The sequence below is a fragment of the Lithobates pipiens genome, unplaced genomic scaffold (genome assembly GCF_037356315.1).
Source record: "Lithobates pipiens isolate NorthernLeopardFrog02 unplaced genomic scaffold, aLitPip1_a1.2 Scaffold_23, whole genome shotgun sequence".
Lineage (NCBI taxonomy): Eukaryota > Metazoa > Chordata > Amphibia > Anura > Ranidae > Lithobates > Lithobates pipiens.
The window spans coordinates 311517460-311640868 of NW_027507785.1; the positions used below are offsets into that span (position 1 = coordinate 311517460).

Consider the following 123409-nt stretch of genomic DNA (forward strand, 5'->3'; position numbering starts at 1 on the left):
TGCTGGCCTTCTAAAAATCCCAGATGCCTGGCTAGACCCAAATCTTTATACTTGTTTTAAATCAGTAACTCGAAACATTACGTATTAGGTGAGGTTGAAAAAAAAGACGCAAGTCCAACCTATGTGTGTGATTATATGTCAGTCTTACATTGTATATCCCTGTATGTTGTGGTCGTTCAGGTGCTTATCTAATAGTTTCTTGAAATTATCAATGTCCCCCCGCTGAGACCACCGCCTGTGGAAGGGAATTCCACATCCTTGCCGCTCTTACAGTACAACCCTCTACGTAGTTTAAGGTTAAACCTCTTTTCTTCTAATCTTAATGAGTGGCCACGAGTCTTGTTCAACTCCCTTCCGTGAAAAAGTTTTATCCCTATTGTGGGGTCACCAGTACGGAATATTTGTACATTGAAATCATATCCCCTCTCAAGCGTCTCTTCTGCAGAGAGAATAAGTTCAGAGCTCACAACCTTTCCTCATAACTAATATCCTCCAGACCCTTTATTAGCTTTGTTGCCCTTCTTTGTACTCGCTCCATTTCCAGAACATCCTTCCTGAGGACTGGTGTCCAGAACTGTAGGGCGACAAAGTGGTGTAGTGGGTAGCACTCTCACCTAGCAGCAATAGGGTCGCTGCCTGGAGTTTGCATGTTCTCCCTGTGCCTGCGTGTGTTTCCTCTGGGTACTCCGGTTTCCTCCCACACTCCAAAGACATGCTAGTAGGTTACCTTGGATTGTGGGCTCCTTGAGGGTAGGGACCGATGTGAGTGTGCAATGTACAGGGATAGGGACAATTGTAGACACTCACTCAGGTTGAACTGAATGGACTGGTGTCTTTATTCAACCTTACTAACTATGTAACTGGACAGCATACTCCAGGTGCGGCCGGACCAGAGTCTTGTAGAGCGGGAGAATTATCATTTTATCTCTGGAGTTGATCCTCTTTTTAATGCCAATATTCTATTTGCTTTGTTAGCAGAAGCTTGGCATTGTATGCCATTGCTGAGCTCATCATCTACTAGAACCCCCAGGTCCTTTTCCATCCTAGATTCCCCCCAGAGGTTCTCCCCCCAGTGTATAGTTTTCATTCATATTTTTGCCACCCAAACGCATTATTTTACATTTTTCCACATTAAACCTCATTTGCCATGTATTTGCCCATCCTAATAATTTGTTGAGATCTTCTTGCAAGTTTTCCACTTTCTGCGTAGAAGTTATTTCCCTGCTTAGCTTAGTATTGTCCGCAAATACAGAGATTGAACTGTTTATCCCATCCCCATCCTCCAGGTCGTTTATGAACAAATGAAACAGGATTGGTCCCAGCACAGAACCCTGGGGGACCCCACTACCCACCCCTGACCATTCTGAGTACTCCCCATTTATCATCACCCTCTGAACTTGCCTTTGGAGCCAGTTTCCAATCCATGTACTCACCCTATGGTCCATGCCAATGGACCTTACTTTGACAATTCCTCAAACGTTTACTGTACAAATGCTTTTGCAAAATCCAGATAGATACACCACGTCTAAGGGCCTTCCTTTATCTAGCTGGAAGCTCATCTTCTCATAAAAAGGTATTCTATTTGTCGCTACACAAAAGTAACAAATGATGCCCGGATACTAGCATTTTCAGGACAGTGACAATGAAAACCTCCATTTCTCTATTGCGGGACATGACATTTCATGTTTGAACTATGGCTTTTGGACACTAGCAAAAAAAACCTGAAGGCCCAGTTTTATTTGCCTAGTTGTTGACCTTCAGGCTCGGTTCACATTGGAACAGGCTGCAGATCACACAGGAACACTGTGCGTCCCCATTCTCTGGTTCAGGGCCAAATCTTTGCCTGAAACTGAGCTAAAGACGCACAGCGTTTCTGTGCAGTGCGCTCCGCAGCCACCCCAGAAATATGTGAGCCGGCTCCATAGAGAGCCGGTCACATTCTCCTGCTATGTGAATTGGAGGTGGAAAATCCACCTCCAATTCGTATAGGTGTGAGCCCAGCCTCGGGAGGTTTTTTTTTCCTTGGTCAACAGTTGATGATAGATTTGGGTCCGATGCTAAATCATGGAAGCCTCGCCAGTCAGCTACCAGTGGTTATTGCTAGAAGCCTGAAGTGTTGGTAATCTAACTTCCACAGCCCCCCTATGTCCCTGCAGCAATGCACCTTGATGTGTCTTTTTGTGGGCAGAAGATGGTCGTGCAAAAGGTTTCCTGTCTGGGGATTCCTGCAGAGCTTTTTGCAGATCCAGAGCTGTGGCCTCCACTGTCCCTGTCTGAAGACTCTGTGACCACACTGCGTGCAAACTGCTGCTCTTGGCATTGTTTCTTTTTAAGGCTTGAAAGCACCCTAACCAGGTCCTGGACACCCAATGACTGCCTACTTGATATGTTCCCAATTGGGAAGGACTTTGCTAAACAGTGGTCTAGCTAGTGGCCCACCTTAACAGGTAGAGCACTAGACCTGTAGAGGGTCTTCTTACTGTCCAACAGCTAGGCTCCCTCTTTAAAACCAATTCTCATTGGTGGGCCCTGCCCTTTGCCCTATTCTGTCTTTCTGCCCCTAATTTGCAGACTTCAAGAAGGGGCTAAACCACTTTAAAGGCATGTGAACACTGTCCAGAAAGCACCTGACTTGTTTGGTCTCCAAGGGATAATGCCTCTTTACACTTGGGGTTATCACAGAGCACAGAGAGTCCACCTACTATGGTGTTAGAAGTCTAAGCTAAAGCTAGCTATACATGGATCGAAAATCACCCAGAATTGAATTTTGATCCATGTATGGATAGGGTGGTAGTTGAGAAGTCAATCTACCAATTGACTTTTGCACAACCGCTCTGTCAGATTTATTTATTGTGCACAACACATTTTGTTCATTGTGGCTATCACATCTGACAGATATGTCATAAAAAGCCATTACTCGTTCTTTATAAGAACAAAGTAGTTGTATGCCTAAGAACTACTTTCTTCCTTATGGTGCCAGCCTTCCACCTCAATAAAGACATAAGTCGGGTGCACACAAGCCAAAACTGGTTGGTTTGGCAAGGACCGGAAGACTTTTGGCCCATGTGCACAGCTCCCTGTCTGACAGAAGCTGGTCTCACGACCGACTTCTGTTGAATGGGCATGCTGGAAAACCAGAATTTGATCGACAGCTGATCAGTGGGTCATGGTGAGGGTGATCCCCCTGTCAGAACACAATAGCACAGGAGAGGAGATCGCTGTACTAAGATCTTTTGTGTTAGTACAGCAATCTCCGTTTTTTTTTCCATTCAGCCCACTGGATTGAAAAAAAAAAAAAAAAAAACTTAGTGTGTACCAGGCTATAGACTTTACTTTGTTGTGCCCTCCTTCAAAGCTTCCAAGGAGATGGTTGTGACCACGCCCCGACAGTCACGAGCAATCAGAGTCTCCCTTAAAACTGCAGCTTCTATGAGGAAGACAAACTCCCTTTTTCTTTTACCATCAGGACCTCACAGGGCGCATTAAGATTCATAATTGCTAGATGCATAAGGCAACTAATCTCAAGAGCTCACACCCTAAAGGACAAAGCACCTTCTGCACTAATATGTGCTCACGCTACCAGATCAGTAGGACTACCTGAGCATTCTGACATCAAGCCCCGTTTGCCCAGCTTTGTAAGGCCACCACCTGTATGTACCTTTTTAAATGTTCCACCAGGTGGACGTCCAATCTTCTGAGGATGCAGCTATCAGCTGCAAGGTTCTTTCAGCAGCACTCTGAGATGAGTCCGTTGACCATTGTTATTGTTGGACCAGTTGGCACAGTTCTGTCTGCCCACCATAATTCATTGCTTGGGGATGTCCCAAGGTCTGTGAATATCTAGCCTGTGTCCTGTACTATATGATTAACCACTTCCCGACCGCCGCACGCCGATGTACATCGGCAGAATGGCAGGGACAGGCAAATGGGCGTACCTGTACATCCCTTTAAATTTGCCTCCGTGCCATCGTGTGCGCTGGCCGGGACCTCCATGGGTCGGATTGTGGGTCCCATGGACTTGATCGCCGCAGGGATACCCGCGATCGCCCCACGGGGAGGAAGAACGGGAAGATGCTAATGTAAACAAGCATCTCCCCATTCTGCCTAGTGACAGTGTCACTGATCTCTGCTCCCTGTCATTGGGAGCAGAGATCAGTGACTTGTCACACACAGCCACGCCCCTCACAGTTAGAAACACGCCCCAGGACACACTAAACCCTTACCCTGCCCCCTAGTGGTTAACCCCTTCACTGCCAGTGTGATTTACACAGGAATCAGTGCATTTGTATAGCACTGATTGCTGTATATATGACAATGGTCCCAAAAATGTCCGATGTGTCCGCCATAATGTTGCAGTCATGATAAAAATCGCTGATCGCCGCCATTACTAATTAAAAAAAAAGATTAATAAAAATGCCATAAAACTATTCCCCATTTTGTAAACGCTATAACTTTTGCGTAAACCAATCAATAAGCGCTTATTGCGTTTTTTTGTTTTTTTTTAAATACGTAGAAGAATACGTATCGGCCTAAACTGAGGAAAACAACATTTTTTTTATACATTTTTGGGGGTAATTTATTATAGAAAAATTTTACAAATAATGTGTTTTTTTCAAAATTGACGCTCTTTTTTGTTTATAGCGCAAAAAATAAAAACTGCAGAGGTGATCGAATACCACCAAAAGAAAGCTCTATTTGCGGGAAAAAAAGGACATAAATTTTGTTTGGGAGCCACGTCGCACAACCGCGCAATTGTCAGTTAAAGCGACGCAGTGCCGAATTGCAAAAAGTGGTCTGGTCTTTGGCCAGCCAAATGGTCCGGGGCTTAAGTGGTTAAGATAAAAATAATTTTTACTTGCCTGTTAATTAGAGGAAAAGAGATTTCATCTCCAAATACGGAAAGGTTTCTTCACAGTAAGAGCTGTGAAAATGTGGAATAGTCTCCCTGCAGAGGTGGTTCTGGCCAGCTCAGTGGATTGCTTTAACCACTTCAATACAGGGCACTTTCGCCCCCTTCCTTCCCAGCCCAATTTTCAGCTTTCATCGCTCTAGCGCTTTCAGTGACAATTGCGCGGTCATGCTACGCTGTACCCAAATTAAATTTTTATAATTTTGTTCGCACAAATAGAGCTTTATTTTGGTGTTATTTATTTACGACTCCGTTTTTTATTTTTTGCGATATAAGCGCGAAAAAAGCGGAAATTTGGAAAAAAAACAATATTTTCTTTTTTCTATTTTAAAAGAAATCCAATAAAATCAAATTTTGTCATAAATTTAAGCCAAAATGTATTCTGCTACATGTTTTTGGTAAAAAAAATTCCGTTAAGTGTATAATAATTGGTTTGTGTGATCAGGGACATATGTACGCAAATGATCATGTACATATGTGTGCAGGTGATCATTGGGACATGTGATTTTAGTGGGACATATGTGGGGGACATGTTTTTATTATTAGGGACATGTTTTTTTATTATTTGGGGACATGTATGTTTTGGGGACATGTGTGTTTTGGGGACATATGTGGGGACATTGTGTTTATACTGTGTGGTGTGTTGTGTGTTGACACTACACTGATGATCAGTGAGTAAAAAGCTGTAAAAAACAGCTCATACTCACTGATCATCAGCCGGTTGCAGCGATCTGCTCTCCTCTCCTCAGCGATGACTTCTGTGTGAGGAGAGGAGAGCCGATTGCCTAGCAACCGGCTGTTTGTTTACATCACATGACGGCCATGATTGGACACGGCCGTCATGTGATCAGGAGGGCCAATCACAGAGCCCTCCTGCCGATCTGAGATGCGGCGTGTCCGGGTGACACGAGCACATCGGGATCGCGCCGCTGCGCGATCCCGCTCCTTCTGAAGGACGTTCCTGAACGTCCTATCAGAAGTAGACGGCTCCCACCCAGCCGTACATGTGCATTGGCCAGGTGGGAAGTGGTTAAGAAAGGCCTGGATTATTTCCTAAGTGTACATAATATAACTGGGTACTGACATTTATAGGTAAAGTTGATCCAGGAAAAATCCAATTGCCTCTCGGGAGATCAGGAAGGAATTTTTTCCCCTGCTTTAGCAAATTGGATGATGCTCTTCTGGTTTTTTTTGCCTTCCTCTGGATCAACTGTGGGTATAGAATTGGGTATATGCGCTGGTATGATATTATATATATATATATATATATATATATATATATATATACACAGTGCTTTGCGAAAGTATTCGGCCCCCTTGAACTTTTCAACCTTTTGCCACATTTCAGGTTTCAAACATAAAGATATACATTTTTATTTTTTGTGAAGAATCACCAACAAGTGGGACACAATTGTGAAGTGGAACGAAATCTATTGGATTTTTGAAACTTTTTTAACTAATAAAAAAATGAAAAGTGGGGCGTGCAAAATTATTCGGCCCCCTTGCGTTAATACTTTGTAGAGCCACCTTTTGCTGCGATTACAGCTGCAAGTCGCTTGGGGTGTCTCTATCAGTTTTGCACATCGAGAGACTGAAATTCTTGCCCATTCTTCCTTGCAAAACAGCTGGAGCTCAGTGAGGTTGGATGGAGAGCGTTTGTGAACAGCAGTTTTCAGCTCTTTCCACAGATTCTCGATTGGATTCAGGTCTGGACTTTGACTTGGCCATTCTAACACCTGGATACGTTTATTTGTGAACCATTCCTTTGTAGATTTTGCTGTATGTTTGGGATCATTGTCTTGTTGGAAGATAAATCTCCGTCCCAGTTTCAGGTCTTTTGCAGACTCCAACAGGTTTTCATCCAGAATGGTCCTGTATTTGGCTGCATCCATCTTCCCCTCAATTTTAACCATCTTCCCTGTCCCTGCTGAAGAAAAGCAGGCCCAAACCATGATGCTGCCACCACCATGTTTGACAGTGGGGATGGTGTGTTGAGGGTGATGAGCTGTGTTGCTTTTATGCCAAACATATCGTTTTGCTTTGTGGGCAAAATGTTTGATTTTGGTTTCATCTGACCAGAGCACCTTCTTCCACATGTTTGGTGTGTCTTCCAGGTGGCTTGTGGCAAACTTTAGACCAGACTTTTTATGGATATCTTTGAGAAATGGCTTTCTTCTTACCACTCTTCCATAAGGGCCAGATTTGTGCAGTGTACGACTGATTGTTGTCCTATGGACAGACTCTCCCACCTCAGCTGTAGTTCTCTGCAGTTCATCCAGAGTAATCATGGGCCTCTTGGCTGCATCTCTGATCAGTCTTCTCCTTGTCTGAGCTGAAAGTTTAGAGGGACGGCCAGGTCTTGGTAGATTTGCAGTGGTCTGATACTCCTTCCATTTCAAAATGATCGCTTGCACAGTGCTCCTTGGGATGTTTAAAGCTTGGGAAATCTTTTTGTATCCAAATCCGGCTTTAAACTTCTCCACAACAGTATTACGGACCTGCCTGGTGTGTTCCTTGGTCTTCATGATGCTCTCTGCGCTCTCAACAGAACCCTGAGACTATCACAGAGCAGGTGCATTTATACAGAGACTTGATTACACACAGGTGGATTCTATTTATCACCATCAGTCATTTAGGACAACATTGGATCATTCAGAGATCCTTGCTGAACTTCTGGAGTGAGTTTGCTGCACTGAAAGTAAAGGGGCCGAATAATTTTGCACGCACCACTTTTAAGTTTTTTATTTGCTAAAAAAGTTTAAAATATCCAATAGATTTCGTTCCACTTCACAATTGTGTCCCACTTGTTGGTGATTCTTCACAAAAAATTTAAAATTTTATATCTTTATGTTTGAAGCCTGAAATGTGGCAAAAGGTTGAAAAGTTCAAGGGGGCCGAATACTTTCGCAAGGCACTGTATATATATATATATATATATATATATATATATATTTTTTTTTTTGTGGTTGAACTGGATGGACTTGTGTCTTTTTTCAACCTGACTAACTATGTAACTATGTAATTCCATATATTGGAGTACCTGATAGGACACCCTCTCCTCTATTACTTTGTTACTCTGCATTGCTTGCTAAAAAACTGAGGTGGGGTTTTAGAGGGATGCCCAGGGGGGTTTGCCAGTGTTCAATCACCTGAAGAAACCAGACTATAGTCCGGGGCCTATGAATATCAAGTCCATGTCCTGTACTCCAAGAGATGTAATTTATAGGTAAAGTGAAAAAAGCCAAAAACAAACTCTACTGGCATCCACATTATAAAACTAATCTATCTAACCCTGTGAAGCAAAAATCGCTATACATACCTTTTCTGCAGCCGATCCGGTCCGATGTTCAGCAGCAGATGCTGTGTAGAAGAGACAGCCAACAAACAGCTGAGAAATGCCTGGGAAGTGACGTCACCCATAGACTTAGACCCCTTTCACACCAAGGGCATTTTTCCAGGCGCTATAGCGTTAGAAATAGCACCTGCAACCCGCCCTACAAAAGCTGCACCATTGTGTGTAGTGTGAAAGCCCCGAGGGCTTTCACACTACAGCGGTGCGCTGGCAGGACGTCAGGGAAAAGTCCTGCTAGCAGTTTCTTTGGAGCGGTGAAGGAGCGGTGTGTTTACCGCTCCTCCACCACTGCTCCCCATTGAAATCAATGGGGCAGCGCTGTAATACCGCCGAAAAAACGCCGCTATTGCGGCGTATTGCCGGCGGTTTTAACCCTTTCTCGGCTGCTAGCAGGGGGTAAAAGCGCCCATAGGAGCTTGCTGGATTTCCATCAGGATTAACAGTTTTTTTTTTTTGCACATATAAATTAGATATAAGAAAACATTTTCAATGGTATATTTAAAGCGGTTGTAAAGGTAAAAGTTTTTACACCTTACGGAAACAAAATTGCAACTCACCCCAGCCTGTTGTTTGCTACATATCTCCAATTTCCCCCTTGGTAGATATAAATGATCTTTGTCAAAGCACCTCCTCATTGCCGATAAATCCCTGATCCCTAAATACTGGAAATCGACATCAATCCCAACAGTTGGAGAATGGCTGAGAGAAGTCAACCGCATTTTTGCAATGGGAGAAACCCTGGCTATAGCCAATGAATCAACCGAAAAATTTCACAAAACCTGATCCCCATGGGTACAGTTTAAGTACTCAGATGCTTATGATAGCCTGTCCACTGGCTGAGGGCCTCCTGACCCTAGCGCAGTGTTTCTCAATTCCAGTCCTCATGGCCCACTAACAGGTCATGTTTTCAGGATTTCCCTCAGATGAAACAGCTGGGGTAATTACTAAGGCAGTGAAACTGATCAAATCACCTGTGCAAAATAACGGAAAGCCTGAAAACATGACCTGTTAGTGGGCCATGAGGACTGGAATTGAGAAACACTGCCCTAGCGGAACGTCCAATACTGACTCTGTTTGGTCCTGCCTGGTCTTCATTAGGAAGCGAGCGAAAGACTTCCTCAATGAGGAACCGCTTGTAATACAGTCTTACTCTTCTATTATTTCTATTCTATTCTTTTCTACCCTCTCTTTGTGATCCCTTATATCCCCCCCCCCACTTACCAATCACTTAACCCCTACAGGTGTGCTGTGATGTTAGTTAGGGATATTGTACTGTGCATAAATCCGGTATCACAAACTTCTTTCTTTTTTTTTTGCAAATGATGTCTTAGCTGGTCCCAGTCCCTGAGTCATTGTATATGTGAATGCAACAGCAATAGACATCTGTATTTGTTACACAAAACCTGTTTGTTGAGATTACGATATATTGAGATTTCTTTTTTCTGTTATGCTATCTCACTTTAATAAAAAATTTGATTGGAAAAAAAAGTTTTTTCACCTTAATGCATTCTATGCATTAAGGTGAAAAAACATCTGACAGTGCCCCCCCCCCCCAGCCCCCCTGTTTTACTTACCTGACCCCTCGAAAGTCCGGCGCTCGCCTCCGACGTCCTCTTCGCTGCTCAGCCTGCCCGTTGATTGGCTGGAGTGGATGGACTGAAAGCAGAGGGATTTGGCTCTGAGGAAAGGGGTTCTCCCCTGAAACGCGTCAGCCGTTTGTGTTAAGGTATTAATCGATTCATCTGACATCAGATCTGGACATGTGGATGTTCGGTGTGATGGACCCAATTGTATTGATTATGCCTTTTATCAATACTCGTTTGTGAGTAGCCATTTTGCTATATGTTCTGTTTTTAATAAAGCTCTGTCTATGGTAATGCACTAGGTCAGTGCGCCTTCCTTTCTTGTTTTGTTTTCTCCAGTATTTGAAGACCCAATATTCTGAGGAGGGCTGCAAGACCTTTTAGACACTACCTTCTAAAACTGTCGGTATCACACTTCGAAGACCTAGACACACGAGCGCAGGAGAAGTTGTCTTTTTCTTGAAAGCAGCGCAGCCATTGGCTCGCACTGCTGTCAATCGCATTCAATGACGCGCCGTGCCGGGGGGCGGGACTGAGTGATGCAGTGAGCGGCTATAGCCGCCGGCTGTATCACGGGAGCGCGCCCGCAAGTGCTTCTCGCCATGCAAGGGAGCTCGCATTAACGTGAGAAGTACTTGCGGGGGGAAGCAGAGACAGCCGCCGAGGGACCCCAGAAGAGCAGGTTCGGGGGCCACTCTGTGCAAAACGAGCTGCACAGTGGAGGTATGTATAACAACCACTTTAATGGACCAAAAGAGCAAATACAAAAAGTTCACCGTTAGAGTTTACATGTAGTTTGAGGAATTTTTATCAAGTAATCCCTAAATAGCAATTGGAGTCTTTTTATAGTAAATTCGGAAATCATCGTCAGGAAAAGTCAAGCCTTACAGTGTCCAGTTTGATTGTTCCTGAGGCCATAACCCAGGATGGAAGGTGGAACTGTGAGTGGAACAGGTCCTCTTCACTCTTATCCTTGTACACAGTCAGAATGTTTTTGGGCAAATAGTCCACGGTAATAACGTGATTGACCAAGTAGTCTGACGTTTGCACCTTCATCTCTCCTGCTGGTTGAAAGTCTATTGACTTGTACAGATTCTGCTCTGCTTGATGCAAGCTGGGCTGTAGAATCTCTGCGTCTTCCTGAAGGTGGACATCTTTCTCCTGCTGATTTACAGTCTGTAGAGGGTTAATGGTGTATGTTGGGCAGTAGTGAAACTCTTCTTCACTGCTCAGCACCTCGATTTCCAATGTCTCCGCTTCATCGCAGTCGGAGGTGCTGGAGGCATAGCTGGGAAAGCTCATGAGTTTATTCTAGAAAAGGAAAAAAATATCAATTCCATTATTTTGGCTTTCAATTGACCTCAAAGGTTGTGGTGTTAGATTGAAGTCCAGCCTCACTTTAACCACTTGCTGACCGCACTATAGCCGAATGACGGCTACAGCGAGGTCATCCAGTTCTGGGAATCCGTCATATGATGTCCCCCTGTGATTGTGCCCACCTCGCTCTGTGATCGGCGGACACGGTTGATCACAGATTGAGGTGAAGAGCCAATCAGCTGGTCTCTTTATGACGTGATCAGCTGTGTCCAATCACAATGTAAACAGAAGCCAGTTATTGCCATTTCTTTCCTCACGCTGACAGCATGAGGAGAGCCGATAATCGGCTTGTGTAAAAGGGACATGGACACTAATAATCAGGGTCCTGATTATCCCTACAGTCCCACCAGTGCCTCCTCATCAGTGCCACCTACCAGTGCCCACCAGAGAGAAAAATGACCTGTGTGCAAAATTTTATAACAAACTGAAAACATTTTTCTCTTCAACATTTCAGCCTTTTTTTTGTTCATTTAGCAAAAAATAAAACATCCCAGTGGTGATTACCACCAGAAGTTCTATTTCTGTGGGGAAAAAAAAACTTGATATGGGTGCAGGGTTGCATGGCCGCGCAATTTTCATTCAGGGTGCGACAGCGCTGAAAATTGGCCTGAGCAGTAAGGGTGTAAAAGTGCCAGTAGGCAAGTGGTTAATTAGAACTATAGAAAAATTGTATAGAGTAGAGTAAAGGAGGGTTATAAAGCCCCTGTAAGTCTTATTTTTGCCATATTTTATCCCATTGGGGAGATTTACCTTCACTTCCTGTCCCATAGCTAAACAGAAAGTGAGAGGAGATCTCTCCATATTAAGGTGGGGGGAGGGAGAGAGAAAGAAAGAGGCATAGAGAAGGAGGGAGGGGGATGAGAAGAGGGGGAGAAAGGGAGAGAGAGTGGGAGAGGAGTGAGAGAGAGCGAAGGGGGGAGAGAGAGAGAGGGGGAGGAGAGAAAGAAGGAGGGAGAGAGAAAGAGAGGAGGAGAGAAGTGAGGGGGGGGGGGAGTGAGAGAGGGAAAGAGAGAGGGAGAGGGAAAGAGAGAGGGAGAGGGAGAGGAGAGAGAGAGAGGAGAGAGAGAGAGAGGAGAGAGAGAGAGGAGGGGTAGAGGAGTGAGACAAAGAGAGGGGGGAGAGGGAAAGAGAGAGGGGCGAGAGGGATGGGGGAGAGAGAGAAGAGGGAGAGAGAGAGAGAAGAGGAGAGAGAGAGGGGAGGGAGGGGGAAAGACAGAGAGAAGGGAGGGGGAGAGGAGGGCGAGAGAAGAGGGGGGAAAGGAGTGAGAGGGGGAGGAGAGAGAGAGAGAGAGAGAGAGAGAGAGAGAGAGAGAAAGGGGGGAAAGAGGGAGAGGAGTGGGAGAGAGAGAGAGAGGAGGGGAGAGGAGTGATAGAGAGGGGGAAGAGAGGAGTGATTTCTACAGGGCACAGTAGTAATATAGGGGCTGGAGAATCGAACCTCAGCACTAAGGCCCCATTCACACTTCAGCATTTTGCAGCTTGAAGCTCGAAGCTCCAAAACGCTGGAGGAGGAAAAAAGAATCAAATATTCTCCATGGAGACGGTTCATATCTCCAAGATTCCTTAACCACAGTCTTAAAGCAATGTTAAAGCCTTTTTTTAAATAACAAACATCTCATACTTACCTGCTCTGTGCTGTGGTTTTGCACAGAGCAGCCCCAATACTTCTCTTTTCTCAGGTCCCACGCTGGCGCTCCTGGCTCCTCCCTCCTGCCGGGGGCCCCCACCCAAGCAGACATGCTCCCGAGTCACGGCTCTGTGTGTCCATTCACACACACAGAGCCGTGGCTCGGCCTGCCCCCTCCGTATCCTTATTGGCTCACTGGCTGCCAAAACCAATCAGGAGTGCGAGTCCCTGGAGAGGCAAGGCTCTCGTAGACATCACTGGATCAAAAGGGGGCTCGGGTAAGTTTTAGGGGGGCTTCTGCACACAGAAGGTTTTTTTTGTTTTTTTTTTACCATGAAGCATAGAATGGTAAAAAAAAAAACCTTGTGCCTTTACAACTACTTTACAACTACTTTAAAGAGTGATAAGAGTGACAGCATAGGTTGCAGGATAGGAAAGTGTTATTTTCTTTAGTTTCCAGTTTTTACTCTAGTGTCAATCACTTTAAAACCTCGTAATGTTCTAATGTGTGGAAAATCTCATGCAGTTTAACAGACATGTTCTCTGTACGCACCTTGTTGGAGATGCACTCTTTTGCCCACTCGCAGTTGGCTGGATCGGGGACCGCTTTGGTGCATACATTTGGTAGAATTTTTGAGAGCAACATAAGTAACCTAGCATAAAAAGAAAAAAAAATACAATTAATTCCACAACCAACATTTATAAGATCTAAAAAGGTCACGGTAAAATGTCAGGTACTATCACAATTTTTTAGTTTTTTTTTTTAATTTCCCATAGTATGTCGTAGCCTCAGCTGTCATATACAAGTTTTAGGGGGGAGGTTAGAAAGTAGCAGTGCCACCCACTTGTAACAATCCAAAATAAAATATCCCCGAAGAAGAAGGACTCTTGCAATCCCCGATACGAGTTGGATTGCCCTGTTGATTACAAATATATTTCATGCTGCACTTTACTGAGTGGAGCTTCTATTTTCCTCCTAATCTTTCCTCCATATTGCAATTCCTACGAATTTTAGAGCTGACTGCTAACCTCCACATAACCTCCACAATAAAATACAGCACACTGAACTGTCTATTGCTCCTCACCATTACAAATATACTGTAGTGTATATACAAGTAGTAGCATTTAAGCTAAGGGTAGGGTCACATCTGTGTGGGTGGTTTCCGCTGCGGGTCCGGGGCTCTTCCCGCAGCCACAACCACCCACACAGAAAAACACTGGAATTGTCCTATTGGCACGCCTCCGGCACTGGAAATCGTTCCCGCACTGGGAATCACGCCCTCTTCACTCCTCTCCTGTGCATACTGCTCATCATCATACACTCCTCTCCTGTACATATAGCTCACCATTATACCCTCCTCACCCCTCTCCTGAACATACTGCTCACCATCATACTCTCCTCACTCCTCTCCTGTACATACTGCTCACCATCATGCCCTCCTTACTCCTCTCCTATACATATTGCTCACCGTCATACTCTCCTCACTCCTCTCCTGTACATACTGCTCACCATCATGCCCTCCTTACTCCTCTCCTATACATATTGCTCACCGTCATACTCTCCTCACTCCTCTCCTGTACATACTGCTCACCATCATGCCCTCCTTACTCCTCTCCTATACATATTGCTCACCGTCATACTCTCCTCACTCCTCTCCTGTACATACTGCTCACCATCATGCCCTCCTTACTCCTCTCCTATACATATTGCTCACCATCATACTCTCCTCACTCCTCTCCTGTACATACTGCTCACCATCATGCCCTCCTTACTCCTCTCCTATACATATTGCTCACCGTCATACTCTCCTCACTCCTCTTCCATACATACTGCTCACCGTCATACCCTCCCCACTCCTCTCCTGTACATACTTCTCACCATCATACCCTCCACACTCCTCTCCTGCACATACTGCTCACCATCATACCCTCCACACTCCTCTCATATACATATTGCTCACCATCGCACTCTCCTCACTCCTCTTCCATACATACTGCTTACCATCATACCCTGCTCACTCCTCTCCTGTAATTACTGCTCACCATCATACCTTCCACACTCCTCTCCTGTACATACTGCTCACCATCATACCCCCAACACTCCTCTCCTGTACATACTGCTCACCATCATACCAACAACACTCCTCTCCTGTACATACTGCTCACCATCATACCCCCAACACTCCTCTCCTGTACATACTGCTGACCATCATACACCCAACACTCCTCTCCTGTACGTAATGCTCACCATCATACCCCCAACACTCCTCTCCTGTACATAATGCTCACCATCATAGCCTCCTCACTCCTTTCCTGCCTGCCAGAACACTTCTTTACCATTGTTTGTAATAGCTCCAACTTTGCCAGCCCTGGAACAAGCATACTTTAAGTTTGTAATTAAAAATTTAGTTTAGATAAATATTTGTCAAGTATTTCTCAAGATACAAACTCAAGAGGACTATATTTTCATCTCATAGGCCTTCTGCTGTAAGAAAATATTGTCTATGGTTTTATGGTGGGGGAAGCCTTTTCAAGTCTATAATTGTCCATGTGAAAAGTTGGATACCTGGTTCTGTGCAGTAAAAGGGCTAAATGGTCACAATTCATTTCCCAGTATCTAAGCATCTCACTCATGGGCCACTGTGAAAAAAAATGAATAGAAGGTGCCTATGCCATTTATCCATTTCAAATTCTTTACTCTTATCTGTTGTCTGCTCCTCTATCAGACTTGGTATAAAATGTCCTTTGTGTAGATGACATGAAAGGTGTGCCGAGTAAAAAAAATAAAATAAATTTTTCATCATTTTTTATGGAAATACAATTAATTATTTTAATAGCAATTTTTTTGCAGAGACATTGTAAAACCACATGTGTTCTGGTAATCTGTCCATGTTCTGACATGTTAGGTGGTTACTCAGACCCACAATGACTCAGTGAACCCAGTACAACCTCCAGGTGATTTATTATGAAACTTATTTTACAGGAAACCTATACTGTGTTTTTAGTGAGCACACACTGTATGTTGAGCTGTCATAATGTTTACCCTAAAGAGGAACTTTATTTCCCCTACATTTTATTTATTTTACCTCTTACCTTGTCTGTCGTATTATCCTAAAAAAAAACAACCTACACAGCACTTTAGTAGTCCTTGCTGATCCATTGCTGCACACCAGGTTCCACACCGCCTTCTTCCTTACTGACTTCATCAGGAGCCGGCTGTCTCTTCCTGGTTCAGGCAGCAGGCCCCCTGATGAAGAGTCAGCAGGTCCACATTCCTTATGCCACTGTGTTGAAGATGATGCCTCCTGGGATTTACACCTCACATATTCCAGGAGGCATCAGCTTCAACACAGTGGTAAGAGGATGGCGGACCTTGTGGTGCGTCATCAGGGGGCCTTCAGCCTTAACCAGGAAGAGACAGCCAGCTCCCGATGAAGTCAGAAAGGCTTGAAGAACTAGGTAGAAATAGAGGCAAGGAGCAAGGTGTAGCATTCATTTTTTATTATTTTTTGTTAAAAGCCATATTGGAAAACAAAAGTCTTTTCAGATTATGTTGCTTTGTAGGGGAAAAAAAGTTTTTAGTTTATGAGGAAAGCTCAGTTTTAAAGTGCATGTAAAGCAAAAACCTCTGTTTTTTTTTTAGTTTTAGATATGGTAGAGAAGGGAGATTTCTCTTCACTTCCTGTCCCTGAAGAACAGCAGGAAATGAGAGGAAATATCTACCTAGTGAACACAATTCCCATCCTAAAGAGTTGTCACAGGGACAGGTGTCTTCACTGGATGTTTTTTCTTTACCGCTGTCTTGTCCCGATGACAACTCGTGTTTGGATTTTTCCATCACTTTCTTGCTAGATAGAGAGAATCTCCCCAGCGAGGACACAAAAAAAAACCCATCCTGACAAACACGGTTCAAGCCTTCCGTACAAAACTAAAAGTAAATTTCTTTTAGTAACATTTGACAAAGAGTAGAAAATACAATATATTGGGGGGTATTTGCTAAAACTGGTGCACTCAGAATCTGGTGCAGTTGTACATACAGTGTTTCCCTGAAAATAAGACCTACCTGGAAATTAAGACCTATCGTGATTTTCTAGGATGGCTGCAATATAAGCCCTACCCTGAAAATAAGCCCTAGTTAAAGTCCTTGTAAAATCATGTAATCCATCCTGTAAAAGGATTATATAATGGTCCAGTGTGTCTTTATGTTAACATTATTGTAGAAAGTACCTTATTTACAGCTCCGCTGGGCACTCATGTAACTCACCGAAGCTCTCCTCCTCTCCTCCCACCTGACGTAGGCGACCCCTCCCTCTACAGTGCTCGGAGCGGGGCTGAAGTCAGCAGGGTTCTCGACCCCTCCCTCTGCAGTGTTCGGAACGGGACCCCTCCCTCAGCAGTGCTCAAAACGGGGCTGACATCAGCAGGGATCTCGGCTCCTCCCTCAGCAGTGCTCGGAGTAGGGCTGACGTCAGCGGGGATCTTGGCCCCTCCATCTGCAATGCTCAGAGCGGGGCTGAGGTCAGCGGGGATCTCGCCCCCTACCTCTGCAGTGCTGTCAGCTTTGATCTCGGCCCCTCCCTCAGTAGTGCTTGGAGGAGCGGGGCTGACGTCAGCGGGGATCTCGGCCCCTCCCTCTGCAGTGCTCGGAACAAGGCTGACGTCAGTGGGGATCTCTGCCCCTTCCTCAGTAGTGCTCGGAGGAGTGGGGCTGACGTCAGCAGGGATATAAGCCCCTCCCTCTGCAGTGCTCGGGGCAGGGCTGATGTCAGCAGGGATCTCGGCCCTTCCATCAATAGTGCTTGAAGGAACGGGGCTGATGTGAGTGGGGATCTCGGCCCCTCCCTCAGTAGTGCTCGAAGGAGCGGGGCTGACCTCAGCTGGGATCTTGGCCCCTCCCTCAGTAGTGCTCAGAGGAGCAGGGCTGATGTCAGCGGGTATCTCAGCCCCTCCCCCAGCAGTGCTCGGAGTGGGGCTGATGTCAGCAGGGATCTCGACCCCTCCCTCAGCAGTGCTCAGAGCGGGGCTGATGTCAGCGGGGGTCTCGCCCCCCTACCTCTGCAGTGCTCGGAGTAGGGCTGATCACAGCGGGGGTCTCGCCCCCTATCTCTGCAGTGCTCGGAGTAGGGCTGACGTCAGTGGGGATCTTGGCCCCTCCCTTAGTAGTGCTCGGTGGAGTGGGGCTGATGTCAGCAGGATTCTTGGCCCCCCCCTCTGCAGTGCTCGGAGCAGGGCTGACTTCAGTGGGGATCTCGGCCCCTTCCTCAGTAGTGCTTGGAGTAGCGCTGACATCAGCGGGGATCTCAGCCCCTCTCTCAGTAGTGCTCAGAGGAGTGGGGCTGACGTCAACAGGGATAACAGCCCCTCCCTCTGCAGTGCTCGGAGCAGGGCTGACGTCAGCGGGGATCTCGGCCCCTCCCTCAGTAGTGCTCGAAGGAGCAGGGCTGACGTCAGTGGGGATCTCGGCCCCTCCCTCAGTAGTGTTCAGAGGAGCAGGGCTGACCTCAGCGGGGATCTCAGCCCCTCCCCCAGAAGTGCTCGGAGGAGTGGGGCTGACGTCAGCAGGGATATCAGCCCCTCCCTCTGCAGTGCTTGGAGCAGGGCTGACGTCAGCAGGGATCTCAGCCCCTCCCCCAGTAGTGCTCGGAGGAGCGGGGCTGGCATTAGCGGGGATCTCGGCCCCTCCCTTAGCAGTGCTCGAAATGGGGCTGATGTCAGCAGGAATCTCGGCCCCTCTCTCAGCAGTGCTTGAAATGGGGCTGACATCAGCGGGGATCTCGGCCCCTCCCTCAGCAGTGCTCAAAGCGAGGAACTAGAGCTCCAGCGGGTCACGTGAGCGCCCAGCGGCACTGTAAGTAAGCTATTTTCTACAACAATGTTACATAAAGACAGACACTGGACATTATATAATCCTTTTACAGAGCGGATCACATGATTATTTTTCAAGGACTTTAATTAGGGTTTATTTTTGGGATTACAGAGATGCTGACTTCTGAGCTGACAGGGAGGGAGGGGGGGGGGGGGGAGAGAAGACAGGGGACACAGGAACATTTTTAAAAACATTTTATTGTTTTATTCCTGTATAGAATTTTTTTTTCCCCCGATTATTGTACATAAATAAAACATCCCCTGCAAATAAGCCCTAATGCATTTTTTGTAGCCAAAATTAATATAAGACCCAGTCTTATTTTTGGGGAAACACAGTAGTAACCAATCAGCTTCTAACTTCAATTAAGCTTTGCCAATAAAACCTGGAAGCTGATTTGTCACTATGCACAGCTGCACCAGCTTTTATGTGCACCAGTTTTAATAAATCCCCTCCCCCCCCCCACAGGGACAATGGGGAGCCTGTAGGATAATACCCTCCTGATCACTGCAACAGCCAAATCAGTGACCACAATTTTGGGAAGCCCATGCAACGTCTTGTGTTTCAATTTTTGTTTAAAAGGCCAACGAGCGCGGGTTCAGGAAAAACTGAAAGATAAATATAAAAAAAAAAATGCATATCCATGCCTACCTTTGCTTTACTCTTAGGAGAAGGAACAGAAAAGATGCTAATATAAGTGCAGCAAGGAACGCGTAAACAATCACATATTCATCTTGCGGAACTGAAAAACAAACAGAGACAGCAGAATGTAATCCCCGATACCACCACAGACATGAGATATCACAGCAACAGATTCCCATTAACTGGCTGAATACTTTGTTTCAGGTCTGTGGTAAAAAAAAAAAGGAAGTAAAGTCAATGGATGAGCATGACAGCCAGGGAACATAGTTAGGCCGCGTACACACGGGCGGATTGTCTATCCAACTTAGTCCGCTGAACCGTGTTTCAGCGGACAATCCGCTCGTGTGTGGGCTTCAGCGGACTTTTTCAGCGGACTGTCTGACGAACAAAGTCTTACGGAATTTCCGTAATTTTGTCCGTCCAAACTTGGTTTCAGCGGACAGTCCGCTCGTGTGTAGGCAAGTTGGACGGACTAAGTATGGCGCATGCTCAGAAAGGATTTACACGGCCGAAGGTTGCATTGCAGTGTATAGGACGTCGTTTTTCTAGTCCCGTCGTACGTGCTGTATTAGTAACGGACTGTCTGCTCATCGTGTGTGGTCAAGTCCGTTCATTCAAAATTTGGACGGACTGTCTGTCGGATTGTCTGACGAACTTAGTTGGCCAGACAATCCGCCCGTGTGTACGCGGCCTAAGAAAAAATAGAAATGTCTGTATTTGTATTCAGTTAGGGAAACTCTCCGGATCGAGGATGTCCTTGGAAACGCAGAATATTTGGCAATTACTATATCTTATCTTGGTGTTTAAGCACTTAATGACCGATCCTCTTTTTGAGATGTGTTGTTTACAAGTTAAAAAAGTTTTTTGCTAGAAAATTACTTAGAACCCTCAAACATTATACATTTTTTTTCTAACACCCTAGAGAATAAAATGGCGGTTGTTGCAATACTTTCTGCCACACCGTATTTGAGCAGCGGTCTTACAAGTACACTTTGTTTGGAAAAAATATTTTTTTTTTAATTAAAAAATAAGACAACAGTAAAGTTAGCTCAATTTTTTTTTATATATTCTGAAAGATAATGTTATGCCGAGTAAATTGATACCCAATATGTCACGCTTAAAAAATGCGCCCGCTCGTGGAATGGCGACAAACTTTTACCCTTAAAAATCTCCATAGGCGACGTTTAAAAAAATTCTACAGGTTGCATGTTTTGAGTTACAGAAGAGTTCTAGGGCGAGAATTATTGCTCTTGCTCTACCGATTGTGGCGATACCTCACATGTGTGGTTTGAGCACCGTTTTCATATGCGGGAGCTACTCACGTATGCGTTCGCTTCTGCATGCTAGCTCGGCAGGATGAGGCGCGTTTAAAATTTTTGTGTTTTTTTTCTTATTTATTTTACCTTTTATTTTTTATTTTTACACTGTTCTTTAAAAAAAAAAAAAAAAAAAAACAAGTGTCACGCAGGTTTCCGTTACATCAGAGGGGGGCAGGGTCCCCCACATGTCATTGGGGAAGCCAGGCTTTCCCACTTGCGTCAGAGTGGGGTGAAGTCAGGTGACTGGTGGCCCCGCCCTCCTCATATAAGAAATGTCAGGCTGCCGGGATCCCCGCAGTGTCTCCGCCAGTGGAGACAGAGGATGGATGGACTGTACTGCGCTGGAGGGAGAGATCACCCGTCGCTGAATCAGATCAGCCATCGCTGGACCCCGGAGAGATGATCATCCGTCGCTGGATAGCAAGAGTGGATTACCACCGCTGGAATCTTTTTTTAAATTTATTTTTTATTTTTAATAAAGGACTTTTTCAACGGTGTGTGTGTCTTTTTTAACATTCTTTTACACTTTCTTTGTGAAATGATAGGAAAAGTACCCCCCCTTACCATTTCAAACGGGGGGGGGGAGGGGCGGGATCTGGGGGTCCCCTTGTTAAAGGGGGCTTCCAGATTCTGATAAGCCCCCCCACCCACAGACCCCCACAACCACCAGCCAGGGTTGTGGGAATGAGGCCCTTGTCCTCATCAACATGGGGACAAAGTGCTTTGAGGGGTCACAGACCCCCAAAGCATCCTCCCAATGTCGAGGGCATGTGACCTGGTACGGTTCAGGAGGGGGGGCGCTCTCTCGTCCCCCCCACTCTTTTCCTGCGGCCTGCCAGGTTGCGTGCTCGGATAAAGGGGCTGGTATGGATTTTTAGGGGGAACTCCACACCATTTTCTTTTTTTATTTGGCGTGGAGTTCCCCTTAAAATCCATATCAGACCTGAAGGATATTTAGGGGGAGCCCCACGCTTTTTTTTTATAAATTTTTTTATCAATGACTTTCAATGAGTGTTCTCTGTATTACGGGAGCCGACAATTCATTATAGCCGCGAGTGATTTTAAATTACTTTTTTTCCTGCAGAAATGACGCTTTGTGCAGGGACAGTTCTAAGCACGGTAAACATGCGCCCCTTCACAGGCATACTATACACACCCCCCAGGTACGAAATTTAAAGGAATATTACACTTTTATTGTTTCACTTTAATCATTATTAAAATCACTGCTCCCGAAAAAAGGCAGTTTTTAAAACTTTTTTTTGCATGGATACATGTCCCCTGGGGCAGGACCCGGGTCCCCAAACACTTTTTAGGACAATAACTTGCATATTAGCCTTTAAAATTAGCACTTTAGATTTCTCCCATAGACTTGTACAGGGTGTTCCGCGTCTTTTCGAATTTGCCGCGAACAGCCCAAATTGTTCACTGTTCGCTGAACAGGCAATGTTCTAGTTGAACATGAGTTCGACTCGAACTCGAAGCTCATCCCTAATGCCAAGTAGTGTATAAAGCCAGGTACACACTACTAGCGGGTTGATCGGAAAAAAAAACTCACAGCTCCGGTCGGCACCGCTGTACTATCTGATGATCCCCTGCTGAGCTTATTGTGTTCTGACAGGGAAGACACCCCCCCTTCGCCAGAACACTCCGCTCAATGAAACAGGACCCGCATATGTAATAAGCAAGTATCCCCCATCTTCATATATAATAACATTATACACAAAACATAACTTTTAAAACCAATGACAATTATTGATAACATTTTTTACATGGAGCTGATCATATTAAAATACTGTATATATACAGAGAGAGTATACACTTACCGGCCACTTTATTAGGTACACCTTGCTAGTACCGGGTTGGACCCCCTTTTGCCCTCATTCTTGGTGGCGTAGATCCAACAAGGTGTTGGGAACGTTCCTCAGAGATTTTGCTCCATAGTGACATGATAGGACCACGCAGTTGCTGCAGATTTGTCGACTGCACATCCATGATGCGAATCCCCCATTCCGCCACATCCCAAAGGTTCTCTATTAGGGCAGCACAGTGGTGTAGTGGTTAGCACTTTCACCTAGCAGAAATAGCGGTTGCTGGTTCAAATCCCGACCACAACACTATCTGCTTGGAGTTTGCATGTTCTCCCTGTGCCTGCGTGGGTTTCCTCCGGGTACTCCAGTTTCCTCCCACACTCCAAAGACATGCTGGTAGGTTAATTAGACCCTGTCCAAAAAAAAATTGGCCATGTGTATGTCAATGTTGTAAGTGTGTCAGGACCCTACAGGTTAAAGGACCACGTAAAAAAGCTGCAGAAAGCTCCCTGAGGCAATTCAGTTTGCATAGGTAGCCCTATACAAGTCATTTATTCATTCAGATGTGGTGAGTGTGGAGCCATTGGAGGACAGGGACCTCATTGTCCAGTGGTGAGATGATTGGAGCTTTGTGACATGGTGCATTATCCTGCTGGAAGGAGTCATAAAGGGATGGACATGGTCAGCAACAATACTCAGGAAGGCCGTGGGTATTAATGCTTATTTGGTACTAAGGGGCCCAAAATGTGCCAAGAAAATCTCCCCCACACCATTACACCACCAGCCTGAACCGGTGATACAAGGCAGGATGGATTCATGCTTTCTTGTTGTTTACACCAAATTCTGACCCGACCATCTGAATGTCACAGCTGATAATCGGGACTCAAGACAGGATAACGTTTTTTCCAGTCTTCTATTGTCCAATTTTGGTGATCCTGTGCCAATTGTAGCCTCAGTTTCCTGTTCTTAGCTGACAGTAGTGGCATCCGGTGTGGTCTTCTGCTGCTGTAGCCCATCTGCTTCAAGGTTCGATGTATTGAGCATTCAGAGATGGTATTCTGCATACCTTGGATGTAATGAGTGGTTATTTGAGTAAGGCCCCTTTCACATTGAGGCGCTTCTAAACTGCCAGTAAAACATTTGAGCGCTTTTGAAGAGCTTTCCATTCATTTCAATGGAGAGGGGTGTTTCTTCACCACCCTGCCAGCCCACTGTCCCAGTGGGAAATCATTCATTGATTTTTATGGAAATAGGTTTTTGTGAGCTTTTCAGGCACTTTTTTTAAACGTGAAAGCGTCTGAAAAGCACCTCAGCGTGAAAGGGGTATTACTGTTGCCTTTCTACCATCTTGAACCAGTCTGTCTGCCCATTCTGCTCTGACCTCTGGCATTAACAAGGCATTTTCCTCCACACAACTGCCGCTCACTGGATATTTTCTCTTTTCCGGACCATTCTCTGTAAACCTGAGGGATGGTTGTGAGTTAAAATCCCAGTAGATCAGTAGACCAGCTCATCTGGCACCAACAACCACGCCAAGTCACTTAAATCCCATTTCTTCCCCATTCTGATGCTCGGTTTGAAATTCAGCAAGTCGTCTTCACCACGCCTAGGTGCCTAATTGACTAGAAATTTGTGTTACCAAGCAATTGAACAGGTGTACCTAATAAAGTGGCCGGTGAGTGTAGATTCCATCGAATTTTTTTGTTGTTTTTTTTTTTTTTTTTTTTAACCGTGTTCTTACCATCTACTGTAAAATATATTTCCTGCCTGGTGGTCGTCTCTCCGGCTCCATTGGAGTAGGTCATCCACAGCACATACTTTCCATTCATACTTCCCTTCTCAATCTCATACTGGTTATTCTGCGATTGGTTGTACAATACTGAAAAAATAAAAAATAAATAAATTAATTAATAAAAAGAAAAGAATTGTAGACCTTCTTAACATTGCAAATTTTTATTTATTTTTTTAATTCCTTGAATCGAGTCCCTTTTTCCTCCTTTTTATGCAGTCTTCCTGTTTGTGCAGCTGGGATCTGCTGTCTTCTTTCTATAAAGAAATGGCTCTAGCAGGTTGTGACATGCGGCGCCACTATATGCCTTCTCCCCGGCGCCCAGGAACCAGAGCATTTTTCCATAGGAGCTGATGATATCCCTGGGATTACAATCATTATTTTCCCAATTCAGACCAAAGTGACAGATTCTTTTGGTACTTACCCACCCAGTGCTCCCCTGCCACTCAGTTACCTTGCATGAGCAATCATTTTACTCCACAGTGGCTACAGCTACAGAGGTGAGTGATGGCTTGTTTTAAAGCCGAGTGATGAAGATAGAAGATACACCCCCGTTAGGGTTGAAGATCGCACTGGACTGACTCGATCTGTCACTGGTCGTGATTGAATAATAAGGTGGGCGGGTGGGAAGGCTTCACTTCCAATGATTTGGGCCCATCTCAAAAAGGAGATGATGGTTAGCCCTTTTTGGGCCTCTGGGTACGGCAGCTAGCTCAGCCGACACTCAGACAACCACCCGTCCAATCTCTGTTAACAGACATACCTGTTTTTGAGTCTTCCCCATTTATATGCATGCAGCAACAGCTTTGAAGAAGGGGTGAGTCTTTGTTTCCCTGAAACGTGTTGGCTTGTTAAACTTTCAAACTCATACCTACTAGACTCCAGGCACTCCTTTCTCTACCTACTCGTAGACATGTGTGCTGGCGAAAAAAAAATTTGTGTTTTTTGTTTCATTCCTTTTTGTTGTTTTATTTTTTAAATTTTTGGGTCATTTCGTTATGATCGCAATTCGTAAATTTGAAAATTCGTAAATTCAAAAATCATGACATGTGCGCTGGCGAAAAAAAAAATGTGTTTGTTTTTTGTTTCATTCCTTTTTGTTGTTTTAGTTTTTTCAATTTTTGGGACATTCGTTATGATCGCAATTCGTAAATTTGAAAATTCGTAAATTCAAAAATCCAAAAATAAGAATGAAAATTTGAAAAATTAACAAACTAACTAATAATAACTAACTATTAAATTATAGGTATTGGAATTTCCTTTTAAATTTGGCTGTTAGTGAACGTAACTAATATGAATTTATCCAAAGTTACGAATTTTCCGAAATAACGAATGCAGCATCTAAACAAATGTAACAGAACAAATGAATAATAATGATAATTAAAAGTTTTTATTATTATTCTTGTTATTTATTATTATTAATTAATAATAATGATAATTAAAAGTTTTTATTATTATTCTTATTTATTTATAATAATTTGTTACTTTTCCTTTGTTTAGATCCGGAATTTGTTATTTTGGATAATTTGCAAGTTTGGATAAATCCATATTTGTTACGTTCACTAACAGCTAAATTTGAAAGGAAATTCCAATACCTATAATTTAATCGTTAGTAATAGTGAAATTATTATTAGTTAGCTATTATTTCAGATTTAAAAATTTTCGGGTTTTCAAATATATTTGAATTTACGAATGCTCTGGAAAATGTATTTGTTTTCATTTCATTCGTTTTTTTTTTTGGGGGGGGGGGGGGGTTCTGGTCATTTGTTATGATCGCAATTCATAAATTCGAAAATTTGAAAATCCAAAAATCGGAAAATAAGAAAGAAAATCAGAAAATAATAACTAAGTATTAAGTTATAGGTACTGGAATTTCCTTTCGAATTTGGCTGTTCGTGAACGTACAGAATATGCATTTATCTGAAGTTACGAATTATCTGAAAATACATTTCTTCTGTTTAGATACGGCATTTGTTATTTTGGATAATTTGCAAGTTCGAATAAATCCATATTCGTTACATTAACAGCTAAATTTGAAAGGAAATTCCAATACCTATCATTTAATAGTTAGTAATAGTGAAGTTATTATTAGTTAATTTGTTTTCGTTGAATTTGTTTTTTAATTTGGGGGGGGGGAGGTTCGGACAATTTGTTATGATCGAAATTCATAAATTAGAAAATTCGATAATCCAAAAATCTGAAAATGGGAAAGAAAATCAGAAAATCTGAAAAAGTAACAAACTAACTAATAATAATGAACTATTAAATTATAGGTATTGAAATTTCCTTTCAAATTTGGCTGTTAGTGAACGTAGAGAATACGCATTTATCTGAAGTAACAAATTATCTGAAAATAACGAATACCACATCTAAACAAATGGAACGAAATTAATGAATAAATAAAAATAAAAAGTTTTTATTATTATTGTTATTTATTATTATTAATTAGTTACGTTCCATTCGTTTAGATACGGCATTCGTCATTTTGGATAATTCTTAACGTCGGATAAATTTGTTGCGTTCACTAACAGACAAATTTGAAAGGAAATTCCAATACCTATAATTTAATAGTTAGTAATACTTAAAGGGGTGTTCCACCCGCAAATTAACTTTTTTCAAAAGTCAGCAGCAACAAACACTGTAGCTGCTGACTTTTAATAAGGGCACTTGCCTGTCCAGGGAGCCTGCGATGTCGCCCCCCCCCCCCCCCACTGCAATTCTAATTAAGGGAAACAGGCAGTGGAGCCTTGCGGCTTCACTGCCCGTTTCCTACTGCGCATGCACGAGTTGTGTGGCTCTTTGTGAATGGCCGGCTGTCTCCTAGGACACACACAGGTTCCAGAAGACTTCGGGGGGGGGAGGACGACTCACCAAAGAAGAGGATATGACGTCCTGCGCCGCAGACCAGATGGATTGGAATTAAAGGCCGTACTTCATAAAATTGTAAGTTAGAAGAAAAAAATATATATTTTCGCTAGCCTAAAAAGAGTGGTGGAGAGGTGGTCTTTCATTTAGACCCCTTTCACACTGTCAGCGTTTTTCAGGCGCTACAGCGTTAAAAATAGCGCCTGTATAGTGCCGGAAAAAAGCAGCTCCATTCACTCCAGTGTGAAAGCCCAACGGCTTTCATACCGGAGCGGTGCGCTAGCAGCGCATCAGAAAAGGTCCTGCCAGCCACCCTGCTAGCAGCCGAATAGCGCCGCTAAAACAACGGTAAAGCAGTGCTAAAAATAGCGCCGCTTTACCACCGACGGCCGGGGCAGCTCAGTGTGAAAGGGCTCTTAAGACTACCTCTTAAAAGTGGGTGGAACTCAGCTTTAAGTTATTATTAGGTACTTATTATTTCAGATTTTAGAATTTTCAGGATTTTCAAATGTTTGAATATTCAAATTTACGAATATCCGGAAAAAATTGTTAAACGGGTCTTCGTTAATTTGGATATTTCCAAATTTGAATAAAAACGAGTTCAGAATTAATTGCACATGTCTACTTACTAGAAGATACACCCTGGAAACTTTGTTGAAGTAGTTTAAGATGTACCTCCACGCTCAAGGTCCTCAATTGGTTAAAGTGTGTCTAAATCCAAAACATTTTTTTTTTACTGTAGTAGTGAGGTAACCCCTTACTACTACTACTATTAAAAAAAAAATGTACGAACCCTTGTTGGGATCTTACTGCTTGGGAAGGGTGGATGTAAGGCGCGTGATCAAACGCTTGCATCAAAGTCATACAGTTTATTCATGTACAATAAAATACATACATAAAATATATATCTATATACACACATATATATATATATATATATATATATATATATATATATATCTCTATCCATCTCTCTCTCTCTCTCTCTCTCTCTATCCATCTCTCTTTCTCTCTCTCTATCCATCTCTCTCTCTCTCTCTCTATCCATCTCTCTCTCTCTCTATCCATCTCTCTCTCTCTCTCTATCCATCTCTCTCTCTCTCTCTATCCATCTCTCTCTCTCCATCTCTCTCTCTCTCCATCTCTCTCTCTCTCCATCTCTCTCTCTCTCCATCTCTCTCTCTATCCATCTCTCTCTCTATCCATCTCTCTCTCTATCCATCTCTCTCTCTCTCTCTCTCTCTCTCTCTCTATCCATCTCTCTCTCTATCCATCTCTCTCTCTATCCATCTCTCTCTCTATCCATCTCTCTCTAACCATCTCTCTCTCTCTATCCATCTCTCTCTCTCTATCTATCTATCTATCTACGTTTCATAAAGGTTAGGTTACAGAAAAAGGTAAAAAATTGGACATGCCCATACAAGGGCAAATGCTTAAAAATAGGCCGACGCGTTTCGAGGTTAACCTCTTCATCAGAGCCTTGAAAACAGGAACAGAGTCTGTACAAACAGGTAGACCAACATGATCAACAAGGAGAGGAATGGCTAGTTGTTGATCATGTTGGTCTAACTGTTTGTACAGACTCTCCCCAACTATTCAGGTGACATTGATCAATGAGACAAAAAAGTGATAGGGCAGTGATGGTGAACCTTGGCACCCCAGATGTTTTGGAACTACATTTCCCATGATGCTCAGCTACACTGCAGAGTGCATGAGCATTATGGGGAATGTAGTTCCAAAACATCTGGGGTGCCAAGGTTCGCCATCACTGTGATAGGAAAATCCAAAATGCTGAGTTGTCACCAGAACGGGAACCGAGGGGAAATCTTCCTCCTGGGAATAAACGCGTTTCTTTGCATATATTTGGAAGTGAGCAAGACAAAAAGAACAAGGACAGCTTCTACCCTTTCCAGAGGTTTTGTTTCTGTAGGTCATGGCTATTGGCCAATGGGTCATTATGCCCAAACCCCGGCCTGTACTTACTTTTAACCTCTTTAGTCAAACTCGAGGTTCGATCCTTCAGGTAGATGCTGTAATGACGGATACATCCCATTTGTTTTTCTGGTGGAATCTCACTCCAGGTGACCAGTATGTGGCCCTCTTTCTTTACATTGACGTCTATTTCTAAAGCAGCCTCAGGAGCTGGGGACAGACAGGAGGTGACAGGAGATAAGAGATCACAAAATATATGGACACCAATGGCAATCAGAATAAAAGTTTAATTAAGCGCATCAGAGTGAGCCTGTAACACTGAAATATTAGGTCCATCTGCCCAAAGTGGATACCGTGGGAACTTCGGGGGGTTAAAGAGTTAAAGATGGACTCCAGGCAAATATATAAGACTCACACTTAATGCAGCCCTGTAATCATTAACCACTTCACATCCGAGCCAATTTCTGACACTTCGCTTCTACATGTAAAAAAAAATCTCTTTCTTAGAACCCCCAAACATCATATATATATATATATATATATATATATATATATATATTTTATTAGCAGAGGCCCTATAGAATAAAATGATGGGTGTTGCAATTTATTATGTCACACAGTATTTTAGCAGCGTTTTTTTTTTTAAAACGCAATTTTTGGGGAAAAAACACACCGTGTGACGTTGCACCCAAACAAAAATTGATGTACTTTTTTTCCCACAAATAGAGATTTCTTTTGGTGGTATTTGATAACCTCTGCGGATTTAATTTTTTGCGCTATAATGTATGTATATGTATTTACTGGAATCATGAAATGTATAAAACTAGCATAATATTCAAATCCACCATCAGGAAAAGGATAATCAGCATTCTGAGCTATTCACGCTGAAGAGAACTGCAGTCTAAAGTTGGCCATACATTAGTAGATTTTCGAACAATCGTAACACCATTCATATGAACATTCTCAGAACATTCGATGACTTTCCCACTCCATCCCAAAAAATAAAATTAAAAATTGTATGGCCTTTTTTATAGAAAATTGGCTGGAGCTCCAGGATCACAAGACTTGAAGAACAGAGTTAGAAATCCTACAGCAGGTAGCCAACGAAACGGCAATATACTCAATTCATTTTTCAAAATAACAAACATCATACTTATCTCTACTCTCCAGCTCGTTTTGCACAGAGTGGCCCCGAACCTCGTCTTCTGGAGTCCCCCGGCGGCCCTTGCGGCTTTTCCCCGCATTAGATAACCCCCTAGGAGAAGCGCTTTCCCGAGGGGGTTACCTTGCGGGCACGCTCCCAAGTCATTCATTTGTGGTCCTTTAAAGCCAAATGTATGACTCTGCCCCGCCCCCCAGTGCCCAGGTCATTGGATTTGATTGACAGCAGCAGGAGCCAATGGCTGCACTTCTATCAATCTATCCAATTAAAGCCGGAACTCTGTGGAGTTAAGGACGGTGCATCCCCGCTGAAGAAGATAAAGGGGCTCAGGTAAGTAAAACGGGGGGGGGGGTGTTGCTGGGGGGCCAGTCACTGCCACGTATTTTTTCACCATAATGTATAGGATGCATTAAGGTGAAAAAACACAAAGGTTTACAACCCCTTTAAGTAAAGAAAATCCAAAAATTCTTAAAGTTGAACTCCAGGCTGGTGTAAAATATACCCTTGCAGTGTGGCCCCCCTGCACTGCATTAGGTAAATGCTCATTTTGATGATAAATAAGGTGAATGGTTGACATTATTCCTTGTTCCTGGTAGCCTTTGCTCTTCTCCTCTGAATGTGGGCGAGCTATTGGCATTCTCATGTACAATGCAGGAGTGCTGGTCCTACATTTTACGGGAGGACGTCAGAGAGCTGTGACTGGACGAACAGCGCAGAGAAGATACTTTGGAGGAACAGCGCAGAGAAGATACTTTGGAGGAACAGCGCAGAGAAGATACTTTGGAGGAACAGCGCAGAGAAGATACTTTGGAGGAACAGCGCAGAGAAAATACTTTGGATGAACAGCGCAGAGATGATAGTTTGGAGGAACAGCGCAGAGATGATACTTTGGAGGAACAGCGCAGAGATGATACTTTGGAGGAACAGCGCAGAGATGATACTTTGGAGGAACAGCGCAGAGAAGATACTTTGGAGGAACAGCGCAGAGATGATACTTTGGAGGAACAGCGCAGAGATGATACTCTGGAGGGACAGTGCAGAGGAAGCTGGTCGGGTAAGTAATTCACCTTATTTATCATCCTTCTACAATACAAGAATTGAACCCGTGCAGGGTGAGAGAAGACCACGCCACTGAATAAATTTGAAATCAGCTTGGACTGGGGCTTTTAACAACTTGATGAATTTGAAGTAAAAATGAAGTAAAACTGAATCTGTGGGGATGATTTACTAAATGCAAATAGACTGTGCACTTTGCAAAGTGCAGTTGCTCCAGAGCTTAGTAAATGAGGCAAGGCTTCACTTTGCAAAGAGTACCCAATCACAATCAGAAAAAAAGCAGCATTTTTGCTTGCACATGATTGGATGATGGAAGTTAGCAGAGATTTTGCTCATTTACGAAGCTCTGAAGCAACTGCACTTTGCAAAATGCACTACTTGCCTTTAGTAAATCAACCTCTCTATGTCTAGCATAACATATAGAGGACAGGATAAGATGTGGTACCTTTTTCTTGTGTTGAGGCCATTGTCATTCCAGGGACTCCCACTCTCCCTTCCTGCAGAAAGTAGACCCGGAACTGATAACATATGAATGGCTTATAGTGTCCTGCGTGAAGGAAAACTCTTGGTAAATTGCTTGAATAGATTCTTTATATGGCACATGTAACAGTTTATACTCAGACCCCTTTCACGCTGAGGCATTTTGCAGGCGCTATAGCATTAAAAATAGTGCCTGCAAACCCCCCTAAAACAGTGGCTCCATTCACTCCAGTGTGAAACCCCGAAGGCGGAGCGGTGCGCTGGCAGGGCGTCAGAAAAAGTCCTACCAGCAGCTTCTTTGGAGCGGTGAACTCACCAAGGTCACTCACTCGGCATGGGCACCATTCAGAAAAAACTTTCCATTTTTTCAATGAATGCAAAGTGTTCTCTGATTGGATGCGGTGGAGATAATGATGTAACCACTCCACCTCTTCACTTCATCCAATCAGAGAATGGTTTTCATTCATTGTGAAAATGCAAAGGAATCTCTGAATTCCCCGTAGAAATACTTATGGTTGCTGGTATTTTTTATTTATTTTTGTCCAAACTTACCTAAATATGAAGCAGACCAAAGGGATTTCTGGTACTTGCTACAGCCTCATTCACACAGTGTAGGCTTAGATGTTAGGCTGCACATCATGAGATCATATAGCAAGAGACTGCAGTCCCCTCTAGAGGAACATGTTGGAGGTTTGCTGAATCTGAATCCGGTCATCTGTGTGCTAGTCCGATGGACTAAAACCGACGCTAGGGCAGCTATTGGCTACTGGCTATGAACTTCCTTATTCTACGTCATCACGTTCGAATCCATCTGACTTTTGGAGTGATCGTGTGTGGCCAAGTCCGTTCGTTTGAAAGTCCGGCGGACCTCAGCTGCAAAGTCCGGCGGATTGTCCGCCGGACCAAATGCGTCGAAAGGTCCGGTTGTGTGTACGCAGCATCAGACCCCTTTCACACTGAGGCAGTTTTTAGGCGTTTTAGCGCTAGAAATAGCGCCTGAAAACTGCCTCCCATTCATTTCAGTGTGACTTTTCACACTGGGACGGTGCACTTGCGGGATGTTGTAAAAAGTCCTGCAAGCAGCATCTTTGGGCCGGTTTGGGAGCGCTTAAGCAGTTAAAAGTGCCCCAATAGCAGCTGAAAAACGCCACTTAAACAGTGCTAAAGCGCCACTAAAGTGCTGCTTGCTTTAACGACGCTTTAGTGCTATTTAAGTGGTGTGTTGTGGCGCTTCCGAATCGCTTTGGAAGCACTGCCCCAGTGTGAAAAGGGGTCTTAGAGCAATTAAAGTGTTTTCAGGATTCATTTATTTTAGTTGCTCTTTCATGAGACTTAGCTTAGGTTCACATGTGCGTATACATGTGCTTGCCATGGGTACAGCAGCCCGTCCATTTGCATGGGTTGCCGTATATGTGAGAAACGCAGGTAAAGAAATCCCAAAACCATTTTCTAAAAACTCACTGCATGGAACTGTGCCACATGGTTTCACGCACGTGGAAATGTGCCGCTTTTTCCAATGCATAGGGGTGCCATTAAGAATTACTGGGACCCCCGCACATCTGCTAAAGAGCAGTGTGCTTTGCCTGCAGGTCAGGACCACAAGCTTTTAGGTACGTGCTCCCGGTCTGCACTTATGTGAACCTGGGTCCTCATGAGAAAGGATGAATGTGAATGTGCCTGATAACACCTCGCACCCCACTCCCTATAACTCCTCCACATAAGTGATCATAGGATTTAGCCAAGAGGAAAGCCTAGCTGCCATTCCTGTCCTCTCCTAATAATGCTAGTTGCCAAGTTGCCAGCTGCCATGCTGAGTCTGTTTTCAGTACTCTAAAATACTGACATAGACCAAGCACACAGATCAGAAGATAGGACTTCACTTTTTGAGCTCAGGCTCTTGGCTTGGGCTGGAACTGCATGCCAATAACCTCCATTCACTGCATGAGAATAGAACGTTGAATTCTCCCATTGACATTACAGAAAAGGCTCTACCTAGTGGGCAAAAAAATAAACTGCATTCACCTGATAATGTTACTTTTTGTTCAAACTTGGGCACTTTCACCCAGTTGGTATGGTTTAGCTTATCCTCTGTAGGATCTTCCCATTCTACAATCTGATCCCAACCCAAATCTTCATTTCCTGCTGGCAGGTCCCAGGTGAGGGTTACACTGTTGCTTGCACCATCAGTCGCGGCGATGACGTTTATAGGCAAGGGTAAACCTTTAGCAATAAGAGAAAGAAAGAAAAAAAGTCAGACTTTGAGCATTTTCAAAAATTAAAACAATTGTGTTTCCCAAAGTAATTCCATTGTGAGTAAAGTAAGAGGAGGAGTAGTCAGTGACGCCAGCACATGCACACCGCGACCTGGAGGTGTGGCTGATAGAGGGATTAAAGTGTAAGGAAACTTTCTGACAAATGAAAGGAAGGGAGATAGGTGGACTAGACCTACTTAGGATGTAAGCAGGTGGACGGTAAATGTATTTATTTTTTTAAATGTTCTATTGTTTTTTTTGTCATATCTATGATTAGATTTCTGTGTTAGAATGTTGCAGTTTAGTTGTGCTTGCAGGTACTCTCTGGGAGGTAAGGGTTAACTATGCTAGCCAGGTTTTCCCGGGCTTTTTGGGGAAGTACCACCCTCTGCTGAGGCAAACAGATAAAAATAGAGGGAACCACCTCTTGGGGGCGTTGTAGTTAGTAAGATGACTGGAGGTATGATTCCAGGTCTCTCAATTTATGGGGGTGTGTGGCCCATCGTCGGCCCTGCCGGGAGGTATCAGATTGAGCATCGGAGCATTTGCACGAGTACTCGTGCAAATGCTCAGTATCGGCACCAATAACGATACTAGTATTGGTATCGGTGCAACCCTAATGAACCCTTAAAGGGGTTGTAAAGGTTCGTGTTTTTTCACCTTAATACATCCTATGCATTAAGGTGAAAAAACACCTAGCAGTCACCAGCCCCCAGTTTTACTTACCTGAGCCCCGAATTTCCGTCGGTGTGTCCCCACCGTCCCTCTCTTCCTGGCTCTTGATTGGATAGATAGGTAGCAGCGCAGCCATTGGCTCCTGCTGCTGTCAATCAAATTCAATGATGCGAGGGGCGGGGCCGAGTCCTGCATTCGGCCTCTATGGACGACGAATGCTGGACTTGGGAGCGCGCCAGCAAGGTAACCCCCTCAGGAGAGCGCTTCTCGAAGGGGGTTATCTAATGCGGGGAGGAGCTGCAAGAGCCACCGGGGGACCCCAGAAATGGATGTTCAGGGCAACTCTGTGCAAAGCAAGCTGCACAGTGGAGGTAAGTATGATATGTTTGTTATTTAAAAACAAAAACAAAAAAAACGATCCTTTAATATCACTTTAAGGCTTGTACACAGTAATGCCCCATACACACGGTCGGACATTCCAACAACAGAATCCATCGGTTTTTGTGGTCAGTTAGGTGTCCGATCTGTTTGCCGCAATGTCGCAGTCCCACTAAAAATCGCTATTACTAATAAAAAAAAAAAAAAAAAAAAAAAACAAATAATAAAAATGCCATAAACCTATCCCCTATTTTGTAGATGCTTTAACTTTTGTGTAAACCAATCAATATACACTTATTGTTTTTTTTTTTTTTTTCTTTTTTACCAAAAATATTTAGAAGACTACATATTGGCCTAAATTGAGGAAGAAATTAGTTTTTTTTTCTTTGAATAATTATTATATATATTATACAGTGGTGTGAAAAAGTGTTTGCCCCCTTCCTCATTTCCTGTTCCTTTGCATGTTTGTCACACTTAAGTGTTTCGGAACATCAAACCAATTTAAACAATAGTCAAGGACAACACAAGTAAACACAAAATGCAATTTGTAAATGAAGGTGTTTATTATTAAAGGTGAAAAAAAATCCAAACCATCATGGCCCTGTGTGAAAAAGTGATTGCCCCCCTTGTTAAAACATACTATAACTGTGGTTGTCCACACCTGAGTTCAATTTCTCTAGCCACACCCAGGCCTGATTATTGCCACACCTGTTCACAATCAAGGCATCACTTAAATAGGAGCTGCTTGACACAGTAAGGTCCACCAGAAGATCCTTAAAAGCTACACATCATGCCGAGACCCAAAGAAATTCAGGAACAATTGAGAAAGAAAGTAATTGAGATCTATCAGTCTGGAAAGGGATATAAAGCCATTTCCAAAGCTTTGGGAATCCAGCGAACCACAGTGAGAGCCATTATCCACAAATGGCGAAGACATGGAACAGTGGTGAACCTTCCCAGGAGTGGCCGGCCGCCCAAAATTACCCCAAGAGCGCAGCGACGACTCATCCAAGAGGTCACAAAAGACCCCACAACAACGTCCAAGGAACTGCAGGCCTCACTTGCCTCAGTTAAGGTCAGCGTTCATGCCTCCACCATCAGGAAAAGACTGGGCAAAAATGGCCTGCATGGCAGAGTTCCAAGGAGAAAACCACTGCTGAGCAAAAAGAACATCAAAGCTCGTCTCAATTTCTCCACAACACATCTTGATGATCCCCAAGACTTTTGGGACAACATTCTGTGGACCGATGAGACAAAAGTGGAACTCTTTGGAAGGTGTGTGTCCAAGTATATCTGGCGTAGAAGGAACACTGCATTTCATAAAAAGAACATTATACCAACAGTAAAATATGGTGGTGGTAGTGTGATGGTCTGGGGCTGTTTTGCTGCTTCAGGACCTGGAAGACTTGCCGTGATAAAAGGAACTATGAATTCTGCTGTCTACCAAGAGATCCTGAAGGAGAATGTCCGACCATCTGTTCGTGTGCTCAAGCTGAAACGAACTTGGGTTCTGCAGCAGGATAATGATCCTAAACACACCAGCAAGTCCACCACCGAATGGCTGAAGAAAAACAAAATGAAGACTTTGGAGTGGCCTAGCCAAAGTCCTGACCTGAATCCTATTGAGATGTTGTGGTATGACCTTAAAAAGGCCGTTCATGCTCGAAAACCCTCTAATGTAACTGAATTAGGACAATTCTGCAAAGATGAGTGGGCCAAAATTCCTCCAGGACGCTGTAAAAGCCTCATTGCACGTTATCGCAAACGCTTGGTTGCAGTTGTTGCTGCTAAGGGTGGCCCAACCAGTTATTAGGTTTAGGGGGCAATCACTTTTTCACACAGGGCCATGATGGTTTGGATTTTTTTTCACCTTTAATAATAAACACCTTCATTTACAAATTGCATTTTGTGTTTACTTGTGTTGTCCTTGACTATTGTTTAAATTGGTTTGATGTTCCGAAACACTTAAGTGTGACAAACATGCAAAGGAACAGGAAATGAGGAAGGGGGCAAACACTTTTTCACACCACTGTAGCAGAAAGTAAAAAAATGTTACCAAGACAGTTTGGACAATTTCATTCTCCCAACTTTGTGGGAACAGTTTGAGGATGACCCTTTCCTCTTCCTACATGACTGCACACCAGTGCACAAAGCAAGGTACTAGCTAGACTTTCCAACATGTTTTGCCTCAACAGGCATCACCCCAGATGATGCCCATTGAGGCGAAACGCGTTGGTACAGCTAGCTGATTCTGCTGTTACTGTCTTACAAGTGCTGTTTTTATCTTTGGAAATGTAACCTTCATTTATTTTCTGATTACATTTCATTCATTCCATACAGAATTGCGCTATGTGCCCTCCTTTTTCTTTCCATATCTAATGGTTGGGCTGTCTGCCCTATATCTTGTCCTATCTGCTGATATCCACTGGTCTGAACACCCCCTGGAGACTGAGCCTTTGCTGTGAGCCTGAACCATCTCTGGTACCTATTTGAGTTCAATCACGGTCTTCTCAGAGTCCTGACCTCATCCCAATAGAACACCTTTGGGATTAATTAGAGCGCAGACTGCGAGACAGGCCTTCTTGTCCAACATTAATGCCTGACCTCACCAATGCACTTCTGGAAGAATGGTCAAACATTCCCATAGACACACCCCTAAACCTTGCGGACAGCCTTCCCAGAACAGTTGAAGCTGTTATAGCTGCTGGGGGGGGGGGGCAACTCAATATTGAACCATACGGACTAAGACTGGGAGGTCATTAAAGTTCATGTGCGTTGGGGCGTCCCAATACTTTTGGTAATATAGTGTATGAAATTTATTGTTGGGGGTTTGCATAGACTTTACGTGATGCTCCAGCCTGGGGAGGGGAGAGGAGTACAGATGACGCTGGGTGCACACAGGCACATATTGCTGGGAACAGCAGTTACCTGAAAGGTCCCGACCAGTCACTCTGCTCAGTGTGGGAGTTGAGTTTCCTTTTGAGTTGTGAGCTGACACAGCAATGACGTACTCATCCGCCTCAATGTCTTTGCTGAACCATGTGTCTGTGGTGTTGTGAATGGATGCTGGGCTGCTCTGATCCACCCGCTGAAATACCACTTGATAAAACCGAATGTGACCTCTGACCTCTGCTGCATTCAAACTCTGCAAGAAAAAAAAAAAAAAAAAACTTTTATCCACATGCTGCCCAGGGCATTTTTTTTTTCATTTTTCACATAGATAGATAGATAGATAGATAGATAGATAGATAGATAGATAGATAGATAGATAGATAGATAGAGAGAGAGAGAGACTTTATTGTCGTATCATTTTTCCAAGTACTCTTTACAGCAGCAATAAATACACTTCTCAACAAAAGCATTTTTTTCTGCTAGAAAATGACTTAGAACTGAAAGTAGAGGCCCTGGAGAGGAAAATGCATTTTGTTACGTTGTACGATATTTTCACAGCCATTTACCAAATGCATATTTTTCCAGGGAAAAAAAAAACAAAAAAACACTAAATTGAATTTCACTGCACACAAATATAAGATAATACTCAATTTTCTGGTAAAAGAATGAAAGATGGGGATACATCGAGTAAATAGATACCAAACATGGCAAGACTCAAAAAATTTTTGTTCCTGTGAATGGCGACAAACTATGGGACCTAAAGCCTTTCATAGGTGATGCTCTGATGCATCGGTTTGGCGTTAAAGCGGGAGTCCGCCGTTTTAAAAAAAAAAAAAGCCAGCAGCTACAAATACTGCAGTTGCTGACTTTTAAAATAATGACACTTACCCGCCCAGCGCGCCCGCAATGTCGGCACCCGAAGCCGATCTCTCGATCGTCTCTCGGGTGCTGCCGCCGCCATCTTGGGTATGGGAATCAGGAAGTGGAGCCTTCCGGCTTCATTTCCCAGTTCCCTACTGCACATGCGCGAGTCGCGCTGCGCAATAAGGATGGTCCCCGCTGTCTCTGGGATCCGTGTGTTTCCCAGCAGGCAGCGGGGGACCTTCGGAAAGGGGCGTCGATTCTGCGGAAAGGGGCGTACCTTCTGCAGAATCTACGCCGGAAGTGGGTGCAGATACCTGTACTGTACAGGTACCTGCACCCCCCTCCGCCCCGGAAAGGTGCCGATTGTGGCGCCGGAGGGGGGGAGGGTTCCAATGAGCGGAAGGTCCACTTTAGGGTGGACCTCCGCTTTAAGCAGAACTTCAGTAGTTTTTTTCATCTTTCCATCTATTAAATCTTCTGCCCTTGTTGTTGTTTTAACTTTGGATAGTAAAAATTTTTTTTTTCTGCTAGTAAATCCCTTATACAGCCCACTTCCTGTTTCTTGTCTGGTCATTAGCCTAGGCTTATGACATCATGCACAGCTCACTCTCCTGAGAGTTTGCCAGGAAGGGAAGGGGGATGAGTCATAAGAGGGCCAATGAGAGCTGCAGAGCTGGAGGTGTGCCTGTGTGTCTGTGGAAATCCAGGCAGTGAACAGGCAGCAGCTTCAGCTGCCCACAGTTAAAATGGCTGCAGCCAGACTCAGTGGAGGGAGATTTCTGCATTATATTTGGCAAGTACAGAATCACAGTACATATAAAATAATATGCAAAGTGGTTGGAGGGAAGCTTCAGAATGGCAAAGGTGTTTTTATTACAAATTATGTGAGCCAGACTGCAGTTCCTCTTTAATGGTAACTTTTGGACCGAGAATGTTTGCTCTCACACTGACGTTCACGGGGATACCTCACATATGTGCTGCAATCTCTACATACATGTACAGGATCTATGCACACTTTTGTATTTGTATGTGTGGAGGGGATGGGGGTGCTTTTACTTTATTTTTATTTTTTTTTATTATTATTTTTATTCATTTTATTAAAATGTATGTTTTAGGCTAGGTTCACACTATAGCGATGCGGGAACGCCGCGAATCCGCGGCGTTTTCCCGCATCGCATGCCTCCCGCCGGCAGTTCACACTGCCCTATGCGGACTGCTGGGAGTGTCAGTGAAATCTTAATGACAGCCCCAGATCCGTCCGCATATCGCAGTGCGATCTGCACACTCGCACAGGAATCGGATCGCATGGTGTGAACACCCATGCGATCCGATTCTGCTGCGGACCAAAAAAAGGGTCCCGTGCGAGTTTGCTGCGGGAGCGATGCGAATTCAGCCATACTATCTGTATGGCTGAAATCGCATCGCTACAGAGATCCAATGTGATTTGCACTGCAGTGCGGTGCGAATCACATCCGGATCTCCCCCCCGCAACAGTGTGAACCCAGCCTTATAAAACTTTTTTTTTTATCTTATGAAAATGTTTTTGTTTTATAGCTTAAGGCAGATGACAGGTATTCTTGATGAAGACATCAGGGGTCCATTAGGCTCCAATGTCTCCTTGAATGTCCAATGCAGCTAATTAAGCACAGATCATGCTTGATTAGCTGCATCCTCGGCTACAGTAGCCGAGGAATGACAGCCCTGAAATGAAAAGTGATGAAATCACCTGAGTCACTTTTACTGAACAGCTGCCTGCTGGCTGCATTCACACCTGAGCGTAGCTTTTTCAAGCGTTTTTTGCGGCGTTTTTTACCGCGATTCGCGGCGTTTTTTGCCGCGTTTTGTCGCCAATTTGTGCAGGGCAAAAGGTCACCAATGTTAAGCATTGAGCAGATACAGCGTAAAAACGCCCATAGAAACGCTCGTTGTCGCGCTAAACGCTCGAATCGAACGTTTCCATTAGTTTCTATGGGAATGAAAACGCCCAAATCAGCCCGATTTGCGCGACAAAAAAGGGTCCGGAACTTGTTTGAGCTTCAGGCGTAGGGCTTCAGGCGACTTGGAGTGGAGATGTGAACCATCTCCATTGAGAATAATGTATTTTTTCCCCTCCAGCGTTTTGTAGCTTCAGGCGTAGGGCTACAAAACGCTCAGGTGTGAATGGGGTCTTAAAGTGCATGCCCAATGCGCACTCCAGGGGGCATGTGGGAAGTGAGGTCCTGGGAGAAAGTCCATGGACGCCATCTGAGAACTGGAGGACCGCTCTGTAGCCAAAGTGCGGCTGGGAAGTGGTTAAGATTAATGACAGTACTGGGACAAGGTCATCTAGAGCCCAGGGCAAAACATGCCAAACTCCAACCTCCCACCGCAAGATGTATGAGCATTATGTGTCAACAAACCCCCCCCCCCCCCCAAAGAAAATTGGGCACTGATCTGTATGACTACCCCTAAGCAAAAGTTCCCCCTCCTCCCAGGACAAATCCACCCCCTGCTGGAATCCTCCCCCGCCACCCCCCAAATCTTCCCAGCACAAATGCCCCCACCCCCAAAAAAAAAATCACCCGTCTTAGCACAAATCATCCACGTTTCAAGTACACGTCCCCCCCCCCATCCCCCCCTCCTAGCACAAGCACCCCCCATCATTCTTACTAGCAATTCCCCCCACCTAAAACAATAATCTCCTCCTAGGACAAATTCCCTCCCCTCTCTACCATGTCACCTTTTTTAGTACAGACCCCCCCCCAAATTGACCCACCTAGCACAAATCTTCTTCTTCCATCCCCTCCCAACACAAATTCCCCTGAATCGTCACTTTTAGCACACCCCCCCCCCCAAGTTTCCCCTCCTTGCCCCCCCCCAAAATGTATTCTCCCAACGCAAGTCCCCTCTCTCCTCAAACTCCTCATGGTGCCCCTCCCCACCTCACATGATACCACAGTGCCAGGGGCAGCCGCCCCTCCTGCCCACCCCTTGTCCTGGCCGGGGGGGGGGGGGGGGGTCTCATTAAAGGTTTGCTATGGGGCCCATGTTTCATAGCTACACCCCTACCTGACAGGTTCTGTTTATAGAAATGTGGCAGTTCTGGATAAACCGGTTAGTTGTACTTGAGGGTTAGTTTGGGAAAACAAAGCACTTTTCTAGTGGCAGCGCTGTACGCTATGGAGCGGAGCTCCTCCTTACCTTCCAATAAAGGGTGACAGTCCATGTTTTCTCTGTGATTTTGCACAGTTTGTACCATACTTCAAGCTTTCCACGTGGCCCTAGTTTAAAATAAATAAAAGAAATGTGTATGCAGGGGTTTTTAGAATTACCTTGGATGTCTATCAGTGGGGTTTTTGCAACATACCACACGGAGCTCAAGCAATAGGATAGTGTGCATCATGATACAGTATGTTGGGGTTTCTGGGGGTAGATGGAAGCCAAAGAGTGCCATTACATTTGCAAAAGCCCTTTATATCTTCAACAATTGGCATTTTTAAAAATAAATTACTTGTTTTCACCTTTATTTTTTTATTCTTTGTTGTAAAAGAGCACTGCTGATCTTCTGCAGCCTTTTTGCAGCTAATTCCTGCCTCCCTGCACCCTATTGATTGCTGCAGGGCAGTTTACTGATAACGACAACATGTCTGTTGAATGTGTGCTGTAATGGCCCCTTCATCACAAGCCCATGTGATAGGGTGACAACATAGCTCCCAACTGTGCCTGATTTGGAGGAACTGTCCCCGATTTGGAGCAATGTCCCTCTGTCCCTCATTCCCCCTCATCTGTCCCTCGTTTTGGTCTGATCTATACAGATGTATATAAAATGTATTTTTTATCTATCAAAAAGTGTTTTCCACTGTTAAACCTTTCATCTGATTTCTAAATTGCTGCATTTGTAAATTCCAAAAGCCAATATAAAAGGAATAGTAGTGGTAAAAAAAAAAAGCACTTGTGTGTTTAACCAATCTAGTTTTTTTGTACAATTCCCCTTTAAGGGGGCGTGGCAAATGGTGTGTCCTATGCCATTTGCTTGGGGCCCCCAAATTCCTTCAAACGGCCCTGCTCAGCTGCACCGTATCCCATAACATTATGCTTGTGGGCTTCACATGCCGACAAGCAATATGAGAACGCCCAGGACACCATAATATAAGTTTATTTTTTCTATTAAAGCCAACATCGGGAGATGAAATTTGCAAAACACATGAGTGTTATATGTTAATGTTATGACCTAAAGGAATGTTAAAAAAAAAACACTACTATTTCTTGTTGTTTTTGGAAATTCACAAACGCAGCAAATTAGAAATTGGATGAAAGGTTTAGCACTGGGAAACACTTTTTGAAAGATAAAAATTGCATTTTATATACAACTATATGGATCAGACCAAAATGAGGGACAAATGAGGCAAAAAAGAGGGACAGAGGGACATTGCTCCAAATCAGGGACAGTCCCTTGAAATCAGGGACAGTTGGGAGCTATGCATCATATACAATCCAAGGAAGAAAAACTTTGCAACTGCATGCTGCCAGATGTCCACCACCAGTACGGGGGCTGAAACACAACGTCCCTCTGTCCGCTGAGGGACAGGGGTACCCCAAACCATCTGGGAAGCTGGGTGGAAGGTCTTGAAAAAATCCCCAATGAAGTAAACCAAAGTGTCTTAATGGGGAGACCCGCAGTGTTATGGCAGTCTTAAATGCTGGAGCACAGCAAAGCACTATACACTACTGGAACTAACCCACCTTGAGCCATTACACTATTCAAAATTGTCTTCTCTGCTGAAGACTGGTTGCACTCTGGCATGGGGTACCCCTGTCCCCAAGTGGGCAAAGGGATGTTGTGTTTCGGCCCCCATACTGGTGGTGGACATCCGGCAGCACGTAGTTGCAAAGTTTTTCTTCCTTGGATTGTATATAATGCAGCCTCAGCCCAAAATGTCCTGTTACATATACAGATATTTATTCATGATAATCATTTACCCCATAAGAGGAAATTACTATATGCTTATTTTGAAACGCGTTGGGTTATCTCTGTCTCCAAAGTCTGTTCGCTGACAGAAGTTCATGATTATCTGTTCTAATCAACCATCAACATAGTCTCTTGCTGTAACCGCATCCATCATTTTTTTTACTTTTGTATACCTATCTTTAAAAATGTTTTGATTTGTAACAAAGTTTATTTGTTTACATATACATTTGTTTATGTCCCTTTCCAGTCCAAGGTTTTTGTTGGCTTAGAGCCCATTCACACAGGGGCAACACGACTTGTAGGCGACTTGAGTCAGGCAACTTGGACACGACTTGAGTTAAGATCACAGCGCGACTTGGGACGACTTCAAAACGACTTGTGATGACTTCAAGCCCGACTTGGGACGACTTACAAGTCGCCCCAGGCCAGGCGACTTTTGCCGAGGCCAAGCAGAGAATGAGCTCAAGGGGGAACTCCACGGCAAATTTCTGAAAAAAATTTGGCGTGGGTTCCCCCTCCGAGAGCATACCAGGCCCTTAGGTCTGGTATGGATTCCAAGGGGAACCCCCTACGCCGAAAAAACGGCGTGGGGGTCCCCCCCAGATCCACACCAGACCCTTATCCGAGCACGCTACCCGGCCGGCCAGGAAAGGGGGTGGGGACGAGCGGGCGCCCCCTCCCCCTCCTGAGCCGTACCAGGCCGCGTGCCCTCAACATGGGGGGGTGCCTTGGGGGAGGGGGGGCGTGCGGCCCCCCCACCCCAAAGCACCTTGTCCCCATGTCGATGAGGACAAGGGCCTCTTCCCGACAACCCTGGCCGTTGGTTGTCGGGGTCTACGGGCGGGGGGCTTATCGGAATCCGGGAGCCCCCTTTAATAAGGGGGCCCCCGGATACCGGCCCCCCACCCTATGTGAATGAGTATGGGGTACAATGTACCCCTACCCATTCACCTGTGGAAAAAAAGTACAAAAAAAAAACACAACACAGGGAAAAAATATTTTATTGCACAGCTCCGGGGGTCTTCCGTCTTCGGGGGTCTTCTCGCCGGACTCCTCCGCTATCTTCTTGTAGCTCTTTTACTAGCGGAGGAGTCCGGCTTTCTTCCTTCCCGCCGCCGGCCTCTTCTCCCGACTTCGGGGGTCTTGTCCCCCTCTTCGGTTCTTCTGCCGGGCCACCGCGCCTTCTTATAGCTCTTTTGCAGGCGGTGGCCCGGTCTTCTGTCGTCGCCGCCGCCGCCGCCTTCCGTTCTTCTTCTTCTTCTTCTCCAGGAGATGTTGACACGACGCTCTCTCCGGCCGGAATGCCAGAGCCGCCCTGCGCTGCCACTTATATAGGGACAATGGGGCGGTGTCACATGGGTTGATGTCACATGGGTTGGTCACATGGGTTGATGTCACATGGTGACCCCGCCCCCTTACCATGTGACATCAACCCATGTGACCAACCCATGTGACATCAACCCATGTGACACCGCCCCATTGTCCCTATATAAGTGGCAGCGCAGGGCGGCTCTGGCATTCCGGCCGGAGAGAGCGTCGTGTCAACATCTCCTGGAGAAGAAGAAGAAGAAGAAGAACGGAAGGCGGCGGCGGCGACGACAGAAGACCGGGCCACCGCCTGCAAAAGAGCTATAAGAAGGCGCGGTGGCCCGGCAGAAGAACCGAAGAGGGGGACAAGACCCCCGAAGTCGGGAGAAGAGGCCGGCGGCGGGGAGGAAGAAAGCCGGACTCCTCCGCTAGTAAAAGAGCTACAAGAAGATAGCGGAGGAGTCCGGCGAGAAGACCCCCGAAGACGGAAGACCCCCGGAGCTGTGCAATTAATTTTTTTTCCCTGTGTTGTGTTTTTTTTTGTACTTTTTTTCCACAGGTGAATGGGTAGGGGTACATTGTACCCCATACTCATTCACATAGGGTGGGGGGCCGGTATCCGGGGGCCCCCTTATTAAAGGGGGCTCCCGGATTCCGATAAGCCCCCCGCCCGTAGACCCCGACAACCAACGGCCAGGGTTGTCGGGAAGAGGCCCTTGTCCTCATCGACATGGGGACAAGGTGCTTTGGGGTGGGGGGGCCGCACGCCCCCCCTCCCCCAAGGCACCCCCCCATGTTGAGGGCACGCGGCCTGGTACGGCTCAGGAGGGGGGGGGGCACCCGCTCGTCCCCACCCCCTTTCCTGGCCGGCCGGGTAGCGTGCTCGGATAAGGGTCTGGTGTGGATCTGGGGGGGACCCCCACGCCGTTTTTTCGGCGTAGGGGGTTCCCCTTGGAATCCATACCAGACCTAAGGGCCTGGTATGCTCTCGGAGGGGGAACCCACGCCAAATTTTTTTCAGAAATTTGCCGTGGAGTTCCCTCTTGAGAGCTGATAATTCTGTCAAAGTCGCCTCCGTATAAACGGAGATCCGACTTGGAGGCGATCTCCATTGAAATCAATGGGTACCGGTCGCCTACAAGTCGGATAGAAGTAGTACAGGAACCTTTTCTGAAGTCGGAGCGACTTCAGTAGTGTGCATTAAGACGGCTCTCATTCACTTACATTGCTTTTTAAATGTTGTCCGACCTGAGGCGACCTGAGGCGACTAGGGGCGACCTGAAGTCGGATCAGGAGTTGCCCCTGTGTGAATGGGCTCTAAGACGGCTCTCATTCACTTACATTGCTTTTTAAATGTTGTCCGACCTGAGGCGACCTGAGGCGACTAGGGGCGACCTGAAGTCGGATCAGGAGTTGCCCCTGTGTGAATGGGCTCTTAATGTTCTTCATTCAGGGATGTGGGCATAAGAAATTCCCTTGTTTAACCACTTCAGCCCCGGAAGGATTTACGGCCCCTTAAAGAGGAGGGCCGGTTTAAAAAAAAAAATAAAAAATAAAAGTCAGCAGCTGCAAACACTGTAGCTGCTGACTTAATAAGCAGACTTACCTGTCCAGGGCGCCCGCGATGTCGGCCACCCGAGGCTGACCCGTCCCTCAGCTCTCGGGTACCGGCGCCGCCATTTTGGCTAAGGGAAACAGGCAGTGGAGCCTTGCGGCTTCACTGCCCGTTTCCTACTGCGCATGCGTGAGTCGCGCAGCGCTTTGTGAATGGGGCGCGCTGTGTTCTGGGACACACAGTTCCCAGAACACAGCGCGACCCATTACCCAGAAGACGCCGCACGGAGGAGAGAAGACAGAAGATCTCCGCGGAGGATTAAGAGGCAGATTAGGATGATGTGCCTAGCAACAGGCATTTCTGGTAAGTTAAAAAAAAAATGTTTTTCATTTTTTTTTCAGATTTTTTTCTAATTTTTAATGTATTTTTTTTTTTCAGGGTGGCCCTCCACTTTAACCACTTCAGCCCCGGACCAATTTGTAGCCAAAGGACCAGGCCCCTTTTTGCGATTCGACACTGCGTCGCTTTAACTGACAATTGCCCAGGCCCGCTTTAACTGACAATTGCGCAGTCGTGCGACATGGCTCCCAAACAAAATTGGCGTCCTTTTTTCCCCACAAATAGAGCTTTCTTTTGGTGGTATTTGATCACCTCTGTGGTTTTTATTTTTTGCGCTATAAACAAAAATAGAGCGACAATTTTGAAAAAAAATGCAATATTTTTTACTTTTTGCTATAATAAATATCCCCCAAAAATATATAAAAACACATTTTTTTCCTCAGTTTAGGCCGATACGTATTCTTCTACATATTTTAGGTAAAAAAAATAAAAAAATCGCAATTAGCAATTATTGATTGGTTTGCACAAAAGTTATAGCGTCTACAAAATAGATAGGGGAATAGGGGACAGATTTATAGCATTTTTATTAATATTTTTTATCGCGGCGATCAGCGATTTCTATTGTGACTGCTACATTATGGCGGACACTTTTGGACATCGGACATTTCTGACACATTTTTGGGACCATTGTCATTTATACGTTAATCAGTGCTATTTAAATGCACTGATTCCTGTGTAAATGACACTGGCAGTGAAGGGGTTAACCACTTAGGGGGCGGGGAGGGGTTAGGTGTGATGTGTGTGTGCTTTTTTACTGTTGGGGGTGTGGCTTGGCATGTGACGTCACTGATCGTCTTTCCCTATAACAGGGAACAGACGATCAGTGACAGCCACACTAGGAAGCACTGGGAGAGGTTTGTTTACACTTACCTCTCCCCGTTCTTCAGCTCTGTGACCCGATCGCAGGACACCAGCAGCGATCGGGTCAGCGGGTCCCGCGGCCACGGTCACGGAGCTCAGGACCTGTACGTTGATGTGCCCAGCCGTGCCATTCTGCCGACGTAAATGTGCAGGAGGCGGTCCTTAAGCGGTTAATGACCAGGGCATTTTTTGCGATACGGCATTGCGTCGCTTTAACTGACAATTGAGCGGTCGTGCGACGCTGTACACAAACAAAATGGATGTCTTTTTTTCCTCACAAATAGAGCTTTCTTTTGGAGGTATTTAATCACCTCTGCAGTTTTTATTTTTTGCACTATAAAAAAAAGAGCGACAATAATGGAAAAAAACTATTTTTTTACTTTATGCTATAATAAATATCCAAAAAAATATTTCTTTATCCGTTTAAGCCAATATGTATTCTTCTACATATTTTTGGTAAAAAAAATCAAATAAAAATCGCAATAAGCGTATATTGATTTGTTTGCGCAAAAGTTATAGCGTCTATAAAATAGGGGATATATTTATGGCATTTTTTTTTTTTTTTACTAGTAATGGCAGTGATCAGCGATTGCGGCGGACACTTTTGATACTTTTTTGGGACCAGTGATATTTATGAAGTGATCAGAGCTAAAAATAGCCACTGATTACTGTGTAAATGACACTAGCAGGGAAGGGGTTAACACTAGGTGGAGATCAAGGTGTTAAATGTTCCCTAAGGAGATTTTTATAACTGTGGGGGGAGGAGACTGACTGGCAGTAGAGAGAGATTGCTGTTCCTGATCACTAGGAACAGACAATCTCTCTCTACTCCTCTGTCAAGAACGGGGATCTGTTTGTTTACATTGACAGATACCCATTTTGGCTCTCTGTGGCGCGATCGTGGGGGGGCCAGCACACATCGCGGCATCGGCTCCAGCGTTGCACCGCTGGCGCACGCCTGCTATTGCTCTTAAAGTGGCCGACATACACCTATGGCGATTCATGCAGCTGTGCTAACCTGCCGCAGTATAATGACCGGGGCTGGTCGGCAAGCGGTTGACAACAATGGAACCAACTTTCTCTTGAAAGTTGAAAGCGGAACTAAACCCTCCTGTTGTTTTCAGCCAAGGAAGCTGCCATCTTAACCTCTGTTTGACCTTCAACTGCCATGTACTGCACGTGTGATCAGTTACGCCTCCAGCCATTTGATGGTTTCACAGTTCGGTTGAAAGCAAAACCGAATAGAACAGTTACATTTCTGGCACCTGTTTTTTAAAACTGTTAGATAGATGGGTTTAGTTCTGCTTTATATTCAGAACTTCTACAAACTATTGACGGTGTGTACAAGGAGTGCCAATCTGGAACATTCCAAAAACACGTTACTTTCTACACGTAAAAGAAAATGCAAACTTAAGGAAATGTGCAAAAAAAATGTTTTTCAAATGAAACTCCAAAGGTTTTCACACCTCTCTAAAACAGCTTCACCAAGAACTTAACATGTTTCTTGAAACCAATGAATAACAGAGCTTATTGTGATGTTTCAGCTATAAAAATAGCAAGCGTGCATGTACTTTTACACCTTGTAATGTGAATGTTGCGGTGAGGGACAGACATCTTTGTCTGTTTACACAGAGACTTGTTCCTCTTGCTGCATTGTATGTAATAGCTAGTAGTAGTTAGTCCCATTTAAAGCGGAGTTTCCATAAAGAAAAAAAAATAAAAGCAGCTACAAATACTGCAGCTGCTGACTTTTAATAATCGGACACTTACCTGTCCCAGGGTCCAGTGATGTGGGGGTACGCTCGTCTCCCCCTCCGCTCAGTGGTGCCGGCATTTAAACTGTGGGCGCCAGACTATGAAGCACCCACTGCACATGCACGAGCCACGTGCCGTGACTGCTAGCACAATCATCTGGGACCTGTCACGTGTCCCAGATGATTGCCTAGAGCAGGGATATGCAATTAGCGGACCTCCAGCTGTTGTAGAACTACAATTCCCATGAGGCATAGCAAGACTCTGACAGCCACAAGCATGACACCCAGAGGCAGAGGCATGATGGGACTTGTAGTTTTGCAACAGCTGGAGGTCCGCTAATTGCATATCCCTGGCCTAGAGGGTGGGGGGAGAGGTGATCTCCCTTCTTGCACCAAGGGAAGTGACGTCAGGAGCCCAGGCACGGAAGGAGGCAGACTATGAGGGACCCCGTAGCAACAGGCATTTAGAGGTGAGGAAAATAAAAATTTCTCTTTTTGGGGTGGATCTCCACCTTAACTGGTCTTGCTCTGTATTGTATTTTTGCCATTCTTTTAAGTAGCCTTCTAAGTTATAACCAAAGTGTACTACACATGCCCAAAAAATAGTCATCTAAATACGTTGGGCGTCCTTGTTCAGTGGTGATGGAACAGGAGATTGACATCATGGGATGTGCAGCCGACAAATCTGCAGCAACTGCATGAAGCTATCATGTCACTATGGACCAAAATCTCTGAGGAATGTTTCCAACACCTTGTTGAATCTATGCCAAAAAGAATGAAGGCAAATGGGGGGTCCAACCCGGTACTAGAAAGGTGTACCTAATAAAGTGACCGGTGAGTGTAAATGACAGTTTGGTAGTTTTTGTAACATGTTTGTATTGTTTGGAAATAAAGTGTTATAAGGCAGAATTCCACTTTAGGCTGGGTTCACACCATAGCGATGCGGGAACGCCGCAAATCCGCAGAGTTTTCCCGCATCGCATGCCTCCCGCCGGCAGTTCACACTGCCCTATGCAGACTGCTGGGAGTGTCAATGAAATGTTAATGACACCCCCAGATCCGTCCGCATATCGCAGTGCGATCTGCACACTCGCACAGGAATCGGATCGCATGGTGTGAACACCCATGCGATCCGATTCTGCTGCGGACCAAAAAAAGGGTCCCGTGCGAGTTTGCGGCGGGAGCGATGTGAATTCAGCCATACTATCTGTATGGCTGAACTCGCATCGCTACAGAGATCGGATGTGATTTGCACTGCAGTGCGGTGCGAATCACATCCGGATCTCCCACCCGTAGCAGTGTGAACCCAGCCTTAAACATAAAATATAAATGTACTCACTGCTCTCTGGTGTCTCCCAGGTCACAAGCTGGCTCCAGTCACTCCATATTCCCTGTCCATACCGGTATTTGCAGGCAGCCTGGAGGTGATAGTGAGTCATTGGGTGGAGATGATAGAAGGTGAAGCTTCTATTAATTGAGCTTTCTACCTAAAAGGAAATATTAACACAGAAATTATCAGTTGTCTATAGTGGTACAACTTCAACCATACGCAGCCTGAACATTTCCTATAATCACCATGAGCAGTGAGGGCCTTAAACAATCTCTTCCCAAAAAGCATTATAAGCCTTCCTACCTGCACCTTCTGCTTTTCACCTGTATAGAATGTGCATCAATAATGTTTTTTCATGGTGTCATTTGTTGCTCTGCATGTACAGCCTATAATAAAGTAAATCTTCACATCCCCGTGTCAGCAGTTTTTGTTTGTGTTCAAACATAAGGTATGTGCCATGGCACTGCACTGGTTAATGCATAACCTCTGTCTGTAGTCTGGGAACTGATACTTCCTATAAAGAAACTATATATCCCACAATCCCTAGGTCTCTCAGTCTAGTGCTTTGCAGGTGAGAGCTAAACTGTAATTTGATCTGACACAGACACAAGAAGGCAGAGCAATCAACAGAGAGCTCACCATGCAGCCTTTCATCACAGCACTCACACATTTGTGATAAAACTCAAAGGGAATGGCAAGGCATGGATTGGATACTGTCTAGCCTGGAACAAAAAGTTGTCTTGTCCCTTTAGCAAATAGGAACAAGCTAGGACACAGTGGCAGCAGTCATCCATGACACCACAAACTGCAGCAGCAACATGTGAGCCCATCATGTTAAGGTAAGGTAAACAAATAACACAGGGAATATAACTACACAAATGCCTACAGTGTTTCCAGAAAGTATTCCTAGCGCTTGACTTTTGTCCACATTTTGTTATGTTACAGCCTTATTCCAAAATGGATTACATTCATTATTTTCCTCAAAATTCTATAAACAATACCCCATAATGACAATGTGAAAGAAGTTTGTTTGAAATCTTTGAAAATGTATTATATTTAAAAAAAAAAAAAAACAACACATCTACATAAGTATTCACAGTCTTTGCTCAATACTTTGTTGAAGCACCTTTGGCACCAATTACAGCCTCAAGTCTTTTGGAGTATGATGCTAAAAGTTGGGCACACCTATTTTTGGGCAGTTTCTCTTATTCTTCTTTGCAGGACCTCTCAAGCTCCATCAGATTGGATGGGTAGTGTCAGTGCACAGCCATTTTCAGATCTCTCCAGAGATGTTCAATTAGGTTCAAGTCTGGGCTCTGGCTGGGACATTCACAAAAAACATCCCTACAGCATGATGCTGCCACCACCATGCTTCACTGTAGGGATGGTATTGGCCAGGTGATGAGCAGTGCCTGCTTTCCTCCAGACATGACGCTTGCCATTCAGGCCAAAGAGTTCAATCTTTGTTTCACCAGACCAGAGAATTTTGTTTCTCATGGTCTGAGAGTCCTTCAGGCGGGCTGTCATGTGACTTTTACTGAGGAGTGGCTTCTGTCTGGCCACTCTACCATACAGGCCTGATTGGTGGAGTGCTGCAGAGGTGGTTGTTCTTCTGGATGGTTCTCCTCTCTCCGCAGAGAAACTCTGGAGCTCTGTCGGAGTGACCATCGAGTTCTTGGTCACCTACCTGACTAAGGCCCTTTCCCCCTGATCTCTCAGTTTGGTCTAGGAAGAGTCCTGGTAGTTCAAAACTTCTTTCATTTACGGATGATGGAGGCCACTGTGCTCATTGGGACTTTCAACAGTGAAGACATTTTTCTGTACCCTTCCCCAGATCTGTGCCTCCATACAATCCTGTCTTGGAGGTCTACAGACAGTTTCTTGAACTTCATGGCTTGGTTTGTGCTCTGACATGCACTGTTACCTGTGGGACCTTATATATAGACAGGTGTGTGCCTTTCCAAATCATGTCCAATCAACTGAATTTACCACAGGTGGGCTCCAATCAAGTTGCAGAAACATCTCTGTGGAAACAGGATGGACCTGAGCTCAATTTGGAGTATGTACATGGGATTTTTCAGTTTTTTATTTTTTAATAAATTCGCAAAGATTTCAAACAAACTTATTTCATGTTGTCATTATGGGGTATTGTTTGTAGAATTTTGAGGAAAATAATGAATGCAATCCATTTTGGAATACAGCTGTAACATAACAAAATGTGGAAAAAGTGAAGCGCTGTGAATAATTTTCGGATGTACTGTAGTTAAAACAATGAAAATATTACATGTGTACAGTGTCTTTGAAGTTCAACTCCGGGCACAGAAAACCCCTTAAAATGCCCCTCCCCCTCTTCCCCCACTGCAAGGGTTAAATAGTAACTCCACCTTTGTTAAAAAAGAACATTCCCTTCTGGGTGATCAGCACACATCACTAAGATTTTACCAAACTTTATTGCCGATTCCTATCTGTTTCTGCTCTACAGAAATAGCTGTTTGTTTGCCCATGTCCCATGCAGATTGATTCTGAATGGGAAGGCCTGGTTCATTATAATCCATTGGTGCACTCTCAGTGTTCTGATGGAAAAAGATGCAAAGTCTGCATCCCTTTAGAAGTATTTAAAGCTGTATTAAACCCCAAAGTAAACATGTATTTTATTTATTTTATTGCAGCTTACCATCTCTTAGATGTGATGGCTTTATTTGTTTTCCTGTTTACGCCTTCTTTCTTCTATTTTCATTTTGTTTTTCAAAAGCAAAAAGCTCTCCAGCAGAATGAACCCATTTACTTGGATAAGGCAAACTAACACCAGCAGGTAAGTTTAAAATAATCTGATTTTATTTATTCATATAATATATTTATCCCAAAAGGAACAAACTGTTTGCTGTAACTAATTATAAAATCTGAGCTGGAGTTTGCCTTCAATGTTATAGTGCATTTAAATCCCCTCCCCCAGACTGACAATGTTGCTGTCTGCTGTGCCTCCTGTGCTCCTTCATCTACAGTGGTGTCTCACACATAACAAGGGGTGTGTTACTGGCCAGATCACTAGGTGAAAACAGAGAGGAAATAGCACAAAAAAAAGAAAATTGATGCAGAAATCACATCTAATGATTGGCGAGCTGCAATATAATACATTTTTGGTTTTGGGTTTAATACTGCTTTAACCCTTGGGAAGTATTTTACCAAAATGAAATTTCTGTTGCATACAATGCCCAAAATCTAACTTGCACATAAAGTAGGAAATAAATTTAAAGTATTTTTTTTAAAGAGGGTTTACAACCACTTTAAGGATGATTAGAGTAAATTAAAAAAATTTTTACTTGACAGGTTGCTTTAAACTGACTTCATCTGCAGATCTAAGTTTATCCCTTTGATCTGTAGATGAATAAACAGGAAGATACAAAAAAAAACAATGTTTCTTTTTATCTTTCTGTTTCAGTGGCTGAGCAATGCTGTTGATAAACGGTGCCTGGTTGTTTTTTTTTGTTTGACTGCTCCAATTGCCGGGACTTCAGTTTACACTTCAGCTATCAACAGGGGAACCCCACTAACAGCTGGTTAACAACTAATAATTGCCGGCTTTTTCTTTTTTTTTACATTTCAGCTGTCAGTGGGGGAATCCCACTGACAGCTGAAAGAGCCAAGCCTGAAAGTATCGGTATCAGCGCAACCCTATTAAATACTGTATATTACCAATTCTCCAACAACTTTTAAGCACAGCTGTAGATATATTTCAGCTGTGGATTTACAGGTTTGCCTGCAGTTAAGTTTTAGGGCCAAATAACTTCCATCTACAGTGAAAGTCTTACCTTAGTTTACAGTAGGGCTGTTTGAGATAGAGACCTCTCTGCATAGGTCAAAAATTATGTTTTTTTTCATCCTGAGAAGTCCCCTAAACACAATTACCTCTTGCCAGTCTCCCTCATTGCTGGCTTGATATCTTAGCCGGATGTGCTGTATATCCCCGTCTGGGTGAATGGTCACAGAGCACTCATCCGATGTCTGGAGACAGTTGATGGTTATGTTGGTTGGTGGATGTGGTTTCACTAAGGGGAAAAAGAAAAACATTTGTAATGTGGCTGAGAGTCTAGTATGGAAATTTGCTAGATCAAGGGAAATTCTAGTGTAAATAGAGTGTATAGGATTATGTTGTTCACATTCTCTTTATTTCTAGGAAGCAATAGCAATGATTAAATAGTTTGTGTCCTGGCCAAGCTGGGATATGAGTATTGTAGCTTAAAGTGGTTGTAAACCCTACAACCAACTCTGACCTACAGGTAAGCCTAGATTAAGGCTTACCTGTAGGTCCAAGAAATATCTCCTAAACCTACACGGCGCATGCGCGCAGGTTTACTGAGCGTGCCACGGTCAACGGCGATATGCCGCGAGTGGCGGCTCCCGTGCGCATGCGCGGGAGTGACGGCTTCGCCGAATTACAGCGGCGGAGCAGCGAGACCCACCGAGAAGATGGATGCGCCGGACTACAGGGGACAGCGGTGACATCGCTGGCTCCTGTGTCAGGTAAGTGACACATAATGGGCTACTATGCGATGCACAGTAGTCCATTATGCTTTACCTTTGCAGGGAATGAAAGAGGAAGTAAACTCATCAGGGTTTACTTCCTCTTTAAAAAAAGATCAGGAATGTACAGGAACTCTTCTAAGTTTGATTTTGAAATGCTTGTCTGAAGAGCATGGCCTATAGAAGGCTTCGACAATGCATTTTTGAAAAGGTACTAAGGGGTTGATTTACTAAAGGTAAGTAGACTGTGCACTTTGCAAATTGAAGTTGCTACAGAGCTTAGTAAATGAGCGGAAGCTCTGCTGACTTCCATCATCCAATCATGTGCAAGCAAAAATTCAGTTTTTTTTTATTCCTTGCATATGATTGGGAAGCTTTACCCTATTTACTAAGCTCTGGAGCAACTGCAATTTGCAACGTGCACAGTCTATTTGCCAGTGGCGGCCTGTCTATTAGGGGTCCCCGGGCACCGTCCCCTCTATCCACGTCACCCCCTATATGACTAATGGATAGATTCATGCATAGAATGAATCTATCCACGGCCACCACTGCCACCACCTATTCAGGCGTCTGGCCCCTTTCAGGACGCCGGGCGCATGAATTACACAGGCAGGTGTTTTTTTTTTTTTTGAAGCACCGGATTAGAGCCAGAGGCTCTATTAGGCTTCAAAATCTGTGGGATCGTGGCACAGAGCATTGCGCCATGAGACCACCCAGGTGTTACAACAGCGAATGAATATTCGCTGTTATAACACTGATCCTCAATCCGGCCAATCAGAGGCGCGTGTGAGACCCGTTTTCTGAATGGCCGAAAAGAGAAGACTCCCTATTGGCCACCGAGAAGGAGGGAGTAAACAGAAAGAAACCAGAGCTGCCTCCCGTGGAGAGCAGGAGAGCGCACGGGAGAAGCGTTGCATAGATGGGGTAAGTGCACCAGTCCCGCCCGCTGACAGATGGGGGGGCAATGGTACTATTTGCTGCCCCCCCCCCCCCCCACAGAAAATTACTACTGGCTGCCGCAGCTATTTGCCTTTAATAAATCAACCCCTGCGTGCATAAGGAAGCAGCCTAGGTATCCCTCAGTTCCAGTCTGTGGGTGCTGCGTACAAATCCTATAATATATATGTAAACACCGACAATAAAATTATTTTTGTTCAATTTTGAAAAATGTTTTGTTGTATCTGTTTAATAAATGCAAAAAAAATAAAAAATCGGTTGATCCTGCCGGAAATCATATAAGCTGATACATTTCTGTGCTCCATGGCTATACGGTTATTAATTAGCATTGTTTCTCTGCAGAACACCTCCCTATGTTATGGAGATGAAGAGAGGGGAAGGTGGTCTGTAGCTCCAAAATACTTCCTGCCCTAAGGTGACAATACTGCAGTAGGGTTAGTAAGCAGTGTCACTCTAGGACAGGAAGTGTGTTACTGGCAGGATCACCATGTGAAAGAATATAAAGGGGGAAAAAAAAATTAATGCACCCACCACATCTAAGGACTTGTAAGCAGCAATATATAAAGTTGTTGTCCTTTGATTTAGATACACTTTAAAAGGGAATTTGTCGGAATGGGAGTGGGACATACAATTGTCAACTGAATTCTGAAGACGCGTGCCCTGGGGTCATTGACCTGATGCTTGTTTCATGACATTGACCTGGGACAAGAAGGTCCTTTCACTTTACGCATGCCAATGGGACATCCTCAATTTATCTCTAAGATAACATGATATAAAGTTCAGTGTAATAACTTTTAGGAGCTTTGATATTTCTCTACATACTGTTTACAGGAATAGGTTCATGTCGGGCATTTGATCTGTGTGCAGGCAGACTGGTTGGCTGGACAGGTAAAAAGTGGTCAGTGACCACTACATACAGTAGATATCATACAGTAGATCTGTATATTTAAAGAGGAAGTAAACCCTGATGGGTTTACTTCCTCTTTGTCTCACTGCAAAGGTAAAGCATAATGGGCTACTGTGCATTGCATAGTAGCCCATTATGTGTCACTTACCTGACACAGGAGCCAGCGATGTCACCGCTGTCCCCTGTAGTTTGGAGCATCCTTCTTCTTCCTGGTATCGCTGCTCCGGCCACTCACAGTGCCAGAGCAGCGATGACGTCACGCCCGCGCATACGCACGGGAGCCCAAACTAATGGCATATCGCTGATAACACAGGAGCCAGCGGTGCCTGTCTTTTAGTAAATACCTCCTAAACCGTGTAGGTTTAGGAGATATTTCTTGGACCTACAGGTAAGCCTTAATCTAGGCTTACCTGTAGGTCAAAGTGGCAAAGTGGTCTTACAACAGTGTTGGAACGCATATGGCGACGTCGCACATGCGCACTCCAGCGGGTAGAAAAATGTGATGGGTCGCCGAATGTGACGGAACACAGGCTCACTGCCAGAAATCGTTTTTCTTCGTGGCATTTATAAATGTTCTCTCCAACCCCCCCCCAAGAGAAATGCTATTACATACAGTATTCACTGGCAAATATTCTGGATTGCGTGCAGGGAACAGGGCTCAAGGAACTCCTCTTTAAATTACCTTTTACTGTGAAAAAAAAAAAAAAAAAATATATATATATATATATATATATACAGGGCTGGCCAGAAAACAGGAAATTGTGCACAGCCCTCTCAGTTAGACAACTACCATTGACTCTTCCTGCCTCTGACCACAAAAGGTCCATGCAGAGAAGCGAAAGTTAGCATTATATACAAGTAAGTGAGCAAGACTTCTCATGTGCAGGGTCCTAATTTACATCCTCCTCTTATTCCTCTTATACACTCATCCTAGACAGGACCACCTCTCACAGAGGCTTCATTTCTTCTCTATGTACTCATTGGTCATATTACAATGAAAATAATCTTGGACCAGCTGCTTAGGGTTACATTTTTTGTGTGCAAAGTATCACTTAGACTTAACAATCCACCCATAAAAACATGCAATGTAAGGTGCTCTGGCTATGTATTACTTGAGCTGCAGAGAGTCTTGTGATCCCTCTCCTTCTATCCCTTGCCCTGCAGCTGTATTTATTTACAAGTGTCCAGTGAAGACATAATAATAATAATCATAATAATCTCATGTTAGCTTTAATACGTCAATGAAATAATATTTTTTTTTTTTATTAAAAACATCATAAACCCCCAAATGGTCACCAGATGCACCAACCCCCAACCCCCCCCCCCCCCCCCCGCCCACAAAAATGTGAAATCTAAACAGCCACATGCCAAAATGCCATCAATTGTCACCCACCTATATCATAGAAAGTGAAGTTATAGAACTGCGAAGTGTTCTTTCCCAGCGGGTTAGAGGTCACCACCAAAGCCGTGTATTCTCCTCCAGGATTGGCTGAAACAGGCAGGGTCAGCAAATTGGTCCCAGTCTGACAACTCTCCAAAACACTCTCCGTAATCTTGTTCGGTCTCATCCTGGAGTATATAAATATTGTACAAACAGGTAGGAAGAATAACTCATGTGGTGCCCCCCAGGGGTGGCATGAGGAAAGGGTCACACAGTGCCACCGAAAAATGTGGCCTTGGAGCATTGGCTGGGTTATTGGGTTGAATCTATTATTTCCTACAGAATAGGGACAGGATAATATATTGGATACCATATGACTATTACATGTAAACTCTAGGCAGATATAAAAGACACAGATGAGTGCAGCACTGTAATTAATAAAACATAATCAAATGTATTACTAAAATGCAAGAAGTCTACCTGAACTTGACCTGTACAAAAGACTTGAGACTGAGGCGGAGGTTCGCCTTCCAGCAGGACAACAACCCTAAGCATACAGCCAGAGCTACAATGGAATGGTTTAGAATTCAGGGGTCTCAAACTGGCGGCTCTCCAGCTGTTGCGGAACTACAAGTCCCATCATGCCTCTGCTTGAGGGAGTCATGCTTGCAACGGTCAGACTTGCAATGCCTCATGGGACTTGTAGTTTTGCAACAGCTGAAAGGCCGCCATTTTGAGACCCCCTTGCTCTACAGCAATGATGGAGTGTGAGCGGACAAAGCGACACAAGGAGCCGATCAGCTTATGTGCTCACAAGGAGCCTGCTGAATGGAGGCGAGAGCACACTAACAGAGAGATGAGCTCATTACTATGCTGCCTCTCCACTCACTGGAAGGGCAAGGTCCAGGATGACCTGGGCTCAGAGAAGGTGGGTTGAGTGATGCTTTCAAAACAAGATCATCTAGCAGCAGTAAAAAAAGCACTGCAGGGGAAATCTCTTGATTGAAGGTGAATATCAATGCAATTTTTGTTATTTTCCTTTTTAATGTGCTTTTCAGATGTATCTTATTTTTGACTGCTTTAACCGCTTGCGCGCTGATATATGTTGGGACAATGGCAGCAGTGGGCAAATGCGCATACCTGTACGTCCCCTTTAATTGGCGGGACTAGCTTGTGCGCAACCTCCCCTGCGAACAGCACGGACGTGCCAGCAGGTCCCATGGACTCGATGTCCACCGGTGTCCCGTGATCATGTCACGGAGCTGCAGAACAGGGAGATGTAAACAAGGCATTTCACCATTCTGCCTAGTGACATGACAGAGATCTACTGCTCCCTGTCATCGGGAGCAGTGATTTCTGTCATGTCAGTGGTAGCCCATCCAACCACAGCTAGAATCACTCCCTAGGACACACTTAACCCCTTGATCGCCCCCCTAGTGTTTAACCCCTTCCCTGCCAGTGTCATTTACACAGTAATCAGTGAATTTTTATAGCACTGACCGTTGTTTAAATGACAATGGTCCCGAAACAGTGTCAAAAGCGTCTGCCATAATGTTGCAGTCACAATAAAAATTGCAGATCGCCGCCATTACCGATAAAAAAAAATATTAATAAAAATGCCATAAAACTATCCCTATTTTGCAGACGCTATAACTTTTGCGCAGACCAATCAATATACGCTTATTTTGATTTTTTTTACCGAAAATATGTAGAATACATATCGGCCTAAACTGAGGGAAAAAAAAAAATTTATATATTTTTGGGGAATATTTATTATAGCAAAAAGTAAAAAATATTGCTTTTTTTTGTTTACAGCCCAAAAAATAAAAACCGCACAGGTGATCAAATACCATCAAAAGAAAGCTCTATTTGTGGGGAAAAAAGGACGTCAATGTTGTTTTGGTGCAATGTCATGCGGCCGCGCAGTTGTCAAATCGGCACAGTGCCGAATCGCTAAAAGTGATCTGGTCAGGAAGGGGGTAACATTTTCCGGGGCTGAAGCGCAAAGTGTTAAAGTGTATCTAAATACAAAACTTTTTTTTTTTTTTTTTTTTAGATTTGGATAGAGTAGGAAGAGCTAAAAACTCTGTCAGAATGTCATACTCGAAAGGAAGAGGGGTAACCCCCCTGATGTCATACTGTTTGTGTCCCTGCTACGGAGATCCACTCTCTCTATTTGTCCCATGGATCATTGACACTGGGAAACCCCAAATTTTACAGCTATCATTGTGTAAAGATTTCCTCTTACTTCCTTTTGTGTCTCCAGGACAGGAAGTACAGTAAATTCTCTCTCTAATTTAATCCATAAAAAATGTTTTGGCTTTAGATACACTTAAAAATAATAAAAATTACAAAAAATATTAAATAATGTAAATAATAATAAAATTCAAATAAATCAAAAAAATAAATAAAGGAGTATGACAGTAAATAAATGGAAGATACTCTTGTCTCAAATTATACAATTGGCCCTATGGTGTGTTTGCCCCTAAGAGTAGAGTGGGGATGTTAAGCTGGCCATACATGGTTCAGTTTATTTTGAATTCAGCCAGCGGCCTGAAAAAAAAAAAAAAGTAACAAATTTTCCCATCTACAAATTCAAGGTAGATGTCAGAATACACTGAATCTGCGCTGCAACCATTGGCTGCAGCTGCTGATCAAGAGGCGGTTGAACAGAAGTCAATCTGTAGATCAACTTCTGTTGAATTGAAGGGGCCACACATGGATTAAAATTTGTCGGGTCCCTGCTAAACCGGCCAAAATTGAATTCATCAATAGCTACCTTAAAGTGGTTGTAAACCCTTCCATATACTCAGTGAAGTGACTGGCCTCAGGTGATACACAGAGAAGAAACAAATCATCCTACATAAGTTGTATTTGTTTTTCTGCAGTCTTCGCTCCTCTACAGCCGCTCAAAGTCAGGAATTTATAGAGCTGTTCTGAGCTGTCTTGGTGTCAGGAAAACTCAGAAGTGATTCATGCTGATAGCAGCGGAATTGAAGCAAGTGACAGGGGTTGATTTACTAAACGCAAATAGACTGTGCATTTTGCAAAGTGCAGTTGTATTCTGCAAGAGTAGTTGCTCTACTGACTTCCATCATCCAATCATGTGCAAGCAAAAATTCAGTTTTTTTTTTATTTTCCTTGAACATGATTGGGTACTCTTTGCAAAGTGAAGCTTTACCTCATCTACTAAGCTCTGGAGCAACTGCACTTTGCAAAGTGCACAGGATATTTGCCTTTAGTAAATCAACCCTTTGTGCTCTTAATTTAGACAAGTACACACTATTGAGGGATATGTTTTATTCATATTTCAAGTCTGAGGTTTACAACCACTTTAACCATTTAAGGACCAACCGCCGCAGTTATACTGTGGCAGATTGGCTCCCCTGGGTGAATCGCCGTCATGGTACGTCGGCCACTTTAAGACCTCTATGTAAACAGACAGATCTACGTTCTGTCAGGGGAGGAGAGACAGATCTGCTGCTCCTAAAGATTGGGAACAGCTAACGGTCTCCTCCTGCAGGCAGTCCCATCCCCACACAGTTAGAACACACATGAGGGAACACATTTAACCCCTTGATCACCCCCTAGTGTTAACCCCTTCCCTGCCAGTGACATTTATACAGTAATCAGTGGCTATTTTTTAGCTCTGATTGCTGTATAAATGTCAAGGGTCCCAAAAAAGTGTCAAAATAGTCTGAACTGTCCGCCGCAATTTCGCAGTCCTGCAAAAAAAAAAAAAATCGCTGGTCGCCACCATTACTAGTAAAAAAAAAAATTCTAATAAAAATGCCAGAAATCTATCCCCTATTTTGTAGATGCTATAACTTTTGTGCAAACTAATTTTTATACGCAAATTGTGGGTTTTATTACCAAAAATATGTGGAAGAATATATATCGGCCTAAACTGATGAAGAAATTTGTTTTCATTTTTATGTTATTTTTTGGGATATTTATTATAGCACAAATTTTCAAAATTGTCGCTCTTTATTGTTTATAGCGCAAAAAAAAATAAAAAAAAATAAAAAAAAATAAATGCAGGGGTCAAATACCACCAAAAGAAAGCTCTATTCGTGGAGGGGGGAGGACGTCTATTTTGTTTGGGTACAACGTCGCACGGCCGTGCAATTGTCAGTTAAAACGGCGCAGTGCTGTATTGCAAAAAATGGCCTGGTCTTTAAGGGGGCAAATCAATCCGGGCCTTAAGTGGTTAAGGCATTCAGTGAACTCTCACCACACTCAAGGATGTTATAAAGACTTTGAATGTACTATATAAATGAATACATTATATAAGCAGATACTCAACTGCAATTGCAAGGTACAGCTGTTTGGGAGGCCACTATGTCTCTTCAGCTCCCACCAGCAGGAAACATTTCCAGATTCTCCTTGCTGTTCACATGAGATGATTCTTGGTTGATCCGGAGGGACTGAAAAGAAAGGTTTAAATTGAACAGTATGTCTGGGCAAAACACAATTAAAAAAAATATTCAGTACATCTCTCCAATACACACACAGTTTTCCCTGTTTTGCCTCTACAACCATTTCGCTTCCGGGGCATTTTTTATTTATTTTTTGCATTTTATGCTGGAAAATTTATTAGAACACCCAAACAATTATGTATTTTCTGAAAGCAGAGAATTTTTAATGTCGTACAATATTTGCGCAGCTGTTTATCAAATGCATATTTTCAATATAAAGTACACTAAAAGTAATTTTAGTGCCCCCAAACATAATATAATACCCAATTTTTTGGTAAAATATAAAAGGTGATGTTGCGTTGAGTAAATAGACACCAAACATGTCAAAACTCGAAATTGCGTATACCTGTGAAATGATGAAAAAATTACGATACCTAAAATCTTTCACAGGTGACACTTTAAGACCCCTTTCACACCAGGGCGTTTTGCAGGCGCTATAGCGTTAGAAATAACGCCTGCAATCCGCCCAAAAAAAGATGCACCATTGTCTGTAGTGTGAAAGCCCGAGGGCTTTCACACTACACCGGTGCGCTGGCAGGACGTCAGGCAAAAGTCCTGCCAGCAGCTTCTTTGGAACGGTGAAGGAGCGGTATGCTATGCATACTAGCTCATTATGCCTTTGCCTTGCAGGTTGCTTTTTTTTATTATTATTATTTTTTTTAAGTGCCTTTACTTCCTCTTTAAGTCCAGGAGGTTTCAAAGCAGCCTAAGAACATGAAGTGGTTGAAAATGCAGCAGGGCCAGAAAAATATCCGCTGCTTCTGCTAAACACCCAGTCAGCTGCTAACTTCCTGTAGTGAGCTGACAACACAATGCCTCTGCTACACTGAAATCAAGCAATGTCAGCCCTCCCCCTGAGGGACTACAGAACACCCTTCCCTCTCCTCATCTCCATAATATGGTGTCCTGTAGTCCGGCAGAGGAGAATTAAAGCATGGTTGACAACAAAATTGCCTCTGTATGTCACCGATATCTGAGCTGCGTTTAGCTTTGTAAAAATTTCAGATATCTACCTCCACAGTCCTAAATGTAAACATTGTGTCCAAGGAAACGCAAAATGGTATCCTGTGTCATGGCAGCAGGGGCAGCCTGCATCCTAGCAACCAAGGATGCTAGTTGTGTGGAACCGCCTGTGTCTTAAAGTAAAGTAAACCCTAATGGGTTTTAGTTCCTCTTTTTTCCCCTGCAAAGTAAAAGCATAATGGGCTAGTGCATCGCATACCCATTATTTGCCACTTACCTGCAAACGAAGCCCGCGATGTCCCTGCTGGTGGCACATCCATCTTCGACCCTCTTCCTTCCGGGGGGGGGGGGGCGTTGCGGACTCCGGCTCTGTGACTGTTCAGAGCCGAGTGACATCACTTCTGGACATGCACGTGGGAGCCGTCAGTCACGGCACACATTTAGGAAATATTTACAGTACCTATAGGGCCTAATTATAGGCTTACCTATAGGTACAACTTCCGCATTGGGGATATACAACCACTTTAAGTTGCGTTGTATGCATGAAAGTGTTAGCAGAAACGCTATATGAGTAGAGTGCATGGACAGGATTTCAGGTAAGATCTTCCTGCCAGCAAGATCCTACGTAAAATCATACTGCCATGTGCACGAGCCTTGAGGCCTTGATTACACTTGCAGTTGGGGGGGGGGGGGGGGGTGGTAGAAACAAGTGCCTGAGCTGCATTTTCCCTTTCCCAACCATGCGACCTTACACTACAAAGGCAGCGAATGGGGTTGTACACATGCTGTGGCTGAAACTTATCTGTGTCACCATTGCTGGACAATACCACCTGCCAAACACAACCCATTCAACTGAATGGAGCCAGGCCACAACCACCCCCATAGTGGTGTGGAGATTTATGGTTTAAACAGGCGGTCAGGAGGCAACATTTTGTCTCCTCACCTCCCTCTGAAAAACAATCCACCGCTAATAACTATTCAGAGGATGAAGCCAGCGTAAACAAGCCCTATAGGTGTGGTAATCTTATCTTTGAGCATTTCCACTAGATGTGTGAAAAGTAAAAGTAAAATAATAAGGTCAGAGGTCCAATAAGTATCTCAAGATGGCTGCTGATGTGTATGTGGGCCATGACCACAGGAAATGCTGGTCTGTACATATCCTGAGGTGAGTCACACATGTGGACAACACTTGGAACCTGCCCTGTCTGCAGAGGCCATGTTTGTTTGTTTATCTCAGTAGTAGGCCTCTGGCTGAAGTAAGGCCTCTGAGGTCAAATTAAGGCCTGCCATGAAAGGTATTAATAGGAAAGAGATAACTAGGCTGGCATGTTGTATCATATATATATATATATATATATATATATATATATATATATATATATATGAGCACTTTTTATACCTTTATAATATGGGGATACTTTTATATATTTATATATATTATACATTTTTTGGTATAATTAAATCCTATGTGGTAAATGCATGGTTGAAAATTGTGATGTATGAATAATGTATGGAGTAGAAATGTAATTTCATTGTGATTTGTTTTACAATGGCAATAAATCGTATCTCTTATCAGAAAAAGTTGCAGCTTTAGATAGAAACCATTTAACCTCTTCTTCTAAGGCATTGGAAATATGGAAAGTTAAAAACATGTTGGTTGCCAGGGACAATGAAGTAAATTCTTACTTTAGAGCCTTTCAAAGGCAACTAAGAAAACTAATGTGAATTTGCTAACTTTATTTACAAAATGAGGCCCGGACAATAAAGTAAACATGTAGTAACCCCAGACATCCCAAGTCTCCCGCATTTTTGCTGCAGCTCCCAGACACCTGCAAGCGCCTCCCAATATCCTGGCTTCTGATTGGTACCCTGGCTTACAGCGGAGAATGATCGGTCCAGCGGGAATGACAGCTGTGAACACCGATCTCTTTGTATAGCTATTTAGCTGACAGCTCCTTCTCCCTTTCTCCCTCCCACAGCTGTCGGCTAAAAAGCTATACAGGGAGATCGGTGTTCACAGCTGTCATTCCCGCAGCACCGATCATTCCCAGTTGTTCCCTGTGTCCTCCTTCTCCTCCGGCTACTCCTCTGCCACCCTTTCTGTCCTTCTCCCTCTCCCCCCGTTCTCCTCTGGCTCCCTGTCCTCCTCCTCCTCTGCCCCCCCCTCATCCCCCGCCGACTTCCCTCCTCTTCTCTCCTGCCAGCTGCTGGGGGATGTGTCAGGATGGAGAGCAGAGGAAGGGACCGGTAAATATGTAATTTACAGGCCCCTTCCTTTTCTGAATTGGACACAGTGAGCAGTGCTCGCTCCTGTGTCCTGTGAAAACTGAGCAGAGTAGACAGGCTTCTGTCCATTCACAAACTGAAGCACACTGTCTCTATCCTCAGTCCATTTCTCTGTCTCAAAGGGGAGATGTCAGGGGTCTGTTTAGACCCCTGATATCTAATCAAAGCCCCCCAACAAGGCTGATAAAAAAAATGCAAAAAAAATGTAAAAAAAATTAGTTCTAAAAAATGTAATTGTAAAAAAAAAAAAAAAAAAAAAAACTATTGACACCACTCCCCCCTGCCCTACCAACACTGTCCACTGCCCCAACCCCCTCCCCCATAAAGCATTGTGAAAAAAATTAAAAACAAAAATCTAAACGAAAAAATAAAAAAACTACTGACACCGTCCACTGCAACCTACCCTCCACCCCCTTCACCAGAAGTACAGTGAGAAAATATTCAAAAAATTATTTTGAAAAAAATCTTGCCGCAGGGGGGTTAGCGGACCGGAGCGGCACGGTGCGGCACGGAGCGCCACCTCCCTGAAATTAGCTTTTGCAGGTTGGCATGTCTGTAACCCATAGCAACCAGATTCCACTGACCTCATTGGTTGCTATGGAAGTTGTAACCTCCTTTATAATCTCTTTGCTAATAACAACACTGACAATACATATATGGCTCTCATACCGGCAAGGTGAATATCAGGGGTTTGGGGGAGCTTTACAGAAACATTATAATTTTAGGCCTCATTCAGGCATACGCCTGTGCCAGGCCGTGTTTACCTGCATGGGGATATACAGGTATTCTGTGCATTCCCATGCAGTTTTAGGCTTTTTTCACTCTAGAAGCAATATTTTGCCCTCCTCCCCCCCCCCCTCCCCGAAAAGCAAAGCAATGAATTGATTTTCTGATGATAATGAAATAAGGTATGAGGCATTTAGGAGGCCATCCTTACCTCCTGATGCCTGTTTTCTTTTGTTTTTGCTCATTGCCAAATGGTGATTTTTTTTTATTCTTTATTTATGGCTTTGCATAGTACAGTACAAGAATTTCTTTTTAGCAAAGCTTTTTGTTCTTTTTAGATGTTCGTTTCTTTGATTTTAACCTGTAGCACTTTGAGATCTTTTGATGTAAAGTGCATTATAAATAAAATGTATTATTATTATTATTACAAATATTATGTGGAACTCGCGGCACAATAGCATAGATGCAACCAGCTATTAAGTACAATTTTTTTGAGAATTGAAACAAACAAAAACAGGAAAAACACAGCTGAACAAAACAAGACAAAAAAAAACAAACAATTAAAGTAAACTAATATAAAGTGGAAGAGAAAATCGCCAAATAGGGATTTTGCATAGTGGGACAGTGCTGCAAATGCATGCCAAGTGCTTGACTTGTGGTTTTGGTGCGGTCATATTCACTTAGGCTCCATTCACACTTGTTCACTTTGTCATGGAACTTTGGACATCAAAATTGCATGACAAGTCACACCCCATTCTCTTCAATGGCACCCGTTCAATTTGGTGCAACTTAAAGTCACAGCGACTTTAAAAAGGTAACAAACTATGAGGATCTTGTGAGCTACCTGTTTTGAAAAAAATAAATAAAATAATAATAATAATAATAATAATAATAATAATATATATATATATATATATATATATATATATACAAAATATAATTAACGAGTAGTAATGATCGACAGCTGCTAGCACTGATCACGTCTCATAAAGCCGTGTGAAAACAGTATAAATAGAAAATTGCTATGCTGTGCTATCTCCTAATATTAGTTCCAACAATAGTTTTAAAGTGCAAACTTTTTGACTTTAAAAATGTGCCTGCACTACTTTCGCTGCAACTTTGATCCATAGAATGTAAAGTCAGATCAAAATCAAGCCAAAAGTCACATCAAACCCGCATTGGAAATCATGTGACGTTGGAAACCTTCTCATTTAAATGGAGCCTTATATTGAAGAGTCTGACAGGCAGTGCCTCCTGTCAAACTCAGCATGTCATATTAGAATTTTTCAATGTGTACTCAACCGAGCAGCACCGTGTCCAACTGTAGATGGACGGTTGGGGGGGGAGAATTGGTAAAAATGCAGATCAACCACCTGCTCTGGCCACCTGTGTGAAAGGAGCCTTAGTGCCCTGTGAGATTCTGCGTTGTAGCACACAAAAAGCGTGATGGTGTAAGCAAGCCCTAAAGTGACAAAAACATTCAGTGATGGGCACTTACATCCAAAATATATGTCAGCTCCACAGATCAGCTTGTCGGCAGCATTATTACAGTTGTACGGTATTCTGCCGGGATTAAAACTGGTATGGGTAATAGTGATTGAATTCCCGTGTAGATTTTGCCATCTCTTAACGCCAGCAACGATTTTGACACCTTGCTTGCCGTTGCTCTTTTGGGTACATGTAATGGTGACACTGGAGCCCACGTGGGTGACATTGCTGGGTCTGATCTCCATATGAGCGTAGCCGCAGATCTCTGTAAGAAACAGAATATTAAAGAGCCACTTTATTATTCAATTTTTTTTCCCTTTTACATTTAAAGGCTAGGTTCATCTTTTCAAAAAAAAATTCTATGAATTAATGCAAGCCTGCCCAGTAGATTAAAGTGTTACTAAACCCACAACATAATTGTGCAGTGGAAGGAAAATGATGAATGGTTTTCAAAATATTTTACAAATAAATATGTGAAAAGTGTGGGGTACATTTGTATTCAGCCCCCCAGAGTCAATACTTTGTAGAACCGCCTTTCACTGCAATTACAACTGCAAGTAATTTTGGGGATGTCGCCACCAGCTTTGCACATCTAGAGAGTGAACCTTTTGCCCATTCTTCCTTGTAAAATAGCTCAAACTCTGTCAGATTGGATGGAGAGCATCTGAACAGCAATTTTCAAGTCTCGCCACAGATTCTCAGTTGGAATTAGGTCTGGACTTTGATTGGGCAATTCTAACACATGAATATGCTTTGATCTATTCTAAACCATTCCATTGTAGCTCTGGCTGTATGTTTAGGGTTGTTGTCCTGCTGGAAGGTGAACCTCCTCCCCAGTCACAACTCTTTTGCAGACTCTAAAGCCCCATACACACGATCAGAAATTCTGCCAGCAAAAGTTGGATGTGAGCTTTTGGTCAGAAATTCTGATCATGTGTATGCTCCATCGGACTTTTGCTGGCAGAATTCCAGCCAGCAAAAGACTGAGAGCGGGTTCTCTATTTTGCGGTCTGAAAAAGTTCTGATCGGAAATTTCGATAGTCTGTACAAATTCCGACGTGCAAATCTCCTACGCATGCTCAGAATCAATTAGACACATGCTCCGAAGCATTGAGCTTAATTTTCTCGGCTCGTCGTAGTGTTGTATGACACAGCGTTCTTGATGGTCGAACGTTCAGAGAACTTTTGTGTGACCGTGTGTATGCAAGCCAAACTTAAGCGGAACATTAAATTTTTTTCCGATGGAAAATACGCTCGTGTGTATGGGGCATTACAGGTTTTCTTCTAAGATTGTCTTGTATTTGGCCCCATTTATCTTCCTATCAACTCTGACCAGCTTCCCTGTCCCTGCTGAAGAAAAGCATCCCCACAACATGATGTTGCCACCACCATGATTCACGGTGGGGATTGTGTGTTCAGAGTGATGTACAGTTTTACTTTTCCGCCACACATAGCGTTTTGCTTTTAGTACAATTTTGGTCTCATCTGACCAGAGCTCCTTCTTCCACATGATTGCTGTGTCCTCCACATGGCTTCTCACAAACTGCAAATGGGACTTATTGCTTTCTTTCAACAATGTCTTTCTTCTTGTCACTCTTCCATAAAGGCCAGATTTGTGGAGAGCACGACTAATAGTTGTCCTGTGGACAGATTCTCCTGAGCTGTGGATCTCTGCAGCTCCTCCGGAGTTACCATTGGCCTCTCGGCTGCTTCTCTAATGAATGCTCTCCTTGCCCGGCCTGTCAGTTTAGGTGGACGGCCATAAGACAGTAGGTTTGCAGTTGAGCCATACTCTTTCCATTTTTGGATGATGGATTGAACAGAGCTCCGTGAGATGTTCAAAGCTTGGGATATTTTTTTATAACCTAACCCCGCTTTATACTTCTCCACAACTTTATTCCTGACCTGCCTGGTGTGTTCCTTGGCCTTAATAATGCTGTTAACAAACCTCTGAGGTCTTCACAGAACAGCTGTATTTATACTAAGATGAAATTACACGCAGGTGGACTCTATTTACTAATTAGGTGACTTCTAAAGGAAATTGGTTTTACTAGATTTTAGTATCAGAGTAAAGGGAGCTGAATACAAATGGAGCCCACATTTTTCAAATGTTTATTTGTAAAAAAAAATTGAAAACCATTCACAATTATGTGCCACTTTGTGTTGGTCTATCAAATCTCAATAAATTATATTTATGTTTTTGGTTGTAACATGACAAAACCGGAACATTTCAAGGCACTGTAGTGTACTTTTTCAAGGCACTGTAGTGAATGCAGGGTCCTGGGTTTAGTAACACTTTAAAGATCAATGTGTCGTTTTAGAAAAAAAAAAAAGGAGCCTTATTTAAGCGTCATACCTTTCACTCCTGTTTAAAAAACTCCCAGTGTGAGCAACCAACCCCACTGCCCCACCCCACGCCGATTCTTCTATCTTTCCTAGAGGTCAGGAGGCACCATGCATTGGGAGCGCTCCCACACCACCGCAGGAATGAGTTCTCTACTGGATTCAAAACCCTTGCATGCGCATCGTGCTCACTCTCTATCACACAATGGTGACCTCAGCTGCTACTACCACAGAGTGAGCGTGCACTTCGCATGCACAAGTTTTGAACCCGGCAAGAAAAACGGGTCACTTACACTAAAGGTTTTTCCGAAAAGCTTTGGAGAAGCAATGCATGGATTACAGGTATGACATTAAAAATAAACTCCTTCTCTAAAAGCACTATGATTTTTAATCTACTGGGGAAACTTAAAACAGAACTAAAAGCACTTTTTTTCTAGTGCTTTAACCCCTGCCAGTTTTTTTTGCCATGTATGTTCCATTGGGGAGATTTTTTAAATCTGTCTAACATGAAATACGAGGCTATACAACCCCTTTAATTTGGGTTCTGTTAAAAAACAAAACAAAAAAAAAACTTTGATTCTTTCAGTATATATTGTAATAATGTATACATGGGGAAAGCCATTACATATGCAGTCTCTGCTTCCTGCTTTGCAGCGCTACACAGCAGTTATGTTTTGCTGCTCCTTCTTATAATGTAAGTCCACCCAACTCATTGGAAACAACACACTACTCGTGTGGCTGGAAGACAGATTGAGTTCAGAGCTCCCTCTAGTGGATCATTTACAAAGCTTAAAGGATAAGTTCACCATCGTTTAAAAAAAAAAAAAAAAAATTTTTTTGCAGGTAAAAAAACATACATTTTTTTTTCACTAGGAGCCTGCAAAGCACTGCAGCCATGATCAGCAGACCGTGGGTGCAATGCAGGGCTCTTGCAGACTGTCGGCGTAAGCTGTCTGCTCGTACCTTGTACGGACAGGCAGTTACACACTGACAGGAAGCAATTTGAATTCTTCTTTCTTAGTTTGTTGTCTTTCCTTTTTCAGCATGTAGGGTGCAGAGTATGGCATTGGCACCAACGTAGCACTAAAGCAAATCCAGAACATTATTATTAGTGGTACTTAGCAATGTCCATGGCTCAGCAGTTTAAAGCTGAGCTCTGCACACAAAAAACTCTCATTTAAATATACTGTATCCCTTAATAGCCACAACGGATATCAATCCACCTTGTGTGCACCAAAGGCCTTTGCAAACCCAGGCACTACCTTGTAAAAGTAGCAGTGACATCATCACTGGGCTGTGCATAACCTTTGCAGAGAGCAGAGCTGTGGGAGGGACCTAGCAGGCCCCCCCCCCACTACAGGCTGCCTTCAGAAACCTACAGGAGGGGCGGAGACAAGACCAGTTATCCTGCACAAGGAGAGAGAGAGAGAGAGAGAGAGAGAGAGAGAGGGACCAGCAGGCTCCACCCCTTAATTTAACCCTGCCAATACTCTGCAATACCCTGCAATACTCTGCAATACCCTGCCAATACTCTGCAATACCCTGCCAATACTCTGCAATACCCTGCCAATACTCTGCATTACCCAATACTCTGCCAATACTCTGCAATACCCTGCCAATACTCTGCAATACCCTGCCAATACTCTGCAATACCCTGCCAATACTCTGCAATACCCTGCCAATACTCTGCCATACCCTGCCAATACCCTGCCAATACCCTGCCAATACTCTGCATTACCCAATACTCTGCAATACCCTGCCAATACTCTGCAATACACGCCAATACTCTGCAATACACACCAATACTCTGCAATACCCAATACCCTGCCAATACTCTGCAATACACGCCAATACTCTGCAATACCCAATACCCTGCCAATACTCTGCAATACACGCCAATACTCTGCAATACCCAATACCCTGCCAATACTCTGCAATACACGCCAATACTCTGCAATACCCAATACCCTGCCAATACTCTGCAATACACGCCAATACTCTGCAATACCCAATACCCTGCCAATACTCTGCAATACACGCCAATACTCTGCAATACACGCCAATACTCTGCAATACCCAATACCCTGCCAATACTCTGCATTACCCAATACTCTGCAATACCCTGCCAATACTCTGCCATACCCTGCCAATACCCTGCCAATACCCTGCCAATACTCTGCATTACCCAATACTCTGCAATACCCTGCCAATACTCTGCAATACACGCCAATACTCTGCAATACACACCAATACTCTGCAATACCCAATACCCTGCCAATACTCTGCAATACACGCCAATACTCTGCAATACCCAATACCCTGCCAATACTCTGCAATACACGCCAATACTCTGCAATACCCAATACCCTGCCAATACTCTGCAATACACGCCAATACTCTGCAATACCCAATACCCTGCCAATACTCTGCAATACACGCCAATACTCTGCAATACCCAATACCCTGCCAATACTCTGCAATACACGCCAATACTCTGCAATACACGCCAATACTCTGCAATACCCAATACCCTGCCAATACTCTGCATTACCCAATACTCTGCAATACCCTGCCAATACTCTGCAATACCCTGCCAATACTCTGCAATACCCTGCCAATACTCTGCAATACCCAACACCCTGCCAATACTCTGCAATACTCTGCAATACACGCCAATACTCTGCAATACCCAACACCCTGCCAATACTCTGCAATACACGCCAATACTCTGCAATACCCAATACCCTGCCAATACTCTGCAATACCCAATACCCTGCCAATACTCTGCATTACCCAATACTCTGCAATACACGCCAATACTCTGCAATACCCTGCCAATACTCTGCAATACACGCCAATACCCTGCAATACACGCCAATACTCTGCAATACCCAATACCCTGCCAATACTCTGCAATACCCAATACCCTGCCAATACTCTGCAATACCCAATACCCTGCCAATACTCTGCAATACTCTGCAATACACGCCAATACTCTGCAATACCCAACACCCTGCCAATACTCTGCAATACACGCCAATACTCTGCAATACCCAATACCCTGCCAATACTCTGCAATACCCAATACCCTGCCAATACTCTGCAATACCCAATACCCTGCAATACCCAATACCCTGCCAATACTCTGCAATACCCAATACCCTGCCAATACTCTGCAATACACGCCAATACTCTGCATTACCCAATACTTTGCCAATACTCTGCCAATACTCTGCCAATACTCTGCCAATACTCTGCCAATACTCTGCCATACCCTGCCAATACTCTGCCATACCCTGCCAATACTCTGCAATACCCTGCCAATACTCTGCATTACCCAATACTCTGCAATACCCTGCCAATACTCTGCATTACCCAATACTCTGCAATACCCTGCCAATACTCTGCAATACACGCTAATACTCTGCAATACCCAATACCCTGCCAATACTCTGCAATACACGCCAATACTCTGCAATAAACGCCAATACTCTGCAATACCCAATACCCTGCCAATACTCTGCAATACCCTGCCAATACTCTGCAATACCCTGCCAATACTCTGCAATACCCTGCCAATACCCTGCCAATACCCTGCCAATACTCTGACATACACTGCCAATACTCTGACATACCCTGCCAATACTCTGCCATACCCAATACCCTGCCAATACTCTGAAATACCCCGCCAATACTCTGCCATACCCTGCCAATACCCTGCAATACCCAATACCCTGCTAATATTCTGCAATACCCTGCCATTTTTTTTTATGTATTTCAGGCTTCCTAGCCTAGAGGTGAGATGTAGGGTCTTATTGACCCCATATCTCACTGTAAAGAGGACCTGTCATGCCTATTCCTATTACAAGGGATGTTTACATTCCTTGTAATAGGAATAAAAGTGATCAAAAAATTTATTTTTGGGGAAAAAAAATGTCAAACTAAAATAAATAAAGTAAAATGAACAATAAAAAAGAAAAAACATTTTTAAAGCACCCCTGTCCCGTGAGCTCGCATGCAGAAGCGAACGCATACCTAAGTCCCGCCCACATATGAAAACGATGTTCAAACCACACATGTGAGATATCGCTGCGAACGTTAGAGCGAGAGCAATCATTTTAGCCCTAGACCTCCTCTGTAACTCAAAACATGTAACCAGTAAAAAAAAAAATGTAAGCGTTGCCTATGGGGATTTTTAAGTAGCGATGTTTGGCTCCATTCCACGAGCATGTGCAATTTTGAAGGGTGACATGTTAGGTATCTATTTACTCAGTGTAACTTCATCTTTCACATTATGCAAAAACATTGGGCTAACTTTACTGTTTTGTTTTTTTTAAACACAAAACTGTTTAAAAAAAAAAAAGGGGTTCGAAAAATTGCTGCGCAAAAATACCATGCATGATAAAAAGTTGCAATGACCACCATTGTATTCTCTAGGGTCTTTGCTAAAAAAAATATATAATGTTTTGGGGTTCTATGTAATTTTCTAGCAAATAAATGATGATTTTTACACGTAGGAGAGAAATGTCAAAATTGGTCTGGGTGCTCCAGAACGCCTGATGGCGCTCCCTGCATGTTGGGCCTCTGTATGTGGCCACGCTGTGTAAAAGTCTCACACATGTGGTATCGCCGTACTCGGGAGTAATAGCAGAATATGTTTTGGGGTGTAATTTGTGGTATGCATATGCTGTGTGTGAGAAATAACCTGATAATATGACAATTTTGTGAAAAAAAAAATAATAAAAAAATAAAAAAAAAAAGGAAAAAAAATCTTGATTTTGCTAAAAATTATAGGAAAAAATGACAACTTCAAAAACCTCCCCATGCCTCTTACTAAATACCTTAGAATGTCTTCTTTCCAAAAAGTGGTCATTTGGGGGGTAGTTGTACTTTTCTGGCTTGTTAGGGTCTCAAGAAATGAGATAGGCCGTCAGTCCTTCAAGTGTGATCAATTTTCAGATATTGGCACCATAGCTTGTGGACTCTATAACTTTCACAAAAACCAAATAATATCCACCAATTTGTACTTATTTTTAGATATGTAGTAGTATAAATTTTGGCCAAAATTTATGAAGAAAAATTACTAATCTGCTAAATTTTATAACAGAAACGAAGAAAAATTCATTTTTTTTACAGAATTTTCGGTCTTTTTTCTTTTATAGCACAAAAAATAAAAAAAAACCGAGTGGTGATTAAATACCACCAAAAGAAAGCTCTATTTGTGTGAAAAAAGGGACAAAAATTTCATATAGGTCCAGTGTTGCATGACTGAGTAATTGTCATTCAAAATGTGAGAGCACCGAAAGCTGAAAATTGGTCTGGTTATTAAGAGTGTTTAAGTGCCCAGTGGTCAAGTGGTTAAAGAAGAATATACACGACGAATGTATTTAGATAATATTTGATGATCATGGAGTTCAGCTTTAACGAAGGCGCTAATATCTAATTAAAATTGTATCCTTATTTAACTGACCTGAATATGCGTTAATAAATCGACACAGTAGGGTGATGTTAAAGGCCGTCCAGTATATAAAAACATGCTTCTCCATGAATGTAACATTAAAGATGGCTCATCGATACTCGGAGGGTTCATACTGATCCTCTGCATAGCGACCCTGGAACAAAAATGATAGTTAAAACACATGGCGATCTTAAGTAGATCTAAACACGAACTGGACAACATTTAGTTTGCTAGTACTGTGTATGATAACAGGTTTTGTGGGGGATTTTTAATATGAAATACAATTTTTCACCTTTTTTTTTTTTTTTACAGGTAGCTGATCTCCTTCAACCTCTTTCAACCGCTTCCTGCCTACATGCATTTGCTCCAGTGGATATCATTGCTCTGAGCCGCCTTCCAAAAGTGGGCCTTGCCTGTGTAATGTGAGTCTGCACAAACCAGGGGCCCGTATAACAGGGTTGCCAACCTCCCGCAGCATTTTTTGCTGACAAAACATGGAAAATTTACTGGCATAGCACTTTTTTTTTTACTGGCAACCTGAGAAATTACAGAACTATTGAATACTAACACAGGGAATATTTGAACAGAATAATAGTGATGGACGAACTTCCGACGGGACGTTTCGCGAACGCGAAACGCGAACGGACACAAACGTTCGCGAAAACGACCGTTCGCCGCGGGCTCCATTGACTTCAATGGGAGGCGAATTTCGCAAACCTTTAGGTCGAATTTGCGGCCACGGGGTAATTATTAGGGGGTAGCACGTAGTCCCACCACCTGGACAATAGCATAATACATGTATGAGGTGAATTTGGGATCGATAACTACAAGCATTTTTTTTTTATTTGGGAAATTGTTCTGACAATTCAGGACTATGGAGCTAATGAAGGCAATGGAGGAGAGGGAAGGTCAGGGACCAGGGTAGGCAAACAAGAGGGTGCAGGAGATACAGAGCACTGACAGCAGCACCGTAATACAGAGCACTGACATCAGCACCGTGACATACAGCGCTGACAGCAGCTCCGTGACATACAGCGCTGACAGCAGCTCCGTGACATACAGCGCTGACAGCAGCTCCGTGACATACAGCGCTGACAGCAGCTCCGTGACATACAGCGCTGACAGCAGCTCCGTGACATACAGCGCTGACAGCAGCACCGTGACATACAGCGCTGACAGCAGCTCCGTGACATACAGCGCTGACAGCAGCTCCGTGACATACAGCGCTGACAGCAGCTCCGTGACATACAGCACTGACAGCAGCTCCGTGACATACAGCGCTGACAGCAGCACCGTGACATACAGCGCTGACAGCAGCTCCGTGACATACAGCGCTGACAGCAGCTCCGTGACATACAGCGCTGACAGCAGCTCCGTGACATACAGCGCTGACAGCAGCTCCGTGACATACAGCACTGACAGCAGCTCCGTGACATACAGCGCTGACAGCAGCTCCGTGACATACAGCGCTGACAGCAGCACCGTGACATACAGCGCTGACAGCAGCTCCGTGACATACAGCGCTGACAGCAGCTCCGTGACATACAGCGCTGACAGCAGCTCCGTGACATACAGCGCTGACAGCAGCTCCGTGACATACAGCGCTGACAGCAGCTCCGTGACATACAGCGCTGACAGCAGCTCCGTGACATACAGCGCTGACAGCAGCTCCGTGACATACAGCGCTGACAGCAGCTCCGTGACATACAGCGCTGACAGCAGCACCGTAAGCAGCCCCAGGAGGAAGTCAGCACAGCACAGGGATGGTGTGATCCCCTCATAATAAGAACCCCCAGGAGGAAGTCAGCACAGCACAGGGATGGTGGGAGCCCCTCATAATAAGAACACCCAGGAGGAAGTCAGCACAGCACAGGGATGGTGGGAACCCCTCATAATAAGCAGCCCCAGTAGAAATATGACACCGCTCAACCTCTTCAAAGAGGAGGGTAGGGGCATATAGTACGGTGTGCTTTTTTGGGTCAGGGAAGTGAGCCAAATGAATTAAGAAGGTCTGTGTGCTTGATTCCAAAAATTGTTTATAGACATATACATGGTCTACTGATCACATGTGTTGAATTCCTCCGAGATCCATGCCTCATTCATTTTTAGAAATGTGAGGTAGTTAACACTGTCGTGAGCTAGGCGAGTACGCTTATCGGTCACAATCCCCCCTGCTGCGCTGAACGTCCTTTCGGACAGGACACTGGATGAGGGGCAAGCCAACAGTTCGATTGCAAATTGGGCAAGCTCTGGCCAGAGGTCAAGCCTGCCCACCCAGTAGTCTAGGGGTTCATCACTCCTCAGAGCGTCCACATCGGCCGTTAACCCAATGTAGTCGGACACCTGACGGTCTAGGCGTTCCCTGATGCTGGATCCGGATGACACCTGTCGATGGGTCGGCTGAAAGAATGACCTCATATCCGAAGTCACCAACACATCTTCAAACCGGCCTCTTCTTGCAGGCGCTGTTGGATTGGTACCCGCAAATCCTTCTCTGGGAGTGGGAATTGCTCCTCTGCCAGCGCACGCAAAAGCAGAATGCAGCATTTCTCGAAGCAAGGCCTGGAAGTGCTGCATTCTGACAGCCCTCTGCGACGGCGGTAACATTTCCGCCATTTTGTGTTTGTACCGGGGATCTAAGTACGTTGCCACCCAGTACTGGTCCTTGACCCTCATGCTTTTTATACGGGGGTCCCTATTAAAACACTGGAGCATGAAGGCCCCCATTTGCACTCAAGCGGAAGGTATGTGGTGGTGGTGGTGTTGTTGGTGGTAGTGTCTTTGGGGGTGCACATAGCAGAGAGTGAAGAAGAGGGTGCAGATCGAGAGGATGAGGAGGGTGCAGAAGAATAAGGCTGAGTGAGCCACTCAACCAAGTCTGGTGCGTCCTTTAAAGTAATTGAACGCACCTTCTGCAACTTCCCACTTTGGCTCAAGGCTGTTGCTCCTGCCCTACCCCTACCACCCCTGCGGAAGGGCCTGCCTCTTCCTCTGCCTGTCATTTTTTAAATCACCCTGTGACAAAACTCTTAGTCCCTATACCGCTGAAGGACTGCTGCAGTATAGGGCAGCGGTCAGCAGTAGTGCACGTCAACCCTATGTATTGTGGACCGATAGCGGTCCTTACAGAACAGCAGACTGTACTGCACTCAGGCCTATGTACCGTAGCACCCTATACCAAGTTACCAGTCCTTATAAAAACTTTTGTGGACCAAGCAGGTTGTGTGTTAGTGTTTAGCAGACTGTGCGTCAGTCCCTATACCGCTGAAGGACTGCTGCAGTATAGGGCAGCGGTCAGCAGTAGTGCACGGCAACCCTATGTATTGTGGACCGATAGCGGTCCTTACAGAACAGCAGACTGTAACGCACTCAGGCCTATGTACCGTAGCACCCTATACCAAGTTACCAGTCCTTATAAGAACTTTTGTGGACCAAGCAGGTTGTGTATTAGTGTTTAGCAGACTGTGCGTCAGTCCCTATACCGCTGAAGGACTGCTGCAGTATAGGGCAGCGGTCAGCAGTAGTGCACGGCAACCCTATGTATTGTGGACCGATAGCGGTCCTTACAGAACAGCAGACTGTACCGCACCCAAGCCTATGTACCGTAGCACCCTAGACAGACCAAGTTACCAGTCCTGATAAAGAGCTTTGTGGAACAAGTGAGTTGTGAATGATTAGCAGACTGCAGCAGAAGGGCAGCAGTCAAGTATAATATTCTTTCTATATTTGGAAGAAAGAATATTATACGTGTACAAGCCTATTACCGTACCACTGATACCAGTCCTGAAAAGAACCTTTGTGGAACTAATAGTAACAGCAAGTCTTTAAAATTATCCTCACTGCCTGACACACTGCTTCCTGCCTGTCCCTATACAAATTGGCAAAAAAGAGTAGGCTGGAACGATTAGCTGGAATAGCTCTTTTGTGGACCTGATAGTAACAGCTAATGATGATGATGATGATGATGATGAAGAAAGACTAATCTGGCTGAGCTGTCCCTAAAATAGCAGCATACAGCGCTCTGTCCCTTTATCTAAACTGACAAAAGAAACTCAGGCTGCTGACCTAACACCTATACCAGTCCTGAAAAGAACTTTTGTGTACCAAATAGCTAGCGTTTTCTCTGTCCCTACTCCACACAGGATCCTTTCCCTACAGTGACAGAAGAAAGAATGTAAAATGGCCACCGGATCGGGTGTATTTATAGGTTAGGGGGAATGTCCAAGTGTCCATGAGCTGTCATGTCTCAATTGGTTGTCCTGTAACACATGATAAACGTGTCACGAAAGGTTAAAGTTCTTGTATACATTAAACACGTAAGTCCGCCGGGGCGAACGACGGAAAAAGGCGTTCGAACCCGCGGACGGCGAAAGTCGGAAATTCGCCGCGAAACGACCGCCGGGCGAACCGTTCGGCCATCACTACAGAATAAACATGATATGGAAAACACTGACAATACCTATAACAAAGTAATTTGCTTCATTTACACTTAAAAGGTCAACACAGCATGAAATTATCAGCCCCTGATATTTACTGACAGATGTAAAAAAAAATCTAAGATTTTTTAAAATTGTGAGTAAATTTACTGACTGTTGGCAAACCCTGCCATATGGCAAGGTGATAACGCAGGGACAAAGTTAGGAAAATGTATTAACCCCATAACAAGAAGTACCTGTACAAGGAACGACATGATAGGCTCACCAGGTATCACAGTATTCCAATGAAAGCTGCAGATTTTGGGTCAGTGTCGACTGTTTTTTCTTTGTTCCAAACGGGTTTTGCATTCAGTGCAGGTCTATGGCAATCAAAACCCATGTCAGAAGGAAGTCAACTGCAGATCAAATGCAACTGGAAATTAATTCTGAATAATTTCAGAAGCCTCTCAAACTGATGTCATTGACAAAAACCCAAAGCCAGTCCACACGCCCTTTAAAAAATTGAAAACTCTTAGAAGGGCTACTGGCCAATGGTTTCCGTATCTTGATTTATGCTTATATAAGAGCCATTTATATTTTGAGATTCTCTCGTGTATGATTCTTCTTATTTGAAGTGCAATAGTTTGCTGGGAAAAAAATTGATATGCAGTGGAACCTTGTATAATCCAAGGTTCCAAGTCAATGAAAAAGAAGATAATTCATTCTGCATTGACTTCTATTGCATGCAATACTACATGTGGCCAGAGGTGGGGGAAGCGGCATTGGAGAGACTCGGAAATACTCTAGGACAGCTGGGCTGAACTCGGAAAACCTCGGAAAGGCTCGAAACACTCGGGAACGGAGTATTTCCAAGTGTTTCCGAGTATTTCCGAGTGTTCCCGAGTATTTCCGAGTGATTCAGAGTATTTCCGAATGGCTCCCAACTGTTCCGAGTGTCACCAGCACCTCCTGCCAAATGTAGTACTGCACACCCCATTAGCTTGAATTCTGCTCATTTTGCGAGACAACACTTGGAAACTGAGTCAGAATTTTTGAAAAAAAGTTGCTTGTCTTTCAAAACGCTTGTTATCCGCGTTACTCGTTAGCCAAGGTTCCAGTTGTACTGTATTTATGTATATACTGTACAATATTTGCAGTATATATACTGTATATATTCACTATGGGAAAACGTCAGTGAAAGACCTCAGGCTTCACAGCCGGTTACCTACTGTGCATGCACGAGTCGCGCTGGACTTTCTGGATGGTCCCACCGTCTTCTGGGACCTGTGTGTGTCCCAGAAGGCAGTGGGAGGGGGGGGGGGAGAAAGGGGCAGAAATACTTGGAGATTGCAGCAGCTATCAAACCAGGTACCCGCTCCCCCCCCCCCCCCAGAAATTGCCAAATGTGGCAGTGGAGAGAGGGAGTGTGTGAACAAGCGGAGCTTGCCCTTTCTCCTCCTGGTGCCAATCTGATCGTCTCTCCTTTTGGCCAATTGGGTGACGGGTTTCATGACCCTCTTCCTGATTGGCGGGAGGAGAATCAGTGTTACAATGACAATATTCATTTGCTATTGTCACACAACTGGGTGGGGTTGGGGGGGGGAGTGCTCCGTCCCAAGCCCAACCTTTTTTTAAAGCCAATTAGATCCCCAGGCTATAATCACAGGATTAAAAATGAAAGGAAAAGCCCCTGATTGGAATCCATGCATCCGGCGCTCCGCATGTAGATCAGGGGATCAGCTGGACGCATGTATTGGGGGGCCGCCCGTGCGCCCCTAATGGACGGGCCTTCACTGGTATATACATAGTTACACTGGTCCAAGTTGGTCTAAACTTTGTATAGCTCTTTTGGCTCTACTTCTCCTGTGGGTCACAGGAGTGCACATAGTTCTGCACTCCTGGGACCCGTATTCAGCTGACAGTGGGATAAAGTCCTCTGCCAGCTGATGTCCCTCAACAGGTCCAGACTTTAATGTCGAGATCCACCCAGATGCCTAAGTGACAGCTAGCATCGGACCTATGTTGCATCCACCTAGGTGGGTATAATTTTTAGTTTTTTTTAATCCCACACATCTCTTTTAAAGTAGAACAAAGGGAAAAACCTTTTTTTTTTTTATTATTTTGGATAGAGCAAGAGAGGTTTACAACCCCTGTCAGCTGTTTCACCGCGTCCCATTGTGAAAATTTTCCTTCACTTCCTGTCCCATAGCAAAAACAGGAAGGGAATCCTTGTCATCAGAACTAGTGTCCCCATTGGAAGATTTCCCCTCTATTCCTGTTTTGGCACAACCCAAAATTTGGGATTTTGTTTTACTTTCACTTTTGATGATCTCTCTAATGGGAGCATGGACAGCAATAAAAACCTGATAGATGTTCTTGCCCCCCCACTCACACACTATTTAAAGCTAAACTATACTTTAACCACCTCAATACAACCAATTTTCAGCTTTCAGCGCTCTTACAGTTTGAATTACAATTACTCAGTCATGCAACACTGTACCCATATGAAACTTGTGTCCTTTTTCACACAAATAGAGCTTTCTTTTGGTGGTATTTAATCACTAGTGGGTTTTTTATTTTTTGTGCTATAAATAAAAAAAGACCGTAAATTTTGTAAAAAAAAAAAAAAGCTTTTTTCTTTGTTTCTGTCATAAAATTTAGCTAATTAGTCATTTTTCTTCATAAATTTTGGCCAAAATTTATACTGCTACATATCTTTGGTAAAAATAACCCAAATTAGTGTATATTATTTGGTCTTTGTGAAAGTTATAGAGTCTACAAACTATGGTGCCAATCACTGAAAATTGATCACTTCTGATCAGGCCTTCAGTACATCAGGTGTATCTCATTTCTTAAGACACTAACAAGTCAGGAAAGTACAAATACCCCCCAAATGACCCCTTTTTAGAAAGTAGACATTCCAAGGTATTAAGTAAGTAGCATGGTAAGTTTTTTCAGGTTGTAATTTTTTCCCACAATCCTTTGCAAAATGAAGATTTTTTTTTTTTTTTACAAAATTGCCATATTATCAGATTATTTCTCACACACAGCATATGCATACAACAAATTACATCCGAAAATACATTCTGCTACTCTTCCAGAGTATTGCGATACCACATGTGTGAGACTTTTACACAGCCTGACCACATACAAAGGCCCAACATTGGCACTTTCAGGGGTTCTACGAGCATAAATGACACATCTCATTTCACAACCACCTATTACATTTTTGAAGGCCCTGGAGCACCAGGACAATGGAATTGCCCACAAAATTACCCCATTTTGGAAAGCAAACACCCCAATATATAATCTATGAGGCAGAATGAGTCTTTTGAACGGTTCATTTTTTTCTAGAAGTTTTAGGAAAACGTAGAAAAAAAATGAAAACGCATTTTTTTTTTTTTTTTACACAAAGTTGTCAATTTATAATATATCTCCAACACATAGCATGTATATAGCAAAAATGACACCCCAAAACACATTGTGCTATTCTTCCTGAGTATGACGATACCACATGTGTGAGACTTTTACACAGCCTGGGCACATACAGAGGACCAACATTGAAGTAGTACCTTCAGGCGTTCTAGGAGCATAAATTACACATCTTATTTCATTCCTACCTATTAAAATTTGAAGGTCCTTGAGCACCAGCCCAGTGGAATTAACCACAAAATGACCCCATTTTGGAAAGCAAACACCCCCACGTATATTCTATGAGGCATGGGCTGCAAAAAAGTACTTGGGTACTCTGATGGGCTGGAAACAGGTACTCGGGTAACTTGATGAGCTGCAGACAGGTACTCGGGTACTCTGATGGGCTGGTGACAGGTACTTGGTTACTCTGATGGGCTGGTGACAGGTACTCGGGTACTCTGATGGGCTACAGATAGGTACTCGCGTATTCTGATGGGCTGGTGACTGGTATTCGGGTACTATGAAGGGCGGTGACAGGTACTTGGGTACTTGGTACTCATATGGCCTGTGACAGGTACTCAGGTACTCAGATGAACTGTGACAGGTAGTCGGGTACTCAGATGGACTGTGACAGGTACTCCGGTACTCTGATGGACTGACAGGTACTCCGGTACTCTGATGGACTGACAGGTACTCCGGTACTCTGATGGACTGACAGGTACTCAGGTACTCTGATGGACTGACAGGTACTCAGGTACTCTGATGGACTGACAGGTACTCAGGTACTCTGATGTACTGTGACAGGTACTCGGTACTCAGATGAACTGTGACAGGTACTTTGATGGGTGATGACAGGTCCTCTTTATGGGGAGGAGGCAGTGTGACTGGTGTACACTGTAGGCGATAAGGAGATGTTACCACAATCTCCCTCTCACGCGATCGGTGTGTGAGGAGGAGAACCCGGTAACATCTCATTACCGCAGTTTGTTGACATTTAGTGATCGGCTGTGAAAGGATCACAGCCGATCACGTGGGTAAACAGCCGCCAATGGCTGTTTACCACCGTCGGTGACGAGCAGTGTTCCCTGGAACACGCTGCCACCGACGTGCACGCGCAGCGTGCTCCCGATGGCGCGCATGCGCCGTGCAAAGTGGGGTGGTACCACCTGTGATCAGCCGTGACTTCATCATGGCCGATCACATGGTAAACAGCCATGCCCAATGGCTGTTCACCCCCCTCGGTGGCGAGCGGTGTCTCTGTGACATGCCGCCACGGAAGGAACAGGGATGCACACGCACAATCGCCTGTTTAAATAGGAGGACATCATAAGACGCCCTCCCAGAACGAGAGCCGTGCCGCCTGGCCGCCATATGATGGCTGGTGGGCGGCAAGAGGTTAAAGGCAGGGACTGATGTGATCGTACAATATGTAATGCAACATAAATTGTCAGTGCCATATAAATTCCTGTAATAATAAAAAAAAGATGCTAAACAGTTGTTGCTGGACCTTCAGAAAATGTATTAGCCTATGGATTTCATCATACCATCACTCTATCAACACCAACTGACTGATGAAGCTTGCATGAGCCAGCAATGTACAGTGGAACCTTGGATTACGAGCATAATCCGTTCCAGGAGAATGCTTGTAATCCAAAGCACTCGCCTATCAAAGCGAGTTTCCCCATAGAAGTCAATGGAAACAAAGATAACTCGTTCCATGTGTCCAGAGGTGGGGGTGCTGGAGAGCCTTGGAAATACTCGGGGACAGCTCGGCTGAACTCGGAAAGGCTTGGAAAGGCTCAGGAACTAAGCCTTTTAGAGTATTTCCGAACAGCTCCAAAAATGTTCCGAGTGTCCCTGGTGCCCCCACACCTCTGGCCAAATGCGGTACCACACACCCCATTAGCTTGAATTCTGCTCGTTTTGCGAGACAACACTCACAAACCAAATCAGAATTGAAAAAAAAAGTTGCTCGTTTTTCAAAACGCTCGTTAACCGAGTTACTCGTAACCCAAGGTTCCACTGTACATCTATTATCCTATCCATATATGACTACGATTTGTGGAGTGGAATATTTTGTTGTATACATCTTGGAGGATTACATTTGATCTTTCACTAGTGAAGAGGTGGGTAACGATCACACTATCACTGTCATATATTTTCCGTTGACACTCGAGTACTGTCTTCTCTTCATGTGGTTGAGACACGTATTTCTAGGACTGTGGATCCGGGCGTGCCAGCAATTTTCATTGTGAATAATAACGATGTATATGATATAGGGACTTTTTTTTATTTTCAGAATTTTGGGGAATTTTTGTAGGGTAATGTGATTATTGTTTTTTTTAGTCTAACAGTATATACAGCGGGTAAAATAAGCATTGAACAAGATGCTTTTGACATGACTAGGGTAGCCAGATAACTTACTTCCCCAACAATACATGTAACCTTAACTATTAACCTTAAATAAATACTCGGACACCTGCTTGGATGAAAATGGCCTCAACAGCCTTTATTTAAATAACAATAAAAAACTAAACTTTATTTTAAATATTTTAATAATACAAAAAACTTGTAACAACTTCCAGTTACCCAAAAGACCCTAAGTGCTTTTTGGCTGGTCCCTGACGACCCCTTATTATTTTGAGCCTGTGATCCCCTCTTCGTCAGCATCTGTTCCCAGCCGCCAAACTTGCCTCGAGGACTCACTAACTGACCACAGACCGCCAACACATGTTAGCCATTAATCTGGACTGACAACAGCCCAAACACAATGACTCCATCTCTGGCATGGGTCCCAACCTTTTTCAAATGACCCATGCATTTCTACATATATATTTTCATATATATATATATATAAAGTACTGATATCACTGGCAAACAATCTAAACAAAAATTGCTAAGAATATTCCCCACCGATCCCAGCGCACACAGAAACAAAAGATGATATAATTTGCAAGCTGCTATCATACAAAAGATAAATCATAAAAATTATATAGTATATAGCCCTCGTGAATCTATTGTCCAATATATACCATATTGACAGCGCTAAAACAACAAAACAATCATTCTTAAGAGGGTAGAAGCCCCATGGTTTACAACAAAAACCACAGTAATGTCCTTAAAAAGTCCCACACATCTGAGGATGGGATTTTAGTTGAAACACCAAAATGATGGAAAACAGAAAGAAAAGTCCATCTCCAAGAAAAAACCACCAGTGCAGAAAGAGCTTGTTAGCCGGTGACACCCCTTATGGTAAAGCACTCACCAGAACCCAATGGGTTAACAGGCACCTCTTTATAAATAGTCTTTCACTGGTATTCCTCTGTACCCAATTCCTGTGTCCTCATAGATTTTTCGGATTTAATACTTCACTCCCAGCAGCAAGTTCACATATAGAAAACAGCAAAAAGAGGTTCCATAGTGCAAACTGCTTTATTCTTTAAAAAATTTGTGCGCATATACACCATACGTACATAATCAATAAAAATTCATTCACAGAGATGTAACCACTAGAACAACCGGATTTGTCTCACCGCGGCTCCGGGCGTCTTAGATCGAATGCAGGCTCGGCTTCCACGGCGGGTCCCGGGCAATCGTACAAATCGACCGCTCTGTAGTTACGAATAGCTGCTTGACGAAAAGCAGCTATTCGTAACTACAGAGCGGTCGATTTGTACGATTGCCCGGGACCCGCCGTGGAAGCCGAGCCTGCATTCGATCTAAGACGCCCGGAGCCGCGGTGAGACAAATCCGGTTGTTCTAGTGGTTACATCTCTGTGAATGAATTTTTATTGATTATGTACGTATGGTGTATATGCGCACAAATTTTTTAAAGAATAAAGCAGTTTGCACTATGGAACCTCTTTTTGCTGTTTTCTATATGTGAACTTGCTGCTGGGAGTGAAGTATTAAATCCGAAAAATCTATGAGGACACAGGAATTGGGTACAGAGGAATACCAGTGAAAGACTATTTATAAAGAGGTGCCTGTTAACCCATTGGGTTCTGGTGAGTGCTTTACCATAAGGGGTGTCACCGGCTAACAAGCTCTTTCTGCACTGGTGGTTTTTTCTTGGAGATGGACTTTTCTTTCTGTTTTCCATCATTTTGGTGTTTCAACTAAAATCCCATCCTCAGATGTGTGGGACTTTTTAAGGACATTACTGTGGTTTTTGTTGTAAACCATGGGGCTTCTACCCTCTTAAGAATGATTGTTTTGTTGTTTTAGCGCTGTCAATATGGTATATATTGGACAATAGATTCACGAGGGCTATATACTATATAATTTTTATGATATATATATATAGCAGTCGCCAAGGACCCAACGCCACACCCGTAACGACAACACTACTAACCCCAACCACTATCCATTATTAGGGAGGGCGGGCGGGAACGTCTCTCCTCTCTTGCTGACCCCCAACTGCTGACTTGCCCCATCCTGGCACATGGACGAAGGACCCACACTCCTCCCCCCCTTGTGACCATCCACCAATGGGGTAAGTACGCCTGCATCCTAAACCACCCCCACGCTGCTTTTTCCTTAGCCCAGTCATTCCCTTGCACCCTGTCATGTATGTCCTGCGCTTCCTTTTTAATACAGCTCCGTACATATCTTAACCTTTTCACCACATGTTGGTAACAACCCATGCAATCCATACAAAGAAACCAAAACAAATAAGTTCAGAAATTAAATTATGTGTAATAAAATGGAATGACACAGGGAAAAAGTTTTGGACCCATGAAGAAAGGGAGGTGCAAAAAGGCATGGAAAGCTAAGACACCATCTGAAATCTATCGGTAATTAGAAAACAATCCTGCTCCTTGTCAGTGCAAATTAATATCAGCTGGTTCAATCTCAATTGATGGCCTAGAAAAAGGTGTCTCATTACCAAGGTGTCACACAAGAAACATCTCATGATGGGTAAAAGCAAAGAGCTCTCTCAAGACCTTCGCAACCTTATTGTTGCAAAACATACTGATGGCATTAGTTACAGAAGGATTTCTAAACTTCTGAATGTCCAGTGAGCACTGTTGGGGCCATAATCCAGAAGTGGAAAGAACATAATTTCACCATAAACAGGCCAGGACCAGTTGCTCTTCACAAGTTTTTTTTTTGCTAATTTCTATTTATCCTTGCAAGATTTCTGACAGAGGAGTGAAAAGAATTCTTTGTGGATTGCATTGGTTGTTACCCCCATGTGGTGAAAATGTCATGTCAATAACACCTTAATGCCACGTACACACGACCGGACTTTTTGACAGCAAAGGTCCGACGGAACGAGTCCATCGGACAATTCGATCCTGTGTGGGCTCCATCGGACCTTTGCTTGCCAAAAATCCGGCGGACTTTAGAAATAGAGCATGTTTTAAATTTTTCCACCGGAACTCCGCCGGACCAAGAAATCCGTTTGTCTGTGTGCTAGTCCGACGGACAAAAACCGACGCTAGGGCAGCTATTGGCTACTGGCTATGAACTTCCTTATTCTAGTCCGGTCGTACGTCATCACGTTCGAATCCGTCGGACTTTGGTGTGATTGTGTGTGGCCAAGTCCGTTCATTCGGAAAGTCCGTCGGAAAGACCGTTGGACCTAGTCCCTCGAAAAGTCCGGTCGTGTGTACGCGGCATTAGAAATTTATTTACCTCGAAAAATGGAGATGTGTTCAGTACTTATTTTACCTGCAATATACAGTACCTTGAAAACATATTCACACCCCTTAATATTTTCCACATTTTGTCACGTTACAATCAAAAATTGTAAATGTATTTTATTGGGATTTTATGTGATAGACCAAGGCCGCGTACACACGCGCGGACTGTTCGCCCAACTTTGTCCGTCCAACAGTTTCGGCAAACAGTCCGCTCAAACTTAGCATGGACGGACATGGCCACACACAACGAACGAACAGTTTGCTGAAACCGTGCGCGATGACGTGAATGGCACGTACGACGGGACGAAAAATACGACGTCCTATACACTGCATTATAGCTTTCGGCGTGAAAATCCTTTCTGAGCATGCGCGGAACTTTGTTTGACGAACAAGCCTACACACGAGCGGACTGTTCGCTGAAACAAGGTTTCAGCGGACAGTTTTACGGAATTTCCGAAAAACCTTGTCCGTCCAACTGTCCGCTGAAACTGTCCGCTGAAAGCCCACACACGAGCGGACTGTCCGCCCAAACACTGTTCAGCGGACAAAGTTGGACGAACAGTCCGCCCGTGTGTACGCGGCCCAACACAAAAATTGTAAAGTAAAAGGAAAATTATAAATGGTTTTCAAAATAACAAATAAATATCTGAAAAGTATGGCGTGCATTTGTATTCAGCCCCCTTTACTCTGATACCCCTAAGAGGCAGTTCACACTGGGACAACTTGTCAGGAGACTTAGCCGCCTGACAAGTCTCGTTCCGTACAATGGAACCGTTCTAATAGGAGCGACTCAAGTCACTTTGACTTAGAAAAAGGTTCCTGTACTACTTTGGGGGCGACTTGAGGTTGACTTCTATATAGAAGTCGCTTTGCAAGTCGCCGCTGCTGTCGTGTGCAGGTTGCCTGAGGCAGTCATGCTGCAAGTCGTGCTGCCTCAGTGTGAACCGACTCTAACTAAACTATAGTGGAATCAATTGCCTTCAGAAGTCATCTAATTAGTAAATAGAGTGCATCTGTGTGTAATTTAATCTCAGTATAAATACAGCTGTCCCGTGAAGCCCTCAGAGGTTTGTTAGAGAACCTTAGTGAATAAACAGCATGAGGAAGGCCAAGGAACACACCAGACAGGTCAGAGATAAAGTTGTGGAGAAGTATAAAGCAGTATAAAGCAGTATAAAGTATAAAAAAAATATCCCAAGCTTTGACTATTTCATGGAGCTCTGTTCAATCCATCATTTGAAAATGGAAAGAGTATGGCACAACTGCAAACCTACCAAGACATGGCCGTCCACCTAAACTGACCGGCCGGGCAAGGAGAGCATTCATCAGAGAAGCAGCCAAAAGGCCCATGGTAACTCTGGAGGAGCTGCAGAGATCCGAACCAGCTCAGTGATGCTGCAGTATGGACATTCCAGCCTCAGTGCTGACCCCCATGCAGTGCTGTCTAAGGTGGAGACCTCACGTTGCTAATTTATTCATATACAAATTAGATAGGTACATACAAAAAAGTTTCTACGTATTCATAAAAACTGGGTTACCATATATACACATTAAAAGTTAGACATGCCCATGCAAGGGCAAGTGCTCAAAAATGGGCTGACACGTTTCGAGGGGTTGCCTCTTCATCAGAGCCTTGGAAAATGAAAGAGAGTCTGCAGAGACACCCGCTGATGTCTCACACAGATGGAGACAGCCTCAACCTTCCTTACAGTACAAGGCATTACTCTGTTAGGGGGAACTTAGATCCCCCACACAGAAAAAACTACCTCCAGCTTCCAACTGAAGCTGCGGGCTGCAGCTTCTCTACAAACTCTGATACAGGTACAAACAACAGACATACATGGAATCCCCATAATAACATACGAAACATCCCTCTACTCCATGTAGAGCGCCAGGATGTGGACAATTCTAGAAGAAAGGAGATTTAATCACTTACCATGTGATATAGTGATACACCTCCCAATTAGCCACTCCTCTTTATGTTGGTCTACCGCGCTGTACAGACTCGCTTTCATTTTCCAAGGCTCTGATGAAGAGGGAGCCCCTTGAAACGCGTCAGCCATTTTTGAGCACTTGCCCTTGCATGGGCATGTGTACATTTTAATGTGTATATTTTGTAACCCAGTTTTTATGAATACGTAGAAACTTTTTTGTATGTACCTATCTATTTTGTATATGAATAAATTATATCATTTTGCTTCAAGCGTTAGATCACACGCCTTCCACCTCTCTCTTTCACTCGCCCTTCTTTGGACCACCCCTGGTCAGTTTAGGCAGCGGGACACGAATGCTCATTCTCTATGTTCCATCACTTGAGAGTACTACCATTCTATACCAACACTGCCTTCACGAGTGCAGGAGAAAATTCTTTTTTTGTTTATATCTTCACTAGTCCCTCGGTGTCCTGCTTTATAATGAACCGGCTGTAGTCCTACACTTCTTCGGGAGGCCTACCATCTCATATTGGGTATCCCTTACAGGGTCCAGATTGGTATAGTTGGCATCCTGACAACTATTTGTCCTGATGATCATTGCCAATAAGACAGAAGGTGATTGGAAATACAAAATATTTGAGTTGTCACCAGAACAAATGTGAGAAGAAATCTTCCAATAGATACCTCCTCCAGTGACAGCTATCTAAGAAGGGAATTCCCTTCACTTTGCAGAGATTTGTTTTACTTCTTGATGTTGGGACAGGAAGTGATGGGCAGTGATGTAAGTAACTGAGTTAAAATAAACGGAGTTACTTTAGACGGTAACGAGTAATCTAACTGATTACTCTTCCCCTCATGGTAACTCAGTTCCCATTACTTGGGCAGAATTACCTCAATTACATTTACCACCCAGGAGGCCCGCCGTGGCCGCGCTGCCTGGATGTTCTTTCCGCCGCGGCGAGGGGGGCTTTCGCCTGTTGAGCTGAGAAGGGGATGAGACTCAGAGAGACTGTCTGGACCGCCTCATCCCGCCCCGCCTATCCAGAGAGAGAATGTAGGGAGGCGGGGTGGACACTGAAAAATGAAGTCAGCTGACACCAATCCAGTGAAGGGGAGGGTCTCTCTCTCCCCATGAGGAAAGGCATCCCTGGAGGTATTCAAGTAAGTGACTGATGATTCTAATTGCAGTACAATCGATCCATCCCAAGTCCTCCACCACCTCTGGTTCTTACTGATCCCATTGCTACCCACCCACCATCACTTCTACAACAAAGGTGATGGGGGGATAGGGTAGGGATGGGATCAGTCAGAGGCATAGGTGGTGGTGGTGGGAGAGGATGGCACCACCACCGCTGACACTCCCCCCTCCAAGTACCATGCTGCCTGCCACACCCCCCCAAGTACACCACCACTGCCACCCCCCAAGTACCACCGCTGCCATCCCCCCAAGAACACCACCACCACTGCCACCCCCCCAAGTACCACCGCTGCTACCCCTCAAGTACCACAGCTGCCACCCCTTCAAGTACCACCGCTGCCACCCCTCAAGTACCACCGCTGCCACCCCCTCAAGTACCACCGCTGCCACCCCCCTCAACATGTGGGTTCAAATAAATACCAAATGTTCTAAAATACTGTATATAGTGTTTTTATTCTTCAATCAGTTAATATAAACATCTTTAATATTAAAGATGTTATAGAACGTAATTGCATTATAGAATATTTAAAGAAAGTCAGTTACTTTGCTGAGTAACTAATTACTTTTCCAATGTAGTAATTGAGTTACCAACGCAATTACTTTTTGGGAGAAGTAATTTGTAACTTAACCAATTACTTTTTTAATGTAATATGACCAACACTGGTGATGGGAAATCTCCCCAACAGGAGACTGACAGCAAAAATAAACTGACAGGTGTTTTAACCATTTCCAATTCTACCCAAAACTAGCAAAAAATTTGCCCATGAATACACTTTAACTATTTTGTGAGTTGCAACACATCAATGTTCTATTTCTTCTGGAACAGGGTCCCATTAAAGGGATCTTATAACTGGTGGTTTTAGGTCAGTAGCTAAGCAGTGTAGTAAAGGATAAAAATGGCAGCCTGGATCTATCACCCTAAAGTACACTGCAGCTTATCAATTTCTTTCCAAATAGTTTCATTTCATGAACTGTTTAGAGATGTCAACAGTATGAATAAAGCCCCGTACACATGGGCAGAATGTCGGGAGACATTTGCCGGTTCAAAAAAAAAAGTGGCCGACATTCTGCCCCTTGGCCGGCTTCTGTTGGATGTTGCATGTTACATAGTTACATAGCAGGTGAGGTTGAAAAAAGGCACAAGTCCATCAAGTCCAACCTATGTGTGTGTGATTATATGTCAGTATTACATTGTATATCCCTGTATGTTGGAAGACCAGCAGCAGTCCGACTCCCGATCAGCACACTCAGCCAATGGCAGAGAGTGCAGATCGGAGTGTTCCGGCGTCCACTGGTCAGAACACAATAGCTCAATGGTGGAGATGACTGAACTAACCTTGCATGGTTAGTACAGCGGCTCCGACCGGAGCTGACTGTTTTTTTTTCTTTCAACCCATGGGGTTGAGCAAAAAAAATAACAAAACAAATAGTGTGTACCAGGCTTAACAGTCCAGCTGTCTGACCGGCGTGACCGCCATCCCATATTCTCTATTTGCTCAGGATGAAATAGCAGCTAGTATTCACTTCACTTTGTATTGCATGCTATTTTTTGCATTTTTTTGATGCATGGTTTCCTTTTAAGTCCGAGATCGGATGTGATTTGCACCGCACTGCAGTGCAAATCACATGCGATCTCTGTGCGATGCAATTTCAGCCATACAGATAGTATGGCTGAATTTGCATCGCATCCGGCCCAAACTCGTACAGGACCCTTTTTTGGTCCGCAGCAGAATCGGATCGCATGGGGGTTCACACCATGCGATCCGATTCCTGTACGAGTTTGCAGATCGCACTGCGATATGCGAACTGGTTTGGAGGTGTCATTAACTGCGGGAACCCGCAGTAGATTTGCAGCGTTCCCGCATCGCAGCACCTAGCCTAAAATTAAACTAATATTAGAATCATGCAGGTTCTCTATTTCTAGGTAACAATTGAAATAAAAGTTCTATAGTCCAAAGGTACTTATTACAAAACAAAAAGCCAACACTTTTCAGGGGCCAAGCTGCACCCCCTTCCTCAGGGTTTAGAATTATGTGTAAAGTGGAGGGATAGGACTAAATATGATTAACATTTCCTGAAAGACAAATATCTCAAAATTAATACTGGAACAAATTAACCCACCAACAAATTTTTCAGCAGTAATTCAGATATTTGTTCTTAAAGGGAATTTCAATACCGGTCAGAAAAGAAAAACCTTTGACTTAAGAATGATAATTCTTTTTGACACAAGAGATAATAGACTCATTGTTGATCTTATTTTTCTAAACCACTATATTTGCCTTTCTCAGTCTTTTTACCCCCCAGGAACCCTTGAAATAAGTTTCAGATCTCAGGGAATCCCTGTTAAAATCAATTCATTAGGGGTCAGTGGGAATTTTGCCCGTTACATTGGTAGTCATTGAGAAGAATGCCCTGTTTACAGGGGGATAAACAGATCATTGGTGTCATGCCACTGGCTCTGCCAATTGGCATTGGGTCTGGAACTATGCAGGCACAATCAGATGGGGGTTCAATCAGCCACAGCTCAATGAACCCCTACAGCCTCTGGAAGAACCCAAAGGTTAGGGGGCAGCACAGTGGTGTAGTGGTTAGCACCCTCACCTAGCAGTAAGAAGGGTCACTGGTTCCCAACCACAACACTACCTGCCTGGAGTTTGCATGTTCTCCCTGTGCCTGCGTGGGCTTCCTCCGGGCACCCCGGTTTCCTCCCACACTCCGAAGACATGCAGATAGGTTAATTGGCTTCTGTCCAAAATTGACCCTAGTATATGAATGGGGACCTTGGATTGTGGGCTCCTTGAGGGTAGGGACTGTTGTGAGTGCAATGTACAGGTATAGGGACAATTGTAGACACTCAGGTTGAACTGGATGGACTGGTGTCTTTATTCAACCTCGCCAACTATGTAACTATGTAACAGAAACCTGTCTGAGAATGGCTGTGCTTCTATATACTTCTATGACCATTCTCACCTCTGGGAAATGTTGTAGCCCACTTCTCTGCTCCTTCTGGTTCATTTATTACCCTGTGTTGTTTATTCATTTATTTATTTTTTCCTCTAACTTTCACAGATTGCTAACTTAAAATGTTTGTAAACCCTTACATATACCCAGTGAAGTGACTAACCTCATATGCAGAGATTAAACAAATCCTCCTACATATGTTGTACCTGTTCATCTGAAGCCCCCTCTACTCTACAACCTTCTAAAACACATGGATCAAAGGCTATTTCTCAGTTCCAGCAGGAAAGGGGTGGGGGTTTGATATCACACACTGCACAGCATAGAACAGGGAACTGAGTGTAATCTGAGACCTGAGTGGAGAGAAGGGACACCCCCCTCCCCCCTACACAGTCTCATAGGGAAGCATGCACAGCTGAGGCTGTCAGTCACATTCTGTGTGGTGGAAGGGGGTGCAGGGCCATCTCCTGAGATGCTGTGATGTCGGGATAATCTATCAGAACTTATAAATACAGATAGCAGAGGGATGGAGACAGAAATCACACCCGGTGCTATTGAGACACTATAGAGGGATATGCTCTGTTCATTTTTCATTTCAGAAATTTACAACCACTTTATTTGCAGGTCTGTCTTAGTATTTTCCTAATCCTTTGTGTTTCTGCAATTCTGGTCTATGGACAGATGCATAAAGCACCTGAGCTTCCGTTGAGCAGAACTGACAGTATTTTATGCTGTATGCCCCTAACGCACCCGTGTACATGAGATCATAGGGGTAGGGCTGCAACTAATGATTATTTTCATAATCGATTAGTTGACCGATTATTATTTCAATTAATCGGTTAATAACCTTAAAAGAAAGTGTGGTGTATAATTTAGTTAATATGTAAAGTTTAAAAAAAAAAGGCAATTTATTTTTAAATATCTCTATATGCAGTGGTAAATATAAATAACTATAATTGTTAGGGAGCAAAATAGCTAATCCACTCTGAGAATAACAGACAGAACAGATATACTGTATATACTATTAGAGGATATATACTGTATATACTATTAGAGGATATATACTGTATATACTATTAGAGGAGGATATATACTGTATATACTATTAGAGGAGGATATATACTGTATATACTATTAGAGGAGAGAGATACTGTATATACTATTAGAAGAGATATACTGTATATACTATTAGAGGAGATATACTGTATAAACTATTAGGAGAGATATACTGTGTATACCATTAGAAGAGATATACTGTATATATCATTAGAAGAGATATACTTTATATAATATTAGAGGAGAGATATAGTCTTTATACTATTCGAGTGTATATCGTTTATATACTATTAGAGGAGATATATACTTTAAAGGGTCAATCTGGTAAATATCATCAGACTCATTAACTTTAAGGAAATACAAAAAGCTGCGCCAACTAGAAAATAATCTATACGTTAACTACCCAAAATAAAAATAAAAAATAGAATTGTAAAGATTAAAAATAATTGATATATTCAAAACTTAAAAATAAAAAATGACAATTAATATGATTTCTTAATCAAAGAGTTCATAAAAAAGTCCATAAATAATCCACAGTTGCGATCCTATATAAAAACACCACGGTGGTTACACACACTCGAAAAGCGCACAAGTGCCCGTCACCTTATAGTGAGTGTGCTTACCAGGTGGAAGCTTAATTAGAGCGTTGTAAATATATCCTCAGTCTCCTCAGAGTACTCCTCCTTTTAATGGATCAGCTGTCATATAGTATTGTATGATGTTATGGCCTTTCCAGGGATCACGTGACTGATGACTGATGTCATTAACTTTAACCCCATTTTGTTACTGGCCGATTAATCGATTATGAAAATATTAATCGATTAATTTCATAATCGATTAGTTGTTTCAGCCCTACATAGGGGTTAAGTGTTTTCTATCTCCTGCAGCCAGTCATCTTAGAGTGTTTACGACTTCAGCAGAGAGATTCTGTAGGCACAAAGCATTATTTTGAATATTTGTACTTTCTGTCTAAAGTGATTCATGTACTCTATGCAAGAAATTGAAACCAATACATAAATGTAAAAGCTGATTTATTATTCAGCAAGGTATGTCTTATATAAAAAAACAAAGTCTGACACATTTTGTAAAGTATTCTGGGTAAGGGTGATATCTATAGGGTGCTTTCAGTGTCATTTATTAAAAGGTTAATTAAAAACTTTGAAGCGCATGTTAAGAGTGTGAGCTCTGTGTTCCAGCCATGTAGGAATGGACTGGCGGTGTGTTCCATCGAGGCAGTTCTAGAGTATGAGCTCCACATAGAAATGGATGATTAGTGTTGCATGGATGATGTTATAGTGAGCACTATGATGGGTGGTGTTGCATGGAGGCTGTTATAGTGTGTGGGATCTGTGTTCCAGCCATGTAGGAATGGATGGGCGGTGTTGCATGGAGGCTGTTATAGCGTGCAGGATCTGTGTTCCAGCCATGTAGGAATGGACTGGAGGTGTGTTCCATCAAGGCTGTTCTAAAGTATGGGCTCCATAACATAGAAATGGATGAGTAGTGTTGTATGGATGTTGTCATAGTGAGCACTATGTTACAGCCTTGAAGGAATGGATGAGTAGTGTTGCATGGATGATGTTATAGTGAGCACTATGTTCCAGCCATGAAGGAATGGTGAGTAGTGTTGCATGGATGGTGTTATAGTGAGCTCTATTTTCCAGTCTCATATAAATGGATGAGTAGTGTTGCATCTAGGATGTTATAGTGAGTTCTATGTTCCAGTCTCAGGGAAATGGATGAGTAGTGTTGCATGTAGGATGTTTTACTGTGCTCTGTGTTCCAGCCTCGAAGGAATGGATGAGTAGTGTTGCATGGAGGATGTTATTGTTATAGTGAGCATTGTGTTCCAGACATGTAGGAATGGACTGGTGGTGTTCCATCGTGGTTATTATAGAGTGTGTAAGCTCTATTTTCCAGTCTCATAGAAATGGTTGAGTAGTGTTGCATGGAGGATGTTATAGCGAGCTCTGTGTTACAGCCTCGAAGAAATGGATGGGTGGTGCTGCATGGAAGCTGTTATATTATGTGTGAGGCGAGATCTGTGTTCCAGCCATGTAGGAATGGATGGGTGGTGTTGCATGGAGACTGTTATCGTGTGTGAGATCTGTGTTCCAACCATGTAGGAATGGATGGGCGGTGTTGCATGGAGACTGTTATCATGTGCGGGATCTATGTTCCAACCATGTAGGAATGGATGGGCGGTGTTGCATGGAGACTGTTATCGTGTGCGGGATCTGTGTTCCAGCCATGTAGGAATGGATGGGCGGTGTTGCATGGAGACTGTTATCATGTGCGGGATCTGTGTTCCAGCCATGTAGGAATGGATGGGCGGTGTTGCATGGAGACTGTTATCATGTGCGGGATCTATGTTCCAACCATGTAGGAATGGATGGGCGGTGTTGCATGGAGACTGTTATCATGTGCGGGATCTGTGTTCCAGCCATGTAGGAATGGATGGGCGGTGTTGCATGGAGACTGTTATCGTGTGCGGGATCTGTGTTCCAGCCATGTAGGAATGGATGGGCGGTGTTGCATGGAGACTGTTATAGTGTGCGGGATCTGTGTTCCAGCCATGTAGGAATGGATGGGCGGTGTTGCATGGAGGCTGTTATCGTGTGCAGGATCTGTGTTCTAGCCATGTAGGAATGGATGGGTGGTGTTGCATGAAAAAGCTATCATGCTGATCCCACAGCTTCCGTATTTAGTATATTCAGTAGCAGTGGCCCAAAGCAAGCATACCCCCCAACTTTCTGAGATGAGAAAGGTGGACAAAGTATAAAGTATGTAGGTGAAGGACACACCCTGCAATGCGATTAACTGTAAATAATAAATGCGCAAATGATTGGTTATTATTTTTTTCACCACTACATTTTCTTTATATCTGCATTTCATATGAACAAATTCAGTCATTCAGTGGTTGGATTTATGGTTTACTACAGTATAACACTTCTAGTAACTAAATAGTACATTGCTTTATAGGGGTCCATACATCAGACCTAAAAGGGGACAAATGAGGAGTAAAGAGGGACAGTTCTAACAAAACAGGGACAGTTGGGAGCTATTGAAGCAATCTTGCTATTCTGACTTTCGTCAGATTATTCTGATCTTAGCGCTAGCTCCAGTGGGTATCTAAAAGTACTGAAGCCAAACACAGCCAAGCAGCCAGCATTTTCAAACCAGCAATGGCAAATGCTTGTATTTTGCTATGGTTTTCTTCTTTGCATCCTGCGATTTTTATTGATTTGATTGTTACCCAACAGGGCATTGGTCTGACAATTACACATGGTGTGTAAAGTACCTACCTCACCTGACATCATACTTAGCCAAAAGGAGCAGAGAGAGCTTTACAGAACTTACCTGCAGATCCTGTTGCTGTAGGGAGAAGGTCATTGTTTCTCCAGCTTTCTGCATCAGGCGTGCATTTCATATGAACAGCGTGCATCACTTGTCTTCACACAACAGTCACCCTTCCAACCCAAGGACATTTACTATCCCTTCTACAACTCCGCGCTTGCAGCCTTCTTTATGGTGCCGTCTCACAGGGAAGCTGAATATCAGCCCAGAAACCACAGACCAAACTCCGCCCCCTGAGCGATTCACACAGTCCTTTCGGGCTTATAGCTGCAATTTGTGGTCATGCCTCTGTAGCACTGACCCCCGAAGGAGCTGCTGGTTTTATTTGGGCTTACCGTTACCTCACTTGTTTGCTTCTCCATCTTGGGGTTCCCGTGGTAGATGGCCCAAAGAATGTGGAAACTGACGCTGAATCCTCTTTTGGGTTATTTATTTAGAACAAAACAAAGTCTCTCAATAAAGGGTAGAGGGTAAGGAGTGAGTTCAGGCACTTAGATTGCAAATATGGAAGTCTTAAAATCCAGAGAATAAAAACCGTTTCACAACTGGATTTAACAACCCCCGGATAGACCTCCTCTCACTAGGCCTAGCAGCCGGTGGGATGCTCGACGAAGTCTCTGCCACAGACTTGTGCGATACACTTGAGTGTTACTGAGGGATGTGAATAAATTTAAAGAACTGACATATGGTACCAGTTTCTCTCAGCCAACCCGGCAATACTGTATGAGTGTTGATCCAGGTTGCGTCCTTCAACTAAGCCTCCAGGCCAGGGGCGGACTGACCAGTCGGTCACTCGGACGCCGCCCGAGGGCCCGCGGACATTAGGGGTCCGGACTCGGCCATATGAGAGGCCACTTGCAGCGGCTGAATTACATGCCGCGATGCAGATGCTAACTGTGCGCTGATCCCCGCCGGCCCCTCCTTCCCCCGTCCATCCCAGCCCAGGTGCTTGTACTGTATGCATCCTGACATCACCTGACTTGGGACCGACGAGAAGAGTGGAGGGGCCGGCGGGGAGCAGCGCGCTGTTAGAAGTGTCTCAGGCTCAGCATCCAGTGACTCGGTGAGTGAAGCCGAGACACCAGGGCCGCCACACGCGATGGGGGGGGGGCGGTACAGACAGATGCATGGGCCCCGGGTCCCTCCATCCCACAGTGTCCTCCTGGCTGTGTGCATGTCCCCCTGTGCTGTGTGCATGTCCTGTGTGCATGTCCCCCTATGTGCATGTCCCCCTGTGTGCATGTCCCCCTGTGTCCTGTGTGCATGTCCTGTGTGTATGTCCCCCTGTGTGCTGTGCGCATGTCCCCCTGTGTGCTGTGCGCATGTCCCCCTGTGCTGTGCGCATGTCCCCCTGTGCTGTGCGCATGTCCCCCTATGTGCATGTCCCCCTGTGTGCTGTGTGCATGTCCTGTGTGCATGTCCCCCTGTGCTGTGCGCATGTCCCCCTATGTGCATGTCCCCCTGTGTGCTGTGTGCATGTCCCCCTGTGTGCGTGTCCCCCTGTGTGCTGTGTAAGTGTCCTGTGTGCATGTCCTGTGCTGTGTAAGTGTGTGTCCTGTGTGCATGTCCCCCTGTGTGCGTGTCCTCCTGTGTGCGTGTCCTCCTGTGCTGTGCGCATGTCCTGTGTGCATGTTCCCCTGTGCTGTGCACATGTCCTGTGTGCATGTCCCCCTGTGCTGTGTGCATTTCCTATGTGCATGTCCCCCTGTGCTGTGTGCATGTCCCCCTGTGTGCATGTCCTGTGTGCATGTCCCCCTGTGCTGTGTGCATGTCCCCCTATGTGCATGTCCCCCTGTGTGCTGTGTGCATGTCCTGTGTGCATGTCCCCCCGTGTGCTGTGTGCATGTCCCCCTGTGTGCAGTGTAAGTGTCCTGTGTGCATGTCCTGTGCTGTGTAAGTATGTGTCCCGTGTGCATGTCCTGTGCTGTGTAAGTATGTGTCCCGTGTGCATGTCCTGTGCTGTGTAAGTATGTGTCCTGTGTGCATGTCCCCCTGTGTGCATGTCCCCCCGTGTGCATGTCCCCCCGTGTGCATGTCCCCCCGTGTGCATGTCCCCCCGTGTGCATGTTCCCCCGTGTGCATGTCCTCCCGTGTGCTGTGTAAGTGTCCTGTGTGCATGTCCTGTGCTGTGTAAGTATGTGTCCTGTGTGCATGTCCTCCCGTGTGCGTGTCCTCCCGTGTGCGTGTCCCCCCGTGTGCGTGTCCCCCCGTGTGCGTGTCCCCCCGTGTGCGTGTCCTCCCGTGTGCGTGTCCTCCCATGTGCGTGTCCTCCTGTGCTGTGTGCGTGTCCCCCTGTGTGCTGTGTAAGTGTCCTGTGTGCATGTCCTGTGCTGTGTAAGTGTGTGTCCTGTGTGCATGTCCTCCTGTGTGCGCATTCTCCCTCCAGTGTCCCCATGTGTGTGTGCATTCTCCCTCCAGTGTCCCCCTGTGTGTGTGCATTCTCCCTCCAGTGTCCCCCTGTGTGTGTGCGCCTTCTCCCTCCAGTGTCCCCCTGTGTGTGTGCCTTCTCCCTCCAGTGTCCCCCTGTGTGTGTGCCTTCTCCCTCCAGTGTCCCCATGTGTGTGTGTGCGTTCTCCCTCCAGTGTCCCCATGTGTGTGTGTGCGTTCTCCCTCCAGTGTCCACATGTGTGTGTGTGTGTGTGCGTTCTCCCTCCAGTGTCCCCCCCTGTGTGTGTGTGTGCGCTTTCTCCCTCCAGTGTCCCCCCCATGTGTGTGCGCGTTCACCCTCCAGTGTCCCGTGTGTGTGTGTGTGTGTGTCTTCTCCCTCGAGTGTCCCCCTGTGTGTGTGCCTTCTCCCTCCAGTGTCCCCATGTGTGTGTGCGTTCTCCCTCCAGTGTCCACATGTGTGTGTGTGTGCGTTCTCCCTCCAGTGCCCCCCCCCTGTGTGTGTCTTCTCCCTCCAGTGTCCCCATGTGTGTGTGCGTTCTCCCTCCAGTGTCCACATGTGTGTGTGTGTGTGCGTTCTCCCTCCAGTGCCCCCCCCCCCGTGTGTGTGTGTGTGTGCTTTCTCCCTCCAGTGTCCCCCCATGTGTGTGCGCGTTCACCCTCCAGTGTCCCGTGTGTGTGTGTGTTCTCCCTCCAGTGTCCCCCCCCCATGTGTGTGTGTGCGTTCTCCCTCCAGTGTCCCCCCCCCTGTGTGTGTGTGTGCGTTCTCCCTCCAGTGTCCCCCCCCCCCCCCGTGTGTGTACGTTCTCCCTCTAGTGTCCCCCTGTGTGTATGTTCTCTCTCCAGTGTCTCCCTGTGCAGGTTTGGCTTGAGTGTGGAGACCAAGGGGGCCCCATGATCTTCTATTGCTCGGGGGCCCCATGAGTGGTCAGTCCGCCCCTGCTCCAGGCTCCTTCAGAGAAACCAGCCTTGCGCACGGTCTTCTCCTGAAAGAGTCCTCCCCTGCAGTTCTTCAGTTGCTGGGCCTCTCCCTATAGATGAGACGGTACCGGACCACCCTTGGATCAGTAGGCTCCGAAGTTCGAGACTCAAGGATGCATAGTTCCGCACCCCAGGCCAGGAGGGCCATGGGGCTGGGTTAGGAGGACCACCAGAACCAAGCAGACAGGAAAAATAATCCCCCGCCAACGTGGCGTCGTTACCTTAAATACCACCCCCCCAGAATGCACAGCAGGAAAACACTCCCACTGGGCTGGTTCCGAGAGAATAGTGACATTCAATGCACCCAGCTAGACTGCGTTTCTACTCTTGCTGACGGTAACAGCGACACCTGTGGTCAAGGAGAACCCAGTACAGCCCAGCTGGGCTGGTACTGAACCAGAGATTTAGAGAAATAATCCCGAAGCCCAACTGTGGCTTCAGGCATCTTAACTTTTCAAAAACCATAGCGCCTGCTCATCAGGAGCCAGCACTACACCTCTAACAGCATGGTGCTGGAGCTTCTCACAACAGCCTACATATCAGGAGTCAAAGTAATTTCTTCAGGATTTCGGCATTGCCTCCTGCAGAGGATTTGTGGTGGTGTTGGGTGGGGATGCTCATGTAAGCCTGTCCCTAAGGCTGCATTTACACCTGAGTATAGTGTCCTTGAGCGTTTTTCTGGCTTTTTTTTGTGCTATCTTGGTGCATTTTTATGCATGCGTTTTTGAGCTTTGGCATTTTTTTATTATCCAATAGAGAAAACTATTATCTATTGCAGTGATCTCCAAACTGTGGCCTGGGGTCAGATGTGGCCCTTTGCGTGCTTTTATCTGGCCCTTGGGGCCATATTTGATCCTCTGACACCAACAGTGGGGCATAATTCCCACCACTGACACTAACAAAGGGGCACAATTCTTCCCAATGACACCAATGATGGGGCAGAGTTCCTCCCAATGACACCAACGATATGACAGAATTCCTCCCATTTTATTTATTATTATTTATAATATTTTTTAAAATATTTTTTAAGGTTGAGGGTTAATTATAATTTATTTATGTATTAGTACGCATTAGGGTTGATTTACTAAGGCTGGAGATTGCAAAATCTGGTGCAGCTTTGCATGGTAGCCAATCAGCTTCTAATTTCAGCTTGTTAATTTAAGGTTTGGCAATAAAACCTGGAAGCTGATTGGTTTCTCTGCAGAGCTGCACCAGATTTTGCAGTTTCCAGTTTTAGTAAATCAACCCTATTATTTTACTTATACTGATTTTTAGTTATTTGGTGATCAGTTTACATTTATTTATTCATATATTATTGCTATTTTATGTTTTACAACTTTTAATTGGAGCAAAAAAATCCGGAACTTTTTTAAGCTCCCAGGCATTGGAGATGTGAACCATTTCCGTGGAGAAGAATAAAAAAATAAATGTTTTCTCCTCCAGCGTTTTGGAGCTTCAAGTTGAAAGATACAAAATGCTGAGGTGTGAATGGGGCCTAAAGCTGAACTCTAAGCCCTCGTACACACGGTCGGACATTCCGATGGAAAATGTCCGATCGGACCGTGTTGTCGGATAATCCGACTGTGTGTGGGCTCCATCGGACAGAGCTGGGCTATAAAACTTTCCGACAACATGATCCGATCAGACTTTGTCCGATTGTGTGTAGAGAATTCCGATCGGACAAAGTGCCACACATGCTCAGATCAAATTCCTACATCAAAGCTATTGGCTACTAGCCTGAACATAGTCCCGTCCGAATGAAATAATGTCATCACGTTACGTACGATCGGATTTTCCAACAACTCTGTCCGACCGTGTGTATGCAACACAAGTTTCGGACAAAATCCGACGCATTTTGTTGTCGGAATGTCCGACCGTGTGTACAAGGCCTAATATAAGTAAATATTTGCCATATACAATAGTCATCGGTATCCTTACTTGAATCTTGGTGATTTTTGTCTATTTCTTCCAGATCTGTGCAGTAATCCAGCGTGAGACTTTCCCTGTAATAAAGACCGCTCACTGCTGCTCTCTCTCCCCTTGTGCAGGGTGACTGGTCTTGTCTCCGCCCCCCTCCCGTAGTTTTCTACAGGCTGTCTGTAGTGGGTGGGGCCTACTGGGTCCATCCTGCAGCTCTGCTCTCTGCACAAGCCATTTACAATAAAAAAAAAAGTTTTTTTACTTTTTTTTGTTTGGGAAGAATTAAAGGGACTGCCATGGATAATGACCTTCTTCTGAGAATCCCAGTTGCTGCTTTTCACGCCAAACTACTGGCTTCAGTAAGTCATTGACCTGTAGCAAGTATTTCGATCAGTGGTTGTCAACTTATGAGCTAAAGGAGCCTCAAATGTGGCCCCTGATATCACCAAAGGGCCGGACATAATGTTCAATATGTAATGCTGGAGAGGACTGTCAGAAACTGCAGACATAATAGAGACATAATAGAGGAAATGAGGGTGAGAGAGTGTGGACAGGATACATTGTTGGCTAAGATATGCTGTGGAACACAATACAAAACTTGGAACATGCTATATGAGGATAATAGAGATCAATGATATTACCCTAATCAATGTTCCCACTTGTCATGCTTATGAGAATAATTTTCCGGACGATAATTGTGAATGAGTTCATTTTTAACGATAATATTTTTAAGATACAGGATTGATCAATATGAACACAGACTAAAAATAGGAGATTTATTCACTAGACATGTATTCATACAATATAGGAATTGAAACACCCGCTAATGGGAGTGTTGTACTTTTTAAATGACATGGAAATGATAAAACTTCCCTGTAGAGTCAATAACTGTGTGTATGTGTATATATATATATATATATATATATATATATATATACACCGTATTTATCGGTGTATAACACGCACCCCAAGTTTAGGAGAGCATTTTAAGGAAAAAAAGTTTTAGGAGGGAAGTTTAAGGGAAAAAAAACCTTACATTTAAATGCCCATCAATGCAGCCTTATCCGTGTGCATCTGCGGCCTTGTCCATCATTGCAGAATGATCAGTGTCCTTTGCAGCTGGCCCAGCATCATTTGCAGCTTGCCCAGTGCCGTTTGTAGCCTTGCCCAGTGTCATTTGCAGCCTGCCCGGCGCCGTTTGCAGCCTTGCCCACGTTTAAATTTCCCCCCGCCGAGACAGACCAAGCGAGCGGCGCTGAAAAAAAAAAAAAAGAGGGCCGACGAAAAAAACCGAGCCGACTGCTTGGCTCCGCTCGCAGTCCTGCCTCCCTGCTGTTTCTGGAGCGAGCGCTGCCGAAAAAGACCGAGCCAACTGTACGGTGTACTCGGCTCGGCTCCGCTCGTAGTCCAGTTCAGTGCGAGCAGAGCCGAGCCGAGTACACAGTACAATCGGCTCTGTCTTTTTCAACAGCGCTTGCTCCAGAAACAGCAGGGAGGCGGGACTGCGAGTGCCATTATATATATATAACGATTAGACACAACATCTGTATTTCACTAATTCAACCATTACTATAATGCAGGTAAGTGATCAATAATGCGAAATATAATAGACGCCTGCTATGTCAACACAAAGAAAAATTACAAAAAAAATATGCAAGGTAAAAATGAACCTACAGAATAATCTACAAGGTGGTTTGTCAACTCGAGAGAAATAGTTATCTAACTGTTTATAATAATGAAGAAATCAATATCTTCAAATAAAACAATTGAATATATGGTAAAATCAATACAATATAATTACCGTTTCCAAAATGGCTGCTGGTCTAAAACGGTGGTTACCAGATTTTCCTAAAATGGCTTCTGTGGTTTCCAAGATGGCGTCTGCTTAAAGAGGAAATGCGTGTTGCGTCCTTAAAGTTTTAAGGCGTCAATAAATCTTCATAAATGTGGGTTGGGTTATGTGTTGATGGATGAAGTGTCTGTGTGTCTGTCCCTCTGTCTGTTGGGTAATGGTCAGTGGTCTTAAATACTGCTATGAACAATGAACTCATAAAAATTCCTTCCTGGAAATCCTTTTGTTTGACTTATCACTGCTCCTTTAAACCACCAAGGGTCATTGTAGAGCATTGTAAAAAATGTTCACTCTTCATAATGTGTATCGGATTGTGTAGTGTTGTTGGTATATATAATATTTAGGAACTCTAGTAACCAGTACAATGTGAGGGTACAATTTTATACATTAATATCACACGAAATACCTGAATATGAGTAGGTGTTTTACCCCTCTAGCTGCTATAATTACTTATGCATCCAGGTAAAACACAATATATATGGATATACAGTTGTGCTCATAAGTTTACATACCCTGGCAGAATTTATGATTTCATTGCCATTTTTCAGAGAATATGAATGATAACACATAAACATTTCTTCCACTCATGGTTAGCGTTTGGCTGAAGCCATTTATTATCAACCAACTGCGTTTACTCTTTTTAAATCATAATCACAACAGAAACTACCCAAATTACCCTGATCAAAAGTTTACATACCCTGGTGATTTTGGCCTGAAGTTGACACAAGGGGGTTTGAACGGCTATTAAAGGTAACCATCCTCACCTGTGATCTGTTTGCTTGTAATTAGTGTGTATAAAAGGTCAATGAGTTTCTGGACTCCTGACAGACCCTTGCATCCTTCATCCAGTGCTGCACTGACGTTTCTGGATTCTGAGTCATGGGGAAAGCAAAAGAATTGTCAAGGTATCTGCGGGAAAGGGTAGTTGAACTGTATAAAACAGGAAAGACCTTAATCCTACAGAAAATGTATGAAGGGAGCTGGAACTTCGAGTTGCCAAGTGACAGCCAAGGGTTTAGAGAAGACCTACAAAGAAGAGAGGACCAAAATCCCTCCTGAGATGTGTGAAAACCTGGTTACCAACTACAAGAAACGTCTTACCTTTGTGCTTGCCAACAAAAGCTTCTCTACCAAGTAGACATGTCCTATGTTCGTTTCGTACAAATTTCCCGTAAATTCGTACATTCGGAAGGATCCGAAATACGAATTGCTGTGCTTCCGAATTTTGTACGAAATAAGAAATTTCGTTTACAAATTTCGGATCCAAATTCCTAACGAACATTCATAATTGTTATGAAAAGTTAACGAACCTAAAAGTAAAAAAAAAAACTCAGGAAGTCAGCACAGCACAGGGATGGTGGGAGCCCCTCATAATGATAAATTCATCATAACGAACATTCGTAATTGTTACGAAAAGCTAACGAACCTAACGAAAATTTGTATTTCGGACGCAAATTCCGAAATACGAATTAATTCTAATATGGAACAAAACTAAACAAATTTATTGACGGCGCACAAGTCTACCACCAAGTTCTAAGTCATGTTTTTGCTTGGGGATCAAATACCTATTTTACTCACTGAACTGCAACTCAGCTTATAACATTTGTATCATGTTTTTTTTTTTCTGTACTTTGGTTAATATTCTGTCTCTATCATTTAAAATACACCTATGATAAAAATTATAGACCCTTAATTTTTTTGTAAGTGGGCATACTATAAAGTAGCTGCTGACTTTTAATACCGTATATACTCGAGTATAAGCCGAGATTTTCAGCCTCTTTTTTGAGGCTGAAAGTGCCCCCTCGGCTTATACTCGAGTCGCCGCTGTCTGACTGCTCGATCAGCGTATCGAGCAGACAGACGGCGGACATTAATTTTCAAAAGCCGCGCCTCCTTCTCCGCCTCCGCCTGTGATAGGCGGAACACTGAATTTCCCAGCAGTCAGTGTTCCGCCTATCACGGACATCCGCTCATTCTCATACTACGGACGAGTATGAGAGGATGTCCGTGATAGGCGGAACACAGGCTGCTGGGAAATTGAGTGTTCCGCCTATCACAGGCGGAGGCGGAATTTTGAATTGTAGAATGGCCGCCGAGAAGAGCGGCGATCCATCGGCACGGGACGGAGGAGGCACGGCACGGGACGGAGGAGACACGGGACGGAGGAGGCACGGCACGGGACGGAGGAGGCACGGGACGGAGGAGGCACGGCACGGGACGGAGGAGGCTCGGGACGACGGCGGCTCGGGACGGAGGCTTGGGACACAGGTAGGCTGGACACACACACAAGGCTGCACGGACACACACACACACACACACACACACACACACACACACACACACACACACACACACACACACACACAGGGATGGATGGATGGATGGATGGATACACACACACACACACACACACACACACAGGGATGGATGGATGGATACACACACACACACACACACACAGGGATGGATGGATGGATGGATGGATACACACACACACACACACACACACACACACAGGGATGGATGGATGGATGGATACACACACAGGGATGGATGGATGGATGGACACACACACAGGGATGGATGGACGGACACACACACAGGGATGGACGGACACACAGGGATGGACAGCCATGTCTCACCCTCGGCTTATACACGAGTCAATAAGTTTTCCAGTTTTTTGGGGGTAAATTGGGGGCCTCGGCTTATACTCGGGTCGGCCTATACTCGAGTATATACGGTAATGACACTTAACTTTCCAGAGCACCGCAATGTCGACTGTCCGATGCCGACCCGTCCCTTGGCTCTCGGGTTCCAGTGCCGCTGTCCTCACTAAGGGAGCGCAGCACTTTGTGAATGGGATGTGCTGTGTTAGGAAACACACAGTTCCCAGAACACAGCGCGCCCCAATACCCAGAAGACAACGCGAGGAGGAGAAGAGACCGAAGATCACCGCGGAGTAGGAAGAGGCAGATTAGGTAAACTGCCTAGCAACAGGGATTTATGGTAAGGTAAACATTTTTTGTTCAAATTTTTTTTGAGTTTTTTTAAGAATATTAATGCTGTTTTTTTTGTTTTTTTTAGGGTGGCCCTCCACTTTAAAAAATCTGCAGGGAATCAAATAATTAGTTTCCCTACTGTGTGTGTGTGTGTGTGTGTATATATATATATATATATATATATATATATATATATATATATATATATATAATTTTCCTCTTTTTTTGTGTGTTTCCTATTTTCTGTCCTCCCTAGAGGTAAACAAAAATCTTGTTTGTTTCTGCTTGTACTATTATATGTTTATGTACACTTCCGTTACATTTTGTCTACTCCTAGTTCCATGTGTGGCATTGTAGTTGCATGCATATACACAAGAGGTCCACAAGGTCCTGAAGAAGCGGACTTTTAGCGAAATGCGTAGACAATAATACAGCGACCATTGTGTACCCCAAGCTGGGCTAATTGTTAATTGTAAAAAAAAATCCAGTAATGTAATAATGGTTTTTATTATGTTGTTATTGTTTTTAGTATTTGTACCAAATAAACTGGTTGATATTTTAAAATGAGTTTGTTCTACTATTGGAGGCATATAATAAGTCTTTAAGTCTTTTGGAATATTGTAAGGGGATGATGCCTCCTTTGGTAAATTGATATGAGGATCACCAGACATATTTTTTTTCTGCACGGACACTATCACCTGTATAAATTTGACATGCAGGAGTGGGTGTGCGGATCCAAATGCGGACTCTGAACACCCGCTCCTGCCCGCATGTCAAAATTTGACATGCGGGCAGGAGCAGGTGCACAGTGTCTGCAATTGTGTCCGTGCACCTGCTGTGTCTGCATCCACTTCTATTGGCTGCCAGGTTGCCTGCATGCAGCTCAGAAGTGGATTTACACGCAGCAGACAGTGGAGGGTCTGATCATCTGTCTGAACGAGCCCTTAGCGGAAAAAAAAAGTGACTGAACCAAAGACACCCATATGAAAGGACCCCGAAGAACTATAGCTTCCCTTTAAAAAATAGGAACTTGTGCACACAGTGGGATGTTTTGACACAAAGAAAGGTTCACTTCACTAACGGCTCTTTCACACAGCTGTTGAATTCTGCAGCAGCCTTAAAGTGATATTAAAGGCAATCTTTTTTTTTTTTTTTTTTTTTTAATAACAAACATGTTATACTTACCTTCTCTGTGCTGTGGTTTTGCACAGAGCAGCCCCGATCCTCCTCTTCTTGGATCCCCCGCCAGTGCTCCTGGCCCCTCCCTCCTGCCAAGTTGCCCCCACAGCAAGCAGCTTACTATGGGGGAACTCAAGCAGACTCTCTCCTGGGCAGCTGCTCTGCGTGTCCATTCACACGCAGAGCTGTGGCTTGGCCCCGCCCTCTCTCCTCATTCGCTCACTGGTTGTCTCAGCCAATGAGGAGGGACAGTCCCCTGAGAGCCGATCTCTGTTGGATTTCGATAGGGCTCAGGTAAGTATTAGGGGGCCTGCCTTTAGAACCACTTTAAAGCGCATTATTGCACCTATAGCCTTAATTAGCATTTTGGTTGTGTTTCACAGGTATTCATGCTTGACCAGGCTATGCTCCTCACACACCCTGTGAGATGTGTTTGTTTCATTTTTAAAAGCCTAAAATGGGAAATGATCACTTTTGACGCACCTTAGCCACTTCCAGACCGCCCACCGTCGTTATTTGTTGGTACTTTGACGTTGAATACCGTTGTTAAGGCAGCAGATAGCTGCCAGAACCCTGGTATTTTCTTAGTCAGTGGGTGGTCCGCTTTCACATAAAAGTGGTCTCCACGGCGGATTCGCTGCAAGATTACTTTTATTTGCGGCGGAAGAGGTGCCCCCACTCCCGCCATGTTTCGGTCGTCTCTGTCGCTTACTGGAGCTGTCGGTAGTGGCGGAGATGATCCGATCCTATCCCATCGGAGGCACTAAGTCGAGTGAGGGAATGATGGCCCCCACTTGACTCAATGACATTGGATGATGGAAGCGACGTCAAACGTCACTTCCACCCAATGGCCTTAAAGGGATATTTTTTTTTTTTATTAATGTAGCACTAACCCCCGAAGGAGCTGCTGGTTATTTTTGGGCTTACCGTTACCTTCTGTCCTCCTTGTGGCATGTCTAGGGGATGTCCCGTGGTAAATAGCCCAGTAACTTGAGACTGACAACAGATCCACTTGAATGGATTTTATTTGCAAAACTCAAAAGTCAATTGAATAGTCTTTCAACTTGGGATCAGAGGGTTGGGAAGGAAGTTCAGATACTCTTAGTGTCAAAGTAAAAAAAAACGTTGAAGAACTTGCTTACTTTGACTGCATCCAGAGAATAGCCATTCTGAAATGGATGATCATCACTCAGGTTGGACAGTCCCTCTCTCACAAGGCCCAACAGCCAACATGGTGCTTACTCAGGAACAAGTCTCTGCCACAGACATTGTTGTAGAACGTACAAAATAATGTCTCTGCCACAGACGTTGTTGTAGAATATGTAGGGAAACTAAACTTGAAACACTTGTAGGATACCTTTATCTTTCAGCCTGCTTGGCGATATCCACAAGACTGGATTCTCTCGGTTACTTCAGCCCTTCCAGGCTCTTGATAAGAAAACCAACCCGTCCGTGGGGTTCTTCTTAAGAGTCCTCCCCTGGAATGCTCTAAGTACAATGGGTCTCTCCCGAACCGGAGACGGCACCCAACCACCTCAGAATCTTCCTTTAGTTTCCTTGCTTCAGGCTAGCCAGCCCCGAGGCATTAAAGTCGGGTGAATCCGCACCCCAGGCCATAGCCTTCCTGGGGGCTGGTCAGGAGGACCAGGACCATGAAGTCAGCACATCATACTGGACCGGAACCCCGAACCACGTGACGTCCGCATCTTAAATACCCTCTCCCAGAGGGCACAGCGAGAGGGCCACTCCCACTGACCCGGCTCTGAAGGAGAGTAACTTAAAGCGGAGTTCCACCCTCAAGTGGAAGTTCCGCTCATCGAAACCCCCCCTGTATAATCCAGGTATCTGCACCCACTTCCAGGAATAGCTAGCCGCAGATGCCCCCGCCCCCGTTGTGTTCTGGGAAACAGACAGTTCCCAGGAGACAACAGGGACCAGTCAAGACGCACAGCGCGACTCGCGCATGCGCAGTAGGGAACCAGGCAGTGAAGCCGCAACACTTCACTTCCCTGACCGAGGATGGTGGCGGGAGCAGCCGAGAGACGAGCGATTGCTCGTCATCTGCTGCCAACATCGCTGGACCCTGGAACAGGTAAGTGTCCATTTATTAAAAGTCAGCAGTCATTTTATTTTTTTTAGGTGTCCCTCCTCTTTAAGCACCTAACCAGACCATAGTTCCACGCCTGCCACAAGAGACAGTGGCCCCTGTGGTCAGGCTGAACATCTCCTAGTCCAGTCAGACTGATGCAGAGGTCCAATTTAGACAAATAAACCCAAACCAAACTGCAGTTTAGGCAGTTTAACTTTGAAAAACACATAGCGCGTGCTCTTCAGGAGCCGCCGCTACATAAAAAAAAAGCTTTTCTTTTTTTTTTATTGCATTTAAAGCGGAGCTCCACCCTAAAGTGGACCTTCCGCTCATTGGAATCCTCCCCCCCCCCTGGCGCCACAATTGGCACCTTTCAGGGGGGAGGGGGGTGCAGGTACCTGTACAGTACAGGTATCTGCACCCACTTCCGGCATAGATATCCGCAGAATCTACGCCCCTTTCCGCAGAATCTACGCCCCTTTCCGCAGGTCCCCCGCTGTCTGCTGGGAAACACACGGATCCCAGAGACATCGGGGACCATCCTTATTGCGCAGCGTGACTTGCGCATGCGCAGCGTGACTCGCGCATGCGCAGTAGCTAACCGGGAAATGAAGCCGCAAGGCTCCACTTCCTGATTCCCATAGCCAAGATGGCGGCGGCAGCATCCGAGAGATCGGCTTCGGGTGCTGACATCGTGGGCGCGCTGGGCGGGTAAGTGTCCTTATTTTAAAAGTCAGCAGCTGCAGTATTTGTAGCTGCTGGCTTTAAAAAAAAAAAAATCGGGGGAACTCCCGCTTTAAGTGTAAATGTAAGATCTGAAGTCTTTTTGACCCCAGATCTCACATTAAAGAGGTCCTGTCATGCTTTTTTCTATTACAAGGTTTGTTTACATTCCTTGTAATAGGAATAAAAGCGATTACATTTTTTTTTTTTTTTTAAAGGGACAGTGTCAAAATAAAAAATAAAAAGTAAAATAAATCTGACATTTTTTTTTTTTAAAGCGCCCTGTCCCACCAGGAAGCAAACACATACGTAAGTCGCACCCTCATATGTAAACAGTGTTCAAACCACGCATGTAAGGTATCGCTGTGATCGTTACAGTGAGAGCAATAATTCTACTAAAAGACCTCCTCTGTTACTCAAAACTGGTAACCTACAGAAATTTTTAAACGCCACCTATGGAGATTTTTAGCTGTCAAAGCTTGTCTCCATTCCATGAGCGGGCGCAATTTTGAAGCATGACATGTTGGGTATCAGTTTACTCGACGTAACATTATCTTTCAAAATATAAAAAAAATTGGGCTAACTTTACTATTTTCTTATTTTTTTAATTCAAAAAAAGTTAACTTGTTCCAAAAAATGAAAAAAAAAAATTGTAAGAGAGCTGTGCAAATACGGTGTGACATAAAGTATTGCAACAACCGCCATTTTATTCTCTAGGGTGTCTGAAAAAATAAATAAATAAAATAAAATAAAATAAATATATAAATATATATATATATATATATATATAAAATGTTTAAGGGCTCTAAGTAATTTTCTAGCAAAATAAAATTATTTTAACTTGTAAACAGCAAGTTTGAAAAATAGGCCCGATCCTTAAGTGGTTAAACGCACTGTAAATGCCATAGGTGGTTTTGCAGGGTGTTTACGGTACGCTTGTGGTGTGTTTCAGTAGAAGAGATGCAGATGAAGTTGGTGGCAGGTGGCGGTGACTTTGCGGGTATCCCCGGCGGCGCGAATGCGATGGCACAGCGGCAAATTCAAAGGGACCTTTACACCCATTTGCCTGTCCGTGCCATTCTGCTGACGTACATAGTCGTGCGCCGGTCGAGAAGCGGTTAAAGTTCACCCTGGCTAAACTTTATTGATCTGGACAAACAGACAAGGGATATCTGGATCAATAAAGCATTGAATTTTATGGGCATGCTGCCAGGCTTTTTTTTTGTTTGGCAACAAATACCTGTTGATCCTGCCAGAATTACAGTGAGCTCCTAACACACTGTAGTGAGCTGGCAATATTGCACCCAAACTCACTCATCCATGTCTTTATGGACCTTGCTTTGTGCACTGGTGCGCAGTCATGTTGGAACAGGGAAGGGGCCATCCCCAAACTGTTCCCACAAAGTTGGGAGCATGAAATTGTCCAAAATGTCTTGGTATGCTGATGCCTTAAGAGTTCCCTTCACTGGAACTAAGGGGCCAAGCCCAACCCCTGGAAAACAGCCCCCACCATAATCCCCCCTCCACCAAATGATTTGGACCAGTGCACAAAGCAAGGTCCATAAAGACCTGGATAAGCGAGTTTGGGGTGGAGGAACTTGGCTGGCCTGCACAAAGTCCTGACCTCAACCCAGGCCTCCTCATCCAACATCAGTGCCTGACCTCACAAATGCACTTTGGGAAGAATGGTCAAACATTCCCATAGACACACTCCTAAACCTTGTGGATGGCCTTCCCAGCAGAGTTGAAGCTGTTATAGCTGCAAAGGGTGGGCCAACTCAATATTGAACCCTACGGACTAAGACTGGGGTGCCATTAAAAGTTATATGCATGTAAAGGCAGGCGTCCCAATACTTTTGGTAAAATAGTGTACTTATGCTCAGAAATAAGACCCTTAAATCCACTAACTACCTCCTGCATTGAGTGTACGGTACACATAAGAGGAAATACATCCAGGTGAGGAAGTTTACAAGTCACCTATAAAGGGTACTGAAAGCAAAAGGTGGTTAAGAGGTAAGCGTTAACAATGCGTTCACGTGTGACAGGCTATATGAAAATGTAAGTTGAACACCAGCCAAAATTTTTAGTTTGGACACATAATGGAGGGCTCGGAGCCTCTCTTGGGTGTATTGTTGTTGTCTGTGTTCCTGTTGGGGAGAATCATTCTCACTTCTTGTTGCTATTTTATTTCATCTATGCGAAACTGGGTCAAGCAAAGATTCGTACTTAGACCCCTAAATCTGTCGGTATGTCACCCCAATCCGGCTCACAGTCCTTTTGAAAAACCTCTAATACACGAACGAAAAATTATTAGGGTATGTGCACAGGACTATAAAAAGTAGCGCAACTAGCGCACGGGATCTTGCTGGCAGAAGCTGGCAACAATATGCTGTGTAATAAATGCTCTGTACACTATATGTATGTAATTATTGAGCACTGTTGCTAGGACACCGGTGGCTTCTTAAGGAAGCCACCTAGTGTCCTCCATTACTTGGACCCAGACAGCTATTGTTGCCTAGTGTGCTCCGTTGCTAGGGCGCAAGCAGCTTATTGAAGTAGCCACCTAGCATCCCCGGTTGCTAGTGTAGCCAAGTCCCGGTCCCCTTGAGGCCTAATGGTGACCTCCAGAGTTAGGGACAGCTGACATCCGTCTGTTTAGAGTGGGTTACAAGGCATAGTGGGTGTAATGCAAAGTAGATTGATGAGCACCAGACACTTCTTGAATGCAAAGAGATTTATTGCGTCTTAAACTGAACTGTGGGAGAGAGGGTTGGGGCCAGGACACTCTTTAGTAGATGCAATGTGAATTTGGCAGACTCTGAGACTTCTATAGGCAGACACCTATGCAGGGAAAGGCATCCAGCATGCATGCGTAAGACCGCTGTCTCTTATGGGAACGTCTTGTAACAGTTTATAACAACAGTTGCAATGAACTCCTCCACTTCTACAGTCCCCTATTGTAGAGCTTTACTCCGCTGAGCTCCCAGTCTTTCTCTAAACTAACAGATCCACTCGCCACCGGATCTCCTGAGCTCTTCCAGTCTTCTCACTCAGTATCTTCCTCAAGCGTCACCCCCACATCCCTGTTCGGTCCCTAGCTTGGCACTCACAGATACTCCTCAAGCGTCACCCCGCTGGCCTGCTTGGTCCCTGGCTTGGCACACAATCAGGGCTGCTGTTAGAAATCACGGGGCCCCATACAGCCTACACTAAAATGATTATTAGCGGACACAAACATAACAGAGAACCTGCGTAAATGAGCCCTTTTATAATAGAACAGGGAGGAGGAAGCAATTACAGGAATAATGCCCTGTGTCTCTCCCTGCAGCAGCTAAAAGCTGGTTGGAGGGAGAGAAACCAGCTTTTATGTGCTGCAGAGAGCTGCACGGGGCATCTTTCTGTAATTGCTCCTCGTATCGACAACACTGATTCCTCTTGCTGTTCGGGCCCCTCTGTGTGCCGGGGCCCCCTACAGGAGGACTGGTGGTCCCCCCCTATCAGCAGCCCTGCACACAATAATACTCTGCAAGCGTCACTTCCACTGGCTGGGTCCCTGCTGAAGTTTTCCCAATCCTTCACCATCCCCGGCTAGTGAGAAGAGTGCTCAGTAGGGATGGGTTTTATGATCGAGTCAAGCACTGGTGACACCGCTCAATCCAGGACCATTATATCAGCGACTCGCTCAGCAGTGACCTTGCAGTTTAGATTAGAAAAGTTTCTAATCTACACTGCAAGGTTACTGCTGAGTGAGTCGCTGATACAATGGTCCTGGATTGAGCGGTGTCACCAGTGTTTGAAAATATTTGTGCAATCATTATCCATTGCCTCTTTCTACGATCTTCAATGCAAGCAAAGGCCTTGGCTGCAGGGCTGTCTTTAAGACAGGGCAAAAGGGGCAGCTGCCCTGGGCCCTGTCATTGTTGTGGGTCCCAAAGCAGCTGCCTCATACTTGGCAACTATCCCCGTTTAAATTCCCTTGAGGTTTTTATTCCTGTGCTGTGTCCTGATATCTCAGTGTGAAGTTCTGTTAATAATGCTGCCAAGCTCTGCTCTATTGTTGTGTACAGGTGACTCACCTGCAGACCCTGTGTTTATATGTAATGTGAAGTTTGGGGATACTAGCTCCGCGGGATTAAGTGCATAAACCGTTGTCAGGTGAAACCAAAATATATTTATTTATGAATAAATCAAAAATAAAGCTTTTCTCCAGCATAAAAAACGTAAATTAAAGTCCGCTTGTCTTCAGCATAAAATGATACAAAAAGAAAAGCACCTACAGTTCTGTAGAAAGGTCTTCACCAAAAAGAGTCCTTGCAGAGATCTTTTTGCAGCCTCCAAAACAGCAAACAAACAGCAAACAGCAAACAGCAAACAAACAGCAAACAGCAAACAGCAAACAGCAAATATAACAACACAGCCAGACAGCTCCTCAGACAGGTGTTCATCTCCTTCTCCTCACCACACCTCTCTGTCCACTTCCTGTCTTATGGGCTGTCTGTCTTCCTGGAGGCCGTTAACCCCCTGTGGGCCAAATCCCTGTGGTCAGGGAGGGAGGCTCTTTCCCACCCAAATGTCACTTTAGAGCCTCCCAAATTCCGGGTCCCAACTATCTCTCTTAAAAATATAGAGAGGACCGCGAATCAGTCTTCTCCCGAAAACTATACCCGGAATCAATCACCCATTTTTGGGTGACCCCGTGAGGCCTACCATGATTCCCTTAAAGGGACCACATCCCGAATATAGGCGCCACATAGTACCGGTTCAGGACCCAACCTTGGCGTCCTGTACAGTAAATACAGACATTCATATGTAAATAGCGACAGACCAGCAGCAATCACATGTAAATAAGGCAGTATTCATGTGTATATCATGCTCCCCCGAGGTCATATCCACCATCACCTATACTGAATGCTCCCCACTGGGTAGATAAAGGGGCATGCTTGAAAGTCCTGTCTACAACTTTGGTCATTAAGCCTATCATCAGCCTGTTCTGCAAAGGTGATCAAATTAGTGTGTTGGGGGGGGGGGGGTAGTGTGGGATGTGCAGAGGTAGGCAGAGAAGGAATTACAGTTTGGGGTGCACATGTGAGCAAAGAGAGGAATGTATGGAGGTAAGGAAGGTGGGTGCTAAGATTAGCAAAGGAGGCAAGTAGAGTTAAAGGGGAGGGGGATTGGAGTGGAGAGGACGGGGGAGGTTTGGGGTGCAGAGGTTAGCATGTGTTTAAGAATGCAAAGGTGTACTGATAGGGTTGATAAAGAGGTAGGTCATGTGTAGGGCAGCCCATTGATTTCAGTGGGCTGCTCTATGCGCTACAAATGCGGAAGAAACTTCCAAACACTTTTCCAAAATCACACGGTGCCAAGGAACATGTCAGCAGATGTATGAGGGTGTCATTAACAATTAATGGCACTGCTGTGTATCTGCTAAATGGCAGCATGTTTCTATGGTGTCAGGAAAGCGAATTTGCATGCTTTCCCAACACACACAAATGTGAACACAGGCTAAATGTCTCAGTTACATTGGTGGTCAGTGAAAATCTTGTCATTACATTGCTACTTGGTGTAGAATTCTTTCATTCACATAGTGACCAGTGTGAATGTCCCCCTTACATTGGTGGTCAGTGTAAATCCCTCCTTACATTGGTGGTTACTGTGAATGCTTCTATTACATTAGTGGTCAGTGTAAACCCCTATTACATTGGTGGCCAGTGTTGAAACTCCTCTTTATATTGGTAGTCAGTATAAAAAAAAAATCAGCATTGCCATTGATCACACCCTCCCCCCAGCACTGCCACTAAGCCCAGGAGTCCTAGGAGTTTTCTGTCTATCAATGGGCCCCTTCACCTCCCCAGTCCATGGTGTGCAGGTAGTGAGGAGATGATGTGCTGTAACCTCTAGCAACCAATCAGTGAGCAGTATTGATGTACAGTAATCTCTAGCAATCAATCAACAAGCAGAAATAATGTGCTGTAACCTCTAGCAACCAGTCAGTGAGTGGTAATAATACACTGTAACCTCTGGCAACCAATTGCAATCGCTGTCTGATCTGATTCAGCAAACTGATTTTGAGTCTAGCTGCTTTTTATTGTATGTCTCAAAGCAGATGGAGAGTGAAATTACATGGAGGAGGGGGGCCCAAAATTTTTTTTTGCCCAGGGTCCAATCAATATTAAAGATGACCCTGCTTGGCTGGGCTATCTCCACATGCTGGTTTTGCTCGCCATCTGGTAAGCGAGTTTTTCTTAAGGTGGTGGCACACTTATTGAATGAACTCACTGTGGTGTTAATTGCAGAATCAAGGAATATTATCCCATATTTCCTGTTATATGAGAGATGGTTTTCATTTCTACAATCAACTATCTGTTAATTGGACTTTATTAGCGCGGCGTCTTCTCCTTTTTTCTGTTTTCTGTGTTTATCTCACATTGCTTATGGAAATTATTTTTTAATAATACATTAGCACAGTTTTCTTCCCTTTTTATTGAAAGAAGGATGAATGGAAAAATGTACCAAGACATTCTTGATAAAAAACTGCTGCCATCTACCAGGATGGTGAAGATGAAACGAGGGCGGACATCTGAGCAATCAATGATCCCAACCACAAAGCCAAGGAAACTCTCGATTGAATTCAAAGAAAGAAAATAAAGCTGCTAGAATGGCCCAGCCAATCACCTGACTTGAATCCAATAGATAATCTATATAAAGAACTAAAGATCAGAGTTCATAGAAGATTGCCATGGAACCTTCAAGATTTAAGGACTGTTTGTGTGGAAGAACGGGCCAAAATCTCACCTGAGCAACGTATGAGCCCTTGTACACACGGTCGGAGAATCCGTCGGAATGTGTCCTATCGGACCATGTCGTCAGATAATCCGACTGTGTGTGGTATGCATTGGACTGATTCAGTCGGAATATCCGTTGGACCCAATTTTCCAACATGTTGGAAATATTTCCCGACCAACTGGGCCGATTGGACATACTCCGATCATGTGTAGAGAATTTTGATCGGACCAAGTGCCACGCATGCCCAGATCAAATTCCTACATCAAAGCTATTGGCTACTAGCCTGAATGTAGTCCCATCGTAACGAAATTACGTCATCACGTTCTGAAAGATCGGATTTTTTCGCCAACTTTGTCCGACCGCGTGTATGCAACAGTTTCGGACAAGATCCGACGGACAAAATCCGACGGGCAAAATCCGACGGATTTGGTTGTGGAAATCTCCGACCGTGTGTAAAGAGGCTTAGACTTGTTTCTCCACACGGGAAGCGTCTTGAAGCCGTCATTACCAACAAAGGATTATGTACAAAGTATTAAATACATTTCAGCTGGTGTGTTCAATACTTTTTTCCTGTGTCATTCCATTTTTATTACACATAACTTCATTTCTGAACTTGTTTTGGTTTCTTTATGTGTATGGATTGCCTGAGTTGTTACCGACCTGTGGTGAAAATTTGATGGCAATATATTTACCTAGAAAAATGGTGACGTGTTCAACAATTATTTTAGCCGCTGTATAAGTCTAATTATTGCTAGCAAACTTAAAACTCAAAGCTGTGGTTTTTGCACCTTGCACTTCATCTATGTCTTTTTCAACTTCTATTAAATGTAAAAAAGGAAATAAAGGGTCACACTTATGGCCTTTGGTAGTGTGCAGTAAGATGTGTGAATGGAACGCCCAGTGTCTGGACAAGGTCATCCAATGAGTGAAAAAGGCAATCTGTGATCATCCCTCAGATGAAGAAATGGATGGGGCTAATAGTGGCACGTGTAGAGAACATGCACGTGCAACTTTGTCAAAATGTATGTAATATTTGTGGCATACACTGAAATAGTGGCAATGGTTGTGGTACAGAAAACTGAATAGTTTCAAGTAGATGCAATAATATGAGGCTAACAGTGGCAAAGGAAATTTTTTTACTGTGTCAGTGGTGTCCCTAGAAGATAAAAAATGCCCCTGTGTCAGTGGTGTCACTGGAAAGAAAAAAAAAATGTCTCTGTGTCGGTAGTGTCACTGGAAGGAAAAATGTCCCCATATTGATGTCACTGGAAGTCCCTGCATTGATGGTGTCACTGGAATCAAAGAATGTCCCTGCATCAGAGGTTTAATTCAACATGGAAAAGAAAATGGTAACTGCGTTCTCTGCAGGGACAACCCAATCCATACACCAGGTCCACTCACAGGTGCTGAGGCTCAATGTATCCCAACACACTCCAATGCAACAATAGTAAGAAGAGCCGGTGTCCTGTCGAATAGTGTCCCCCGTGTACTGCGCATGCGCAGTACACAGGACAAGCAGATTTCAAATATAACCGAAGATGAACTGCGCCTGTGCCGTGAGTCCTGGTTCTAGCCCCACCATCCAAGTGGACATAGAGTTAGAATAAAAAGAGCTGAGCAACACTCCCAGGACCTGATACTGTAGTTCAAATGCTAACCTGCTTCCATCCTTAAAGATGGATATAATTTGATGATGTCATAAGATGCTGACTTCTGAAAGTATCCTAGGATCCTATACGCCCATGCTACGGTGATTAACCCTAACTCTGATGTACCCTTCCTTGCTTCTGAACGTCCTGACTTTGGATATTTATGTTTCCTTTTTCCCTGTACTGTTTGTTATACTTGAAAATAAAATAAAGATTATATATATATAAAAAAAAAAAGAGCAGAGCAAAGCGAGGCCGTGCCCGAAGCGTGGCGAGCGAAGCGAGCCCACGAGGGGCCCTCTAATATGTGCAGCCCTATGTACACTTGAATGATGGGGCTTGCACCTCGACACACGACGCAGGCACCGTTCATCTTCAGAG

The 123409-nt window shown here is 44.3% G+C and overlaps 1 protein-coding gene across 1 annotated transcript; it reads right to left on the reverse strand.

Annotated features, from left to right (window-relative positions):
* Positions 1–10567: 10567 nt before the first annotated feature.
* Positions 10568–100635, reverse strand: IL12RB2 (interleukin 12 receptor subunit beta 2). Its single transcript, XM_077450514.1, has 16 exons — positions 100472–100635; positions 76501–76642; positions 68698–68952; positions 63053–63173; positions 58759–58934; positions 54887–55026; positions 50990–51137; positions 42006–42085; positions 37998–38214; positions 33787–33984; positions 31730–31831; positions 29118–29276; positions 24222–24359; positions 19363–19453; positions 13402–13501; positions 10568–11155 (listed from the first exon to the last, which is right to left on the reverse strand). The coding sequence occupies exons 2-16, from the start codon at positions 76574–76576 to the stop codon at positions 10712–10714; spliced, it is 2445 nt and encodes an 814-aa protein (XP_077306640.1). The 5' UTR covers positions 76577–76642; positions 100472–100635; the 3' UTR covers positions 10568–10711.
* Positions 100636–123409: the final 22774 nt, after the last annotated feature.

Bases quoted from the DNA above. Each gene is read 5' to 3' on its own strand.
- IL12RB2 (XM_077450514.1), bottom strand. From the start codon at position 76,576: ATGGAGAAGCATGTTTTTATATACTGGACGGCCTTTAACATCACCCTA. The intron at 51,138-54,886 runs GTAATTGTGTTT...ATTTCCTTTTAG, and splicing joins ATGAGGGAGACTGGCAAGAG to GTAGAAAGCTCAATTAATAG. The intron at 19,454-24,221 runs GTAAGAACACGG...TTTGTTTTTCAG, and splicing joins AATATATTTTACAGTAGATG to TTCCGCAAGATGAATATGTG.